Source organism: Brassica napus, chromosome C2 (genome assembly GCF_020379485.1).
Source record: "Brassica napus cultivar Da-Ae chromosome C2, Da-Ae, whole genome shotgun sequence".
Taxonomy (NCBI): Eukaryota; Viridiplantae; Streptophyta; class Magnoliopsida; order Brassicales; family Brassicaceae; genus Brassica; species Brassica napus.
The window spans coordinates 5,703,456-5,828,241 of record NC_063445.1 but is presented as its reverse complement, the minus strand read 5'-3'; the positions used below and the strand labels follow the sequence as shown (position 1 = coordinate 5,828,241).

At 34.4% G+C, this 124,786-nt stretch overlaps 8 protein-coding genes, 2 long non-coding RNA genes, 1 other non-coding gene and 1 pseudogene across 30 annotated transcripts; 5 read left to right on the top strand and 7 right to left on the bottom strand.

Moving 5' to 3' along the window:
- The first annotated feature begins 7,014 nt into the window (after positions 1-7,014).
- On the top strand, positions 7,015-12,200 carry LOC106406795 (UPF0481 protein At3g47200). Its single transcript, XM_013847532.3, has 5 exons — positions 7,015-7,341; positions 7,558-7,729; positions 10,227-10,797; positions 11,224-11,521; positions 11,601-12,200. Exons 2-5 carry the CDS (start codon positions 7,578-7,580, stop codon positions 11,942-11,944), a joined length of 1,365 nt encoding a protein of 454 aa, XP_013702986.2. The 5' UTR covers positions 7,015-7,341; positions 7,558-7,577; the 3' UTR covers positions 11,945-12,200.
- A 6,911-nt stretch (positions 12,201-19,111) lies between these two features.
- Positions 19,112-21,172, bottom strand: LOC106384997. Of its 10 annotated transcripts, none has more exons than XR_007319005.1 (5): positions 20,858-21,172; positions 20,642-20,775; positions 20,448-20,567; positions 19,929-20,026; positions 19,112-19,854 (listed from the first exon to the last, which is right to left on the bottom strand). It is a non-coding gene; the product is annotated as an uncharacterized LOC106384997 (long non-coding RNA). The 10 variants fall into 10 exon arrangements; XR_001277062.3 differs by having other exon boundaries at positions 20,452-20,567; XR_002655712.2 differs by having other exon boundaries at positions 20,448-20,533.
- Positions 21,173-23,634: 2,462 nt separating this feature from the next.
- Positions 23,635-28,031, bottom strand: LOC125581340. Its single transcript, XR_007319004.1, has 2 exons — positions 23,943-28,031; positions 23,635-23,861 (listed from the first exon to the last, which is right to left on the bottom strand). It is a non-coding gene; the product is annotated as an uncharacterized LOC125581340 (long non-coding RNA).
- Positions 28,032-28,061: 30 nt separating this feature from the next.
- LOC125582129 lies at positions 28,062-29,222 on the bottom strand (annotated as a pseudogene).
- Positions 29,223-49,434: 20,212 nt separating this feature from the next.
- LOC106417246 (probable pyridoxal 5'-phosphate synthase subunit PDX2) lies at positions 49,435-51,204 on the bottom strand. Its single transcript, XM_048746593.1, has 5 exons — positions 50,888-51,204; positions 50,447-50,534; positions 50,299-50,372; positions 49,942-50,231; positions 49,435-49,857 (listed from the first exon to the last, which is right to left on the bottom strand). Exons 1-5 carry the CDS (start codon positions 51,065-51,067, stop codon positions 49,713-49,715), a joined length of 777 nt encoding a protein of 258 aa, XP_048602550.1. The 5' UTR covers positions 51,068-51,204; the 3' UTR covers positions 49,435-49,712.
- A 279-nt stretch (positions 51,205-51,483) lies between these two features.
- Positions 51,484-54,500, top strand: LOC106385017 (serine/threonine-protein kinase GRIK2-like). Of its 2 annotated transcripts, none has more exons than XM_048746592.1 (13): positions 51,484-51,655; positions 51,892-52,087; positions 52,210-52,507; positions 52,582-52,656; positions 52,734-52,778; positions 52,869-52,943; positions 53,019-53,106; positions 53,207-53,331; positions 53,419-53,514; positions 53,589-53,655; positions 53,755-53,870; positions 53,948-54,026; positions 54,125-54,500. In XM_048746592.1, the coding sequence occupies exons 3-13, from the start codon at positions 52,220-52,222 to the stop codon at positions 54,289-54,291; spliced, it is 1,221 nt and encodes a 406-aa protein (XP_048602549.1). In that variant the 5' UTR covers positions 51,484-51,655; positions 51,892-52,087; positions 52,210-52,219; the 3' UTR covers positions 54,292-54,500. The 2 variants fall into 2 exon arrangements, with proteins under 2 accessions (XP_048602549.1, XP_013680412.2); XM_013824958.3 differs by having other exon boundaries at positions 52,157-52,507.
- Positions 54,501-63,460: 8,960 nt separating this feature from the next.
- Positions 63,461-73,690, top strand: LOC106394160. 2 transcript variants are annotated; one of them, XR_007319003.1, is made up of 2 exons: positions 63,461-73,104; positions 73,243-73,690. XR_007319003.1 is itself a non-coding variant. In XM_048746591.1 (2 exons), exon 2 carries the CDS (start codon positions 65,268-65,270, stop codon positions 70,986-70,988), a length of 5,721 nt encoding a protein of 1,906 aa, XP_048602548.1. In that variant the 5' UTR covers positions 63,461-63,802; positions 63,941-65,267; the 3' UTR covers positions 70,989-73,690. The 2 variants fall into 2 exon arrangements, 1 of the variants encoding a protein (XP_048602548.1); XM_048746591.1 differs by having other exon boundaries at positions 63,461-63,802; positions 63,941-73,690.
- LOC125582683 lies at positions 65,910-66,016 on the bottom strand. Its single transcript, XR_007320139.1, has one exon. It is a non-coding gene; the product is annotated as a small nucleolar RNA R71 (small nucleolar RNA).
- Positions 73,691-89,446: 15,756 nt separating the features above from the next.
- On the top strand, positions 89,447-92,333 carry LOC106385035 (E3 ubiquitin-protein ligase MARCHF11). 9 transcript variants are annotated; one of them, XM_048746590.1, is made up of 10 exons: positions 89,450-89,467; positions 89,684-89,803; positions 89,911-89,975; positions 90,261-90,746; positions 90,816-90,975; positions 91,045-91,327; positions 91,465-91,537; positions 91,627-91,717; positions 91,808-91,887; positions 91,966-92,333. In XM_048746590.1, the coding sequence occupies exons 3-10, from the start codon at positions 89,913-89,915 to the stop codon at positions 92,155-92,157; spliced, it is 1,428 nt and encodes a 475-aa protein (XP_048602547.1). In that variant the 5' UTR covers positions 89,450-89,467; positions 89,684-89,803; positions 89,911-89,912; the 3' UTR covers positions 92,158-92,333. The 9 variants fall into 9 exon arrangements, with proteins under 9 accessions (XP_013680436.2, XP_048602547.1, XP_013680458.2 ...); XM_013825004.3 differs by having other exon boundaries at positions 90,258-90,746; XM_013825012.3 differs by having other exon boundaries at positions 89,464-89,600; positions 90,258-90,746.
- A 50-nt stretch (positions 92,334-92,383) lies between these two features.
- LOC106385027 (protein disulfide isomerase-like 1-4) lies at positions 92,384-95,928 on the bottom strand. The gene is made up of 11 exons (XM_048746589.1): positions 95,321-95,928; positions 94,178-94,473; positions 93,974-94,092; positions 93,816-93,896; positions 93,618-93,707; positions 93,454-93,528; positions 93,321-93,389; positions 93,169-93,249; positions 92,939-93,073; positions 92,794-92,853; positions 92,384-92,701 (listed from the first exon to the last, which is right to left on the bottom strand). Exons 1-11 carry the CDS (start codon positions 95,869-95,871, stop codon positions 92,492-92,494), a joined length of 1,767 nt encoding a protein of 588 aa, XP_048602546.1. The 5' UTR covers positions 95,872-95,928; the 3' UTR covers positions 92,384-92,491.
- A 2,973-nt stretch (positions 95,929-98,901) lies between these two features.
- On the bottom strand, positions 98,902-100,906 carry LOC106416602 (probable aquaporin PIP2-4). The gene is made up of 4 exons (XM_013857525.3): positions 100,231-100,906; positions 99,753-99,903; positions 99,315-99,600; positions 98,902-99,216 (listed from the first exon to the last, which is right to left on the bottom strand). Exons 1-4 carry the CDS (start codon positions 100,529-100,531, stop codon positions 99,103-99,105), a joined length of 852 nt encoding a protein of 283 aa, XP_013712979.1. The 5' UTR covers positions 100,532-100,906; the 3' UTR covers positions 98,902-99,102.
- A 19,251-nt stretch (positions 100,907-120,157) lies between these two features.
- Positions 120,158-120,892, top strand: LOC125582128. Its single transcript, XM_048748647.1, has 2 exons — positions 120,158-120,629; positions 120,765-120,892. Exons 1-2 carry the CDS (start codon positions 120,158-120,160, stop codon positions 120,890-120,892), a joined length of 600 nt encoding a protein of 199 aa, XP_048604604.1.
- Positions 120,893-124,786: the final 3,894 nt, after the last annotated feature.

Sequence of the window (124,786 nt, the reverse complement as noted above, 5' to 3'; positions counted from 1 at the left end):
CAAGACTTTCAAACTTTGGAAAAATTAACGCACTGCTCGTCAGACGGGATGGAGACCACGACCGAGAACAGCCGTGGGTGGCCTATTAACCGTGGGCGGTCGGGGTGTTATAAATGGTATCAGAGCCAGGTTAGCCATCTCGGTTCTGAACTGAGAGGCGTCTTGTGGGGAGCAACGAGGACATTGCGTTCTTTGAGAGGGTGTGAATTGTAACATCCCGAATTGTGATATATGAAAAAGTTAATAGAATTGATTTGGCTACCTATGTCACCAAATTTGACTTATCTTTTTTTTCAGACATCTGTTTAGAATTCTAGAGTTAACCGTACTTGGCTGGTGTAGTTAAAAGATGGATGATCTATCGGAAGGTGATTCGTGATACCGTACGAGTGAGGTTAAAATACAGAGAAAGATCGGGTGGTGATTGCAGGATTAGTAAACAAGACTTTGAAAAAATCAACGCACCATTCGTCAGATGGAATTATCTAAATGTTGGGAGTGGTCACACTCATAAGAATTATCGAAGCCCGTTGACGGTCGGAGTGGTCACACTCATAAGAATTATCGAAATGTTGGCAGTGGGAGTGATTCCCATCTCTTATGGGCCTGCTATTCCACTGGGCAAGATGTTGGCCTAAAGTTCTTTATTGGGCATCTTGCTTAGGCTTTTTCATGGACAGAGCTGAACAGTTAATCACCGCCTATCTTACATTATGTGATCGCTTCATTCGCTTGGACCATTCCACTCGATCTCAATAATGATTCTTTGGTCCACAGTGGACAGTCCACTCAAAACGACTCATGATTATAAATAGGGTTTGAATTTTAGTTACATTTGTTTACATTTTGCGTGTTATAAGAATACCATTACAATTTTATACAAAATTCATTAGCTAAAAGGGGTGGGCATTTCGGTTTTATTACGGGTTCGGTTTGAATTTGGTTCGGTTTGGATTATTTTGGTCTAAGAAAACTTGAACCACAGTCAACACAAATTAGTTTGGTTTGGTTTATATTCGTTTCGGTTCAGTTTCCATTCGGTTCGGTTTTCGTTCGGTTTGTGTTCGGTTCGGTTTTAGTTCGGTTTGGTTTGTGTTTGGTTCGGTTTAATTTAATTTTGTTTGTATTTTTCAGTTCAATCGAGTTGATCTTTTAGTTTTGTTCTAGTTCAATTACAAAAATATGATTTATAAGAACATAAACAATCATCATTTGACAATAAATCATTATTTTCTTCGTATTTGAACGTAAAACCAAACATCACCAATAAATATGTAAAAAATGCAATCTAATAATTATATTATTATCTTCAAACCTAATATAAATATCATAAAATATTTTTTCCATTTTGATGTTAATGTATGAGATTCATATTCTTTTGTTTTATTTTTAGTTGTGTTTATTCTATTCATTTAAAAGTAAAATGTATAAAATTTATGTTTAGTTGTTTAGGCTAAATGGTTAAATATATCAAATATTTATATTATTAGTATATTTAATTAATATAATTAAAAATACTTCGGTTTGATTCGGTTTGGGTTCGGTTGATTATCATCTACCTTGGTTTGTGAAAAAAAAATGATGACCCAGTAGTTATCATTTAAAATGATTTGTATTCCTTGATTATCAATGTACATCACATAGGTTGTTGCAAATTACAGGAGAACTATTGTTACTTCGAAGGCTTTTTCCATGGCGTTACATGCCATTAGAAAAAGAGGGAAGAAGAAGAATAGATTAGAGAAAGAAAAGAAAGAGAATCGTTGAGGAAGAAAGGTCTCAAGAGCTTTAGCTCTTGTACCATAAAATTATTTGTATTCCTTGATTATCAATGTACATCACATAGGCACAATTACAAGAGAACTAATATAACAAATGGTAAAATCGCATAAAAACTTTTAAGGTGGCAACCAATGACACTTTAAACATCTATCCTATTAAAAGTGAAGTATAAATGGATAAAAACTCTTAATTTTTCAAGTTATTTATAACCATATGCCACTGAAATAATAAATTTACCTACTTTTAAATATTGTTGTTGTTTTTTCCTGTTTATTAGTGGATTTTCTTTAATCTAATTTTTCCTTTAAAAAAAAAAGCAACATTAAGAAAATTAAATTGTCATTGCTATGATACGGATATTACTGTGTCATTATTTAATCTACATCATTCTTTTGATATAACCCACAACAATTTATCTTCTTTTTTTCATCTATAGCCGATGGAACCTGCATATAAAGCAATGGAGGTTAGTAGTTTTTTGTATAAAAGCAAGATCAACCTGACAAAATAAAAAATTCTTACGTATATGTCAATTTTTAATGACTTTTGAAATTTTTGAATTTTTTATAAATTTTTATATTTTCTGTATTTTATATTTATTTTATTACTAAAATAATTAAAATAGTTTTTGTGATTTTTTTATTTTTTTGTTAATTTAGTGACTTTTATGATTTGTTTAAATTTTTTTATGAATTTATATTTTATGTATTTTTATATTTATTTATTAATAAAATAATTTAATTTAAAAAAAATGAACCGACATGTTGTCGATCTTGAATAGTACTGATTACTATTTTGACTTGGTGTACAAATAAGCCAGACTATGATTTTTTATGATACAAATATTACTTCGAAGGTTTACTTTTTTTTATGTGATTTTTCCTATAAGAAACATATGAGATCCAAGAATATCGGAAGTGCTTGTTGGCATATCCAAGAATATGGGATGCTCGCTTATTGGAACAATATGTAGATCAATAGGATATACCCATGATTCAGAGTTTGGCCATAAGCCCTACTTACAGACGTGATACTTTTTGCTGGAGCTACACTAAAAATGGCCAATACACTGTCAAGTTTGGATATTGGGTTGCTACAAATTTGATGAGAGATGACGAGGATGCAGAGGTTCTTCAACCCAGCTTAGCCAAACTCCAGGCCTTTGCTTGGTCAGTGAACGCGCCACAAAAAATTTGTCATCTTATATGACAATTAATTTCAGGACATGTAGCGGTAACAAGGTGTCTGGTACGCCTCAATATGCGATGTGATAATTTTTGTCCAAGATGTGGAGAGCCAAAAGAATCCGTCACTCATGCGATCTTTTAATGCCCATCGGCCGTACAAGTTTGGGCATTATCATCAACACCAACGAGTTCTCAAATCTTCCCAGTATCAAGTATCTATGCTAATATGAATTACCTTTTTTGGAGGAAGAATAATATTATGAAGCCAGAAGACGATAGAGACCTTTATCTGTGGATAATTTGGTACATCTAGAAAGCTAGAAATGATAAGTTGTTTAGAGGCATTGAGAGAGACCCATTGGAACTAGTCAGGTATGCAGAAAGTGAGTGCCAAGCTTGGTATAATGCAAAGGAAACTTCACATGTCACTCCACAGGTACAACTTGTTGAAGATACACAAGCCATATGCTTGGTAATATTTGTATGGTGGATGGTTCATGGACCTCCACAGCTCAGTTTAGTGGACTGAGATGAGTTTGGAAGGATAGCATGGGAAAGGTTCAGCTCATAGGAACAATGAATCTTAGGAGACGTGAGACACCTCTACACTCGAAACTGGAAGCGCTACGATGGGCAATGGAGAGTATGATACAACACTCGACCTGTCAGAGATTTGGGACTGATTGCAAGGACCTGATTGCAATGATAGAACAGCCGCAAGATTAGCCCAATTTCTCAACTGAGCTGGAAATCATTCAAACTCTTCGGTTGTGCTTTTCAAACTTCAAGATCAACTGCCTCCCAAGGACACAGAATGCGATTGCAGATTCGTTAGCTAGGAATGCACGTTCTTTTCATAGACCTTTATGTTACATTGGTTGTTCTATTCCAGTTTGGTTACCCAGACCACCTCAAGTTTGAAAAAAAAAATCATTCTTCTGGTTATAACAGAAGATTTACATAGACATTATATATCAATACTAAATTTATGGGGCACTAATTTCAATCATACTAATAAAAACAGTGTTACTTTAAAATACTTTGCATGACAATGATAACTTGTAAGATGCCAGTGGAAAGTAAGAAAGTAAACTAATATTTACACGGCTTTCCTGCGTAGTGAATTTCTTTATCCAAAAAGGAAAAATAAATTTACACACAAAAAAAAAACATAAAACGTTTCAGGAATATGATACAGTCGTGTTATTCTACTTAATAATTTATTTTATTGACCAACTAAAAGATAAAAAGATATAATCATCTCAAAATGAAAGAAACTTCTCTTGACGTGTAAACAATATCCAACAATAGTTTTCTCAAAAAAAAAAAACAATATCCAACAATAGTTACACCTTTCTTTGCAATAACAATAATCACTCTTAAGTCTTAAACTATTAAACTTATATTGTGTTATGTTAATGCGAGCTAGGCCTTGGACTTATTATCCGAGATATTCTTCGGATCCGCTCCAAAAATAGGATATCCGGAATGTCCGGATCCAAATCCGGATAGTAAAATTTTGGATCCGTCCAAACCGAATCCGGATCTGGATATTTGGATCTGTATTTTTAAAACACATTAAATTTTTAAATTTCACTAATATTTATTATATATTAATATTTATACATAAATTAATTTTATAATATTATATTTTAGTTTTTACAATATTATAGACATATATATATATATAGATCTTGTATAAATATTTAATTTATATATTATTTTTAGTTATTTTTGCGGATCCGGATCCAAATATCCGCGAGTAGTAGAATATAAAGACGCATATCCGAAATAATGATATCCGGAAACCACGAATTCGGATCCGGATATTAAATCCACGGATCCGGATATCCTAAATTTCTTGGATATTCGGATCTGTACCACACAAACATCATCTAACTGGTTTTTACCTGCATAAGCATACCTAGTATCATTATATAGTGATAAAGTAAACATAAACAAAACATAAGACTTCATGCTGAGAAAAGGAGAGAAGGGATCGTGAAACAGAGAGGGAGAGAGATGGAGAGCTAGCGGATATCCAACAATAATTACAGCTTTCTTTATCAACTACAATAATTATTAATTAATTATACATTTATTAAAAAAACTACAATAATTACACTTAAACTATTAAATTTATTATGAATATAATAATGGGAGACCTTGTCTATTATATATAAATAACTTTTTCACATGCATCGACACCATAAACGACACATGAGTCATGACATCATCTAACTAGTTTTTACCTGCATAAGCAACCATGCCTATGTCATATATAGTGATTTTTTTTTTGTCAACTGTCATATATAGTGATTAAGACTTAAGACTTTCATGGTGAGAGAGAGAAGGGATCGTGAAAGAGAGAGGGAGAGAGATGGAGAGCGGAGACCGAGAGGGACAGAGATGGAGAGCGGAGGGCGGAGACCGAGAGGAAGAGATATATTTCCTAAGAGAGGAAATTAAAGAACACAGATAAAAATATACTATATGTTACAAAAAAAATAGTACATAATATTTTCCTTTTTAAGAAAAAAATACAGTTAAAAAAAAAACTTATCAGTGTTACATAACTATCAATGTTGCATAACACACTACAAAACAACTTAAAATATAAATAAAAATAAAATACTAATTAATTATTATATATAATATATTTATTTGGTAAATACGTATACCATTTATTGAGCATGAATAATCACTTACGAGTTATATACAACCCCTGTGGGCCTGTGGCTGAAATTTACAAAACCATTAGGAAGTTGACATATCCTTTTTAAGAAACTGGTTAATCTTACGTTGCTTTATCCATTCATTATTTCATTAATCGAGCTCAAACACGCTTGACCATTAAATTTTCTGAACAAATGACCAAAAACGTAAATAAATTTTGATGATATAGATAATTAATCAAGTTTCAAGCATTTTCATATATATCACCACAATTAGACATGAGATTATTATCCGGGATCCAGATCCGCTCCGGATCCGCTACGAAAATAGGATATCCGGAGTATCTGGATCCAAATCTGGATAGTAAAATCTTGGATCCGTCAAAACCGATTCCGGATATCTTAATTTTTACGTCCATATTTTTATAATATATTAAAAAAATTAATTTCATTAATATTTATTTTTGATATATTAATATTTATACATAAATTAGTCTTATAATATTATATTTTAATTTTTCCAATATTATACATATATATAAAAAATCTTAAATAAATATTTTATTTAATTATTATTTTATAAAATTTAGTATTGTTTTTAAAAATATATTTTTTAATTTTTTTTACGGATCCGGATCCAAATCCGGATATTCGTGGGTAATATAATATCTAAACGGATATCCGAAATACAGATATCCGGAAGCCACGGATCCGGATCCGAATATTAAATTAACGAATTCGACGGATATGGATATCCTAAATTATCCAGATATCCAGATTCGTCTCAGCCTAACCATAATGTTGCATGAGCTTCTCTATAACATAGTTACATCACCACATACATCATATTAGGAAATTGATTCTCCATGCACATGGGTTGACGTAGTCAATATAAATTAACAATGTGTATCATACAGTAAACCTCTATAAATTAAAATTTTGAGATTATGCTAGTTCATTAACTAATTTAAAATAATTCCCCCTTTTGATTTATATTTTTAAATTTTGTTTAAAACATAAGAAAATATTTTATTTCATGATATTATATATTAGTTAAACTTTATATATTTAAATTTCATCTATTTTTATTAGATATGTATGATAGATTACAAAAGCAACATTAAAATATTGAAATGAAAATGAAATTAGATATCAAATTTATTTTAACGATTTTTTTTTATTATGTTTATATAAAATGTATATATTGTAAATATTGATTTATGATTTTAATGAGACCATATTAAGAGTTTTCTAAAAATTGTTTATCTTATTATTTATCGAATTATGTCATACTTTTTAGATGTCCAACTTAGAGCATATAAATTTATAAATTTATTGTGATTATTAATTTATGAAGTATTAATGTATAGATATTCTACTGTATTTAGACATATATATCACTCTCTTATTCTAAACACAAGCTGCACTAGTTTATTATTTTGAAGTTCTTTCTTTTTGTATTACTGAAAGTTAATTTTGCATAAATATGGTAATTGGAGGGTAGTTTTGAATTTTTTTTCATTTATCTCCACAAGTTGCACAATTTTATTTATAGAATATGATCCTCTTCCTCTCTGTCAGAAATTGCCGATGTTATATAAGATCCCTCTTTCTGCTGCAAATCTAAGCAAGTCCAACCGTGAAAAAGTTTTACAAGAGACTTCACTCCTCCTTCAGTGGCTCTTCCATTTTTAATAGTAAGCTCTTTTGGCTAGTTGGATGTCTTTGATATTTGTTTATGTATACATATATATATATACATGCCCCAGATGATAAATTATTACCAATTTTAATATCAATTATGCATTATGATATATATATATATATGATATTTCACTCTTCAGCTTCTCTATGGTTATATATGTTACTGTTGGATGTACTTTATATATTTTATAAAACAAAATTTGATGCAGAAAAAGGTTTAGTGTCGAGGATGGATCCAGGACATTGCATTTACAAAGTATCAAAGTCAATTCGGAATGTGAAACCCCAAGCCTATAGACCTCAGGTGGTCCTCATCGGTCTGCATAATCGTTCTATAAAACAGACTGCTAACGACGGTGCTGGAACGAGTAGTGATCAAGGGTACGCATATTCACATACGATTTTGTCATTATCATGGTTCATGGAGCAGGTTTCATTAATTGAGATTTGAGACTTGAGATAGAAATGTAATGATTAGGAAAAAAAATAGTTGAAAATTAACCGCTGGAGAATAAATAGTTTGTGTTAAGTAAACAAAAAGCCATCAAACAAATTGATAGATTAAATACTGCTACTCTATTAGTTGGGCTTTGTTTCAAAAAAAACAAAAAATTAGTTGGGCTGCGGAATTTTTTACAGCCTTTACTACATTTGCTTACTAATCAGGCTTTAAATATTTTAGTGGATCATATATAAAATATAAAAAAAAGACAAAGAAGATGAGAGAAAAATACATAAAATTTTGAGTGAAAGGTGATGAAACCGTTAATATTGAGAGTTGCTGAATTTTTCAAGTGTTATGATAATAATTAGAAAAAAAACAGGAACTTTTTTTTACAGTTACTAAACATCTACAATCAAACGAACGTGGTGATACATATTTGTTTTTTTTTGTACAATGTTAAATTTAATTTTTTATGATTTTTTTTTAATTTTTAAGGTTTTTAAAAAAAATTACACATGTCAAATTTTGATGGCTCAAGTGACTTGTGCTTTATTATATAAAGCATAACCACATTCAAATATTTTTTAAATTTTGGTCTAGGTTCAGTATAGATCTTTGCGGGTTTGGTTTGAGTTTGAATACTCATTTAGTTATTTAAAATAAAAATTCATATATGCTTTAAAATTCTCAAAAATACAAAATAAAATAATAAATAACATACAAGTTTGAACATCACATGTCTAAATATCTAAATTCAGATAAAATTGGTTCACGTTGAATATTTGGAAGAAAAATCATTAGGAGTTTTGGTGTTGTAAATGTCTTTTAAACTATTTTGGATATTTAGTTTGGGAAAATTTCATAAAAATACCCTAAATAAATTAAGTTAATTTTTTTTAATATACAAACTTTTTCGCTATCCAGTTTAATACATTAACTATTTTTTCATTTTAACACCCAAAATTTTAAAATTTTGCCCATTTTAACAACCAAGCTATGTTTATTTTAATCAAAAAATTAATAAGTTTCAAATAAAACTAAAAAATATCTAAATTTCACGAAAAAATCTTAAATTATTTTATGCTTTAGAAATAAAAGTAACTAAATGATGGAAATCTTAAATTCTGTAATAAATATTTTAAATTTTAAATATTAAATTTAGTTTATTTTCTGAAATAAAAAACGAATTTCTTTATTTTCATTTAAAATTATTTTTCCAAAATTACAATTTCCTCCATAATTTAGTTACTTTCTTTCCTATAACTTAAAATAAAAGTTGAAGCTTTTAAGCTTTTTTAATTAGATTTTGGAATTTTTTAAAATTTTGTTTGAAACTTATTAATATTTTTGATTAAAAGAAGCACATATTGGGTACTAATGGGCATAATCTAAAAGTTTGTGTATTAAAATGAGAGAAATAGTTAGGTTTCAAACTGTGTAACGAAAAATTTGGATATTAAAAAACGTAACGAAGTTTAGTTTGAGTATTTTTATGGAATTTGTTACATTTATTTTTGGCTATTATTATATATATTGAGGTTTTCTGAAAATTTAAAAGAAATTATATATTTTATTTTTCGATATTAAATCTAAAAGTACTTAATATATTTAAGTATATAACTTTTATTCAGATAGTTTTGGATATCCGAAATATTTAGGTTCAGATCGGGTTCAGTGTCGGTTATCCAGATATTAAAATATGAACCTATTCGGATATTCAAGCATATTCTGTTCAGATTCAGTACTACTTTTTGGACCAAATTCAGTTCGGTTCCTCGGATTCAGATATTTTGCCCAATCCTAGTTAATACAGCTCTTTATTGTTCTTTTTTCTTTTTCAAAGCAATTATTACAAGAATTTAAGAGCTGTAGGATTTTGTCACACAAAAAACAAACAACTACAACAGAAATCTAAAACTCAATTCTACGAAAATTAATCTATAACTACAGCCATACCAATCACAATTAACCTAATTTCTAAATAATTTACTATTGGTAAATCCAAAAGAAATGAAGTACCAACTAAATTTTGTTTGTAACTTTCACGTTAAAAGTCTATTTGAGAATTTTCTTAATATAAAGCTTATTAAAGTTACATATATAAGACTTCAAATTTTTAACAGTTTTAGAAATGAGATAAATATCTATGTAGTAGTGTATATGACTTATATGATAAAGTTCTTTTACATTTTTAGTTTGTATGTGTAAAGCTTACTTAAATAGATATCTAAAATTTAACTTCAAATATTATCAAAAGAAAATAACTCTCAAAAACTTATATTGGAATTCTGTTGTTAATATGAAATGATATTTGGTTGAATATTGATAGAAAATGAATTAAAAATTTGGTACAAAAACAGTTTATGGAAAGTATCTATCAAGAAAAAAAAAAGTTTTGGTTAATTGATTAATATGGTGATGGATGCTTATTAGGCAAACCAACAAAACAAAACAAAAGTATGTGAACATGGAGAAACAAAAGAAGACATACTTAAAATCTTTCACAGAAAAAGTGGGGCCAAAGTCTATTCAGGATATGAAGGAAATCATAATAGCAGAAGAAAAAAATATTCGGGGAAGCTATGAGATATCGACCGAGTGGGTACCACCTGAATCCTTCGTGGACCATATCCTAGAGGATTCAGTTTTCATCATGGAATTCATTATCACGCATGGTGAAAACTCACATGACACTAAGCACACTGCAGATGTGAAACAAGATCTCATGTTGCTTGAGAATCAACTTCCGTTTTTCATTTTCCAGAAACTGTTCGGTTCACATATGGAGAAATTGGGTATAATGGGGACGGTTGAACAATTCATCCTGAACTTCTTTTCCCTGAAGATAAAAAAGAAAACAAACTTCAGGCATTTCACAGACATGTTCCGGTGTGTTTATGAGGAATCTCTTGAGGAAACTCCAAATCTGAACGACTTGACTGGTGAAGCTATTGGGGAGATGGCGAACGCGGATAACCTGTCCCGTGCAGGAGTGAAATTCAAGGTATTGCATCTTTTATTTCCTCTTCTTTTTAAGTTTCGTTTTCTATATTGATTTTTTTCTTCTTTCTGTAAAGCTTTACCATCCTGAACGAAGAGTCCATCAGCAGTTTTTAGAAACTGTCTTTCCACATGTTACCACACTAATGCTTTAAATTTTAAATATAAATCAAAAACAGTAACAGCATTGAAATATTGGTATTTCTCATTTAATAAAAAGACTTACATAGTTTCTCCAGATAATGATGTTCTTAGAAATTTTTAGTCTTTTTATTTTGGATTTGGATATATATATATATATATATAGTTACATTTTGGGTAAAAATTTCCTATTGGTTTTGTTACGTTTTAAAGTTTGAATTCGACATTTTAAATTAATGTTTTGAAAACGCTCTGAGAACAGAATATTCTGAACCCTTTTTTGTTTCAGACACCCAGTCAATGGAAATCGTCAGAACGAGACAGATCTCACAGCGGTAATTTACAGCCGATGACATCGATCTCCAGCGGAAAGGAGACGGATGATTATTCGCTGCATGTGTCATTTAAAGAAGGTTGCTTAGTAATGTCGAGTTTCCGTGCGGACGAAGCTTCTGAAACCATTCTAAGAAATGTCATTGCATTTGAACAGTCCCATGGTGCTGTAAACCCCTTTACATCTAACTACATAAATTTCATAAACTTATTAATTACTAACGAAAGAGACGTTGAGGTACTCACGGCAGAAGGTAAAACATATCACGAAATCAGTTTATACATTTATCTCTTAAAAAGATAATAACAAACATGTATTGCTTGAACACACAGGGGTACTAAGAAACCGTATGGGTAGTCCAAACTTGGTGGTGCAGATGATAAACGATTTAAACCGTGGCCTGAAGGAACCGACAAGTTCGCAATACCGCAGCATAGCCATGAATCTCAAAGCTCACTATAAATCTCGGAGAAATAGGTATTGGGCCACTCTCAGCAAAGTGTACTTCCCCGACTTGTTGACCGGAACAGCTACATGTGCAGCCGTGTTTCTCTTGTTTTTGACTCTGATTGGGACGGTGGCTTCTGTAATCCAAGCTTACAAAAGCTTCGAGTCAGTGCCACCGACCATAATATATATGACATCTAAAGCTGACCAAAGAAAGGATGCCCCTTAAACTGGAGGAGATGAGGTTCGGAATCTTCATCCACAAGACACATGAACTCTTTCAAGCCACTATATATTAATTTAAATTGATGTCCTTAAATTTTCTTTAAAGAAAATAAATAAATATGGCGCCTTGCTTCGAGTAACTTCTCTATCTTCTGCTTGTTTCCGAGTCTTCCTTTTTTAAGTATTCATGTATTTTGGTGGTTGGTTGTTTATTTTTGTAGAAGACAATTGTGTTTTAAATCTATGCAGTTTCTACGTTATTGTTCCTCTTTTTGCAAGAAGCCTCACACATATAATATACGAATATATGATAGCTAAGTGTGTTTACTGATGATTTCTGGTGCATCAGGTTTTAATCGTCACAAACAAGAATACCGAACATTTTAAAAGATAAGCCACCGTTTTGGATTTTGGTTGTGTAGAAAACTAGTAGGGGCAAAGTAAAACCACGATGGGAAATGTAGTCTCCCTCGACTAATGTCAATCGGCAAGTTATTTTACCAAAACTAACATGTCTTATTTAAGAAACAATACCAAGAAACAATACCAAAAAACAAGAAAAGACAAGAGCAAAAAAAAAACTCAGGGCGACCACCGAGCCAACATAAGGAAGAAGAGATCGAGATACGTATCTATGTTTTGGATTCGGATTTGTGAAGGTATAGTTTGCTAAAGACGTGAGAGCCGTAACAAAGTCGATGAAACAAATTAAGATTCATAATGATGTCTGTGAGATCTTCTGATAGCTCTAAGCTAATCTGGTCACTCTTCAAAGCAAGAGATTGTAATACTTAAAACACAAGACATTTGATTTTGGGTAGTTATGACTACCTTCTTTCTGTTGTTTTCCATTTATATAGAAAAGGAGATGGAACTGAGTTACTACAATACTGGAAACAAATAACAAACGTGCTCAATACCGTCTTAACCAATATAATAGCCCTGGACAAAACACGGAATATAGACCCTTTTATAAATATTATCTATATTTTTTCTTCACTGCATTTTTTATAACTTGAGCTCTAAGAGCATCTTCAATGCAATACTCCATTTTTTGCACTATAATGATACAACACCAAAATGGAGTTAGATTTTACTCCAATGTATTACTCCATTTTTTACACCAAAAAGAATATTTTAGAATGATCCTACTTTTTTTTGTCATCAATGATCCTACTTTTATTTAATTAATAATTGTTACTAATACTTTCTACTTATGAAAATGATCAATTAACTCTAACTATCTATATTTACAAAACTTCCATAAAAAAATAATTCATTTAAATTAAACATTTATTATTAAAAACTACAATCTAAACTATTAAAACATGAGTACAAATTAATCTTGACCCTAAGTTTTCTTTAAAAATTACAATAAAATGCAACTGGTCTCTGCACAGTCGTTTTATACATTAACTTCTCTATTATACATTAACTTTTTTTTTTTTTAAACATTAACTTCTCTACACCGTAAATTCGATTAACAATCCGTTTTGGAAACTAAATTCACGGGTTTGGTTTCGTATAAGATAATATTGTTTTGAGCCTATTATATCTATCTGGCCCAGATCATAACTATTTATATTTTTTGAATCCAAACCGACGAACTCTATAACCAGTTGTTTATAAATTAGCTAACTCATTACAAAACAAACAATTGATGATAAGTTTACAAAATGTTATTGATAGCAAAACATTTATAGACAACAATATTCTCATTGACGATGTCTTATGCATGATCTAATCAATATTAAGTACATAAAGGTCGAATAAAAAAAAAGGGCTTTGCTTCATGTTCAACGTTCAACGATCTATATTGTTAAATTATTACCTAATTTTTCATGATAACAAAATGGCCCAAACGTTTAATTTCAATTAGGGTGGCTTAATAAAATTAGCAAAAATGTGTACTTATTTTCGTAAGTTGCTTTTAATAACTTGCAATCACTATTTTTAATGTTTCTCTCTAAATAGTATATTTGTTTAAAAAAATATCAATCTAAAATTTTATTAAGCATATTCAACTTTAAATCCAAATATTAATATTATAATTTCATAAAACCAGCAAATGTACTTTAAATTTTAATGTTTATATTTTACACTTTAATTTTTACTTTACCAAGTAGAATGGATAAAAATACAATAAAACAAAAACACAATCTCATATAAATAGACGCAAAATACATGGAACATGATGCAACGTTGTCAAAAATTATGAATATATAACAAGAACATAAACAATTATATTTATGAGATTTTTAAAAACTAAAAAATGAAGATACATCCGCGCGGGTGCGCAGGTCAAAAGCTAGTAATATATATAAGATATCAGATTTTGGTTCAATATTGAGCATTGGAATATTTTTCACAAATGGTAAATTGGTGCATTTCATAATGAATAATGAGCTTCTTTATCTTTGATTTACCTAAATTGAAGAAGAAAATTTTAAAATCGATCATTTTCATTTGTTGGACGATACTTCACTGATCTTAGCGGTTCCAAAAATGATTTACTCGATTATTAAATTACTTATTTTATAATTTTTTATATATTTTTTATGTTTAGTTTTGATATTTTATTAGTTTATGCATCTTTATGTAAAATTATTAATTAATCTCTTATGGAAATGATATTTTTATGTTATTGTACTATTTTTAAATATTTAAGTATGAAATAAAAACATTTAAGATTTAAAAGATCATTCTCTAAATAAAAAGGTTTCAATGGAGTAACCTTAGCCATTACTCATTTTGGAGTTGAAAATAGAATGGGATAGGAATATATTTTACTCAAATATGATGTTTGGAGTAAAAAATAGAATATGATTGGAAATAATTTAAGACCTTAAATAAATAAATAAAATATATCAAAACTAATGGTGAAAGTACAAATTTCTTTTTATTTTATTTTTTAATAAATAAATTAAATTTACTTAATTATAGACCTTTTTAATAATTTAACAAATTGAAATAGACTTTTTAAACAACACAAATTTTTTTTATAGATCCATGGATCCATGGCAAATGCGTATGTTGCCATGGGTAAGAGCCGGCCCCGACTCTGCTACAGAACAGGAAGTGGAGATATGCTCTGTTTTATTTAGCTGAAACAAAATAAAAGAGAAAGACTAGTCAATTGACTTAGTTGAGATTAAGTTCCTTCACACGTACAAGTCCTCTCTTCTTCACACGTACAAGTTTGTCCTTGACATGGCTCGATGTGGTCAGAAACGTGAATATATTGCTCAAGCTGATAGCATTTTCATAGTTAAAAACAATTTTCTGAACACCAAGCAAATACTTCATTGGGAAGTTATTAAATAATGGGTTATCTTTCTTCTTCTTAAGAGTAGTATTTATGAAGCTGAGTTTTCTGTGCCTTGTGTGTTAAGTCCTTTATTTTTTTAATTAGGGTCATAATCAATGTTTTTAAAATCGGGCCGGAAGCTGAACCGGATAATTTTTGGGTCCGGTTTAATATGGTTCAACCGAGTTAAACCTGGTTTAGTAAATTTTTAATGTATAAATTTAAAAGTAATATTAATAAATATAATACATAATTAAAATATAAATGAATTTAAAATATAAATGAATTTAAAATATAAAACATTATAAATACAAACTAGTTTTATGTTTATATGAATGATTTATAGATTTTTTATAGTTTTAATGGTTTCTATCAGCCTAATAACTCTGAAATATAATCCAGCTATGGTCGAACCAATTATTAGATCCAATCCGGTTATGTAACCGGTTCATGGTCGAACCTGGTTCAACCATCGGGTCGGTTCGGTTTTAAAAACACTGGTCATAATATACAAAAAATAATAAAGTTATATTGTATCAATCTTCTAAATTATATTGCATTACTTTTTTCCTTTACTTGTATATGAATTTTCTCTTCAGTAAACATCTCTCCACTCGTATATTGTCTTTCAAAAAATTGAATTCTATTATTGAAAATCATTTAACCCTTCTTCATCTTAGATCTTTCATTAGTTTCTGTGGTAAATACATTTTAGTTTTTTGCTACAAGACTAAAATTTTAAAAGATGTAGCAAGTGTAAGAGTTGAAAGAAAATAATGTGGAAAGACAATTTCAATTTTTTATAAAGAAGACGATGTTTATAAGTGAAGAGAAATGTCCTAGCGAAGACGATATGCTTATTGCCAGTCCTTCTTATATACCATTTATAAATATCAAAATCTCATCATCTTATTATTTTACAAAAAGATTCGCCTCTTGTAATTTGATTCCTTATGTAATATTGGAAAAATATTTATGTACAAAGGTTATTCAGCATGTAGATGTTATGTTGGTTTGTATTGCTTCTTATTATGTGGTGTTAAGAATTATCGGAATGTTGGAGTGGGAGTGATTTCTATCTCTCACGGGCCTGCTGTTTCTATTAAGGCTAGATGTTAGACTAAAGTTCTTTCTTGCACACCTTGCTTGGACCATTCCACTCGATCGCGAAAAAGCTATGTTTGGTAGGCTTATATTTTAATTACATTTATTTCTATTTTACATGTTATAAGAGACCCAGATCCGGATTTGTGATTGTAAAGTTTTCCGGAGACTTGATGAAGTCATGTCCTGTACTTTTTAGAGAGAATTGGTTAAATGGGAGATACTTTGAACTTGAGTTTGTCCCACTAGAACTTTTAAAATTTTAGACCATTCTGGACATGTTTTACTCTTCTGTAATGGAAAATAATATTTTTAAGTTTTAAAATCTGAAACATATGAAAACTATTACAAACATAAGTAAAACTATTTACATGTATTTTTTGTTAAAAATAAATAGTAGAATTATATTTTATTTTTATGTCCTACCTAAACATAGATCATTCGTTCTGGATGTCTACTTAGTTTAGAAATCAGACTCAAAGTATTATATAAAGATCTGTCTAGTGCATAAAACGTAAACAACATATCACATAATTATTTGTTTTTAACTTTATTTACTAACATATCTCATGAAAATCCAAACAAATGGTATGTCAAACGTATGTATTCCAATCATTTACACAATTTAGTAGATTAATAGATTATTTGCATGATTAGAAAAAAGTCTTCAGCTTTATTTTTTATTATAACAAATGTGTTAAGAATAATAAAATTTTATGAAAAATGAAATATATATATATATGTATATATCTAATCTATTAATTTAGAGTTTTACTTTTTATCTACTTAACCTCTAGATGATGAGTAGTGAAGGATGTCATGGGAACTAGAGAGAACACACAATTCTTCTAAGTCAGAGATTGAAACCGACGATGTCATTAAGTCATGTAGTTAACACAGTAAAAAAAGATCGTTTTAAAAGAATGAAATATACACGAAAACACAATTTTCTTTTTGCGGAGTAAACTGTTATATTTTAGACCTGGTCCAAATTTAAAATATGGCAAAATAAATAACTGATTAGTTGGCTCAAATTTTGTTTAACATATGGTCAATAACTGATTTCAAATAATAAGTATTTAACAATTTATTTTCATCTAAATTTTGAAAATACAAAATTTTGTACCAAATATTATATAGCGTATTTATAAAACTAATTAATGAAATATATTATATATGTTAGTTACCTTTGAAATACAAATTTGCATTTTATCAAGTAATATATGGCTATACAAGCATTTATCTGTAGACAACAAATCGTTTCATTATATGTCAATTATCAACATATTGGATTGTTGTCACGGATAAAATCGGATAAGATCGATCATCACATTAGTAACAAAAACCCTAAACATGCAAATCATCTAAGCTAATATTTTAAATTATACAATAATTTCATTTATTAGTTATTAAATTACTACAAAATAAATATAATCTGTGTTTTAACGCGGATCAAAATTTAGTATGTTATAAATTATTGTATGTGCTCTATTGAGATATATTTACATATACTATTTTCCTGACAATATTACACTTCCAACAAATTTCTACAATCTTAGATTTTTGGTTTCTTTAGTTATAGCGGTCAACTTTAATTTATTTAATCTGATCTTATGGATTTACCTTACTTTTCGACACCGAATGCTCCCCCAGCCATAAGTTTAGTTGGTCAATTTTGTGTCTATATTTAGCTATCACCTTAAGATATTATTTATTACAAATAGAAACTATAAATACTATACCTTTGAGTCTTTGGCGTCTTTAGATCTGAAAATGAACCATCTCATTATATTTGTATTAGTTATTGCTATGTGTTTAGGTTTGAATGAAAGTAAATCCGGATGCTTTCCAAACACTGTAGAATTTAAAAATCAACTTGGACCTGGCAGTATACTCAAAGTCAACTGCACGTCCAACACAAATGAAAATAAAGGTATCCATGATGTCAAATTCAATGAAAAATACCAAATTTCATTTAACGAGGCAGGGAAAGAGAGAATAGTGTGGCGTTGTCATTTGAGGCAGGGTAAGAAAATGGAGCATTTTCAAGAGGTATGGAGTCTTTATGTAACAGCGCGTTCAAAATGTGGTCAGATGCGCTCATACACTGCTAAACTTGATGGGATTTACTTAGTGACAAATAATCAACCCACCAATCCAAAACTTCCTTGGAAGTAATGTGTTTTTTTCTTTTCTTTTCTTAAGAACTAATCATTTATGAAGCTAAGTTTTTATTGTCTCTAGCGTAAATCCGCCATGCGGACGGCCGTGTGAATGAATATAAAAATATTTTAAATTGTAAGAAAAATTATGAAAATCTCATTCTCATTTTATTATCAATTAAAATAATATTAACTTTAATTATTTGTGTTGTTATTATTATTAGACAAATATTATCTCATCTTTTAAAGAAAAATCTATTAAAACATTAGTGGCTTCATTTATTGTTTTTAATATTCATTTTACTTGGCTATAAAAGAAAGTAAGTGGATATGATAATAACAACCTTTTGTAGTTATTTCTTTTCTCTTATACATAATAGTTAAATTATTAAGAACAATAAATATATTTATATTTAGTTCACCCATGATCTGCCGAGGTTTAGCCATGATTATTAATCAAATTCTTATATGTAACTCATTGCATCACACACATGTAGATATATTAGTCATGAGTATTGTGTAGAAGATAATATAACGTTATTTCGGTTTCATTAATTGTAACTCATTGCATACAAATATGTAATAGACAATGTAGACATGTAGAAAAAAAAATATAATGTTGCAATATTGTTTGTATGTCAGAGTAGAAACATATCTCGGTTGTTTTAGAAACAATTTTAAAAATGGAGAAGGGAGTAGAGAAACAAATTAGGAATTTTCTAGAATTCGTAAAAGGTTCTCAATATGCATCTATTGGTAATGCTCTAGAACATGCCAACAACTATGCTTAAGCATTATTCTAGGAGCCGACGATGTGGCTGAAGACTGTATCCTCTGTGCTTCTTAGTTGCTTTAAAACTCGTCGGGATCAGCAAGTTCGTGACCGATGCATCACCTGCAGTGTTTCACCAGCTGGTTCATTCTCATTATCAGTAGGACCGACACAAACATTGGTGGTAAGTGAGTCGCTCCAGACATATATCATTGCGAGGGCCACAGTTGCCACCCTGGGTTCAGAGACAAAATACTGTTAGTTCATAGGTGGTTGCAAAAAAAAAAAAGGGTAACACATTAAACACTTTAAAATTATCTTGCTTTAGGGAAGAAGTCTGAAGTAGATGATGGGCTAGACTCAATAGAACTTTTTGTGTACATCTCTTGGCTACAATGTTGGTGAGCCTCTTCTATATCTCACGACCTCCTCCTTCGTATCCACTTGACGTCATCCTTTGGTATCACTTTGGATTCAGCAGCTTGGTTCTCTAACGTGACTGTTGCAGTGCTAAGAGCCATCTTTAAGATTTGCTCTTCTTCTCAGCCTTTTTTGCTTCAGGAGCATCACTTTCAAACACAAACGATTTACGGCTCAAAAACATGTACTGGAGATTAAACACAAAGCAATTATGACATCAAACCTCGGCCGTCCAAGTTCTTCTAAGCTCACAGGTGCACTATTCCAGGACCATAAGCTACTGGTGTCGCCCTAATCATCCAAAGATTCCACTTTTTGCTCCTGCAGAAAAAACAAACTCGATCAATGAATCAGATCTTGGAAACACTCAATTGCTCATTTCATTTGGCAACATAATGTATTTCAAATCCAGTTACATATAATCAGATATCAACAGAGATTCAGACATCTAAGATGTAAACTGAAATTAAAATAGGAAGAGACGCAGGGACATCTGCTAAAACTGCAACACAAAGAACACAATACAAATCAGCATCAATCAAACGATGAAGAAATCATACTAAGAATATACACAAACAAAAAAAATTAAAGTAAGAAACAAAATCGTAAAATGCAACAACTTTTCTATAAACAGCCACAGAAATTGTAAATAAAATGCAACGGAATCGTAAAATGCCATAAAATAACTAAATCAACAAAAATTATAAAAAAAAAAACTATATAACATAAGCGTTAAGCTAACCTACTTTTCAACTCAGATTGTAATCATAACACGTTGTATTCTCTGAGTTTCATTGTTAAAGGTGACCTTGATGCCACAAACAACACCTAAAACATCCGCATAAGACATGTGTAACAGCCGCTGAAAACATTATTAAGCTCTAAATTTCAGATTAAAAGTTAGAGCTTGAGAAAAGGATGAGTAGCCAAACATACCCTGCAAATCCACGTCAGTATTAGTAGTAGATTCTCTCTTCCCTCAACAACTCAGCAGGCGCTTGAAAGTGTTGAGTCTATGATCCCCAATAAACCTTGGACCAACGTTGTCTGAAAATATTAGTGCCTACAGCCTACAGTCAGATGACATGCATCGAATAGATGAATCAAAAATTTAAAACTGAATAAAAAAGAGGAAATTATCAGGAGTGTTACCTTCTCATCGAAAAAACCATGTCCAAACCCATAAACTCTTCATATTCCTTGCCTACAAAAAACGAAGAAGACGTGTCACAACTATCTCCTTTCAACGATCTGCCTTCAAATCAAAAGAATTGGAGCTTAGTACTCGCCATAGGTGGAAGCGGTGTTTCTAGGTTTTATCAGTTTTTGATTATAAGAAGGTTTGAGAATTTGCTAGACATCGATACAACACATATATAGTCCTTGAATTGGTAGGGCATTCAATGAATCTTGATAGTAGAGGAGAAATGAATTCATTGCCGTAGGAGTTAATCCGTAGACTTAAATGGGGGGGAGACGATCTGACGTAGGTTATGTGCCTCATAGCTCAAAAAGAATAAGGACTCGTATCGTTAACAGTTAAGAACGGCAGCGTTTAACTAATGGTACTGTGTATATAGATTGATATGGGCCTAATCAAGTGTAGATGCAGCCCACGACATAAGCATTCCAAATTATGAGGTGAAACAAAAAGCCCATGACGTATACCTTTTAATGAAACGATGAGTTTTGTGTTTATGGTACAGATGTCGCGCGCAGGAGAGCTTAATTTATGACATGACATCATAGCTGGACACTGTGGAAGATATTCACGCCCTACTTTATATATAAAGATGTGCGCCAAGTCTTTTTGGGGTTAAAATGTACAATGTATAATAAAATATGAGTTTACCTGTACTCATAATCATAAATCTTATAAATTACATCGCTTTAATTTTGTTTTCCAGAAGTATAATAATTATAACGCTTATAGACAGTGGCGGACCTACATGCAACCAAGGGGGTTCAATTGGCACCCATAAAAAATATTTTCTCCCTATAGCTTAAAGATTTATTAAGCTTGAACCCGTTGGTTTTTGGTTTTGACAAAGAATTTTATGTTTTGACACTTCTAATAAATTTTCCTCGGTCCACCACTGCTTATAGAGTATCCAAAAAACAAAGAAAACACGCATAATGTATTTTTTCAAAAGTATAATAAAGATGTACTCTGAAAACTAATTTGATACAATAAAAATATAATAACTTCTCTTTCTAATAACCTACTCTTTTTTCTCTTAACATATTTCTTCCCCTCCAGCTTTTGGTGTTTCTTTTTCCGTTTCGTCTGACACTTCATATGCGGTTAAGAGATATCTTTACTGAAGATTAGGTTGCGAATCATGAGTTCACTTTTGATAACCTTTCACATTTGTAGTCTTTCATCCACGTTAGCGGTCCGAATCTTGTAGGTGGTGGTTCAGTTTGATTTGCTCTGGTATCTAATACTAAAGGGCATGGGCGGATGCAGGAATGTATTTAGGTGGGGGCACATATACATAAAACTATTTTTCAGCTCGGAGCATTTCATAGACACCATGAGAATTACTGAAGGAAAATTTAAAATGTGATGGGAGCACGTGACCCCATATCCTTGGCTGTACGTCCGACCCCTGCTAAAGGGTTTTGGTTCTTTCTCCATGTTCAAGATGGCTTGGGGTGTTTGCTTTTTCATCCGCTGTTCTCGTAGTTGTTCGATTGAGCATTTTTAAACTACTCTTTTATTTAGGTATTTTTCTAATGAACCCACCAAGGGATTATGTAATGGATCTCTTTATTTGTCTTTCTTTATTTTCTCTTTTTCTTTTATGTCGGTATTATATTGTCTCAAGAAAAAAACAAAAGAATTATAATAAAAAAAAATCTTTAGAAAAGTAAGTCGATAACTTGATATAATACTTTATAGATTAATATATGTGTGTTGCATGGATATATATATATATATACTATTGTTAGGATAGTACACTTCCAAGATTTTCTAGTCTTAAACTTTTGATTTCTTTAGTTATAGACTTAGTAGTGGTAAAAAAATTCAAGTTTAATTTATTTGATCTGATCTTATTAATTTACTTTTACTTTCTGACACTGAATGCTCCTCCGGCCATAGGTTTTAATCGGTTAATATATGTGTCCAGATTTAGCTATAAATTATAAATACTACAATTTGTGTCTTTGACGTCTCCAGATCCAAAAATGAATAATCTCATTATTTTTGTGTTAGTTATGTGGTTTGCTTTGTTACAAAAAAAATTATGTGTTTTGGTGTGAACAAAAGTATATCCGTTGCCCTCTTTACACTTTATTAATATAAAATCCAAATGAATCGGGGTGATTGGTTGAGATGTAGCAATAAATTTGAACTTTAATTTTTGTCTACAACCATAAAAGATAGAAAAAACTGAAAAAATAGACATTTTGAACTTTGGTTTGTCTCATTAGGATTTTCAGATTTTTTTATCGTTTTGGACATGATTTACCTTTCTATAATGGAAAAGAAAAAGTAAATTAAATTTTGAAAATATTAAAAATATGAAAACTATTAGAAACATTAGTATAACTATTTATATGTTTAATTTTTTAATTAAAATATTGGAATCATATTTTATTTTATATCTTAACTGATGATACCCATTCAGGTCATTTAATTAGTCTAGAAATCAGATATTAAGTATTATACATTGATCTATTTTTGCTATATAAAGCAAAAAAAAATTACTTATATATTCTACTTTGGATATAATTCGTTCGGTTGTATTTTTTCAAAATATCGTTAGTCTATGTAAAGCTAGATTATAGATTGTAAAACTAACTCTATTTGTTACCTTATCTTGTTTATGTGTCATAATCCGATCCAGCTATTACCTAATGCTACACATGATGAATAATTGATTTTCCACCCACTATGCAGTGACAACTCTATGTATGATATATATTATAGCCAAACCACAAAAGTATGTAAACTTTCTTATTTCGGTTAATATATTTCCTAAATATACATGAAATCTAACATAAATCTCGCACAATATCTTCTATTCCATGTTTTGCGAATTACAAAATTTGTGGCCGATTTGAAAACAACCAAGAGAGGGACCATTCTGAAATTGCGAGGAGGTCTGAAATGCACAATTGAAAGTTTTGGTTTATCCAAAGGTCTTGTCTGCAAATGAAGAAACTTTGGGGTCAAAATAAAATATATCAGAAGCTTAAGGACCTAATGGATAAAAAGGAGAAACTCCACCATTGTTGCTCAAGCTTCCTCCGTGACAATGGGGATTGAAGATCCGGTGACGACTGAGATGCTCCGATCTTAGTGTAAGGAGACTTCGTGGTGACTGAGCAACTTTCGGGGAGGTTTGTGGCGAATTGAAGACGACAAGACGGCTTATCGAATAAGACGGTCGCGGTGGCTGAGATTGGTGAGCACGGGCCGCGAGCTCGACCGAGCAAGACGACGATATTGGTTCGGTGCTGCTTGTCGGAGGTGAACGGACGACGACGGAGGTGAGCTTGATGGCGGATTGGAGACACAGTTCAGACCAGAGAGTCAAGCTTCAAGTTGGTGACCACGAACCGTCGATATATGCGTCTCCAAGCTTCGACTCCAACCTTTTCTAATTCATCTTTTTTTAACTTAACAAAATTGTATTAAAAACAATTAATAAATGTTAAATATTCTAGTTAAATTTAATTTAGATTAATTTAAGGATATAATGGTATTAACGTTAATTAAAATTCTAATGGTACAAAAATCTTAGATTAAGTTTCAGGGAGACAAACCCAAATTCTAATTGTACCATGTTTTCCAATTTTCTCTAAAAATTATCGATCATGTTTAATTTAGTTTTTAAAAATAAAGTCAAAAAGAAAAAAATGGATGTAATAGACTTGTTTGGTAAAACACAATTTTGTAAGCTATAGACAACAATATAATTTTTTGTCAGCAAAGTTTTTTTTTTCATTTAATTCTTACAGCTACATTAGATACATATAAATCAAAAAACAATTATAGACAAAATTCTTATATAATATAAAATAAGAATTTGTTTTCAAACATATAAATTTGCGGATATCTCTTCCACTTTGTTTAATACAAGTAAATCTATAAAACCATATAAACTTGTTTTCAAACATATTCTTATATAATATAAAATAATAAGTAAAAAGTAGTGAAAGAATATGTTCTGTAAATATTTAGATTTTATTACTTGTCACAAAATTTAAGAAAAATTGTAGGTTTTATAATGATTTTATATTGTTTTCTTAATTTCATAAATTTATAAGTAATTTTGTGAATAAAATTTATGTTAAAATAATAATTATACAAAACTATACATTTAAAACTATGTATTTGATTATATATATATATATATATATCTATTTGTTTATAAGCCGGAGAGGAGCGGGTATCCGCATCCTAAACTTTTAATATTTGTGATTTTTTTCGTTTTAATAGATATTTATTTTTAATATTTGCTTTGCTCCGAAGAAATTTGGATATCCAAATTTTTCGAATCAGAACGAATAACAGATCAAAACAAATTTTATGGATAAAATGTAGAACCTACTTTCAGACTCGTGTTTCTTTAGTTATAGTGGTCAACGTTAATTTGCAATTTAAATTTATTTGATCTTACCTTACGGTTTTACCTTACTTTTCGGCTGCGAATGCTCCTCCAACCATAACTTTAATCGAGTAATATTTGTGTCTATATTTAGCTTCTTACCTTATTTATCACAAAAAGAAACTATAAAAAATACGCTTTGGGTCTCTAGCATCTTCAAAACAAAAAAAGATGAATAATCTCATTACTTTTATGTTAATAACTGTTATGTGTTTTAGTTCGAAAAGAACTTCCGGATGCAATCTGGTGGAATTTCAAAACCAACTTGAACCTCCTCGTAGTGTCAAAGTCAACTGCACATCGAACAAAAAGGAAACTATAAGTGTTCAAGAAATAAAATCCAAAGGTAAATTCAACTTCCCGGTTAGGGAGAGAGGCAGTGGCGATAGGATAGTATGGCACTGTTATCTAAGGGATGGCAATCATTTTATTGACATATGGAGAGCATACAGAGGAGCCTCCAGGAAACGATGTAATCAGATACGCGCATATATTGTTAAATCTGATGTCGTCAGCTTAGTGAGAAATAATGAACCGACCAAGCAAAGTTTTGTTTGGATGTTGGCACGTTCTTAAATAATTTGGTTTTGTTTCCTTACCATTTTGAAGCTGTGTTTTTTGGTGCCTTGTGCGCTAAGTCCTTTTTCAAATTTGAGAATATAATATAAAAAAGAGAATAATAAAGTATTGTCTCAATATTCTAAAAATAAATAATAAAGTATGAGTTTATTTGATATATTTATTGCATTATATTTCCCCTACTTGTGTATGAATTTTCTCTTCAAAAGACATTTCTTCACTCGTACATTCTTTTTTTCAATATTCTGTTTGAAGAAAAATAAATAACTCCACGAAAATGAAAAAAAAAAACAGTCCCAAATTCCATGGAAATAACTCCACAAAATAACCAGTTGGAAGAAAACTCATGAGTAGTGACAAACCAACTGATCATCACAAATAAAACCAGGCTAAGACCATCTCCAATTTATTCCTCTATTTTTTCCTCTATAATAGAGGTGAGTTTCTCTCCAATGTATTTCTCTATTTTTTTCTCTATAAAAGAATATTCTTAAAAGATTATTTTTTTTTATTTTATAAATAACACATTTAACTTATAAATGTTGCAAATTAACCCATTTATTATAACTTTTAATTTTTTTTCATAAAATTGCAATATTATTTAAATTAAACATTTTATTACAAATGACATTAGAAAATAATAATAAAACAAAATAGACATTATCTAAACATCTCATTACTATATTTTTTCCCATAAATGGTCAATTAATGCATTCCGAAGTGAGAAATGAGCTTCTTTATCTTTGATTTTTCTGAATCAACTTAGAAACTCCTGGAACCGATTATTTTCATCATTTGGTATTTGGACTTCTGGTGGTGGAGCTCCTCTTCCAATACACTAGAAGAAGGAAATAAAAAATTCTTAGAGAACCTAAAGAAGTCAAGTGAACAAAGACAAACATCAGTTGGAGATTCAAAGATAAAATTTTGCTTTAAAACAGATGAAGGAAAAAAAAAATTATTTTGTGATGTAAATTCCATAGAAGATCCAAATGTCCGTGAACATTTCCAAGTAAAGAAAGCACATATTTTACAAAAGCGCAGTCACTAGCAACAAAATCAGCAAACTCCTTCTCCACCCACGTCGTTTGGACAATATTTTAACATTTTTTGTGGATCCGGAAGTAATTTACCGGAGTATTAAGTTGTTTCAACATGTTGTATTGATTAATATTTAAGTATTAAGTTGTTTCAATATTTAAGTTTAATTTTAATATGTTATCAATATGTAAAATTATGTTAAACTTTTAATAATTAAATTTTAATTAATAGTTTTAATTATCAATATAAAATTTTAGATATCATTCATTAAATAAAAAGTCTGACTTTAAAATAAAATAATTAGTGTGTAAACATAAAATAATTAGATATATTTTTATTTATTTTATTTATAATTATAAAAATTAAAAATTAGTATGTAAACAAAAATATGTGCATTTATATGTTAAAATTGTATTTCTTCATAAACATGTATTTTAGTTATAATCACAAAAGTTAAAGGACTATTTTGTAAATAAAAAAGTACATCTCTATTATAGAGGAATGCTATTTTTTCCCCTAAATATAGAGGAAAAAATAGCAATCACTATTATAGGAGAAGAAATAGAGGTGGGTTGGAGTAGATTTTCCTCTATTATAGCATATAGAAGTAAATATAAGGGTGGGTTGGAGATGCTGTAACTACATGCAAATGACGCAAAATGACACGGAATTACGAACAGAACTAACTTTACGTAAAGCAATTGTAATAATATATTATATATTCTATATGACCTATGTGTCTATTGGTTTAATATAAAGTTTAAGTTCGTATTAATGTTTTAAATTCTAATATAAAAGATGATGCCGTGATGGATTGGTTTCGATAAAAGAATTAGAATATGGGTTTATTGATAACCTTCCTCCCTTGCCTTGTTTAATTATAAATGATTATTCTATAGTGGTTATATACAATCATTTGTGTATATGTGTTATAGTTGTGTTTGAATCACATATAACATATAACACATATATTAATCACATATAAATTATAGTTTGATTATAGTTTGTACCTGAAAGAGTACAAATGAAAAGGTGTGGTAATTGAAAAGGCACAATAACATATGTGTATATATATTCACATGTGGTGGTGGTTACAATTGATGAGGACACGTGACTTTTTTTTTTTTATAACTTCTCTTTCGTTAACTTGATGATCTATGATCATAGTGTAACAAATGGGTAATACAGTTAGGTACATAGTGATGAAATACAAAAGAAACATTATTTGGTTCCACGTTCTTTGCTAGGCTATCTGCAACTTGATTCCCATCTCTTCCGATCCACATGAAAGATATATCTTCAAACTTCTGTTTCCACCAGTTCACTTCTCGAATCCAGTTATATCCAGCAAAGTGAAGCACTTCCTTGTTTAAAATTTTAATCATCTTACTACAGTCACTCTCAAACTGTACCTTCCTGTATCCTTTACTCCAGCAGTTTTGCATTGCAATGATGAGAGCCTGTATTTAACTCTCGAATGCATTGTTAACATGATTCCCATTGGCTTGTCCCGCTCCCTTATAGGTTCCATTTGAATCTCTGATTACCCATCCCGCTTTACTTGTTTGTTGTTGAGCTGAATAAGAACCATCTACATTGCATTTGATCCATCCTTGAGGTGGTTTTCGCCAGCCCCTTTGTGTGCTCCTCCCATTAGCGTTCCCATATATTGATCTGGTTTTATCATTATTATGTAAGCTCCATTCCTTACTATCAGCCTGAGCCTGTTGTAGAATTCTCTCCCAGTAAATACTTTTCTGTTGAAAGATAAGCACATTGCGGCTTTTCCAAATCCTCCATAGGATCCAAATTGGTAAGTTTTGGTAGTGGGCAAGTCTTGTTGATGTTGAATATTGCAGACAAGCATCAATCTTCTCTTCAAAAGTAGCAGTAGAGCTGTTGATGATGATGTTTGAGATCCCAGATCTTCTACATATTTTCTGAGCATACGGGCATTCGAAGAATAAATGTTTCTCTGTTTCTAAAGCAGAACAACAACGTCTACATTGCCCATCTCTAATAATATGTCTTCTCTGCAGACTAGATCCTGTTGCCAACGCCCTCGAAGGCATTTTCAAGAGAAAATGTTTAATCTTTGATGGAGTATTTGTTTTCCAAATCCTTTGTTTGATGTTCACATTTCCATAAATCTCCCGTCCTCCATTATACCCTGGTAGATGTGTCGCAAGCCAATATCCAGATTTGACACTGTAAATGCCATTATCATTATAACTCCACCCCATTAGATCCAGTTCTGCCTTTGCACTAATCTTCATATGCAGTATTTTAGTGACGTCTTCTGGATGGACTTCATTTATAACTTCGTGCACATTCCAACTCCCTCCTCTTTCATTAATAAATGTTTGCACCTTTACATCTGATATTTCACCATTTATTGAACGAGGTGGTCGTGGTGGATGTTAAGGAATCCACGGATCATGCCACATCCGAGTGTTGTTGCCTTTCCCAATTATGATTTTCATCCCCTTGTTGAGTAGTTCTTTTCCAAACAATATAGATTTCCTCTTCAGCTGTGCTGTTAAGATAGTCCTATCTGGAAAATATCTTGCCTTTAAGATCCTAGCCACCAAACAACTTGGGTTCTGTAATATTCTCCAAGCTTGCTTAGTTAAAAGTGCTTGATTGAAGCATTCCAAGTTTAAAGACTTTACAGACTTGTTTCCATGCATACCAATGCAGTCCTCTGTTGTCTCCAGCTCCCCACCAAAACTTTGCTAAAATGCCATTAATATGTTCACAGATTTCTTTTGGTAATCTGAAAATATTCATAGAGAATATAGGCATAGACAAAGCAATAGATTTAAGTAGGACCTCTTTCCCCCCATGTGATAGATATCTCTGTTTCCACCCTTGAGTAACAGCTCTCACTTTATCAGTGATGTATGCAAACATATCAGCCTTCTTGCTTCCTATTTGCTCCGGTAGACCCAAGTACTTGCCAATGCCTCCAACATTATGTATTTGTAGTATGTTTCTCATCCTGGTTTGAGTTTCAGCTGAGACCTTCTTCCCAAAAGTAATTGACGATTTGTTGAAGTTGATAGCTTGTCTCGCGACCTTTTCATACAGACCAAAGATTTGTTTTAGTTTTTCTGCTGCCTTCTTGTTTGCCAATGTAAAGATTAGAGAATCATCTGCAAAAAGCAAATGATTCACAGCCGGGGCTTGAACTGCAATTTTAACACCCAAAAGACTCCTATCTTCCATTGCACGGTTCATGAGATGAGATAAAGCCTCTGCACATAGTATGAATAGATAGGGAGATAGAGGATCTCTCTATCTTATCCCTCTTGCCGGGTTGATATGACCTTCAGGAGATCCATTGATTAATACCGAGTAGTTAACAATGCTGACACAAGACATTATCCATCGAATCCATTTTTCATCAAATCCCATTCTCCCCATTATCTCCTTCAAGAAACTCCATTCTAACCGGTCATATGCCTTTGTAATGTCTGTCTTTATAGCCATGTATGACTTTGCTTGTCTCTTCCTTGCTTTAAATGAATGGAATATCTCATAAGCCACTAAGATGTTATCTGTTATCATTCTACCCGGAATAAAAGCAGTTTGATTTTCAGGGATGATACTCCCCAAATGCCTCTTTAACCGGTTAACCAGTATTTTGGAGATAATTTTGTAAGAAACATTGCATAGGGCTATGGGTCTGAACTGAGACATACCAGTGGGCGGGTAGACCTTGGGGATTAAACACAGATTTGTATGATTTAGTTGTCTGTCAAGCTCTCCTCTTTCGAATAATTCTGCTACTTCTTGCATAATTTCTGATTTGAGATCCTCCCAAAACTGATGGTAAAAAACTGCTGAGAACCCATCATGTCCTGGAGCCCTATGAGGTCCTATATCAAAGACAGCTTGTTGAATCTCCTCCATTGTAACTACTTGAGTTAAATCCGCATTCATATCTGAAGAAACCCTGGAGTGAAACCCTGTGAAGACCTCATCATACAACGCTTGATTAACAGGAGAAGAAGAGTATAAATCCTCAAAGTACTCCACTGCCACATCAGAGACTTCTTTGTGACCCTTTCTTATCACTCCATTTTCATCTTGAATCGTTGTGACTGTATTACGAATTCTTTTCCCGTGAGCAACTGCATGAAAGTATTTGGTGTTTCTATCTTCAGCACGTAGCCACTGAATCCGACTTTTCTGTTTCCAAAAAAATTCCTCTTCTAAATAGGCTTCATTGAGCTCTTGTTTTAGCTCAGTCCGTGCTTGTAGTGACAACGAGCCAGTAGTGATCGCCATATCTAACCGACTCCTTAATAAGTTGATTTTGTCAGAAGAATTCACTTTGTTACTCCTTTTCCATGTTGAAATGTGTTGTCAGCATCTTCCCAATCTCTGAGACAGCGGGATCCTACGGGAGATAGCATTGAAGAGTAGACGAGAATGCATGGATTCGTGTCGTATCGACGTTTTGGGAGAGTTCGGTCGCTACATAGCCACCGAGCCGTGTACGTGCTCGGTCGCTACGTAGCGACCGAGCTTGGCTTGTGCGTGGTCCGATGACCATACTTGAGCTTGTCCGTGGCTGATTTGGATACGTGTCTGTTGCCTTCGGACGATCGGTATTTAGTGGTTCGATTGAGATTACAACAAGATTTTACCACAAGGCTCTTTGCAAAGATTCTTTTTACGAAGAACAACTTTCGTAAAAAATGTTCACGCTGATTTTTACGGAGATTTGGACGTTAACTTCGTCGTGACCGTTTTTGACCTCAACAGTTAGCCCCCCAGCCCGTTAGAATCGTGGATCGTTGATGAGATTCTAGCGTGCGGTTAGGCGAGTTAGGCAAGATAGGCTTGTTGGACGAAGTTCGTATCCGAAGATTCGTAGACAAACATTGACGAAGAAAAACTTATGCATATAAAGAAAAGTTTTTTTTGTTTTTGTTTTTGATTTTTTTTTTATTAGGGCTGCGCCTTATGAAGGCTGCCTACGTACCCTTGTCGAAGGGATCAAGCCTTTCGTAGTTTGTCTTGGAGTTAAGATGCTTACGATCTTTTTTCCAATGGCTCTGAGCCATTTATGGTTTAGTTATGTGTCATGTAGAGATTATCAGGCATGTTGTTGTTGATGGCATCCTATATCGGACCTTTGTCGGCCTTGAAACTACCCTTGTGGGCTGTTTGCTTTGGCCAAGTGTGGCCGTATTTATGCTTTCGGGACTGAAAGCGTGTGGCTTCGAATCCCAGTCGCTTTGCGACTTTTTTAATAAATTGTGTTTCGCGTTTTAAGAACATGTTTGTATTCGTTCGATTGTAGAGGGAAGAGTATGAGTTGTCATCTCATATCTAACTCTTTGTAGATCGTTATATTCACTATTCATTTTAGATGAGAATGTACGAAAATATTGCTTTTCGGAACTTCATGAACATTGGAATACAAGCGAAGAGACATATTTTGGGATCTCGTATCTTTTGATATCATGCCGAGATGTTAGAGACCAGTGTGCTGGGTTTAGGGCAATACCTAGGCTTACTTCTGGTTTTAGGGGGTGCGATGACTAATTCGGCTTACGTATCCCGTTACTGTTTCAACCTGATTCCATACCGATTTAAAGTCCGCGATAGGTTCTCGGCTTATACGACTTGTATGGTTGGAACCGAGCATCTCTCCAAAGACAATTTCTAAGTCTCCTGGAGGTACTGGCCAAAATTTTGGATTTCTTTTATGGCGCTATTACCCTTGTATCGGGTGTATGAGAGCTATCTCTACGAGATGGCTAAGTCTATTTAGGACTGTTAAGAGTTTGTTGTGATCAGCAACAAACTTATTGGTAGATATTACCGTTTTTGAATCTTCGCGAAGGATACATGTTTTAAGAGGGTGTTAGTGCGTATGATTGTTTGGTCCTCCAAGATTGTGTTTTTATCGAGGAAGGTATTTTTGTCGAAAAATATTTTTTCAAGCGTCTGCGACGTCTCGCAGTGCTGAAGATTGGTTTCTCTTTCGTATGCCGCGTTTCGTGCTCGAAATGTTCGCGGGCTTGAAGATATTATGCGGTATTGCAAGGGTTTAGTCTTAACCCTGCGTTTGAGAAACATTTTGGTTTGTCTACGGATGTTCGCAGCCAAAATTGTTGTTCCTGTTTGGATTTGATTTGCGATCGAGGAGTTAGGACCAAGGGGTCACGTAAATTTGTCTCCGGAAAGAGGCATCCTCCTATACTGTGCTTTGTGAGGTGTTGGCCTTCCGAGATTTCTTTAGTGTATATTTGAGGATGTTTCGTATATAGCTATAGGAGCTATGTTACAAGTTTTCCTTACATGCCGCATTTTACGAGTAAAACACAGCGGGCTTTAAGTGAATCGTGGTATATGGAACTTGGTCGATTTTTGACAAGTTCAACCTTTCCGTTAACTGTTTGGTTGTTAGGACTGAGTTTTGTTATGACGAATTTACCGTATGATTCCTGTTTCTGGGTCATACGATAATTGTTTGTGTAATCGTTACTTGGCGTTTCAAGACAAACTGCGGATTACCGTTTAGCCATCAAGTTATTGGAGCGGTGGTCGCTCAATTATTTTGGCTTTGCATGAAGGCTGTGCTCAGCTTTATAGCCAAGGACATTGTTGATAAAGGATTAAACCATGGCATTTTTGTATTAACACCAAAGCCGTGTTAGTTTACGATTTTTCCTTAAAAGGATGTTGAATTCTGGTTCGGGCTTTACGGGAAGGCGTAGTTAGCCGAGGGCCAAAGGGCGTTTGTCGAGATTGATAGGCCAAGTAAGCTGGAGCTTTTATGTTTTAAGATGGCCCATGGGTGTAGAAAACGATCTTTGCTTTAGGTTTCAGTTATACGACGAATATTTCGTAAAATGTTTCCTTTAGTCGTATGAAAATTGTTTCCTTTTTATCCGAGGGAGATGAAGCGTAAGAGTCTCGACCCAGAACCCATACAAAGTCAGTTTCGAGGTTATTTCCTGCTCGGATATATCCGAGGGAAGTGAAACGTAGAAGTCAGCGCTCTACGATGATAGTAAATGGGATATTTCAAAGTAGCGATGTTTCCGCAGATTTTACGGGACGCGTTTTTGCTTTGATTTGGATCTTTGGTGAGATTTCCTTGGAATCACTCATGGAGTTTTACCAATGGTTATTTTATTATGATCAAGTTGTGAGAAATTTTTTCGATGCTTTTCTGTGACTTACCAGGTTCAACGGAAACTGAAAGCAATGCTGGTGGTTGAAGATTTTCTCGTATAATTTTTGACTTTTATACGAAACTCGTTTTATTTAAGTCGAAAGGGTCTTCCAGACTTTGGCTAATCATCGAGTTTTAGTTTGATATTGGTACAGGTTTTCTAAACGCATGATCGCGATAAGAGGTGCTGTATAGTCCTCGAGATTATGTTCGTGATGTTTTAGATATGTTGTTGGCATTTAGACAAATCTTAGATCGTTGTTTGCCTATTGGGGCGATTTTATTGAGGCATCCGATTGCCTAAGTGCTTTCTGCCTATCGCTGCGAGAATTTACTTTGTCAAAAGCATTTTTTTATGCCGAGGCAAAAAGTTTTTTGAAGTAAGGGAATATGCGAGTATAGTATACGTACCTACTCCCTCCCTTTTTCGACGAATAGAATGACCGACAATCCGGGTCGATTTGAAGACGACACTAGGATTGCGAGTTGGTGGTTTTCAGGTTGACAACTTGGAATATGTCGGTTTTTAAGAAAGTTGCTAGGAACGAATCGATTTTAAGACGATGTGCGTGTCTCTAGTACTTTCTTTCTTTTTTTTTGGGAAGCGAGCTAAGTATGCGTAGCAATCGTTTCTCGTTTTTGCGAGAGTTTAGATCGGTTAGCAAGATCTGCCAGAGCAATTAAAGAGCAATAGGAAAAATTGCCTATGACTTAGTTCACTAGACTATCCACCTAAGTTTTAAGTTCCCTAAAATTCTATGGCAGTTTCAAAAGCGTTTTATTGCTTAGTACCTTCCTACGAAAATTCCAAGGTTGATCTTGAAACAACTCGGACATACCTTAGTGTTCTCGGAGATGCAGTTTTGTCTCTTCTCAGTTTTGCTTGCTTATTTCCCCTTCCTCATCTCGTGTATGTTCGCCATTTTCGATATTGGTGTTTATCCTTTGAAACTTGACATTTATCTTCCGAACTTGACTGTTATCTTCTCCTTAGATACGACGTCAATTTTTATAAAAAGGTTCAACGTAATCATATAGTTGAGGTGGCTAAGGTGTTAAGTTAACCATTGCCGTTTTATACGATTAATTTGAATTCATGCGAGAAAACAAGTCTTTGCGTTTTTTTATCGGAAAGTTTCAATGGTAACTCCAATCGAGACGACACAAGAGACGTTTCAATCGAGATTCGAAGGAGAACGCAAAGATGGAGGTAAGGGCGAGTAGGAGCAAGCCAAGGAGTTTAGACGAGTCTTACTTGTTTTCGTAGTAAAATCTCAACGAAAACTCTGATTGAGACGAAACCAAAAGCGTTACGATCGGGATTCAAAAGAGAACGCAAATGAGGATCTTTTTGAGGCCTGAAAGGTCACTATGTAGCAAGTTGGAGGTCTGACAGGTCGCTATGTAGCGAGTAGGAGCAAGCCAAGAAGTTTAGACGAGTCTAACTTGTTCTCGTCGTAAAATCTCAACGGAAATTCCAATTGAGACGAAACGCAAAGCGCTTCGATCGGGATTCAAAAGAGAACTCAAAGGAGGATCTTTTTGAGGCTTGACAGGTGGCTATGTAGCGATTTGGAGGTCTGACAGGTCGCTATGTAGCGAGTAGGAGCAAGCCAAGAAGATTAGACGAGTCTAACTTGTTTTCGTCGTAAAATCTCAGCGGAAATTCCAATTGAGACGAAACGAAATGTGTTTCAATGAGGATTCAAAAGAGAACACAAAGGAAGACCTTTTTGAGGCCTGACAGGTCGCTATGTAGCGACCTGGTTTGGGCACTGGCTGGTCTAACTCGAGTTTTGATGATACGTTGATGTGGTCATTTAGTAAATGCTGCCAATTTTTCTACGAAAGTCTTATCATAAAATATTGACTCTTTTCACTTTCCAAATGATGTTCCGTAAAAACATTTCGAGTTTAATTTTACGAAAGCTGTTTCGGAAAATATTGTCAAGCTTTTATGAAAATTATTCCGCAAAATGTCATTATTTTAGTTTTACGAAAGCTGTGTAAAAAATGTTCCTGAGTTTAATTTTACGAATGATATTTCGTAAAATGTTATCGATTTCAGATTGACAAAAACAGTCTCGTAAAATGTTGTCAAGCTTAATTTTACGAAAGTTATTCCGCAAAACTATTATGAGTTTAATTTTACGAAAGTTGTTTCGTAAACATGTTTTCGAGTTCGGATTGATGAAAGCTGTCTGGTAAAATGTTGTCAAGCTTAATTTTAAGAAAGTTATTCCGCAAAACTAATATGAGTCTAATTTTACGAAAGCTGTTTCGTAAACATGTCTTCGAGCTCGGCTGTGGAAGAGCCCTTTTTCGGAAAAGTGATGTTTTGCGGCTCTTCTGCAACTTTAGTTTATGGGTTCAAGTACCATAAACTTTGGCTGTGACGAGCTTAATTTATTGCGACTCAACTTAATCAGAATTTTTTTCGCTTTCTGCAGGATTGATCCGAGGAAGTTATGAGTAATTTTTCCATTATAAGCTCGAACTCGAAGATTTATATTACCATGGAAGTGATTCTTAAGTATTTTATGAAACCTTAGGTTTAAGAAAACGTTTTAGCAGTGAGGGAAACAATCTCCCGTTTTGCTTTGTTTCGTCTCCGTCAACCGTTTTTAGGTTTCGAATGATTTTTAAGAAATCAACTTTGTTTCTCCGAAAGTTATCAAGAAGAAGTACATCCGTGGGGGTTGCGTACCCGATTTCATGTTTTTCTTCTTTCTGCGAGTAATCTAAGGTTTTTCCGCGAGTAACCTAGGGTTTTTCCGCAGTTTTTAGGAGAGCAAGTTTTATTTATCCTAAAAGTTTTCGGAAAAAGTCTTTTGGTCAAACCCTAACACGCTGAGATTTCTCACTCTCGGTAATAAGAAGAACTTTGCGGGGTTGGATAGATTTTATTGTTGTCCTTTGTGTTTGGAGGGAGAAATCGTGAGCTCGTTTTAGTGCTCTTCCTGTGGTGGAAGGTCGCGACTAAGTTTTCGATTTTGTTGAACACTACGGCGTTTCCGTAAGTGTTGGCCATAGGAGCAGTCAGTGCTGCGAGTTTGTCTTTCATATATGCAGACATCGTTTCGATCAAGCGTTTTTTGGCCATGAGTAAGAGTAATCCGTAACCCCCCCCCCCCTCCTTCTAGCGCCAAACTGGTGGGAACCAAAATTCGCACTGTCGATTTCCATTTAAATAAGAAAAGTAGGAGAACCTTAATTCCCCAGAGGTCCCGAATATCTACTAATACCACACGCCAAGCAATCAAAACACGAAATAAAGACGATAAAAAATAATAAATAGAAAAGAGAGAAAAGTAGATTTTATTCCGAATTCGCGTTTGAGCATTACAACAAGGTAAGAGCCTGGGCTACGAGAGCTGTCGGCGAGATTCCTAGTTCTAAAACCCTAAATCTGCTAAACCAAATTGAGTCGCAGCTCGAATAACAAAAACGAAAAAATTGCCTAAATTGCTCTAAGTGCTAAGTTTGATGTGTTTCTCGAATCCCCCTTTGCCTCTCACCTAGGACTCCTTATATACTTGCTCCTAGGTTGGTTTGCGCCTTTCCATTTCTGTCCCTAAGCCGCCATAGCTCAAAAATGAAGATATTCTAATTTTCCCGATCTTCGTGATTATCTTCGGAAACTTCACATTTATCCGCGGAAACTTGACATTTATCTTGCCTTACGAACCAAGCATAAACTGTCATAAGGCTTATGAGTTTTGGGTTAAGAAATCGTAAGTGGGCTTCGAATTGTGTTTTAGGTCTCTTTGGGTTGTCCTTTTGACATAAAATTCTCGGCCACCTCAGGTCCGGCGATGTGAAAAGATCGAATTCTTGAGAACGAGCGAAGAAGCAATTGGTCTTTGAATCGAAACATTTATTACGGTTTCTTCGATAAAAACAAACTTCCCTCGGTTTTAATCATAAAGTTTGACTAATGACTTCGAGTGATGAGAAACAAAGAATGGTTTAGCCATGGCCTACGAGAGATAGCATTAAAGAGTAGATGAGAATGCATGGATTCGTGTCGTATCGATGTTTTGGGAGAGTTCGGTCGCTACGTAGCGACCAAGCTTGGCTGGAGTTCAGTCGCTACGTAACGACCGAGCCGTGTGCGTGCTAGGTCGCTACGTAGCGACCGAGCTTGGCTTGTGCATGGCCCGATGGCCATACTTGAGCTTGTCCGTGGCCGATTTGGATACGTGTCTGTTGCCTTTGGACAATCGGTATTTAGTGGTTCGATTGAGATTACAAAGAACAACTTTCGTAAAAAATGTTCACGCTGATTTTTTCGGAGATTTGGATGTTAACTTCGTCGTGACCGTTTTTGACCCTAACAGACACAGTCCAAACCAATCGGGAAGATTGGCAAAATGGGTGATCGAGCTCAGCGAATACGACATCGATTAAAAACCACGAACGAGCTCGAAAGTGCATGTACTAGCTGATTTCGTCATCGAACTCGTCCTGAAGGAGGATAACGCGAGATCGAATACCCAGACATGGAAATTACACATCGATGAGACCTCATCGAGACAAGGGTCCGGGATCGGAATACAACTCGAATCCCTGACATGAGAAATGATCGAGCAATCATTTCGCCTGGGATTCAGCGCATCAAACAACGAAGCCGAATACGAATCCATGATCGCCAGTTTACGACTCGCACGAAGCGTCGGCACCTGAGAAATTAGCGCCTTCAGCGACTCGCAGTTAGTCACGAGCCAATTCCATGGAGAATATGAAGCAAAAAACGAAAGAATGGAAGTGTATCTTGCAATTCTATAAGAGATCGCCCAGCAGTTCCACAAATTCGAGGTCACAGAAATCCCAAGAGGAGATAACACGTCGTCCGACGCTCTAGCTGCACTAGCTTCGACTTCCAATCCGGCAATAAGGAGAGTAACACCAGTAGAAGGAAAAGAGAAGCCCAGCATAGATATTCCATACAAAGCAACCGACCCTCAAGAAGATAATCCTCCCCGCATTGGCGCAATCATGACACGAAGCAAAGCCAAGAGAGCAAACCAGAATCTCGACGACGAAACCAACAGTGATCTCGATGAGCGACCATCTCCTAGCGAGCCACCCATCAGGACTAGGAGGACCGCGACCTCAGCAACAATTCCTGAAGAGGCCGATCATGAAACTAACAGCAAAGCGCATGAAGCCTTCCGAAAAGAACTCGAGGCTAGACCAGACTGGAGACTCCCAATATTTAATTATATAAAAAATGGCGAGCTCCCCGGAGAGAGATGGGAAGCCCAAAAAATAAAAGCACGAAGCTCGCGTTATTATATTATGGAAGAAAAACTATATAAACGTAGCCTGAACGAGCCCTGCTTGCTAGGCGTATCGCCCAAAGACGCGTTCACAATCTTGAAACAGACCCATGGAGGTTCGTGTGGGAGCCACTCCGGCGGACGCTCTATAGCAATCACGATAAAAAAACTAGGCTATTTCTGGCCAATGATCGCCGATGACAGCGAGTAGTTCGCACTAAAATGCGACAAATGCCAAAGACACGCACCAATGATACATCAACCGACACAAAAGTTATCTACGATATCGTCGCCATACCCTTTCATGAAATGGTCCATGGATATAGTAGGTCCGCTGATATCATCAGGACCGGCCCAGTTGCGATTCCTTTTGGTATTAACAGACTATTTTACCAAATGGATCGAAGCCGATGCATACCACAAAATTACCTCAGCGACGGTAACGAGCTTCATTTGGAAAAACATTATATGTCGACATGATTTACTGTACGAGATAGTAACCGACAATGGACTGCAATTCATCTCGAAAATATTCAATGATTTCTGCGAAAACTGGAAAATCAAGATTAAGGCCGCAAGCCCCCGATATCCAAAATGCAACGGGCATGCGGAAGCCGCAAATAAAACCATAATGACCAACCTCAAGAAAAGACTCGACCTCAAGATAGAGAGGTGGGGCGAAGAACTGTACAGAGTCCTCTGGGCCTACCGGACAACTTCTCACACAACAACCCAAGAAACCCCATTCTCACTATCTTACGGAATCAAAGCCGTAATACCAGCCGAAATCGAGGTCCCAATCCAACGACGCATAATATGTCCAGAGGACATCGAGCTCAACGAAGAACTACTGATCGATCAACTAGACATGATCGAAGAACGACGAGAAAAAGCGGCAGTACGTGTACAAAACTACCAACAAGCCGCGTCACGTTACTACGACTCCAACGTAAGAAACCACGCTTTTTCCGTTGGCGACCTAGTCGTTCGAAAAGTATTCGACGGAACAAAGGAACCAGGAGCAGGAAAATTGGGTACAAGATGGGAAGGCCCATACAAAGTAGCTAAAGAAATCCGAACCGGAGTCTACGAGCTAGAAACATGCAAAACCGGCCTCCCCGAGATGAGACCTTGGAACGCTTACAACTTAAAGAAATACTACAAATAGTACAAACCCAAACCTCAACCAATTCTATCGAGCTTCGAGCTAGGAGGCTACCGCTCAGTAAAACGAAACATAACTACGAATAGGCTTGATCCCTCGAAGAGAGTACGTAGGCAGCTCGATACTGAGCGCAGCCCAAACAACCAAACAAACTTTTGTCACTTTTAGAAGACTTGAACTATTAGCATAACCCACCCAATTGATTATGCCATCAGGTCTTATAAAGGCCCACAAAACAGATTCCTGATCAGTCTCTGTTCCACACCTTCTAAATGTTAAAACAATCAAACTCAATGAAGCTAAAGTTGAACAAAGCATTCGACTAGAAAGGTATTAACCCGATAATCCATTTTGAAGACATATATATGTTTCTTCAACAAACAAAAAAAACACAACAAAAACTACGAACTCCAAAGCAAGCAGGTCAACTTTCACATCATTCTTGATCGAAGGAGTCACAAGAAACCTCAGGAAGCTCGTGGCGACTAAAGGAAGGATCCAACACCGAAGCAAGACCATAATCAAGATCAAGTGAGATCTCCCGGTCCCTAAGACGCCCCAACTCCTCTTCGAGCTCGAAATCACCTTCGATGTACTCAGTCAAAGCCTTAATACGAGCTCGCACCTCCTGCGAACGAATCTCGGCAGCCGTCTCCTCCTTCTTTTTCCGAAGCTTGGTGAGGTTGCAGGAAGCAATGCAGGAGGTGAACCATTCTGCAGTTCCTCAAGAGTAAACGAAGACGAAGATTCATTATCGTCATCAGTCTGATGTGGAAAATCAGTAACTGGGGAAGGCCCAAGTTCTACTGGAACTGGAGTTTCAGAGTTGTGATCAGCCATGTGTTGGGACGATTCAACCAGTATCACACGTGTTGTTTGTTCAGTCATAGGTTCATCGTCAAACAACTCTAAATACAGAGTCAAGGTTGGAAGACTCTGATCAGAAGCATTTTCGAAGATGTCCTCAGTCATAGGAAACTCTGTTTCACAAAATATAACATCTCTAGAGACAGAAACACTTCTTGTTTCCAAATTGTAGACTCTCCATCCCTTTTTCCCGAATGGATACCCGATAAAAATAGATTTATTTGTTCTGCTTGCAAATTTATCTCCTCCATGTTTCTGATTATTAACATAACAGAGGCATCCAAAAACTTTGAGATGATTCATAGGAGGAGGTTTGCCATAGAGAAGTTCATACGGTGTTTTGCCATCGAGAACTGCAGTGGGTGTACGATTGATCAAGTAACCAGCAGTTAATGCGCAATAGCTCCAAAATTCAACAGGGAGAGACGCCTGAAACCGAAGAGCCCGAGCGACATTCAATAGATGGCGATGTTTGCGCTCTACCCTTCCATTTTTCTGAGGTGTCCAGACGCAAGAGGTCTCATGAACAATTCCATTTTCCCGAAAATAGTCTGTTAAGCAAAGAAACTCAGAGCCGTTGTCACTACGCAATGTTTTTGCTTCAGTTTCGAACTGTCTTTCTACTAAAGCAACAATGTCCTTGAGATGTTTGGGTGCATCAGTTTTAGATGGTAACAAGTAAATCCAGACTCCCGAGAGAAATCATCAAGAAACGTAAGGAAATACTTAGAGCCACAGATGGATGTAGTTCGGTAAGTACCCCATAGATCATAATGCACTAACTCAAAAATCTTTGTTGTTTTATTACTGCTCAATAGAAAAGATTCTCTTGTTTGTTTTGCATGAATACAAACTTCACAAGTCTTAGAATCAAAAACACCAGTACTGAAATCATAAAAATGCAATAACTCTAAAGATTTTGAAGAAGGATGTCCCAACCGGCTGTGCCACAGCTTCGAAGAGGAAATATCTGCCTGTGAAACCGCAGATGCCACTTCCATTCCTCTGAAAAAGTATAGCCCATTCAACTGCTCACCCGCTCCAATCAGCATCCATGTGGTGCGATCCTGAACAACACAAAAGCGATCAGATATCTGAAATATACACTTCTTTTCTCGTGTCAAGTGAGAGACTGAAATCAGATGAAAATGTAGTCCATCCACTAAAAAAAAAAACACATTTTGAAGACCCATCGACATTGTCCCATGTTTATGTAAGGTAGTAAACCTTCCATCCAGAAGTTTAATCAACATAGGTGCCATATCACATACATCAGTCAAGTAGTCTAAGCATCATGTCATGTGGTTGGATGCTCTAGTATCAATTATCCAAGACTCAAAGAAAGACATACCTGAAGGGTGAGGACTGACTTTGGTTCACATCAGCTGAGGTTACGATCGAGTTGACAGATGCAGTTGCAGGTTCTGTAGACACATGATTAACACGCGCCCAACTTCTTGTTTGACATTAAGCGAAGCATGCATCATTGAATTGGATTTGTTCCTGGTTCTTTCCCCCCACCAAGCAGGGTAACCAATCTTCTTGAAACAATTCTCAGCAAGATGGCCAGTCTTACCACAAAGAGTGCAAGTCATAGAGCCACCTCGTATATCATTTTGCGTACGAGGAGGTCGATTTTGGGTCTGTACGGCGAAACTTACACCACCTGCTCTATCATCATGCAGACAAGCCAGTGATTTTGATTCCTCATCATGAGTTAGAACATTGTAAGCCTCTTCGAGTGATGGCAATAGAGTTCGTGAAAGTAGTGAAGATTTCACAGCTCCATAAAGCGAGTCATCAATCCCCATGAGAAATTGATGGATCTTATCTTCTTCGCGTTCCCTTGCAATTTCTTCCATCGTTTTTGCTTGTTGATAGTCAGCCAAGCTCGTCCATAGCTTCCTAAGCTTACCAAAGTATGTCTCAATAGGCATTCCTTGTTGACGACAAGTAGCGAGTTCAGTTTTGAGTCTCTGCACCCGCTGTCTGTTTTCATCGCAAATCGTTTCTGAATTTGAAACCACAAAGTCGATGCATCGTCACTGTGAGACAGAGTTGAACAGAGTGATTCATCATAGTGAGCTTAATCCAAGATACGACAAGTGCATTGTTGGTATAGTTCAATCGGCAAAACCAAATTTATTTCTTGCTTTCAAAGCCAAACAGATGCTTGCAGACCACTCATCATAGTTAGGTCCAGGCAACGCAGGCCGCGAGATCACCGTTCTGGGATTATCACCAGCTGTGAGATCATACAGAGAGATCGTTCTCCGAGTTACTTCAGTACGAGCAGTTGTTTGTTCTGAAGTTGCAGAATCATCGTGAGTCGACGACATGTTTTTAAGAAGAAGCCTTCTATAGAGTAGTCAGCCAGCTTAGGTCAAGAAAAGATAGAATGAAGATTTAGTGCTCTGATACCATGTCAAGAAGATTCTTATTCATACACTTTGTAGGCCAATGCCTTATATACAAGAGACATTAGGCGTACACATATTATAACCTGATGTACTTAGTAATTACAATAAGTGAGGCACATTAGGGCCTAATAGTGTTCGTTACACCTGAGGTGATATTTACTGTGTTTCCACTAGTTGTAATGTTGAGAGGAAAATGTCCTTCGGCGGAGTCACCGGCCTGAGTCCGGAGTGGATTACTGATCGTTTGGAAGTTTGAGGAAGAGACATAACTTGGTATGACATGAAACTGAACTAGCTCTACTTGTTGCTCGTCGGTTAAGGTGTTTAGGGTTCCGGCTTTGAGACTGGAGAAGGAGGAATCGCTCGGTGCGAAGATAGTGATTATGTTGTATGAGTTGTTGAGCTGGCCGTAGAGGTGGTTAGCAACGCCGGTTAATTTGAGTAGTCTGATGAAAACAGCGAACTAGCCTGCCTTTTGGAGGATTTTGGCAGGCCCGGCCCAGTACTTTGTTCTGCCTAAAGCAAAATAAATATTTGGCACCCCCTTGCATTCGAACCATGCACCTGTTACCAATTATTGCACAGCAGAACCACTAGACTATATACAACTTTTGGCAATTGTGATGCCCTTAAATTGTTAACCTAATTTGACGCCTGCTTCCCCAGCTTTAGGTCAGGGCCGGTCCTGGATTTTGGTGACGTTTGTGGGTCCTGGTGGAGCCCGAGCGGCGGCTAGCTGAGATAGGGTTCCGGGGATTGCGGTGAGGAGGAGGAGGAGGAGGAAGAAGACAGAATGTTCCATGGTGAATCTGTGTGTTTCGCGAGTGTTGTGAGTGTTAGATGTTTTTTTTGTTGTTGTGTGAGATGCTAGTTTGTAGTAAGTAGTAAAGGGTTATGATGAAATGAGGAAAATTAATTGGTTAAGAGGTCAACATTTTTACAACTAAGCTGATAGTTAATAATCATTAATCAATGATGATTTGCGTTTTTTCTTTATTTGTTTGGTGTGCATAGTTTCCATCACATCTTGTCAGATGAATTGTTGTTTTACCTCTTTGGCAATATTATTTAACAAATATTGTATGCCTTGTGCCCTAAATAAAAAGAAGAAGGGTAATTGTGTTTTTGGCTTAGTGTAATGCTCTTTTGGGACCAAATTATGATAGCATTTACTTAATTATCAGATGTTTATCGGGAGCCATGTATGCAGTTAATTTGTTTTTAAGTAGCAAATAATGCTGGCAGTTCACATATTGATAATGAATGTGTTTACTATTTAGTAATTACACGCAAGTGTGTGTATCTACATAGATTAAAAGAAAATCATTATTTCGTTTGAATGATTAAATCTTCTGTATGAAAAGGTAGCAGGAATAATGGAGGGTGTGATAATGGAAGGAGCAATTTGCAACTTTGCTTGGAAATTAAGAAAAAGCAAACAGATCAACTGATTTGTGTTGGACTCTCTTCTATTTTAAAGCTATCTGAATGTTGAACATTTAAGAGCTTATGTTTTTTTTTTTTCGGTTTGTAGTAATGTTGCCGGTGTATCAGATTCACTTTGTATGATTTTCAAGACATTTTGAGCTCAAATAAATAAATGGTTCAAACATGGAGAACATGAATAGTGACCAAAGAATAAAGAGAAACAATGCATTCATTAACATTCTTACAAATATTTTATCATTCATAAGGAAAAGTTTTTCCTTTCCATTCTTTCTCATTATTTTATTGTAAAGAAATATAGAACAAATTTGTTCCTCACTAAATATGATAAAGAATCATTATTCCTCAACATTTCTATAATTTTATTCATTTATGTTTTTTTCCGTTCCTTTTCTATCCGTTACCAATGTTCATGTGATGGTTACCAGCAGTGTATTTTGGAATTGATAGATGAGAATGCAAGTATTCCCATTATAGGAAAATATCTTCTTAAACAGAGAACAATTTGCATTTACCTTTTTGGCTAAACAATATTTATTTACTGTCAATATTTCTCTACAAAATTGTGCTCCGTCATTTGAAATTTCATTTCTATCATAATTTTATCAAATAAAAAATTGTATAAACAGTCTTTGATGACTAGAAAATTAATTAAAAGGCAAAATTTAATTATATGTCAACATATATAAACTCAAATAATGTAAACATATACAAATTTATAATTTGAAGGTGGGTGTGTATTGGTTTGGCAAGTATAATTGGGGACTAATGAAAACAACACTGTCAACCTACTATGATGTTTATTCTTTTGTCAGATTAAATTATGATTTGCATCTTCGCAACTGCTTAATTAGTATATTACTAAATAATCTCATGTAAAGAATCTCAAAAGATAGTTCAAATACTTCTTACAAGACTCAGTGCAAGAAGAACCACAAAAAAGAGTTCTGGACTGCTTGAGTTTCTATGTAATTAAATTATTTTCATTTTAAGTAACAAGCTCTTTTTGGTTGAATTTTCTGTTCTAAAATAATGGATCATTGTCTAGAATAGTAATTCGAGATTTGAAAGAGAATATAATTGTGGAACCTAAGAGATCACAAAAAAAAATTGAGGAAGCCAAAGGTTCCCGATGGCGCAAGAAACGTCTTACATTTCTTTAAATCCTCAAAAACATCACAAACTGGGCAAATACTATCTTGATTGGCTTTTATTACATTAATTTTCATGAATATAAAATATTTTCAAAAACAAAATAGTTACAAATACAAATGTCCATGAATATATAAAAATGATAGAAGTTTCCATTTTTTTTTCTTTCTCACTAGATATCAGCAGAAAGTGATTCTTCATGAGGCTTAAACCTGCAGAGTCGGCGAGAACAGAGAAGGAGTCTGATATTTGTCTTCTCCTCCCATCACAGGCCTTGGGACTCCAGTCTTAGGCGGAACTGACGTAACCAGGACGGTAGGTTTTCCCCAAAACCCCCTAGTTCAAAGAATGTAATTACATTTGCATGTAGCGTCGCATTTGCTAGTGCAGTCAATGAAGCAACCTTTGGTGCTTTTGTTTTTTTGTGGGCTTTCTTTTGGGACATTCACCAGGACAAACAAAATTTTTGTAATAATATGCACCCTGACCCTGGCACATGGCCTGCTCTTGTCCTGTGGGCAAAGGTGAAAGCATCCTGTATCTACTAGCAGCTGCTCCACTCTGCTCCTTGTCTTTCTCCTTATCCTTCCTTTCTTGTCCTTGTCCTTCTTGCCCTTGTCATTCTTGTTCTTGTCTTTGTCCTTTGGACCGTTACCATTACCTTTGCCCTTGACATCATCTCCTCCTTTACGCTTTTCTACTTTTCCCTCATTCCCCTTGCCGTTATTCGGTTGCCTTTGCCCCCATCGCTCTCAGCAATGACAATTTCGGTCAAGAGAAGCAATCCGAAGAGAGCAACAATCACATATGACTTTCTGCGCTCCATCACTCAGGTACAAGTCTTCTTCTTTGGCTTCTTCTTTAGTCTCTCAAGATGTTTTCTTAAAACTTCATATGATGATTATATCCCTTGCTTCATAGTAAGAAAGAAGGTGACTCTTTGGGTTTATCTCAAGTCAATAAGTCTACTTGGTGAAGCTTCAGCATCAAATCTATTAGCTAGAAGAGTTAGTTAATCTTTATTTAAAAACATGCATATTTATTAATTCACATTCTCTTTTTTTTTTTTGAATTGAATGTTAAATTTAATTCAAAGAAAAAATACATTTTTACAACAAAGCATCCCTTATATACTAAAGCACAAGTCACTCCACCAATCAAAATTTAACATATGACAAATGTTTACAAAATTTAAAAAAAAAAACAAAAAACAAATTACAACAAGTTTATTTGATCATAAATATTTTAACTGCCAATGAAAGAATCCTTATTTTGCAAACTAGCATCATCAACGTTCACATACGTTATGTAACTTCCAGTTATGTCAACAGTTTCATACGCTATATAAATCTGAAGCAAAATTTTAAAAATCTGAGTCAATCAAATTTTCTGCATTTTTTTTCTTATCCACAGTTCATCTTCTTTGGCTTGATTTTGCAAAGAAATTCTTTCTTAACTTTTCATTAAAAAATATAATATGTATTCGTAAACAAAAAACAATATGATTCAATCTACATGATTTAAACTGAAGATGTTATTAAAATGAGAATTCCATTACCACAAACCTAAGTTATTTTCAACGTGGAAAACTATGCTTGTGGATAAAAAGTATAATCATTTATATCTAAATATCTGTTTCAAAATACGGAACTAAGTTTTGTAGACATTTCTTATATAGCAGAGAGACAAAATTTAAGTTACGTGAAGCAGAAATTGAAAAAGAAATTTAAATTTGTAACTTCACTAATCTGTCAATGGTATTTTTGCAGATATATATATTTCAAACATGAAAACATGTCAACAAATAAATATTCATTTGATGTATAATCAATATTTGTATCGACATTTATAGATTAAACACGTCTATGAAACCAATATTTTATGCAGTATATTTTATACACACATATAACAATTATATATATATTTTATTGTGTCTTCATTTCTTGGAAAAAAATAAAAAAATTGTTTTGGCAACCCACGTCGCTTTGTTTGAAGGCAACTACTTCTAAATTTATATAACAATGTGTTAGGTAGGTTTAGAAGATATATAACTATGATAATAATTTGTTATTGATAAGTCATGGCAATTTTATGATCGTATAATTTTGGAAGACAATGAAATTGATCCGTGCTAAGCACGAGAGGTTATACTAGTCCTTATGTAAATCTTTAAAAAGAAACTTCAACTAGTTATTCAATCTTGACTCAAACCAAGCAATCATTCCTCCTTCCATATCTTTATCTTCCCTTCTTCTGATGACAGTGAATTTATTTCTCATAGTTTTGTCGAGTCTTTTTATCAGCACCTCACTTGGTGATGACCTTTCCCCATGTCTTCGTTGGTTTCTTTCTCTCCACACCGAGTAAACTGTGGGCTGCATAATATATCTTAGAGTGAAGATCTTGATTCTGCTCAGGCACAGACCATTTGAGGCAATCCAAACAATTTGCTCTAGATCGACCGAAAACTGGTCACTCAGCACACCCTTAGCCAAACTCTCCCAAATTCGAGTAGAGTAAGCACACTCAAAAAAACAAATGCTTAATTCACATTCTCTTTACCCATTTATTTAAGCTTCATCATCAAAACATATTTCAAATTAACATATTTCAAATTACTTCTATATTTTTGTTTAAATTCAATATTAAGAAATCATTATATAAAGGAATCTGCATATATTTCTCTATAAACTTTTATGAAAAAGAATCTAATGTTTGTTCTCCAATGCCTTTATGAGCAAGAAACGAGTTAGCTAGAACATGAAGATGTCTTGAACGAAGAAGAAAGCCCTTCATGTCTGTATATGTGTGCATTTTAAGAAACTCACTTTCATTGGTCCACAAGCCGCCCATTATTACAAGCTTGCACCTTTTCTATACACCAAAGAAATCTCAAACGCGCTAAAACATTTGACTAATTTACTATAAACCAGTTTACTTCTTTAACTCTTGAACCAATAACCAAACTGGATTTATATTATCAAAGTCCTGTTCTGTTCTGTCAGAAGAATATACAAGGCAGTGAGTCACAAACAAAATTGAACCAAGGAAACCGGCTTTGATTCAACGGTATACAATGTAGTATCTAGAAAACAAGTACATGGACTCCCTGTGAAACTTTCTTGTGTGCTAGATGCAAACCAGCTTGCATTTTCTTTCCAAAAACATCAAAAGAATCTGACACTTTTCTATAGTTTTTTTTTTATTTCAAAAGAATTAAGTGTCTTCTCTCTATTTTAGTTACTGAGATATATAGGAATATCAGGCTTAGCTTGCTCGGTACCAACACTAGTTTCTCCAACAGAAACAATAGTGCTACTACTACTGCTTGAAGAACCTCCTTGTTCCATCTCTTTCGTCATCTTCATGAAATAACTGTGCCTGTAGATAAAAAAAAATGGAGCAGAAAGAGTAAAAACCGTTGAAGAAACCAAAAGAGAGGAACAAAAGAATCAACTAAATTACCATCGCGTGTCTGCGGTTAACTCTGGATGAAACGCAGTTGCTAACAAGTTTCTTTGCTTCACAGCAACAATGACCTTCGTTTCCGGAAGAGGATCTTCGTCTTGGATTTGGACAGTAGAGCTTGAATACAAGACCTTGTTTGAAGGGACGGGGCAATGAGCTAAGACTTCGACACCAGGGCCGACATCTAGAACGGCTGGAGCACGTATGAACACTCCACGGAACGTCTCTGCTCCACCTTCTTTGGATGTTAGTAGAGGCACTGAGATATCAGCTTCAAAACTTTGAATCTACACATCCGAAAAAAAAAAACTTTGATTTTAATATTTGCAAATCTTTTGAGATAATATTTGTTACCTGGCTGCCAAAGAAGTTTCTATGGACGGTGCAGTCAAGGCCACCGACTAGTTCCTGACCTCCCTCTTTCTGACCTGAAGGTTTTCAACACTTTATAAGTAGTGTTTATTAATAATTTGAATCCTTAATTGATAGGAAGGTTACTCACCAACTGCTCTGTCTGCGAGGAATATAAGACCAGCGCATGTCCCCCAAACAGGTTTCCCTGTCTTAACAAACTCACGTAGAGCCGGGAACTTGAAAGAAAAACAAAATGAAAGACAATTAGACCTCAGAAGAGGAGACTCACACACACACACACACACTGTTTGTCCTCAAGACCCACTAAAGTTAAATCAAGGTTGTTCCTCTTTAGGACTCTGCATATGCTTTTGTTAAATGAAACATAATCCCAAAAAGTTAGTTTCAAAAAAAAAAAAAAAAAAAAAAACTTAATCCCAAAAAGTTATCCTTTATCAATCTCAAAGCCAATCTTTTTGGAGAACACATCAAAAAAAAATCTAGATTCTCCTCAACACATAAAAAAGGAAACTTTCCTTCCATCCCTACACAATTGAATTACAAAAACACAGAGAGATTGAGAGGGGACCAGGTTATGGTACTCTGCAAGTTTGGCCATGGTGGTGCTCTCGCCGCCAGGGATGATGAGAGACGAAACGGTGAGAAGCTGCTCGGCCTTCCGAATCTCGACTCCTTGGACGCCGAGCCGCCGTAGAGCCGCGATGTGCTCATTGAAAGAGCCTTGCAAAGCTAAAACCCCCACGGTCATCGAGGCGGCGTGATGGAAGAGAGTGTGTCAGATAAACAAGACGAAACTTAAACAGCGTGAATGTATGGACTCAGGACAAAGGCGGCTTTTGTTGTTGCAAGTGGTGACAATTCAACTTCTTTCCCCCCATTGATTTGGTATTTTAATTATCCAGTACTCTCTCTCTCTTTCCTAATATAAGTAATTTTTGGCTAAAAGAAAGAAAATTGAGAAAACTATTATGTTTTTAAAAAATATTTTATAATAAATAGATTAGATATAATTTAATCAATAAAAAATAAATATATTTAATTTGATTGGTCACAATGTATTAAAAATTACCTAAAAATACGAAAACTATTTACATTTTCAAACAAAAACATTTTGTAAAACTATCTAAAGGGGGTAATATTTATAAGAAAACTGATAAAAAAAACTTTTTTAGTATTTAGAAAAAAATAATTAAAAAAAAAAAGGAAACAAAAGGGCAGAGAGAGAGAGAGAATCAAAGCCCTCTTCTTCTTTTGTAATCAAATCTCTCACGCACGACTCTGAGAGAGAGAGAGAGACAGAAAGAGTCCATCGTCTTCCGTCTTCTCCGATCGAAATGTAAGCTTCTCTCCTTCTTTATTCCCATTTGGTTTCTCTTTCTGCTGCCATCGATTTCGAAATTAGGGTTCTTTGATTAGTTTTAGGGAGATTAACCCTTTTCGTCCCAATGTAGTAATGTATTGGATTTCGATTCGTGTTTACTCGCTGATCATAACCCAGAAAGTTATCAACTTTAATGAGAATCTCAGCGAATTTAATGAAAAAAAATTGACTCCTTTTTTTTTTATCTGCAGAGCATTTATATTCATCGTCACCTTATTGGCTATGCAGTCAACGAGTTTGCTACTCCTGAAGAAGGAGAATTGAGATCAGATTATATAAATGAGAGACATGTTGTGTTTAGAATGCAGTTGTTATGATATTCATCTCGCTGAGTGGCATCCTTTGGAATCTTTAAACTCCTCCTAAACCCTCTTTTTTGACTCCAGGGTAAGGCTTGGATTTTGTTTATGTGGATGCTTATCTCAACCTGATGTTACTTTCTTGTTTTCTGTACAGGTTCTTCAGTTTTATCTTTCAATTGTTTTTTTTTTTTTGGGGGGTGGAGAAGGAAGGGAGATAATGTTTCGTGATAGTCTTTGGTTTTCCCGTACCATTGGTTGCTTTGGATGCTTTGGCACTTCTACTAGAACCCGACAGTTGCCGCCTGAGAGGCCACTCCAACATGATGATACACATTCATCATGTAGTGAGGGTACTAGCAGTTCCAGAAGCGAAGAGGACGAAGAAGAAGTTGAGCAGAAGAGCCGCTCCAAACGGTCTGACGAAATTTTGAAATTTAGATTAGATCATGGTTTGATCTGCAGGCAGGTTCCTGTGAAAGTCACTAAGCAACTTATCCGTGGAGAGGTATAGTCATCTTCTTCAGCCTCTCTCTCATATATTCTACTATTGCTTTGAAGAATATTCCATGATGTTGTCAGGATGAAGATGGTAACAAGATGATCAATGAGTATGTTCGTGTGTGTAAAATTGGATCCGGTAGCTATGGCAAAGTGGTAAGTGTGAAGGAGCTCATTTACAGTAACACTATCAAAAGCATCCCATGACATTGTTCATTGGCATTTATAATTAGGTTTTATATCGAAGCTCTGTTGATGGCCAATCTTATGCTATTAAGGTATGCTATTTATATTATTTCATTTGTTTGATTGATTACTCTTAGGGCTTAAAGATCTTTTGACATATTTTGATACACTTGGGTTTTTAGGCGTTTCACAAGTCGCAATTATTAAGGTTAAGGGTTGCACCTTCTGAGACTGCTATGAGTGATGTTCTTCGTGAGGTATATCATCCCTTCTCTTCACTGGTTTCATTGTAGAGAAGTTGTGTTTACGCTTCTTTATCTCATTACTTTCAGGTCATGATCATGAAAATTTTGGAGCATCCTAACATTGTTAATCTCATTGAGGTGATAGACGACCCAGAAACTGATCATTTTTACATGGGTAACTCTTTCTCCTCTTCTCTTTTCTGATGTTTCTGTACTTACTCTCTGTGGAAAGAGCCTCTTATCTTGTTATTTTTTGTCTTTATGGTTTCACTCAGTTCTCGAATACATTGATGGAAAATGGGTTTATGACGGTTCTGGACCGCCTGGTGCTCTCGGGGAGAAAACCGCTAGAAAGTATCTGCGGGATATAGTTACTGGCCTCATGTACCTGCACGTTCATGTAATGATCTTCTTTCTTATGTGTGCTTCTCTAACTTCATGGTTCATTACCTAATAAACTGTCCTGATTCAAAAAAAAAAAAAACAGAATGTGATTCATGGGGACATCAAACCTGACAATCTGATGGTTACTAGTAGCGGCACGGTGAAAATAGGAGACTTCAGTGTCAGCCAAGTGTTCAAGGTAATCATCGATTCTTGAATATGTATCTTGTGACCACCTGAGTGTTGGCAATTTAATTGGTTGTGTTATTACAGGATGATGATGATCAACTGCGTCGATCTCCCGGGACACCAGTTTTCACTGCTCCAGAGTGTTGTTTAGGTCATCTTCCTTCTCTAATAATCTTTAAGCTTGGTCCTAACTCATTAGTGTGTATAGAGAATAAGCAAATATCTTTTTGTTTTTGGATTCTGGAAACAGTATCAACGTATAGTGGCAGAGCTGCTGATACATGGGCAGTGGGGGTTACTTTGTATTATATGATATTGGGACAATACCCGTTCCTTGCTGATACTCTTCAGGACACTTACGACAAGGTATGGTTTTACCTTTGATCAATGCTTTTTCTTGGGTCACAAGACAGCTCTTTGAATAACCCTAAATCTCTTAACAGATTGTTAACAACCCTTTGATACTCCCGGATGGATTGGATCCTCTTTTAAGAGATTTGATGGAAGGTCTCCTTTGCAAAAGTGAGCTGCATGTTTTTCATCATTTTGGTGTAGTTAAACTACTCGCATGAGTTATATGGTAGTGGACTAATGGTGGAACTCACCTGTTGTTGTTGCAGATCCGAGCGAGAGAATGACACTGAAGACGGTGTCGGAGCATCCTTGGTTCCTTGGAGAAGACGGGCATGTTCTTGAGTATTTTTGTTGCTGCAAACGCAAGTCTGCCTTGAAGATTGAACAAGAAGAAGAAGCTAATGGGATGGATGCTCAAGTCTCAGATATCTAGCTAAAAAACTTTGGAAGCTTTTTGATCGTTTAGAAATGTATAAGCTTGAAGAATACAGGAAACGTTAACATCATGCTATCGCATCTCCTTAACCATACAAGTTTGCGGTCATTGTTTTTTTTTTCTTTAATATACTAGATAGTTGTCATATTATTATCATGTGTTGTTTTATGAGTTTCAAAATTAATATGACAATGAATTTTTATTTTGATTTTATGGCTCAAGTTTGATAATTGTCCTTCAACTAAACTATGCTTCTGCTACAGCTTATTTAGGAATGAATTCAAGTGTAGGAGAGAAAATGATCATCGCGTCAGGCTAACGTCCGCTCTAGATTGTATTGCATGTGTTCCGAGCTCAGACTACTAGTTTTCAAGTTTCAAAGTATCCCAGAGTTTCTCAGCCTTATTTCACTTAGTTTTCAAGCTTCAAATCTTCTGTTAACGACAAGATCATGATCTAGAGTTCAAGAGGACCTTAGAGTTTAAATAACATGATCAAAGCTTTCCTTGGATATAAAGAAATCTATTTGAAAGAAAGAAAAAAACCTTAACCTGGACTATTTATCTCTTAACAAATTGTTAACAATACTTTGATAGTTTCGGATGGACTGATCAATCCACTTCTAAGAGATTTGATCGAAGGTTTTCATTGCAAAAGTGAGTTGGATTCATCCAACCTAGACAATGACACTGAAGAATGTTTCGGAGCATCCATGCCTGGGTCAAACGTGATCCAATGGGATCTCCAAAATTTCAGATACATCATAAATGTACAAGCTTGAAGAATAGAGGCATCTCCCTTAAAACCGTATAAGTTTGATCTCGCTTGCAGTCTTGTAGATGGGTGATGTTTATGTAACCGTCCACGGTTTCTTAGGGGTCAAACGTGAGAACTTTTACGTACGAGTTTGTACATAACGCATGAGTTTACATATATATTGGTGATTGACAAATCTTATGTATTGTTTGTCATGAAAGATAAGAGAAAATTCACTATATTTATGGAAATTTGAGGTTAGATTGTTGAATTTCCGTGGGAGTTTTGCTAAATAAAAGGGAACCAAATCCTTTTCTTTAAAAGTATTAGTTGACAAAAGCTAGCATTTTAACAAATAAATTATATGCTAAGTTCAGCAATAAATTATTGATAATGTTAAAACTCTAGTTAAGAACCAAAAGCTAGAGGATAGTTTAAAAAAACTACTTTTAATTTTAATAAAAATTGTCAAGATGTGATCTTTAAGAATGAATATTTAAAATTTTCCTAAAGGAAAGACAAAAAATCATGACTGTGCCAGAAAAAATTCCCACTAAGACTACTTATTCTAAATAATATTCTAGTTGATTCTTTCTCCCCAACAATGTGGGTCTTTGAATATTCTTATGTATAGTCAGTTAGTCACATAAACAAACGCATGTAAACACACATTTTGTTTATATTATTATTTATAACTACATATTATATATGGTTCTATTATATATGGATAACTAGGTGGTAAAATAGATTAAAACTTTTAATTTATAGATATTAGAAAGTTAAAAATCATAGTAACAAATATTATATATTATATAATGAAATACTTAACGAAATTGTGCATGTAAGTTTATATAAAGTAAGCTTCAACTTTTAAGAAAAAAAAACTTGTGTAATTGAAGTATATTTGGTAGAAGTAAATATATAAGAATAAGCAAAGACTAATATAAAAAATTGTTTTTATTTTGGAAAAATACTTAATTTTAATGATATATGAGATTATTTTGATGTATGTGTTGGCCACCTAAACATATATAAACATAGTATTAGTAATAATAAACCTGAATATAATATTTCTCACAATTAAACATAGTATTAGTTAACCAAATCATTAATTGTTGAAAATAATATGGTCAGCTTTCTTAATGTACATGAAACATATACAAATAAATGAGACCAAATATTTATTTGCTCACAATTAAACATATACTCCCTCCGTTCCTAAATAGATGATGTTTTAGAGAGTTTTTGATGTTTCAAAATAGATGATGTTTTCATATATCAATGCATTTTTTCACTTTATCAAAAAATGTGTAATCAATGATATTTTGTATGTTTTGTGATTGGTTGAATAACTTTTAATTTATATTTTAATGATTTTTTTTAAAAAAAAAAAACAAATTCCTTAATATTTGTGCACAATCTTAAAACTTTATGTATTTTGAAACAGAGGAAGTACAAAAGAATAGAGAAAATCACACATGCCTAAATAATCACATAATTGTCTCAAGTGTTACTGACCCACAAGTTAAGTTCTTTTAATTTTATTGACATCACCCAAAACAAAACAAAAATTAAGGAAAGGAAACTTAGGTTTGAATAAACTTTATCATAGTCCAAAAATTAAGGAAAATAAACTTAGGGTTGAAAAAGATTATAGTAGTTTTGATGTCTAGTCCAACTTTTATGTGGAAAATAAATTTTATAAATTAAATGAATAAGATAAGGAAACTTAGATTTGAATACCGAATATACATGGAATTATAAATGATTTGTTACATTAATAGTCTAATTTGACTTTTCAATCAAACCAAAAAGATTGCACATCATGTTTTATGATTTCAATAATTTCCTTTTTTGTTAGAACGGTTATCCAAAAATATCAAGAGACCCCGAATATTAATTCATTAAAAAAATTTAATAACTACCATACCAATTTCGATCTTTTCAAAAAAAAAACCCAAAACAACACGCTGTTTAAGAACAAACTGTATGATTCTTTCAAGAATAGACGATCAGTAACCTTAACGAAAATAAAAACTACACTTAACAGTTAATAAATCTATTATGTACAACATGTGAAATTGTATGATCCATTCAAGAAGTCAATGTTAATATATATAAGGGAAAATTAGAAAAATGAGACACTTTCATCTTAGATTTGTTCCAATAAGACTTGTAGAGGATTATTTAGGTAAATAAGATTTATATTCTCTTTAATACCATTATACCTTTATAATTAACCAAATTAACCTTAATTAAAATTTAAATTAATTCGTAATTGATTTAAATTTTAATTAAAAAAAAAACCACAAAAGGATTAAAAACTTGTTTACCCTAATATTTTTTCACTTCTCTTCTTCTCCGCCGTGTACCTTCAAGCCTTCAACCCTTTCAATGTCAATTTAGGGTAAGCGGAGAATCCTTATTTTTTTCATCGTAAATCATCAATTTTTTTGTCTCTAATCTCGTTTTTATCTTTCTTCTCTTTGTTCTCAGATACAATTCAGCGAATTGGGGATTTGTTCTTTGGTTTGTCAGACGGTCCTCTTCTCTCTCTACGGTTTCGTCGGACGGTATTCTTCTCTCACTACAGGTTTCGTCGGACGGTCCCTTCACAGTTTGATGTAAGATCTGGTCTAAACCACATTGCAGATCAGGCCTGACATCGAAAGGATCGAGAAATGGGTGTTACGCATTGCTTTTGATGATGAGAAGAATCCTTATCTACCGAAGGTTTTCTAACAGAGCCATCTTTGGAAAATTCTTCCCTAAGGTTCTACTTCATTCTTTGCCTGAACTGTCTTTGATCTTTGCTCTGATATGTACATATAATGAGCAGAGCGCTGCTAGAGCTACTGTGCCAGGAGGTCCAAGTGTACCATGTAGTACAGCGAAGGCTGTGGAATGGGACGCTGCTTGGTCACAGAACCTTGACCTGTCGGGTCGTGCGGCTCTTGGAGTTCATGTTGCAGCTTATGAGGAAGATAAAGCCGAAGATACCCGTCCTAAGAAGCTACAGGCAGAGAAAACTGCAGAAGGCATTGTTTGAGGATTAAACAAGGTTTATAACGAATGTTTGCATCGCACATTTCTCTTATTTTCTCAAAAGACAATACTTTATCATCTTCCGTAGGGTCAATAAGTGCCAATAAGTTGTCTCTTTAACTGAATTGTGTTAGGAGTTTCTGAGAATGTACCTAAGTTTCTGGTGATTTTCTATTTGTTTTCCTGAATATGAATCTTTCTTCTGTTACAAAGTTTCAACTTTTTTTTTTTCTGTATGATGTATCGTTCAACTGTGTTCAGTCTAGATTTGTTTCATTTCAGTTTTGACTTTTGAGAAATTAAGTTTTGGGAATTCATACACCTTTGAATTGTTCAAACTAGATTTTGGTTCATTTCTTCTCTATGTTCTTTAATTGGGTTTAAAAGGTCTATAAGCTAAATATATCATACAACAAACAATTAGACTTTGTGGCCCAATGGATAAGGCACTGGTCTACGATATATCACACAACCAGAGATTATGGGATCGATCCCCAGCAGAGTCTCTTTTGTTTTTGTTTTTTAACGCTATCAGCCTCAACAACACGGCTCCTTGTTCAAATTGTTCCTTTTGATTTACACCAGTACGAAGAGGAAAAGATCGGAGAAAGATCGTGGGAGTAGGAGAAAAACGTGGGAGAAAATATTCTATGAGAGATTTAGGGTAGATTTAATTTAGATTTAGGAAACATCTTTAACCGAATATGGAAGTTTCCATATTTTTCGGATTTGTCTAGAATATGTATCCTACCTTACGCAGAACATAATAGAGTAGATGAGAAACACATTCTTCATTAAGCGTCACATAAGGTAAAAGGCAGAACATATTATGACAAATAATATAGATAAGGTATATCATTGCGTTGTAGCTATATGTCGTTATCAAGCTGTAGGTAGATTGAAGACAATTTTCTTGATTATAACGTAACAGATTATAGTTTCGTTAGAATATATAAAAAATGTTAGTTTACGCTATATACCCTGGATATATCTATGTATAAAACTTAGTATCCGATTTCTAAATTAAGTAGATTACTAGAATGTGTTTTCTAACTGTAGCTAGAAAATAAAATAAAATATGATTCAACTTTTTTCAAAAAAAAAAAATTAAGCATATATATTGTCATACTTATGTTTCCAATAGTCTTAATATTTTTTTACATTTTTAAAATTCAGTTTACTATTTTTCCCATAAAAGAAGGGTAAAACATGTCTAGAATTGCCAAAAATATCAGAAGTCCTAAAAGGACAAATAAAAATTGAGAGTGTACCATTTTTCCAATTTTCCCTATATATAACCAAAACGATATTATAGTCATACACCATGAGGGAGAAGAGTGGCTCTTGAATATTCGGTTTATTGATCCTATAGAATAGTAAATAATTGTAAGACATACATCGTTTGGTGATATCATATAGTAAATGCCATTTCCTATAAATAAATAAAAAAACATCAGATAACAAAGAATTAATATGTTGAAGATGTACTATGCATCAAAATTTATAACTTACTTTTTCATCAACAAAAGCCATCTCTATAGTCTCTCCACCAGCAGCTGAATATTTCTTCCAAAGTCTAATGACTTTCACCTTAATCATCCATAGAGACTTCTTTGGTTTTAAACCAGAGATGAAATACAAGGCTTGCAATTTGAATGCTAGTTTTGAATCGTTTGGGTTGTGATGGAGGTGTAGACGTAGTATAGGTAAGGTATATATATATATTGCATGGAAGATAAATTGTAGGTGGTGAAAATTCTCTAGGCAACTAAATTTTTACGCGAAAAATCTTGTATACAATCCCTAATTGTGGCTGTATTCTTTGGAAAGAAATTATTTATGTCTACAATTCAAAAGGGATCGTCTAATTTTCATTAATTTATAATCCCCTCATTGATAATATTTACGTCTAGAATCCCTAATTGTGCATGATCTCCGAATTTATATGGCAAAAAGTAATCAAGTCATGAATCAAAATCGTATTATTGTCATATCTAAATAGTTAGCTCAAATTAGTCAACCATAATAAATTTGTAAATCTAAACATTCGACTTCCCATAAAAAATTATTCATAGTCGACCATCGATGTTTAAAAATAAAATCATATCATATCTCGATTCATATGGAAAAAAGAGATCAAACATTAAGATGGTCGTCTATTTTGCAATCGCCTGATTGATAATACTCAGTTGTCTAGAATTCATAATTGATCATATCTCTGCATTTAATTGTCAATCACGCATTACTCTTTTCTATTTTTAGTTTCCATATGTTACATGATTCGATGTCTACTTGTCAATCCTTTTAAATTAATGTATTGGATCGTTTTATGTCAATTTTAAACATACTGAACGTTGCAAAGAAGCACTATGTTATATTACGTGTATTACGATGTCTTTAAAAATAAATGGATCGTTTAATTATATGAAGACATATACCATTTTATAATGATATAAAACACGTTTACAATAACCGAATTTGATATCAACGTAACCTTTAGATCATATATAAAGCAACATTACAAAGAAATAAAAAACGTTAACAAATAGTCTGTTTTGATTTGTTAATCGATTTTTATATCACATAAGATATCATTATATTTCATACGATATTGATCTAAATTATAAACCATCAACCATGTAGTGACGGAAACATACAAGCCATTACAAACATTAAAAGCATGTTCGAAATATATATAGATCACCATAATGTTTTGCATTCACACACAGCCACTGATATTATCATCCATAACAGCCCATGTAACCAGTTAATATCATTAACACATTATATTAAGCTATATTTAATGAGTAATGGCAAATAGTGTAATTAATCTAGTAAGTAGAGGATTTTTACATATAAAGACTGAAAAGACCTATGGTAATGCCACATAGAAAATGACATTCCTGTTAATAACACATAAACGTGAGGTTAGACTCCTAAAATGCTCTTCAGATAGTAAAAAAGAGATTCAAACTTACCAGAGAAATAAAACAAAAAAAATATTTATACCAAAGTTAAGATCAAATAAGCTTTTTGTGAACATTAGACCAACTAAACTTTACCATTGTATTATATAAAATGTATATAGCTTATACTAACTTCTAATACATGCTAAAACAAGCTTATTATGCTACATGTAAAATAGTCGATCGTATAATCATTGCCTAAAAAAAAATAATAATCTTATATATGTAGTGTGAGAGAGAGAGTGCTTCCCTACGAATATGCTTTGGCCTTTCGTGTGTCGGCCAATTCTGGTATGGTTTGGATAATTGGATCATCTTTACTTTCACGTCATCGGTAGGTTTGGCCATTCAGATTTATAAACATTTTTTTTGCCAAAATGTGAATTTCATATAAATATGAGAAAGGTTTGTAAAGATACAAAAGTTTAAACCAAAGTTAAGTTAGTCTTGGCAAAAAATAAACAAGACTAAGCTAACATCCAATGAGTTCCAAAAGATTACTCATAACGTATCCAAAGCTGCATCAAAGGTTGAAATTTCTTGAGCTTCCTTTTGCCAAGGATAACATCTTTGATGAAACGATCAATCAACCGGAAAATAGTAGCCGGACTCCGAGCTTCTCCAACATGGAGCCTGGTGTTTCTCTCCGTCCAGATATTGGTAATTGTTGCTTACGCCACTATCATTTTTAGAGTCCTGCTGGTGACTGTATCACGAAGTGACACCCATTCAGTGAAGGAGGTCCAAGTATGGAATGCCCTGAAAGAGTATCCAAGTCTGCGCATAACCAAGTTCCAGATCCCTTCACTTACTTCACAATTTAGGAACATATGGGTTCTGTCCTCCACTGCTGCATCGCATAAACAACAAGAGGGAGAGATGTTCATACCCCATTTCAGCAGCCTTGATCTGGTGGGAAGGCGATCTTGGTAGATAACCCAGGCAGTAAATGCGTGTCGGGGGACATGACCCTTGAACCAGATGCTTTGTGTCCATTGCTGCCCTGGTTCTCTGTTTCGAACAGCTTCCCAGGTTTTGCTGGTGGAGAATTCTTGCAATTCATCACCGTTGATGTCCCACACATAGGTATCGTCCATTAGATTTAGAGTGGGGGTATCGTCCATTAGATTTAGAGTGGGAAGGGGAACAGTGGTGAGATAAGTCTGCAGTTCCTCAGCTAGAGGAGAGCGAACTCCCCTTAGTAACCATCCCCTGTCATTACAGGCCTCTGAAACAGTCGCAGGGATGCTTATGGAGAGCTGTCTCGGTCCTGATTCTCCAAATCTGTCAAGAAGAGGCCCCAGTGGTGTCCAATTGTCGTACCAGAAGCTTATACAGCGACCATTGCCCAGTTTAGGTCGCAGGAATCTAGAGGCCAGGCCACGCAAAGAGAGTAAAGATCTCCATGTAGATGAGGTAGTCTTGTTTTCATCTAAACTCCAAAAGCTTTCATCCTTTAGTCTATAATGGTGAAGCCAGCTTGCCCATAGAGAATCAGTCTTCTTTAAGAGGTTCCATATTAGCTTTAGGCAGAGGTTCTTGTTCCAGAGGCCAATGTCTCTTAGTCCTAATCCACCTTCCTTGCGAGGCAAACGGACGGTTTTCCAAGATACTTTAGCAACGCATCTCTTCGTCTCAGTACCTCCCCATAGAAAATGAGTACAAAGACTTTCAATCTTCTTTATGCAACCCTTTGGAAGCACAAACGCTGACGTCCAAAAATTAATGGAACCATATATGACAGATGATATAAGCTGTCTCCTTCCTGCAAAGGATAAAGCTTTTGCAGACCAGCAGTTGAAGTTCGCAGAGATTTTATCCAGGAGAGGCCTATAGTCGGAGATTCTCAGCTTTCTATACATTAGAGGAAGTCCCAAATAGCGGATTGGCAGTGAACCCAAGTTGAACCCAAGGCGAGAGATGTCTATGGTTTCATCAGTGTTCAAGCCAGCTGCAAATAGTTCTGTTTTGGACTTGTTCATACGTAATCCCGACCAGAGAGCAAAGTCCTCTAATGTATCAGCAATGCATTTTATTGAGTTTACAGAGAAATCAGAGAAAATCATAAGATCATCCGCAAAGGATAAGTGTGTAACCTGAAGATCCTTCGTTTGCGGATGAAATCCAACAGACCCATCAACATATTTCTTTATCAGCAGTTGTGAAAATACCTCTAGGGGTAGAACAAACAGATAAGGCGACAAGGGATCACCTTGCCTCAATCCTCTTGTTCCTTTGAAGTATCCACAAGACTCTCCATTTATAGCAACTGAGAAATGGGTTGACGTTAAGCACTTTTCGATGAGCTTCCTGAAGCTAGGCGGGAAGTCGAGTGCCTCCAAAGTAAATAGAATGAAGTCCCAGTCGAGTGTATCAAAAGCTTTCTGCAGGTCAATGATGTGTTGTGATTTTGCATAGTTTTAGCTTTGTTATTTCATATATATTCATGCATTAACCTTACATTTATTTGCATTTAGAGTCTATTGCATGTACATTTGCATCTTGTAGGTGTTGGATGAATTGTTTGGAGTTTTGGAGGTGATTAGAGCACAAAAGGAGCTTTCGAGGAGTCTTGAACCGAACGTGTGAAAGACAAGCATGGATGAAGGTCTTAAAGATATCTTTTGAAACTTGTCTTTTGGGAAGACATGGTAAATTGAGTTAGCTTTACAATGGAGGTGGTTTCAAGTCGTTTGGAGCTGTATTGAGGGATTTATGATCAAAATACTACACACATATCAGTATGACATTCCTAGCGGCCACCCTAGCAACATCAACAATAGCCTTCGAATTTTAAGCCTTTAGACTCATTTTTATTCACTTAAAACCTATAAAACTCATTACTATTCATTATTCTTCTTATTTTTGGTATTCTAAAGGTGTGTGCAACATGGAGAAAGTGGAGAAAACTTTAATGAGTGAGTTTTATCTCTTTAAAGCTTGCAACATGGGGGATGGGTTGTCTATCATGAGTTTGGTGGCTCTTTTGGCCTAACTTTCTCTACCTTTTCTGAAGAGGCAAGACTACTTTGGCCATATGAAGGGGCAAAAGGTGTTCTATAATGGAAGAAAGTGGAGAATAACTTTTATGAGTGTGTTTTATGCTTTATGCTTTCACATGATGGATGTGTTGTCATCCTCCTTTACTTAGGCTATAAAAGAGACTGCAAGGGGAAGGAGGAAGACACAATACACAAAGTACAATACAACAAAGAGTAGAGAGTGAAAGTTTTATAGTTTCATATTTTGTATTTTGAGAGTTTGAGAAAAAACATTTGTTCTTGGAGTGTTCTTGAAGTTTATGTTATAAAGTCTTGTTTTCCTTTAGCCATTCTCTTCATCTAATTTCTGTTTTTCTTGTTTTCATATATCATATCATCTTGGGTATGCTTCTATCCATCATGGGATTAAGTGTAAACAAGATGATTAGTGAGTAATCACCCTTAGGATCAATGGGTTAGGTAGATTAATGGGTGATTAGGGAAGAGTTAAGGTGTTCTAATGGTTAAATGCTTAGATTTCTATGCTTACTAAGTATTCTTAATGCTAGATTAATTTTGGCCATTTTAATCTAGATTCTAAGTGTTTGTAGGGCATCGAAAGTGTTTGCATAATGCTTGAATGGACCTAGTAAAGCTCTAGCTTGAATAACCAAGGAATTGTTGTTAGGATTGCTAGATGGTTAGTAGACTAGAACTTAATGTATGTTTGAGTGAACAAAACGAACGGAAGTTGATGTTTAGTTCATAATTGCATAAGGGTTTCTACCACGGGAGTGGATTAATCTAAATTGAATGAAATCTAGACCTATAGAAAGTTAAGATTATTTGAAGTTAGACGCCTTGATTTAGAACTATCACCTTGAAATCAATTGTCTATATACCCATTGGTTCTTCTTTGTTATATTTGAATTAAAACTCAAGTTATTTCGCACTATTACTTGTTACAAACAAACATCATTTGATTGCACTTAGATTGAGATAAATGGCTTGCATTCTTAGTGCTTAGAATCACTAGAGATTGGATTGACATCTTAAGTACTACAACACTTAAGGATTAAACTTATCCTTTATCAAGTTTTGGCGCCGTTGCCATTCTCTAGATTGATTTTGACATTAGGATTTGGTCATTACTTGAGACTAAGTCTTATTTTTCATTTTTAAGTTACTAATTATCTATCTTCATCTCTATTTGGATGACAGGTGCATGAACTTGAGAAGCAAAGGATCAACAAATCTTGCACCAAGAGTGGACAACATCAAAGCCTTAGAAAGAGAGTTGGGAAGACAGAGAAGAGAAAGAGAAAAGCAAGCCCACTTACATAGATTGGGGCTTGAGATGGAGAGAAACCCGAATCAACCGGAAGGTGTCTATGAAGTTGATGATCATAGACAAAATGTCCAAGGAGTTCCTCCTGGAGCTGCTCAAGAGGAACATGGCCAAGGAGCTGCAAACCTTAGGCCTCAAAATCAACAACGCCTGGGAAGATCCATTGGCACTTATGATCAACCTAACATAAATGGGAATAGGTTGGGCATTAGGGCACCGCCAGTTGCCAACAACAATTTCGAGATCAAGTCAAGCCTCATCAACATGATTGAAAACAACAAGTACCATGGACTTGCCTTGGAAGACCCACTAGATCACCTTGACAGATTTGATAAGTACTGTGGCTTGTCAAAAACAAATGGAGTTTCAGAGGATGCTTTCAAGCTCAGATTGTTTCCCTTCTCTTTGGGAGACAAGGCTCACACTTGGGAGAAAAACATCTCAAGTGATACTATCACCACTTGGGATGAATGCAAGAAGGCCTTCCTCAACAAGTTCTTCTCAGCTACAAGGACTGCCAACCTTAGAAATCAGATCTCTGGTTTTCAACAAAGAGGACTTGAAGGATTTTTAGACGCATGGGAGAGATTCAGAAGCTACCTGTCTCAATGTCCTCACCATGGCTTCAACAATGAGAGCTTGCTAAGCACTTTCTACAGAGGAGTCTTGCCTAAATTCAAAAGCCAGCTTGACACTGCAAGCAATGGAAACTTCTTGGGGAGGACTGTGGAAGATGCTTTAGAACTCTTGGAGAACATGACACAGAGTGACTCTGTCTACAATGATGAATATGATAGAAGAGACAGAGGTGGTGGAGGAGAAGATATGACCACAAAGAGAGAGCTGAAAGCACTTCAAGACAAGATTGACATGCTACTATCAGAAAAGACCAAGAAAGAGGAGTTACATATGGTTGCTGAAGTTGATAGAGTAGAATGCCAAGAAGATATGTACTATGTCAATGCTCAGGGTACATGGTACAAGAAGGAGCCTGACTATCAATACCAGAACAACTACCAACAGAAACCCTTCTACAACAACCAACAGAAGCCATTCAACAACTACCAGCCAAGACCATTCTACAACAATCAGCCTAAGCCATTCTACAACAACAACCAAGGTGGTTACCAACCCAAACAGAACTTCCCTCCTGGATTCTCACCAAAACCAAGTCAACCTGCACAAGACCAAGCTGGATCATCAACACAACCTCCACAAGAGAGTAGTACTGAAGCTATGCTGAAACAATTATTGGAGGGACAAGCAAGAAGTGAGAAACAATTAGGGTATGAGCTGAAAAATCTCCACAACAAGATTGATGGGAATTACCATGATCTAAACAACAAGTTCAAAGCCTTGGAGAACCAGTTTGTCTCTATGACAGCCAGCTCAAGTCGCCAACAAGGTTCCCTACCTGGAAAGCCTGAACAAAACCCAAAGGAGACAATAAAGGCAATCACCCTAAGGAGTGGAAGAGAGTTGCCTCCTAAAGTTCTCATTAAGGATAATGAGAAACAAGGTGGGGAGGTGGTCATCAATGTAGATGATGATGTGGTGATTGTGGATGAGAAGACTAATGAGGAAATCTTGGAGAAGATAGTTGAAGCTAAGGGCAAGAGAAAGATTGGAGAGGAGAAAGTTGAGAACAAAAATGAGGCTGCTACATCAACAAAGGAGAAATTGTTCACTCCTCCTCCCTATGAGCCAAAGCTTCCCTTTCCTGGAAGATTCAAGAAGCAACTCCTAGAGAAGTACAAAGCCTTGTTTGACAAGCAAATGAGTGAAGTTCATCTCACCATGCCCATAATTGATGCATTTATGCTGGTTCCACAATACAGCAAGTTCTTGAAAGATGCTGTAGAACAAAAGAAGAAAGAGATGGAAGGGATGGTGATTCTTACTCATGAGTGCAGCGCCATTATTCAGAGACTGACTGTCCCAAGGAAGCTAGAAGACCCTGGTAGTTTCACCCTGCCATGCGCCATTGGACCTTTGACATTTGAGAGATGTCTATGTGATTTGGGAGCAAGTGTCAGCCTCATGCCACTATCCATTGCCAAGAAGCTTGGGTTTACACAATATAAAAAGTGCAAGATCTCTTTGGTGCTAGCTGATCGATCTGTCAAGCTCCCCATTGGCATCCTAGAAGATCTTCCTGTCAAGATAGGAAATTGTGAAGTGCCTACTGACTTTGTAGTGCTTGAGATGGATGAAGAGCCTAGAGATCCTTTGATCTTTGGAAGACCTTTCTTGGCAACTGCTGGAGCAATGGTGAATGTGAGAGATGGCACAATTGATCTCCACCTTGAAAAAGATCACACTCTCCATTTTGATATCAAGGAGATGATGAAGAAGCCCACAACTCAAAGAGAAATATTCTACATTGATGAGATGGATGTCTTGGCTGATGATTTCCTTGAGGAGTTAGCGATTGAGGACTCTCTTCAACATGCCCTGACCATTGAAAGAGAGACCCAAATGATTGAAAACAAGGAGAGTGATGAGCTAGTAAGAAGGCTAGATGTTCACCTTGAGGAGGATGGAGAAGATGAGTTCATGGAGTTGCCACAAGTGACTCAACATGCTGCCTCAGCAGACATTCAAGAGAACCTCCATGAAGCTGATTGGAGTGAGCTCAAGGCACCAAAAGTGGAGCTTAAACCTCTTCCCGATGGTGTAAGGTATGCTTTCCTTGGACCTAATGAGACATATCCTGTCATTGTGAGTAGTGAGCTGACTGAGAATGAATTGTCTATGCTTTTAAATGAACTTAAAAAGTATAGAAAAGCACTAGGATACTCACTTGATGACATTAAAGGAATCTCACCATCTTTGTGCATGCATAGGATACATCTAGAGGATGAATCTAAAACTTCAATTGAACACCAAAGAAGATTAAATCCTAATTTGAAAGATGTTGTTAAAAAAGAGATAATCAAATTGTTAGATGCTGGTGTGATCTATCCTATCTCTGATAGCAATTGGGTTTCACCTGTGCATGTAGTTCCTAAAAAGGGTGGCATAACAGTTGTTAAGAACGAAAATGATGAGTTAATACCAACAAGAACAATAACTGGACATAGGATGTGCATTGACTATCGAAAACTGAATGCAGCCTCTAGAAAGGATCATTTCCCTTTACCATTCATTGATCAGATGTTAGAGAGGCTAGCTAACCATCCCTATTATTGTTTCCTTGATGGATACTCTGGATTTTTCCAAATCCCTATACACCCAAATGACCAAGAGAAAACGACATTCACTTGTCCTTATGGTACCTTTGCATATCGAAGGATGCCATTTGGACTGTGCAATGCACCAGCAACATTCCAAAGAGCAATGATGTCGATTTTCTCTGATCTTATTGAGGATGTAATGGAGGTGTTTATGGATGATTTTTCTGTATACGGTTCTTCGTTTGCTACTTGTTTGTCAAATCTTTGCAGGGTATTACAGAGATGTGAGGACACTAACCTGGTGCTCAATTGGGAGAAGTGTCACTTCATGGTCAAGGAAGGGATTGTTCTTGGACACAAAGTTTCTGAGAAAGGAATTGAAGTGGACAAAGCCAAGATAGATGTCATGGTTGGTCTAGCTCCACCAAGAACAGTGAAGGATATAAGAAGCTTCCTTGGCCATGCTGGTTTCTACAGAAGGTTCATCAAAGACTTCTCCAAAATAGCTAGACCATTGACCAAGCTGCTGTGCAAGGAGATCATCTTCAACTTTGATGAAGAATGCCTAGAAGCCTTTAAGAAGCTGAAGGAGGAGCTCACCAGTGCCCCAATAGTTCAACCACCAGATTGGAGTCTACCCTTCGAAATCATGTGCGACGCCAGTGACTATGCTGTGGGGGCAGTCTTGGGGCAAAAGAAGGACAAGAAGACACATGTGATCTACTATGCTAGTAGAACACTTGATGATGCCCAAATGAAGTATGCCACAACTGAGAAGGAGCTGTTGGCAATTGTCTATGCCTTCGAGAAGTTCAGGAGCTACCTGGTAGGGTCTAAGGTCATTGTATACACTGATCATGCTGCACTACGACATCTACTAGCCAAGAAGGATGCCAAGCCAAGGCTGCTCAGATGGATATTAATACTACAAGAGTTTGATCTCGAAATCAAGGACAAGCCAGGAGTGGAGAATGGTGTAGCTGATCACCTTTCAAGATTAAGAGTGGAGTGTGGGATTCCTATTGATGAGGGACTCCCTGAAGAGCAGATTATGGCTATAGAAGCAATGGTCACAGCTTGTGAGACTGGAAGGAAGATTGAAGAAATGAAGGCAATTGATGAAACAGGCCCATGGTATGCTGATCTAGTGAACTACTTGGCATGTGGAAGGGAACCATTGAATCTGACAGGCTATGCAAGGAAGAAGTTCTTCAAGGATGTGAAGAGATACTACTGGGACGAGCCTTACCTCTACACTCTTTGCAAAGATCAAATCTATAGAAGAGTAGTAGCTCAAGAGGAGGTGGAAGGAATCCTCACACACTGCCATGGATCAGCCTATGGAGGTCACTTTGCCACCTTCAAGACTGTCTCCAAGGTGCTACAAGCAGGATTTTGGTGGCCCCATATGTTCAAAGACACACAAGAGTTTGTGTCAAGGTGTGACCCATGCCAAAGGAGAGGGAACATCACCAAGAGAAATGAGATGCCTCAAAATCCTATCTTGGAAGTGGAAGTGTTTGATGTGTGGGGCATTGACTTCATGGGACCATTCCCATCTTCCTATGGTAATGAATACATTCTTGTTGCTGTGGATTATGTCTCCAAATGGGTGGAAGCTATAGCCAGCCCAACCAATGATGCTAAGGTTGTCCTCAAGATGTTCAAGAGCATTATCTTCCCAAGGTTTGGAGTCCCAAGAGTTGTGATCAGTGATGGAGGCACCCACTTCATCAACAAACTTTTTGAGAACCTTCTTAAGAAGAATGGTGTCAAGCACAAGGTGGCAACTGCTTATCATCCCCAAACAAGTGGCCAAGTTGAGATTTCCAACAGGGAGATAAAGTCCATTTTGGAGAAGACTGTGGGGACAACAAGGAAGGATTGGTCTACAAAGCTTGATGATGCACTTTGGGCCTATAGGACTGCTTTCAAGACACCCTTGGGAACCACTCCCTTCAATCTTGTCTATGGGAAAGCTTGCCATCTGCCAGTGGAGCTTGAGTACAAGGCATTATGGGCTGTTAAGATGCTGAACTTTGACATCAAGAGTGCCAAAGAGAAAAGACTTTTCCAACTCCATGAGCTTGATGAGATTCGACTTGATGCTTTTGAGAACTCAAGGATTTACAAAGAAAAGACCAAGGCATTCCATGACAAGAAGATCCTGAAGAGGGAGTTCAACATTGGAGATCAAGTGTTGCTCTTCAACTCTCGATTGAAGTTGTTCCCTGGAAAACTTAAGTCAAGATGGTCCGGCCCTTTCAAGATCAAAGAAGTGAGGCCATATGGAGCAATTGTGCTTTGGAACAAGACCGGTGGGGACTTTACAGTGAATGGCCAAAGAGTCAAGCTGTACATGGCGGCCACACCTGAGAAGGAAGGAACCTCGGTTCCACTTACCGATCCCAAACCAGCCTAAACCAAAAAGGGGTAGTCAAGCTAGAGACTTAAAACAAGCTCACTTGGGAGGAAGTCCCACATCTATCCCTATATATATTACTGTTTAACTTGTGTGGTTTTTCTTTTGTGTGTTTGATAAGTGTGTTTAAAATTTTCAGGTGATTCTCCACTTAATCAAAGAAGAAAGATGGCCATCCAGCAAACCTACAAGTGTTAAAATTATTCAACTCCATCTAGCAACTCCAAGCTAAGTGTCTCTACAACCATTGGAAATATATAGTTTTCATGTTTGTTTCTTCTAGACCTCTTCTTTCACCTTGCTCTCACACAAGAGACTGTGTGAAGTAAGTGTGGGGGGGAGAGTCTACTTATCTCACATGTTTTCTGTTTTGTTTACTTGTCATAAGCATTGCATATCCATTTGCATAGAAAATCCATAAAAATTTGCAAAATTCCAAAAATTACAAAAAAAAAAAACATTTAGTTATATCATTTGCATCTTTAGGTTTGAGTCTAGATCATATAGAATGCATAGGTAAAATCCTTACAAAGGACTCATGCAATGAACTCATTGTTGATACCCTTTTGAATCATAATAAGTAGCTTGAGCTTCTTCTGAATTTCTTGTAGACTTCGAGCCTTGAAAACTCCTCTTAAGACTCATTGAATCTTACTCTTTGAAACCAACTCCGATCTTAGTTGACTTAAATGAACTTAATGCTTCTTGCTTATGGTCTCTTGAGTACTAAATCATGGCTTTACACACACTTGAGCTTGTATAAACCGTTTTACCAATCTTTTTGACAACTCAAGTGGTAGTCCATACCCTAAACCCTTCCCTTCTTTCAAACCATCATTAATTGTTGAGTGAGGTCTTTTTGTGAAAGCTTGTCATGTGCAAAATCTTGAAAGTATTAGGAGCGACATTGATTTGTTCTCATCTCTTGCTAGCATTAGGACCTCTTTTGGGCTAGCATCTAGGATGGTGGTTGGAATGATGTGCTTTAATTATTTTGATCTTGGGGATTGAATTGGGAAAGATTATGTAAAGGAAATGAATCAAAAAGTGTGTCTAAAACAACTAAAAAAAAAAAAAAAATTAAGAAGATAGCTCAGATTGTGTCAATAAAAACCCCAAAAAGAAAAAAAAAAAAAAAAAAGGGGAAAAGAAAAATTTGAGCTAAGATACATAGTTGTTAAGACAAAGAAAAGAAAAGAAAAGAAAAGAGTGTTCATTGGGTAAGAGATGAAAATGGGTGTATATTTGGGATTTGAGATGAAGAAAAGAAAGGGTAGAACTTAAAAATTGTCTAGGAAAAGGGTAGAATGATGAGAACCGATTTATGTATGCATTAATTGCTTCTTTTCTTAGATAAATTTTGCATAATGATCAAGCTCCTATTCTTGAGTGTAAGTCACCATAGCAAAAAGTATTTGGACCCTTCTCATTCTTCACATTAAGCCATTTTTTCTCACCAAACCAAATGATTTGGACCAATTGGCAATTTGCGAGAATTCACTTATGATATTTCTTATTGAATGTGAGAGTTGGTTGATTTGAGGATTCATGATAATGAGTTAAAAGATCAAAGGAATTGATAGGCCTAGAGAAGTTAGAGCTAATAAAAACATTTTGCTCTTGCTATTTGGTATGATTTTGTAAGGATATCACAACGATGGCATTGAAGAGTTTCTTAAGGTCATGAATTTCCATGTGTGTATTGAAACATCACTTCCCATGTTCTTGAAAGTTTACTTGAGGACAAGTAAAGGACTAGTGTGGGGGAGTTGATGTGTTGTGATTTTGCATAGTTTTAGCTTTGTTATTTCATATATATTCATGCATTAACCTTACATTTATTTGCATTTAGAGTCTATTGCATGTACATTTGCATCTTGTAGGTGTTGGATGAATTGTTTGGAGTTTTGGAGGTGATTAGAGCACAAAAGGAGCTTTCGAGGAGTCTTGAACCGAACGTGTGAAAGACAAGCATGGATGAAGGTCTTAAAGATATCTTTTGAAACTTGTCTTTTGGGAAGACATGGTAAATTGAGTTAGCTTTACAATGGAGGTGGTTTCAAGTCGTTTGGAGCTGTATTGAGGGATTTATGATCAAAATACTACACACATATCAGTATGACATTCCTAGCGGCCACCCTAGCAACATCAACAATAGCCTTCGAATTTTAAGCCTTTAGACTCATTTTTATTCACTTAAAACCTATAAAACTCATTACTATTCATTATTCTTCTTATTTTTGGTATTCTAAAGGTGTGTGCAACATGGAGAAAGTGGAGAAAACTTTAATGAGTGAGTTTTATCTCTTTAAAGCTTGCAACATGGGGGATGGGTTGTCTATCATGAGTTTGGTGGCTCTTTTGGCCTAACTTTCTCTACCTTTTCTGAAGAGGCAAGACTACTTTGGCCATATGAAGGGGCAAAAGGTGTTCTATAATGGAAGAAAGTGGAGAATAACTTTTATGAGTGTGTTTTATGCTTTATGCTTTCACATGATGGATGTGTTGTCATCCTCCTTTACTTAGGCTATAAAAGAGACTGCAAGGGGAAGGAGGAAGACACAATACACAGAGTACAATACAACAAAGAGTAGAGAGTGAAAGTTTTATAGTTTCATATTTTGTATTTTGAGAGTTTGAGAAAAAACATTTGTTCTTGGAGTGTTCTTGAAGTTTATGTTATAAAGTCTTGTTTTCCTTTAGCCATTCTCTTCATCTAATTTCTGTTTTTCTTGTTTTCATATATCATATCATCTTGGGTATGCTTCTATCCATCATGGGATTAAGTGTAAACAAGATGATTAGTGAGTAATCACCCTTAGGATCAATGGGTTAGGTAGATTAATGGGTGATTAGGGAAGAGTTAAGGTGTTCTAATGGTTAAATGCTTAGATTTCTATGCTTACTAAGTATTCTTAATGCTAGATTAATTTTGGCCATTTTAATCTAGATTCTAAGTGTTTGTAGGGCATCGAAAGTGTTTGCATAATGCTTGAATGGACCTAGTAAAGCTCTAGCTTGAATAACCAAGGAATTGTTGTTAGGATTGCTAGATGGTTAGTAGACTAGAACTTAATGTATGTTTGAGTGAACAAAACGAACGGAAGTTGATGTTTAGTTCATAATTGCATAAGGGTTTCTACCACGGGAGTGGATTAATCTAAATTGAATGAAATCTAGACCTATAGAAAGTTAAGATTATTTGAAGTTAGACGCCTTGATTTAGAACTATCACCTTGAAATCAATTGTCTATATACCCATTGGTTCTTCTTTGTTATATTTGAATTAAAACTCAAGTTATTTCGCACTATTACTTGTTACAAACAAACATCATTTGATTGCACTTAGATTGAGATAAATGGCTTGCATTCTTAGTGCTTAGAATCACTAGAGATTGGATTGACATCTTAAGTACTACAACACTTAAGGATTAAACTTATCCTTTATCAGTCAATCTTTAACATACACCGCTTTGATATTTTCTTCCAGTTATAGCCTGAGACAAGTTTTGTTGCTAGAAGTACATTTTCCACCAATAATCTTCCTGGAACAAAAGCAGACTGCGAGGAGGATATGAGGGTTGGAAGAAGGTCCTTGAGCCTGTTCGCAAGAAGCTTTGACGCCACCTTGTAGACCGTGTTACAGCAAGAGATCGGTCTGAACTCAGTGATCTTAGTTGCATTCACTTTCTTTGGTACAAGAGTGAGAATTGTTGCATTCCATTGTTGTAGCAGTTCTCCTGTACTTAGAAACTCTTGAAAAGCATCTATCATATCACGACCAACAGACTTCCAGTTACCAATGAAGAACTCAGCAGGGTATCTGTCAGGTCCCGGAGACTGGTTCTTTGGAAGAGATAAGAAAGCTTGCTGGATATCGAGGTCTGTGAACGGGGCCGAGAGTGCATCAACAGCACTAGGTGGGCATTTAGTTTGCAGAACCGCGGCAATTTCAGATGGGGTGGAGGTAGTAAGGGCGTTGACACCACCAAGGAGGCTCTGATAGTAGTCAATAGCGTGCTGCTTTATTCCCTCTAGAGAGTCAATAATATTTCCATGCTCATCAGTCAAGAGGTGAATATGATTCTGATTTTGCCTTGCCTTGATCACCCTATGGTAGAAAGGAGTGTTTGCATCACCCTCAACATTCCACTGAATTCTCGAGCGTTGTTTGAGGAATTTATCTTCTGCTCTGGCCAGGGTAAGCCCCTTGAGACGAGCTATTCTTTCAGATTCAGCAGTTACAGGGCATGGTGAGGATAAGGAGGCGCTCTGGCAGCTGGTGAGATCAGAAAACGCCTCCTCCAACCGCTTTTCAAGGTTAGAGAAGTTCTCCTTGTTGAAAGAACGGATGATCGGCTTCAACTCCTTAAGTTTCTTTGAGACACAAAGCTGTTTCGAGCCATAAAAAGGAAGAGCATTCCAGGTAGACTTGATGAGAGCACTAAACTCAGGATGATCATTTAAGTGAGCAAAAAACCTGAAAGAACGTTTCTGAGGAGGCTTGAGTTGGTCTAAGAAAATGCAGCATGGACTATGGTCTGAAATTCCCGGTTTTCCAAATACTCCAATTGAATCCGAGAATTGCTCAACCCAGTCCTCATTACACAAGATTCGATCCAGCTTCTTAGAGACAGAATGATTCGTCCATGTGAAGTTGTGGCCACTAAACTGAAGGTCCCCTAAAGAGCTTCGTTCAAGGCATTCACGGAAATCTCTCATACCTCGAGAAGATGAGAATTGATCAGCAGAGGAGTGTTCCGTAGGGGAGATAATCTCGTTAAAGTCTCCCAAAACAATCCAAGGAAGACCGCAAAGCTGAGATGAAGAGGAAGCAGATTCAAGTTTATCCCATAATAGTCTTCTTTCTTTTCTGCAGTTGGATCCATAAACAAAAGAGACTCCTATTTCTGTAGAATCAAACGGGAGCTTGACAGTGCAGGTAACCATCTGAAGTGATTTGGCGATGACGTTGACCTGAACTGATGGCTTCCAAATTAGCCAAAGCTTACCGAGATCTGAGAATTCATAGTTGCTCTCTAAAGACCAACCTGGTAATATACTTTTCATAATAGAATCCGCTTTCTCCCGCTGTACATGCGTCTCAATGAGACATCCAAAAAAAGGGTTATATTTCCGAATCCATTTTTTGAAACCACGCCGCTTTACAGAGTCATTAATCCCTCTTATATTCCAGCAAAAAAGATCCATTAAGAGGGTAAAATTTAGAGGATTAAAGGGCCTCTAGCCCGAGCCTTTGTGTTAAAACGCTTCTGATATCTCTTAGGGAAAACCTCAATGAACTGGTCTTCATCAGCCGGGTCGTCTGCTTCACTAGACAAAGTTGTATCCGAAAATGATCCAGAACTAGACTGCTCCTTTAGATGGCTCTCCGTTGATAAATCTACAGAAAGGCTTCCCTTACTGAGGTCGTATTCCACTGTAACCCTACCATTCCTGGGGGAGACAGGAACTATAGGCGAAGGGGGAGGAATAACTGCAGGTGGCAGGGAAGCTGCAGGTGGAGGATCCTTTGGAACTGAAGATGAGACAAATTCCGGCTGGTCCATTGTTTTTACTCCAACCTGCTTGTAGACCATTTGTTGCTTACCAACAATTGGGAGAAGGTTCTTGATAGGAGCCTTTCCCTTCTGCTTGGCCGTGTCTTTCGGGAGGTGGTTTGATCTTGGACAAGCTGCAGTGACATGTCTGACAGAGTTGCAGATTGTACAAGTATGAGGAGCAGCCTTACATCTCGAGATTGTGTGCCCAAACTTTTTGCAGTAGGAGCACAGAGACGGGAGCCAAGGGCTGGTGACACCAATCCTCCTTGTATCACCATTCTTAAAACGTGCATTCACAAATTCGGGGAGAGGCTTACGGGGATCAATGACTGTATACACCTTAGCAACCTCAATGTTGGTAAGGTTTTCTGTAGCAGGGTGTAAGCAGACAGGATGGCCCACAAGTCCCGCAATCTCCTTCAGAGCGTCTTTATTGAAAAATTGCAATGGGACACCAGTGAATTTCAACCAGACCGGGACCATGTCGAGCTCAGATTTGCATTGGTGAATCCCAGGAGACCATTTTGCTACAAACATTGTCTGGCCGTCAATCTGCCAGAAGCTCTGAGCCAGAATTCTGCGTCGAGCATTTGGACAAGGCACTCGAAATAGGAACGAGCTCCCTTCCATTTTGTTAACTGTTATGTCGCGCTTTTGTCGGCTCCAGATACCATTGACAATGGCATGAATGGCACCACGAGCAGGAGGTTCTTCATAGAACTGACCCAGAATGAAGTACTCCCAAGCTTTCTTATTCTTCTCGACAACAGAGTTCGGAATAGTGACGCAGGCTTCCCCTGAGTCAAGCGTGTAAGGCGTCTGCTCTGGTAGGAGTTTCACAGATGACTCCTTGACGTAACCTTTCCAAAAATCAGCCGGGTTTTGCAAGCCAGCTGCAGGTTGAGAAGAGGGTTCACTAGAGTTTGAAGCAGCACCGAGCTGGTCCTTATTTCCAGGTACAGATTGGGTCTCTGTAGCTAGGGTTTCAGGATTGGGGTTTTCAGTTTGCTTGGCCAAGTCTCGATTAGAGAAGTTCTGGGCAGGCGGCGGAGACATTGTCTGAGCGGCGGAGCCGGCCAGAGGCGAATCTGTGACTTTCGATTTGACGGCTGAAGAAGCATTAGGCGTCGCAACTTTGACTGAACTGTTGGAAGATTTGGTTGTTCCAGTAGGGAGACGAACCGGAGACTTATTTTTGGGGGGTTTCTTTCTTGCCATGGTGGCGGGTGTGGGCCGCCGCCGAGATCGGCGACGGTGGAGAAGGAATGAAAGAGTTCGCGTCGTGAGAGAAAAGGGGTTAGGTGCGTGGTGCGCGTGACATCGCTTTTGTTCCCAGATTTATAAACATCAATTTAGATTTTTTTATACTTATTTATATGACTTTTAATTTCCTCATATCTTTATTCTTATTTTGTATATTGTAGCAAACTATGTTGTTATGCTCGTATATCGTTTTTGTTTGGAATTTCCATAACAAATTAATATGTTACGAAGTATTGGTGATTTTCGGTCAGTGTTTAAGATCTTGTGGACCAAAACACATTCAAGTTTTCAGGTGTGTATCCTACAATCGTTAGGTCTATGTTTTTGTTGTCGTTAAATTGTGTTATGAATATTATGTAGTGTTATTTTAACAAGTTTATTAAAAAATGAAGATCCTTGCCATCTACCAACCAACTCCATTTTTATCAACACCTCGCACATCTATTGACACAATAACAATACTAATATAAACCATTAAACTATGGCCTAATCCTTATTTTCGATTTTCATGGTTTTGATATGTACTATTGTAGAGTATTATTTTGTTGATCATAATTATTATGAAATAAAAAGATGATTTACCCAAATAGAGAGACACAAATCTTCGGTAAAGAACGTACAAACCTATTTCTCAACAAAAAAAAAAACGTACAAAATCTTAAGCTTAACACCTCAGGTGAAGATTGGCTGCTTTTCTGAAATCAAATCAAAAGTAGCTTTAATCATACAATTAAGTGATTACTCATACACTGTTTAAAAAAGCAAAGATTTCTTCTTCGTAAGAAGCAAAACATGGAAAATAAAGTCACTTTAATCTTGAGCATCATTCCAACTCGAATTCAAATAATATACATCAAATAAATTATAATTTACTTATTAGCAAAAAAAAATCCCCCTCTATCATATATATATCACCCTTTTATTTATTTCATTAATTTTTTACTTTTGTTTGTTTTTCCCCTAGAATCTTTTTTTTTTAATTAAAATTTTTATTCAACCTGAAAGGGGGATTCAGATCAGAATACAAGCCTGAATTGTACAAAAGTTCCCGAATCATTCTATTACAATCACAGCTTCGCCCACCTACTAAACCCGGCACGTTCCGCTGATCAGCTTTTCGAAATTTTCAGGAGTCGGTTACCGTTCTCTGCCTCTGATGATAGCCTCGGAAAAGTGAGGTTCTCCTCGTTGCCTCGTATGCCGGGATTTTCCAAGTCATCTCAAGAGTAGCTAGTTTCCAACGAACTCATCGAAACTTGTATGCGTCACTGGCGCTGAAATACTAGACGGATAATAGAAGTGAAGATTACGAGACCCTTACCATAAGAGGCCTGAACCAAACTGTACACAGCACTACTCTGTCATGAACCGTGCAAAAAGCGGGTTGATTCCACCGCCACTACCGAACCAGAATGTCTCTAAAAACCTGCAAGGAAAGTCATAGCACACAACCGCAAGGACCAAGCGAGCCGAGCGGGGCCGGGAAGTGCAACATGACCAGACGTTTGGCAAGAAGACAGTCAATGACCCCGAGAGAACCACCTTCACATCTGTGACCGCCGAGAACCGGAAGCCGATTACTTTGCTGTCTAATTCCTAAGTCCGTGCCAACCAGACCATAGACCAAAATTAAACAAGAGACACAACCCGTCGGGAAAGCCGTCGCCTTAACCCACGAGTGAAACTGGAGGTAGCCGTGAAGAGGAAGTCCGAGATGAAGCAGCCAGAAAAGAGGTCCCCGAAAGCCATAGACGACCGCCGAGACCCACCGTAAAGCGGATATAACATCTAGTCAGACCCACGCGATCCTCTGAAAGCTCAGCACCATCCAATCTGCGTGCTAAAGCTCAAGACTCACCTCCAATGTCAAGTGACACAAACGGAGTTCACCTAACCACTGAGAAAGAGGGGCAGGACCACTTCAACGCCGAAGAGGACCGAACAGCCAAGTCCCCGTAGAAGAATGGAACACAACCCACAAACCGGAAGAGACCGAAGATCCACCACCAGAATGAGAGTAGAACCAAGCCAGAGCTCCTCAAACAACAACGAGGAAAGGACGAACGAGATCTAGATCTGAAAAGTTGATCCCCTTCCAACCCAAAAGCCGACTACTCCACGGACCAGACCTTGCTACCACCTCACTGAAAACCAGAAGAAGCCCATACCTCGCCGGGAAGAAGCTCCTCGCGCGCGAAACACTCGCCGGAAAAGTTAGACAGTCTAGGATCTCGAATATATCGGTGGAGAAAAGAGAGGACGTAGAGCAGCAAAGGAGAAAACAAGATATGGAGAGAGAAGGCTCATCCGGCGCCGGCACGCGCCGCCGGACGCCGGTGAGAAAATCACACGTGCTTACTTGAGGGAGGAGAGAGGTTGGAGGAAAGTGGGAGGAGAGAGGTTCACTCTTACATCGTTTTTCCCCTAAAATCTTGTTTCTTATATATTCTTCAAACTATATAATAAATCAAAATTTAAATTCAACTCAAAAGGTATAATCTTTTTCAAATACAACATGATTTAAATTTTTGAACTTACAAACTTTTCAAAAATATAGATAGATAATTATAAAAAGTTTCCGTCAAACTATATAGAACATATGTTGTTTTATTCTATATGTTTACATTTCCTCAGTAGTCATACATTTTTCTCTTATTAATTCTACCATTATATTATTTTTATTTGTTTTATACTGTTTTCAACAAATCAAAGTCTCACTATTCTTTTTTTTTTGTAACAGAAATTCTCAGTATTCAACCGTTTAAAACAACATTGATCAACAATAAATGCTTTCCATATTTAAATTTCATTTATTACTTAACTTAATTTAGTTTCATTTAACATCTATCAATATATAGTATCATATATCTTATAGTATAATATTATGTGTTTATGCTATATACAGGAAGCATAACAATAGACAAATAGTATAACACTACTATGTTTATAGTTAGAAAGGTAAAAACATAAAAACAGTGTTTTAGTTATTGACTTTATTCCCCACTTACTAGTGTTATACAGTGGCGGATCTAGGAATAGTTTTCACATGGGGTAAAACTTTAAAACATTAGTAATATAGTTAGAAATTTAAATTTTCATCAGGGACATTAGTAAAAATTAAATACAAAATTAGGAAAAAAATAATAATCATGGGGGGCAGCTGCCCCACCCACTCCTCACCTAGCTCCGCCAGTGGTGTTATATTCTTAATGCTTATTGAGAATTTGGTTAGTGGGAAAAATTCACACTTCAAATAAGGTATTATATCGACTTTGTCTTCTAATCTATTAATTTAAGGTTATGTTTTTATCTATTATTAATAAGTTATAGTAGGACCATTTAAAAATTAATTAATAAAACATTTGATTATTTACATTAATAATAAACCAACTATAAAGTTTTTAAAAAAAATTGTAACAATTTCTGTTGAAAAAGAATCTAACAAAATCTTAAATAGATTTAAATATTTTTTATTATTATAAATTAGTTTTCATTAAAATTTTATTTTAAAACAAGAAAATAAAAAATCATATACTATTTTTTTATAAATTTTATCATTATATTATGTATTATATAAAAATAGAAAGTGAATTATGAATTAAATAGGGAAAAAATATATTAAATAAGTAAATTAACAAATTTTTGTTTTTAAAATTGTTTCATTTAAATAAATTATCACTCATCATTAAAATGGGTTAAAATTCGTAAAATAATTAATATTTTGTACAAAAATAAATTTATTAACATAGGTTAAACTTTTATATCTACAATTATATGTTATCTTTTTATTTATTTTGAAACTCTGAACTATATATTGTTTAAAAATGTTTATATAAAAAAATATAATAGTATATAATAACCTTTTAGTTCATACACTATTTAAAAAATATGTTATTAGAGTTCTATAAAATTTTAATAAGTCATTTAAAATATTAATGACAAATCAAATCTTAATTATAAATTTATTTTTATTTTAATTATAATTATAACAAAATCTGATTAGAAAATATTACCAAAAGTTCAAATATTTTTTATAAAATAATGTACTAATATAGTAGCAAAAGAAAATTCAAAATTCATGTAATCTTCCAAACTTAAAAATAGTTGTGTAATATTTTAAAGTTTTCTTGACAAAATATACATTTAGAAAATAAATATTCAAAATCAAAATAATAATATTTCAAATTTTACAAAAAATAAAATCATAGATAATAAAAAATAACTTTTTGAAATATACCACGAAAAAAATAAACTATATATGTTGTAAAATTTAAAGTAATCTAATATATTAAAATTTTAATTAAGAAAATAAAAATTAATACCATATCATCCATAATATTCTATATGAATAAAATTTACTAAAATAATATGATAGATGCTACTATGTATAAAATTTATTAAATTAATAGGATATTATTATTTAAGCAAAACAGTGTTTTTATTTATAAATCCCGTAAAATACTAAAATGATATATGTTAAATTATATTGTTTAAACACAACATGTAAATAAATATCTTAAACATATATATGTTCTATAATATAAATAAAGTTTAAAATGTATTATATGCAAATGTATAAATTAAAGAAAAACATATTTTGGAGGAGGTTCTCTATTTGATTTTTCATATTGTTATTTTATTGTACCTAACTCGAAAATATATTCGTAAATAATAAAAATAATAACAAAGTAAATTTTATTAAACAATACTATCTATTAATAATAAATATAAATAATAATAATATTATAGAGTTACATAATATATAACACTAAATATAAATTATATATTTAAAACATTTTTAATAATATCAAATATGTTTATAAGGAAAAATATACGCACGGATATGCGGATCAAAATCTAATTCATATTAAAATTAGCATTTACAAAGATGTGTAGAAACATACAAATTACATGAATAACTTTATAAGGTTCCGTATGTTTGTGGTTCGTTTTGATGACACACTGATAATGTTATCATAAACTACCAATGTTATGATTACGTTATTTTCAAAGTATGAGAGTTATGATATTTTTACATACAATCTTTTTTATATTCAAAATCAGCATTTAACTTATTTTGATTTAAATATTAATTAGTCCTGAGAAGGATTAAACTCAGAATATTTATATTTATAGTTATTCGTTATCAAAATATTTATGCGGTCATGATAAAATAAGCAGAATATATACTATAATTTTTTTAATCAATTTTTTTTTTGTTTTTTTTCAACTAAAGCATACTAACGTGGACTTATAAACAAATAAAAACATAGAAAGTGGCAAATCACATCATTATTATCATATTCGTAGTTGTCGTATAGAATAATTATTTAAATGAGAAAATTACGCCACCTAAATAAGCACAAACTTCTTTAGTCAGGAGTCATGATCGTGATTGTGATATAAGAACTTGGGTCATATCATAAACTCCTCCAAGCAATGGCCAGCACTCGAACCAGAACTTGATGCTATTTAATCACTTCGAGAAACTTTTATTTCTTTGACTTTGAATTTTATTTCACGTTCTCTGAACATCCGTGCGGATTCTCTTGCGAAAGATACCCGATCACGCGACTCACACTTTTCGACTGTAGATATTGTGGTTCCTGAACCGCTAGCTCTCGAGGCTAGCATGTTAAGACCAGTTTGATCATGAAATAAAGCTTTGGATGGCAAAAAAAAAAAAAGCAACATCAAAAAGGAGATTTAATTGAAATAAGAAAGAAAAAGAGACTATAACACTACATATGTTTACTGAATTGTGTGGCACAGAAGCACAGTAGCACACAATAGTTTGTTTGTGCGGTAGGTACACAATAATTTTTTTTCCAGAATACTGTATATCTGTACATTTCTACCGGCTTCTTTTGTTAGGATTGTGTGGGTATAAATAATACATTGCCTATTGACCAAAAAAAAGAATATACATTGCCAGATTAAATTGGAAGTCCACGAAATAAGTTTGGTTTTAGAAGAAATAATAATAAGTTAATGAAAATAAACAAGTTTACTGTTGGTAAAATATCCGGTCAATATAAAATTAAAGTTTTTTTTTTGTATAAAACTAAAGTTAGAGGGACATAATTTATAAGTCAGAAGTAGGATATAAAGACTGGTAGTTTATATTTTCACGCATTATCTACACTATTAAACATATTGTTCTTTCTATATAATGGCAAATATTTGTAGCCAGTAATTTGCAAAATAAAATGTTATTTTCTTCACATAATATATTGTAAGGGTCACATTTAATAAGATTTATAAGCCCAACTAGACATGACACATTTATCCGTAAGGGAAGAACCAAACCAAACTGAAAATGAGGTTCGGTTCGGGTTTGGATCCTATCAATTATACTAGCGGATCCTATATCTCTAGAACCAAAAAAAAGAACCAAACCGAAATCAAACCGAGAACCGAATGGATACACAAATTTTTATAATATAGTTTATATATTTATAAATATTAACTATATTTAGTTTTAAAATAATTAAATAATTTAAAAATGTTATTTATAAGTCGAAATATCCAAAAAAATCGATTACTATAATATTTTTTATCTAAAATATTTAAAATTATCTAAATTATCCAAAATTTATCTGAAAATCCAAAATTCTTATATTTAATTCAAAGAATCTTGGTTTTTTACTTTTTAACCTAAATTTAACAAAAAACCCGGGACCGGACCGGAACTAATAAGAAAGAACATAGTAATCACCTAACAAAAAAGGATTTTAATCATTTGTGAAAATTCATATTATGTGGACTATGAGATTTATCACTACAAAAAATATCCATTTACAAAAATTATTATGCAAAGCTTTTCTATCTTTATGGAGTGACCTGATGTAAAATATCTCAATTTCTAATTTAGTGACATATGTTGAATTATGTAAAATACATAATTCTGTAGCAAAAGTAAATAACACAACATCATTTCCTTGCCAATAAAAAAATTGGATTCATGTGTGTGTTTAACGGTTATTTTCATTAAAAAATAATACGTACAGTTATTTACATTTAGAATGTAGCATCTAATTGATAATCTTAACGATTCTTGATATGATAATATATAATATGCTTCTTCGGTTCCCAACTTTATTACCTGAACCAAACTTAAAACCGAAATAACTAAACTGAAACCAAACCGAAGTTTCTAAATCCTAACGAATCTTAAACCTCTGGAATCGAAAGAGCCGAATTGGAACCGAACCGAGAGTCGAATGCCCAGGGCTAAGCCCAGCACTCGTGACTATCCCAGACACAAATTTGAGAATTTACATCAAAATGGGAAAAAAAAGAAGTAAATACACGTACTGCTTTAAGCAAGAAAAAAATTTATACTAATAAAAAGGACCTTTTGAGGTTCCATGGGGCGTCCACATCAGCGAAAAAAACTTCTCTCGAAAGATGACACGTGGCATAAAATATAGTTTTACATTTTAATATTACTAATATTCGAAAATTACAAATAATATGTAAACATACAGCATAAAAATGGAAAAACTACATTAAACATATGTAAAATTACCATTTTCACTTAAAAAGAAAAGAGGGCTTATCTCCATAATGTAACATTACCGTTTTATAAAAAAAATCAAAAAACATTATATATAATTTTGAAAATAATAAATATATGTAAACATACAACATAAAAAATGAAAATACTACATTAAACATATGTAAGATTACCATTTTACATTTTTATTTTTTAAAAATAATATGTAAACATACAACATAAAAAATAGAAAAACTACATTAAACATATGTAAGATTACCATTTTTCACTAAAAAAAAGACGGCTTATCTCCATAATGTAACATTACTATTTTGTAAAAAAAACATTATATATAATGTCAAAAATAATAAATAATATGTAAACATACAACATAAAAAATGGAAATACTACATTAAACATATGTAAGATTACCATTTTACATTTAAAAATAACAATAATATGTAAACATACAACATAAAAAAATGGAAAAACTACATATGTAAGATTACCATTTTTCACTAAAAAACGGCTTATCTCCATAATGTAACATTACCATTTTATAAAAAAAGAAAAATATATACTAATAAAAGGGACCTTTTGAGGTTCCATGGGGCGTCCACGTCAGCGAAAAAAACTTCTCTCGAAAGATGACACGTGGCATAAAATATAGTTTTACATTTTAATATTACTAATATTCGAAAATTATAAATAATATGTAAACATACAACATAAAAAAGGAAAAACTACATTAAACATATGTAAAATTACCATTTTTCACTTAAAAAGAAAAGACGGCTTATCTCCATAATATAACATTACCGTTTTATAAAAAAAAAAAAAAACATTATATATAATTTCGAAAATAATAAATATATGTAAACATACAACATAAAAAATGAAAATACTACATTAAACATATGTAATATTACCATTTTACATTTTAATTTTTAAAAATAATATGTAAACATACAACATAAAAAATAGAAAAACTACATTAAACATATGTAAGATTACCATTTTTCACTAAAAAAAAGACGGCTTATCTCCATAATGTAACATTACTATTTTGGAAAAAAACATTATATATAATTTCAAAAATAATAAATAATATGTAAACATACAACATAAAAAATGGAAATACTACATTAAACATATGTAAGATTACCATTTTACATTTAAAAATAACAATAATATGTAAACATACAACATAAAAAATGGAAAAACTACATATGTAAGATTACCATTTTTCACTAAAAAAACGGTTTATCTCCATAATGTAACATTACCATTTTATAAAAAAAGAAAAAAAAACATAAATATAACTATTTGACTATCTGTAAAACTATACATTTTTTTTTTTTTGTTTAATGTGGTATTTCTATTTTTATATAATTTACTACCATTTTAAGATAGATGTACATTTTAAGTTGGATGTTTAAATCTTAATGTACTTTTTCCATTTTTTAAAATGTTTATTTCAATTTCTTTTATTTTTTATTTACGTAATATCTATATTTTATATTTTAATATAGATATGTAAATCTTAATGTACTTTTTTCATTTTTTTTAAATTGTGTATTTACTTATATTCTATATTTTACATTTTAATATAGATGTTTAATGCTTAATGAACTTTTTCCATTTAAAAAAACAATTGTGTATTTACTTATTATTATATATATAATTCATATATTATATATTTAAATTATGTACTTATTATTTATTTTCCTGTATATGTATTTCCATTTCTTGAACTTTTTATTTACTTAATATCTCTATTTTACATTTTAAGATAGATGTTTAAATTTTAATGTAAATTTTTCATTTTCTTTAAATTGTATATTTCCATTTGTTATACTTTGTATTTACGTAATATCTATATTTTTAAATTTTAAGATATATTTTTAAATCTTAATGTAATTTTCCATTTTTAAATTGCGTATTTACTTATATTATATATTTACTTATTATTTAATTTTCTTTATATTGTGTATTTCTATTTCTTATACTTTCTATTTACTAATAATTTTATATTTTAAGATAGATTTACATTTTAAGATAGATGTTTAAATACTAATTTACTTTTTCGATTTTTTTTAAATTGTGTATTTCCTTTTCTTATACTTTCTATATGCGTAATATCTATATTTTACATTTTAAGATAGCTGTTTAAATATTAATATACTTTTTCCATTGTTTTTAAGTTGTGTATTTCTTTTTCTTATACTTTCTATTTACTTAATATCTATATTTTACATTTTAAGATAGATGTTTGATATTTAATGTACTCTTTACATATTTTAAAATTATACATTTACTTATTATTGTATATATAATTCATATATTTATATATTTATAATATTTACTTATTATTTACTTTTCTATATATTGAGTGTTTCTCTTTCTTATACTTTATTTAGTTAATATCTATATTTTATATTTTAAGATAGATGTTTAAATCTTAATTTTTTTTTTCATTTTTAATGTAAAACGGCAATGTTTAATAGAAGAACTTGGACAAATAGTCAAATAGTTATATTTATGTTTTTTTTTCTTTTTTTATAAAATGGTAATGTTACATCATGGAGATAAGCTGTTTTTTTTAGTGAAAAATGGTAATCTTACATATGTAGTTTTTTCATTTTTTTATGTTGTATGTTTACATATTATTGTTATTTTTAAATGTAAAATGGTAATCTTACATATGTTTTAGTGTTTTAGTGTTTGAAATATGTATAATTATTAAAATATACATATTTTCCTATTTAATTATATTGAATTGTTCATTAATATTATAATAGAAAATTAAAACACTAAGATGTATAGTTTATTTTGTATGCACAACTTATATAATCGAAGTAAAAATATTTTGTATATTTTAATAATATTACAAAATATAAGGATGATAATACAACATTTCATAATAGTATGATAGAAAGTAAACAATAATATTACATTTAAATAGTGAAAAATATGTAAACATACAGCATATATATTAAATTCCGCTGATATATTTTAGATATTTGTAATATTACAATATTACATTCATACTATTATAATAATATTTTCTTATAATAGATATTATAACACAATATAATTCTCCATAATAGTATGAATTATATTTTAATAATATTATCTCCATAATAGATAATACAACTTCATTACCAATTATAATTATAATGTTTTTAAAGATAAAATATTATAATAAAATGTTGATAACGTAAATTATTATTTATTTTTTGCAATATACATATATCTTGTTCAATGTTTCTATTCTTATTAATAATTGCCACAGAAATAAAATGTATATCCACAATAATAGTAAGAAGATTATGACATAAATACGTTTTATATTTATTATATAGATTAATCTTCCAAACTTAAACTATTATATTATATATGAATAATGTTTTAAAATAAATATAATTTCTGATTTAAAAAAATAAAAACAACAAATGGTTATTTTCAAATAATGGATGTAATTTACATTATACTATCATTTAACAAGTATTAGATACGTTTTGATATATCATTATTTTCTATTTCCAAAAACAAATAAATTGTTAAACATCAATATCATCTAGGTTAAGTATACTAACAGCACAAATTCAAACATCACAAAAAATATTTACATAAACATTATAATACAATAATTTAATCAAAAAAATACAATTCAAAAAAACTATATTCAAAAGAATAGTTATATACTTAATATTTGAAAATCAAAGATATTTTTGTTAAAATTGTACTTACCTGGCCAAGGAGATCGACCATCTTTTTACAGATCGATCGATTGTTGAGCATATGGTCGATCCGAAAATACTCTGCAGTTTAATTAAATATCTAAAACATTTATTGCAACACTCAACAAATAGTTTTGCTAAATATGATAACTAGATAGCCAACAAAATTACAAAAAAATATTTAAATAGTAAAAAATATGTTAATTTAACGTGTTAAAATTTAAAAATAAATTTTAAATATGACATGCATCTTAACATTTATATAAATATATATCATAACCTAAATATAAATAATTTAACAACTTAAATTAAAAAAAATAAAAAATCTCGGGCGTAGCCCGGGTTAATCCGTAGTAGTACTATGAAAATGAAAATATAGAAGTGGGCAAATCTTTAGAGAACAGCAGAGAGGTAGGCCCATCTTTCTCTCTCTACAGACATGAGAATCATGCTTTTGTCTCTCTCTACTCCATTCCCCACGATTATAAGCACTAATCTCGAGATGATAAAGAAACAACCTCCCTCCCTCCCTCTTGTTTCAAAGGTCTCTTCCTTTTTGGGCGGGTCTTCAGGAAAGTTTGGATTGTTCTGTTTTAAGGGACGTTTCTTTTGTTTCTTGTACTTCAGGTAGTGTGTCACGCTTTTTCTTCTAACTAACTGTGGAACCTTGTGACGACTCTATCATTATTCTTCTGAGCTCTTGTCTGGCCCTTGTAATAAAAGTCTCTGTTTTGTTCTATTGTTAAGGTTTCTCTTCCCCTCTCACACTGCTTTTGTTTGGTGAATAATAATTTGAGTTTTTGTTAGGATATTAAAAGGTTTGTCTGAAATCAATCTCTCCTTGTTTGTTATAGTGATGGCTACTGAGGAGAAGCCTCTTGATTCAAGCCATGGTGACTCTACCACTTCTTCAAATCAGGTACATACAACATATGTATATGTATGCAAGTATGAATTTTGGAATGAATTAGACATGTCTATAATAAAAATTGTGGTTTTGATGATGAGAGCTTTTTTTGTTTTAATTGCTTGATATGTATAAAAATTAGTAATTTTGGAGCAGATCAAATTGTTATGGTAACCTTAGTGTCTGATTAGTGTTGCTAACTGATATGTTGTTTTTGACCCAGAAAAAAAAAACTGATATGTTGTTTAAGTCTAATAGAACTCTTTTGTTACTTTCATCTTTGTTCTTAACAAGAAGGCAGAAGGATCATATGCTATAACAGAAGGGACTTCTACAAATGTTCAACAATGGAGGAGAAAGAACCTATCTTTGCAGATACCCTCAAGAGCAACTGGTCTCTCTCCTGAAGACTCGGTTGTAATCAAAATGCCTCCAACTCCTAGTCCAACTCCAAGAAGAGTGAACTTCTCTTTGACTTCAACTTCTCCTGGTCCTGCTTCTTCTAATGTTCCTCCCCGGGGAAAATCTTCCCTGAAGAATATAATCCCAAAAGCTGGCTTCAAACCAAAAACCTCTCATACCGATATCGAAAAGGGACAAGGGGATGTTGTATCTTCTCCTTCTTCATTGCAGGAGAAGGCTTCAATATCGAGATCACTATCACTCTCAAAGCTGTTTACCCCTAGGATCAAGAGAACCTCATCTCTACCTGTGACTCCCATTGTTCTTTCAAAGTCAGAGTCAGCTCATGGAGGAAGCAACGCTGCTCCTCAAACTCCAAGTGTAAGCTTTCTTTTTTATCTTGTGAAGTATCTTACAACCGTTTAGGTACACTTATACTTGGTATTGCAGAGCAAAGGAAGGGTGCAGATAGCTAGATCTCTCTCTGTGCCTGTTAATGACAAGGAAGCAAGCTTAAAGAGAAATGACTCATTCTTCAGAGTCATTCCTTCTACTCCTCGTGTAAAGGAAGGAGACGTTTTCTCAAATGCATCAGAGGCTGGTAATACCGGTAAGTAAGTCCATGGTTCTATCGGTTTTATAATTATATGTTTAATTCACTGTAAATCTATTGAAACAGAAACATGTGAAGCTGATGGAGAAGACATACCTGAGGAAGAAGCAGTGTGTAGGATTTGTTTGGTGGATCTCTGTGAAGGAGGAGAGACTTTGAAAATGGAGTGTAGTTGCAAAGGAGAACTTGCTCTTGCCCACAAAGACTGTGCTCTTAAATGGTTCACCATAAAGGGTAACAAAACCTGTGAGGTGTGTAAACAAGAAGTCAAGAACTTACCTGTAACACTCCTAAGGATCCAAAGCATTCGAAATTCTGGTGTTCATCAGCTTGATATCACTGGTTACAGGTAATTAAAAAAGAATACTAACATTCTTGTCCAAAGTTTCTGCAAGAAGTTAGAACTTTATAGAGTGTTCAAACATTCTAAAGTTTTGTTCAAACATTCTAAAACTTTCTTTTGGTTAAATGGTTATTTATTTACAGAGTTTGGCAGGAGATCCCGGTTCTAGTAATCATCAGTATGCTTGCTTACTTCTGCTTCCTTGAGCAGCTCCTGGTATTCCATCTCTACTGTTTTATATAAACAACAAGAATCATCAGGATTTAGACATTCATACACAGATTAACAGTTAGTTTCATTTGCAGGTTGAGAAAATGGGTACGAGTGCAATAGCGATATCACTGCCATTTTCTTGTATTCTTGGTCTTCTTGCATCCATGACCGCATCAACCATGGGTATGTACCTATCTTTTTGAAAAAACATTTTCAATGTGCTCCCTCCTTTTATCCGAAATGTTTTTGGTTATGGTTTAAATCTTTGTGCAGTGATGAGAAGATCTGTGTGGATATACGCATCAGTCCAGTTTGCTTTGGTGGTTCTCTTCGCCCATGTATTCTACTCCGTGGTTGGTACTCTTCAACGCATCTCTTCATTAACCTTCCGTTATGATACTGTTAAAATCCCATGTCTTGGTTCGAAACAGGTGGAGTTGCAACCAGTTCTGTCAGTTCTCCTGTCAACATTTGCTGGATTTGGTGTCTGCATATGCGGAAGTTCAGTGATGGTTGAGTTTGTGAGATGGAAACGTAGATGGCGAGCCAGAAGCCTAGATCAGCAGCAGCTGAACCATGCTCAGACGCCAACAACCTCTCAGCATCATTCAAATGCCGCGTAGTTAGGCAAAGATGAATCTTCATGTATACAGTAGTTGGTTAAATGTTTGTGTATGGTTTGTATAAGAAAAAAGAAAAGTGGAAAGACTCTTCTTTTGTTTGTCTGTCTTCTTTACATTTATTGTAAGTTTGCAACTTTCCCAATCTCTAGAAATGAAAGGTTTGCAGTAGTATTAGATTTATAGATTGCACGGCAAGATTTTTATTAATTTGGCCTTTGAAACAAGATTCAAGTGTTGAAATTTGTCTTACTCAAACTAAATATAACTTTATCATACAATATAACTTTAAGGAGATGTATTTGTATAACTCATACCCTTTTGCTTAGCTTTGGGATTACAATTCGTCCTTGGAATCACTTTCTGTACTCTTTGTGGTGCTCTCAGGCTTTCCTTTGGTCTCAGTAGTTTCTACTTTTGGTGTGGACTCGGTAGCTTTAGGAGATTCAGTTGATGCAGCAGGCTTCTCAAGTTTGAACGGAATCGTTGCGTGTTTCCTCATAAACTTGTAAAATGCAACCACAGTGCGGTCTGCATCTACCGTTATCTGCTCCACACACAAACAAAGGAAAAACAATTCTTTGTTTTAGAGGGAGTTTAAGAACACAAAACCGTTTGCAGCCAAGAAGCAGAACCTACCGGTTCTGAGGAGGTCTTGTTTCCTGCAGGGAAGAAGAGAATTGTAGGGAATCCTTCAGCCTGCAAAGAGTTTTTATGTCCAAACCAGAAAAAAACAAAATTAACTCTTGAAGGCTTTAATACATTCCTTAAAGATGTTTTTTACCTTTGCCTTGGGATGTTCATTGGTTGTTCCATCCATCTTGGCTATAACAATAGAATCAATGCTTCTTAAATGTTTGGCAAGCTTGTTGTACATTGGCTCAAGGGCTTGGCAATGCCCACACCATGGTGCATACACCTGTGTTTTTCATGTTAAACAAAAGAATATGAGAAAACATGAATCCCACCATTCCATATAAGTTTGTTAACGGACTAAGGTACACACAATAGTACCTCGAGAAGAACATCCTTAGACTCATCCAGGACAATTTCATCAAAGTTATCTCCAACTACGATTTTCACATCTCCATCATTCTGTATGGACCAAAAAAGTTAAGTCCAGTGTTACATGAATGATAAAGAAAGAGACAGCCTTCTTTCTTTACCTTTTCAGGAATGGGGTCTGACTTATAGAAAGGCTTTAGCTTGTCGCTCAAGAACTCTTCCCCAAATATCTGCAAGAAAATTACATTTTAAACAAACAATCTATAGCCAGTAAAAGAAACTTTAAAGAAGTACCTTAATATTATCTGACTTGATTTCACCATCGAAGTAGTGTTTTTGAGGATCTTCATTTCCTGTGAAGGCAACAAGCTAGACACAGACACACCAAAAAGGATGTATAAATATCAAATGTGCAACTCTTTCAAACCTATAAGAAACAAACAAAAGAAATTACTTACTTTAGGAGCATTGCTACTAGACACACCAAAGTATTCAGCAACTGGCTTCCCATAATCCTCGTTATCCACATCCACAGATACAAAGATGAGCTGTTGCAACAAGCAAAGGGCTTCTTAGACGTAACCTTACCAAGATAACATTTAGTCATCGTTGCTCCAAAGATTATATCTTTATAATACATATGTGTTCCATCCTACCTTTCCTTTAAACGATTTTGCTGCTTCTTCAAACTCTTGAAGAACCTTTTCAGAGCCCTTTTCAGTTGCAAACAACAACAACTGCAAAGAGAACATATATGTTATCATGTTAGTAAATTCACTAAGCCATCTTCAAATTTAAGAAACATTTGACACACCTGCTTCTTGATTGCACTCTCAAAAATTTCCTGGGAGCTCTCTGGGGTGAAAACAGTGACCAAAGGAAGCTTGTTGGCGGACACAAAACTAACTAGACCAGACTTAACAAACTCCCCATCTGCAGATTCATAATCACCCCAAAACATAATAAGCAAAACAACACCGCTAAATCAAAAGGTGTAATAAAGATTAAAAGAACCAACCAAAATGGCTAATCTTCTCCTCTTCTCTCTTAACTAAGACAAGAGCAGGCCGTTTAGACTCCGGATCAATGTGAAACATCTTGGCGACATCAGGGTTCACTGTTTGATAAAAGTTCACATCATCTTCAGCTTTGGAAGCAGCAGCAAGCTGATCGTGCTCCACACCAACCAAAGAGTTCAAGTAACCCAAGACGACTTTGTTCCCAGAATTCAACACTTTCTCAGCATCATCTAACGTCGTCAAGTTGTACACACTTGGACCTATCTTCTTCTTCACCCACGTCACTATTGTCTCTCTAAATTCACAAAGCAGTAAGCTTTATCAGAAACCCTTAGCTTTAAACAAATCCAACAAACGCCAAAGTAATACAATTTACACTAAAGAGTTGAACTTTCAATACAATTCACACTGAAGATTTGAACTTTCTCTTTTTTTTTTGAAAAAAATGTTAAATTAATTCAACCAAAAAAAGATTTGTTAACAGTGACTGTTGCTTGAGCCAAACGATCTAGTTTTACATCAAAAACAGAGGAGACTTATCTAAGCAAGAACCATGTTTCCATGGCCTTCCCATATACTAAAGATTTAAACTTTCAATTACAAATCAAATCACACTAAAGATTCAAACTTTCAAATCAAATCACACTAAAAAAAGATTTGAACTTTCAACACAACTCACACTAAAGATTTGAACTTTCAATACAAATTACACTAAAGATACAAACTTTCAATACAAAAACACTAAACATTTGAACTTATAATACAAGATCAAACTAAAGATTTGAACTTTTAATAGAAATAACACTAAAGATTCAAACTTTCACTACAACTCACACCAAAGATTTGAACTTCCAATACAAAAACACTAAAGATTTGAACTTTCAAATCAAATCACACTAAAGAGCTGAACTTTCAATACAATTCACACTAAAGATTTGAACTTTAGTTTCACTTACTTGGTCCTGCCTCCAGTGTAAGATTTGAACTTCCAATACAAATCACTTTTTTTTGGTCAAACAAATCACATTAAAAATTTGAAGTTTCAATTCAATTCACACTAAAGATTTGAACTTTGAATACAAATCACAAAAAAAAAAAAAAGATTCAAACTTTTTAGTTTCAAAATCGAGATTATGACTTACTTGGTCCTTCCTCCGGTGTAAGGCTTGTGCTCGCCATCTACGAAGAAGAGAATAGTGGGGAAGCCCTGAACGCTATACTGATGAGCGAGCTCATTCTCCACCGTAGCATCGATTTTAGCCAAAACGACGCCGTCCCCTTTAAGCTCCGTCGCGGCTGCTGCGTACTCGGGAGCGAGAGACTGGCAATGACCACACCACGGAGCGTAGAACTCAACCATGACGTATTCGTTGTTCTCGATCACGTCTGTGAAGTTGCGCTCTTTGATGACCACAACGTCTTTCTCGTCGACACCCGGCGCCGGGAAGGGACCGGAGTCTGGGCTGGCTAGATCGGAGAAATGTTCTCCGTCTTCTTCGTCATCGTCGTCGTCGTCCTCTCCTCCTTCGAAGTCGTCGGTAAGTGGCTTAGAGGGAGCTTTGACTTCTTCTTTGGGGTCTTCGAGGAAGCTGAGATCCTCCTCCTCGTCTACGTCGGCGGAGAAAGAAGTAGAAACGGCGGAGAAGATGAGAAGAGCGGTGAGAGAGAGGAGGAGGAGAACGCGGGACGCCATTTTTTTTTAGTGCGAAACTCTCTGATCACACTGATGAGAAAACAAGACAAAGGTGGTTTCTTAAGTTGACTGTAACGTCGTCGTTTTCATTGGAGTTTTGAGTTTATTACGGCAAGTACTTATTTCGTTGACCACGTTTAATGCGGCTCTCTACCAGAATTTAGTAACTGAATCCAAACTGACTTTTTTTTTTCTGACAGCAACTAAATTTTATTTAAGGGGTTTACATAGTATAATTTATAAACTAGATCCTGAATTTTCAGTTTTTAATTATTTATTTTATTAAATGATGTATTTGTAAAATTCATTCATATTATATTCATTAAGTAAATATTTTTTTTTTGCATCTTAAACTATCTATTTTTTTACGAATGTGTGATATCATATAAAAAAAATATAAAAAATATAAAAAAATGAGTATACATAGTTAATTAGATAATTATAAAAACATAAATTTTTCTTTCATTTGCGATATCATATAAATAATGATCCGCCCAGATAACAAAAATCATGATTTTTTTATGTGTAATTTTTTTTTGACCATTTCCTTAAAACTATATTAAATTTTACATATTTTAATTAGAATATATTTTAATATCTTTACCTTTTTATTTGAAATGCAACTCAATATTTTTTAAAAAATTATAACAAAATATTTAAAAAATATTTTTAGAATTTGTTTGAAAAATATGAAAATTACATTTTAAATTAAAATTATCCTAAAATATGATAAATTTTGATGTAAACGAAAACTCAAATTATGTCAAAAATAATTATATTCAATGATAATAACAATTTAAATTGATTATTTTTTAAAAAATACATTTACAAAAATATTGTTTGAAAGAAAATTCATTTCTCTTTCAAATATAAAATCAAAATATTATAATTAAATAATAAAAAATATAAATAAAAACCATAAATTTAGCAAATGACAACTGAGTTATATTATGCTAACATTTTATTTCTAACAATTTAGCAAATGACAAGTGAGTTATGAGCAAATAATACCATATAATTTTTAAATACATAGTCATTCTTAAATATTTTTTGAATAAATAAATATTTTTTAATTTAATCAACCGAAAATAATATCAGTACAATTGTGTGAGTCAAATTCTAGTTTTATTGATACATGTTATATATTAGTGATGTATATTTTAGGTAACATTTTAATGATGCACGTTTTTTAAAATCTCAATTATTAAAATTATGCACGTAAGGATAACTCATAAGTTTTTTTTGTTGATTAAATGACATTATGTCCAAATTTATTTTAGGATATTTCATTAAGGTAACTGAAAAAGACAAACAATAAAATAGGAAGTTTAAATTCATTTAAGCACATTTCATTAATGTAACTGAAAAGACAACTAATAAATTCGGCAGTTTTATTCGTTTTAGGATATTTCATAAATGCAACTGAAAAAAGACAAGCAAAAAAATAGGAAATTTAATTAATGAAGTAAGAACATTTTCAAATGGGTACTTCTCTTTTAATAATATAGATGCATGAAGAAATATTAACGGAATATTACTAAAACGATTGATTTTAAAGTTTATTTTATACTCCCTCTGTTTTCATAGCTATTAACGCAAGGATAAACAAGTCAAAAATCACTGTATTCTACATAGAAGTTTGGAAACGTCAAATAATTTGACACAAAACAAAAACTCTAAAACGACAATTATAACAGAACGGAGGGAGTAGTTTTTAATAATCAGCATGATTTAATTGGCCCTCATTTTTGTGTTCAACTGATGAAAATTTGCTTCCTTATGTTTCTGCTTCTACGTTAGATGTCTTTGAAGGTGAAGGTGAAAACGATGGCAAGTTTTTTGGTGGTCTATTGTCAGCGAGAGATGATCTTGGGTGGAAAAAAATCGTAAGCTGATATGGAGAGAAAGCAGGTAGGTTTGAATAAGCTGGACCATGAACAAGTCTGCTTCCTGCAATGGACACACATATAAGCAAAGAGTAAGGTATGTCATGTTTTCTTCTCTGTTATATCTGTTAATGTTTGGTTTTGTTTTGTTTTGTTTGTTGTGTGTGTGTGTGTTTGTGGGTTTTATCTGATTGGTTTAATAGATGAGATAGTTCATAGTTGTTGCTTGACTTTTTTTTTGCACCAAACTCTTATATTAAATTAAACGTCTGACAGGTTTGAAAGGTTACAATCAGAGATAAACTCGACAGCTAAACAACAAATTAAAATTACTACAGCGATACGAGTGGCAAAAGTGTTAAAGGAGCAAAAATACCGGTAAACATGCTTCACTTGAAAAGCTGAAACTGATGTTCTCAAGAATATACTAATATCGGGATAGGATCGGTGAAAAAAGACCCTAATCAAAGGGTTTGAAGATGGTTGGTCACCACCAACACTGGTGATAAGGGGCTCGCCTTTGTTTCAGTGATTAGAGACCATAGAAACAATGGAGGAGGAGAGTGTCTAAGGTTCCCAATGGAACTGTGTCGAAGATGGAAAATTTGTATGATTGTACAATGAATAACAAAAGAAGAAAAGGTCTTTCGAATGAGTGAAGAAAAGTCATGAAAACCAATTTGGTTAATGCAGTTATTTTTGTTTGTTTGTTGATTTTCACTCTTTTGTGGAATTTCCCTCTAATCATTTTGATTGACATTGTTTATATATGGTCTATATATAGATCAAATAAGTTATAAATTTGTGACACTCTTCTTGTGTTTGTATACTTTATTCATATCTATTGATTCTTAAGAAATTAGGATAACCTCATTGGTAATCTCTTAGTGAAGTTCTTATAATTAAATTAAGAGAAATTACTTATAATAACTCTAATCATACATGTAATGACTAAACTAACTCTTATACTTTTATAATTACTAGAATAATACATCTATCCAGCAAAGTTACACAAACACCTTTGTTCATTCATTTATTCATTCAACTTTTTGTTACTTGAAATTTAAATAACAAATGATACAGGTAGCTTACAAATGAAATTAACGTTAACTCTACTCAATGAAAAAACGGAAATTGAGATTTATTTTAAAGCAACATTAATTAAAACCAGGTTTGCGACCAATGGGAAAATTCCAAGAAATTATAAAAACAGAACATAGAAATAAATAGAAGATACACGTAGCTTACGCTTCTTATTTTGAACTTTAGGTAGCTTACGCTTAATACAGGTAATCATCCTCATTTGAAGAAAGATTAACTTGTGGCTTAATTAAAACAATTCAAGTTAAGCAGAGCTCCTAAAGGAGCCAAGAGATTTAATTCCAGCCGCTCTTAGAACAAACTGATGGTATAACGCAGCCGCTGCTGCTCCGATCATCGGTCCCACCCAAAATATCCACTGCTCAAATAAATAAAGTAAAATAATTAAACATCATTAATTTATTTGTATTTTAATTGATAGAAAAACGTATCCATATAAAAAGGTTAATGACGTACTTGGTCGTCCCAGGCCTTTTCTTGGTTGAAGATAACTGCGGCTCCGAAGCTACGGGCAGGGTTGATTCCAGTTCCGGTGATGGGGATGGTGGCTAAATGAACCATGAAGACGGCAAAACCAATGGGAAGTGGCGCCAAAACAGGAATGTGAGAGTCACGTGCACTTCGCTTGGGGTCGGTGGCCGAGAAGACGGTGTAGACAAGGACAAATGTTCCGATGATCTCGGCCCCTAGTCCGGTACCTTTGTTGTAGCCTTCCGCAAGCTGGTTGGCTCCACCTCCATATCTAGTGTTATTAACAATTTTGTTAGTTAATAAAAATCGTAATCATATATTAAAGCGATATCTAGACGGTTTGACTGGCTGATGCTTAGACAAAATAATAATTGATCGGCTCTTTTAAAATCTGGACGCATGAGTGTTGAGACATGATGGAACCTGTTGTAGTAAGAACTTTGGAATGCTTTGACCAGACCGCAACCGCAGATGGCACCAAGGCACTGAGCCACAATGTATAACACTGTCCTCACCAATGACACTTTTCGAGCTAAGAACAGTCCGAACGTCACAGCCGGATTTATATGACCACCTATAAAACACCAACAACACAAATAAATTAACTAATCAATTTAAAATGTAAGGTTGAATCTTGATTTAGATAAGCCGACCCGAAGTTACTCATACCGAACATATCTAAAACTAATTCAAACTGAACAGAAAAATATATATGATAACCTAAAAGTGATATTTATTCGACAAAACATTGAAATTAAAACCGTACCAAGGAGATCTATATAAATTTCTGTTAATACAATTAATATATTTTGATGTATTTGTTGCATAAACTATATAATATTTCTCTTTATATGTTATGTGACAATCTATGTACCGTGACTGGAACCGTTAGTATACGTACCGGAGATACCGGCGGTACAGTAAACGAGAACAAAGATCATTCCACCGAAAGCCCACGCAATCCCCAATATCCCAACACCGCCGCAATCAGCTCCTCCGGCGCTTGTGTCGGTCTGAGCTTTGTACCCGATTACGGTGAGGATTGAGACGTAAAGGAAGAGAAGTGTAGCCACAAACTCAGCTATGACCGCTCTATAGAGCGACCACTTTCCAAGCTCCTCCATGTCAAACAATGGGGCCGGGGGTGGATCCTGGTAATCCCTCGCCGCTCTTCCCTCTTGCACCTCCAAGTCCTTCGCCATGGCCAAAGATGATGATGAGAGGGAGAGAGAAAGATAGATGAGTTTTAGTGCTTGTTGTAGCTCTTGGGTTTAGTTGTGTGTGTATATATACGCAGACTGTGCAAAGGTTCGGCATAAGTACATTATAAGACAGATCATTTTGTGATTATATAATCATGTGTACAGTTAAGTATATATTATAAATAATGATGAATCGAATCATATCAAATCCGTATATGCCTCAAATGAGCTGGTGGTATATTTATGCGAAACATCTCAAATTTGCTATTACTTTGTAAATGTTATGAAAGAATGATTTGCATAATTGCATGCAGCATTATGTTTTAACTTTCTGAGTTTTGATATTAATTGGTTTATATATCAACATTCGTTTATGTTTTCTTATAAAGTAGGTATGTTGGATTTAATTTCAGTCTGGTCGTATTTGGGGGATTAGTTAGGGTAGCACTTTATGGCTAAACTCCTATTGGAATATCATATAACAAAAACCAATGTTTTTAAGAGCAATTCTAAAACTTGGATAATCTTAGACTTCTGTATCTTATTTTATAGCAATTGTTGACTTTGAGTTTTTTCCATTTGTAATAAACTTGTCACATGTTTTGATAGTGAGATCTTCTCTAGAGCATTATTGGTTTTATAGTGGTTTCCATGGTCCATGGACGTCTTGGTATTGACGATAAATTCATTAAGATTTGTATAAAGCTATAATGATTCACTATACAATCACAATGACCACTGCAAACTATACCAAAACTAACCATAGAAGTTATAATGGACAATAACTGGCTTAAAATATCAGACAACCGCCAACATATTTGCTGGACGTTACATTTTGATGAGACCAACAATAAATCCGAAAGTGACTTAAGTAGCTACTCAACAGATGCAAACAAAGTTTAAACAAAGAATAGGTAATGACGTTGAATTACATAAACCCTGGATTACCACGAGGGAACTATTGTTGAAGAATGACTACCTTTGATAATGACAAGTTGCTTACATGCCATTATTATTTTTCATGTTAAATAACCAAGGTGTTCGAAATCAATTAAAATCCAGTGAAAACCATAAACCAAATTCTTTATGAGATTTTTGTTGATAGCTTTGTAGTTTATTCTCCACACGAACACTCACCAACGAGAAATCATCGCATTCTTTCTATTCTTTATTTTTCCTTTTTCTGAGCTTCTAATTTCATTGATACATTACATACTAAAGAATAAGGAAGCAATTCCTCGAATCCTCGTTAAGCACAAAATTGTTTCGTCAAGTCAACAAATTTAGTTGAGACCGTACAAAAATACATTCGTATATTACTCTATCTCCAGAGTCTCCACTAATCTTTTTTTTTTTTGAGAAAAACACTAATCTATGTTGAGATAGTCATTTCATAGATGTTTCTTTAGTTCAACATTTTGTATTTTTTGTAAGACATATAGAAAGTATATATTAGACAGCATATAATTATGCTCTAACGTCTCTATCATTACTGTTGTATATTAGCTTCCTTATTTATCTTTGTACTCTAACTATATATGTACATCAAGAATGATCGATTTCAAACCAAGCTTAAAACATTATATACCGATAATGGAGGTGAATATATTGGGCTGAGAAATTTTTTGGCTCAACATGGCATTTCTCATATGACGAGTCCACCGCATACGCCAGAACATAATGGCATTGCAGAGCGTAAACATCGACATATTGTCGAAACAGGAATTTCACTCCTGTCTCATGCATCAATGCCACAGTCCTATTGGACCTATGCGTTTGCTACGGCTGTTTATTTAATTAACAGAATGCCATCCTCTGTTTTAGATTTCATATCGCCCTTTCAAACTTTGCATGGACATAGTCCAAATTTTCAAAAGCTCAAAGTATTTGGATGCTTATGCTTCCCTTGGATTCGACCATATGCATCACATAAATTGGATGAGAAATCCACACCATGTGTGTTCTTAGGTTACTCCATTACACAAAGTGCATATTTCTGTTTAGATAGATCAACTTCGAGAATTTATACTTCGAGACATGTAGTATTTCATGAACATGTTTTCCCCTTTTCATTACCAGCTCCTATAGAAACCACTAACGATGATGAGTCGAACACTTTGACTTATCCTACTGTCAAGCTTGTGTCTCCTATTAATAATATTTCAGGTCTTGTCACTCCACCTTCAGACCAGAGTTCACGCAACATCCCTGCCACAGAGGAGCCAACGCCGTCTGTAACTCCTACGGTCACCACAGCACCATCGACGACGATGGAGACAGAGCTGCCACCGGTACCAGAGGTGCAACAGCCACAGCCACAGCCAGCACCGCCTCCGACCAGACAAAGCACTCGTCAACGCAAACCTGTGCAAAAATTAAATCTTCATACCAAAGTGGTGCAGACAATGGAAACACCACCAACAACAGTTGCTCAAGCTCTCAAAAGCCCTCATTAGCGAAAAGCAATGAGCGATGAATATGAAGCTCAAATAGGTAATCACTCTTGGGATCTTGAGAACTTGCCTGATGATACATGTTTTAATGTTGTAGGTTGCAAGTGGATATTCACGATCAAACGGAATCCAGACGGGACGATAGCTCGATATAAAGCACGGCCGGTGGCGAAAGGATTCACACAAAAGCCAGGCATCGACTACCATGATACTTTCAGTCCCGTAGTCAAACCGGCAACCATCCGCATAGTCCTCAGCACTGCAGTCTCATCCAACTGGCCTATTCGTCAACTTGATGTCAACAATGCCTTTCTTCAAGGAACATTAAAAGATGAGGTTTACAAGGCGCAACCACCAGGGTTCATCAGCAAAGATAATCCCAATGCAGTCTGCCGGTTTCGCAAAGCCATATATGGCCTAAAACAAGCTCCCCGAGCTTGGTATAATGAGCTTAAGCAGTTCCTACTTCAAGCTGGCTTCATCAACTCCTTAGCCGATGCATCATTGTTCATCTACCGAAAACAGGGAGTTCTTCTTTACATGCTTGTCTATGTTGATGATTTAATTCTTACAGGGAATAGTTCATCTCATTTGACTAAGTTTATAGATTCCCTATCACAGAGATTTTCTCTCAAAGACTTAGATGATCTATCTTTCTTTCTTGGCATTGAAGTTCAACGCACAGCTAAAGGCATGCACCTAACTCAAACTCGGTATATTGCAGATTTGCTCCATAGAACGAAGATGGAGAACTGCAATCCCATAGCCACGCCTATGTGCTCTTCGACGCAGCTGACACTCTTCTATGGAACTCCACTAGCCGATCCCACAGAGTATAGAGCCGTTGTCGGGAGCCTTCAATATCTCTCTCTAACCAGGCCAGACTTTCCAGTCAACAAAATGTTGCAGTACATGCATAAACCCACCACTGAACACTGGAATGCAGTGAAGAGAATTCTTCGATATCTTGCTGGCACAATGACGAGAGGAATAACACTTCATACGCATAACACTCCATCGCTTCATGCTTTCACAGATGCGGACTGGGCAGGCAACAAAGACGACTACACATCCACAGGGGCATACATTGTTTATCTTGGTCGTAACCCGGTCGCATGGTCTTCTAAGAAACAGAGTGGTGTCTCCCGCTCCTCCACAGAAGCAGAATATCGGTCATTAGCCTCTACCACAGCTGAAGTCTGCTGGACGAATGCACTCTTGACTGAACTTGGAATCAAATCAACAACCACACCGGTGATATATTGTGATAATATAGGTGCAACGTACTTGGCGGCAAATCCAGTCTTTCATTCAAGGATGAAGCATCTGGCACTTGATTATCATTTTGTTAGACAATACATTCAAGCCGGGCAACTCCGAGTCTCACATGTCTCCTCCCATGATCAACTAGCCGATGTTCTAACCAAACCCCTCCCTCGCTCTACATTCGACTCTTTACTTCTCAAGATCGGACTCTCTACCGGCCGTCCGTCTTGTGGGGGTGTGTAAGACATATAGAAAGTATATATTAGACAGCATATAATTATGCTCTAACGTCTCTATCATTACTGCTGTATATTAGCTTCCTTATTTATCTTTGTACTCTAACTATATATGTACATCAAGAATGATCAATACAAGTAAGTAATTCCATAACCGAATATTTTTAATTGAAATAATTTGAAACAAATCACATCATAAAAATAAATAAATACAAAGAGAAATTAATTTTTTCCACATCAAAAATTAAGGGCAGACAAACATTTTTAATAACACATTATACAATCTAGTTTTTTTTTGCTTAAAGGCTTCCAAATATAAAAAGAAAAAAAACTAGTTTTTTTTCAAAACGAAAGGAAACTAGGGACAAAGTTTTTTTTCTAAACATATACGGACATTAAGATAGTTAAGCTTTTTGTATCCATAATCACAAATGGACATTTACTACCTTGTAAAATTATACTAAAATAGTTTTCACAATTTAAATATAGCTTCACTAGGGTAAGCCCGCGCTTCGCGCGGGGTTTTGACGTAATTAAGTATTTAGATGGACATTTTTTTTAGTTTCAAGATAATAATTATCTGTTTTTGTGTAACATTATTTACATGTGATCTTTGTTTATATAATATCTAATGATATCGAGAGCTGAATTAGCTGTTGTTGACCAAATTGCATAATTATATTATTGTGATTCTTGGAATGATATAATATTTTATTTTTATTGAGACGATGTATTTACTTTTTTTGTTTGATTTATTTGAGGTAATCCATTATCATATTTTTTTTTAGATTTCTTGTATATTACGGTTCGTCAAAACTTTGCAATTAATTTCTTAAATTAAAAAGTGCAAGAGACGATGTTACGATGCCGTTTTGCTTTCTTTAAAAGTGTGTCGATGTTTGTATTTTATTTTATTTTACTCTTTTTAAGCAATATGCTTGATTATGTATAATTTATCATTTTGCTTTTCTATCAATTTTAATATTAATTTTTTGGTTTTTGAGTTTAGTAACACAAAAGAAAAAATATTTGTGAGATTAGAGATCTTTTCGTTGGTTTGAGCTTATGAAACATTATCTCCGTTTGAAAATGAGTTTAAAATCATTGTTTATTAGGACATTTTTTTAGTTCCTGTTGATTTTATTATTTTATTTTATGGGATATTTTTAAAACATAGTATAATTTGACAATATTTTATTTCATTTTTTAAAATATATCGAATATGAAATAACAAAATCCTATTGGTTGGAGAACCTAGAGGTTTACCCTAGGGGATGAACTCAAGAATAAGTTTTTCCTAAAACCCTCACAACTTAATTTCAAATGGGTTTATGCTATGTTAATCTCATGAAAATTATTACCATTTTTCAATGATTCAAACGTAATATTAATCTTCAGAAAAACATGTAAAACCACACTTCAGAAAAAACATGTAAAATCAGTTATGCAACTACCGTGGCTCTTGTGGCTCGTGATCACCAATAGCCCGTTGCTTGATCATGTACCACCGTTCCCTTCGCAAACAATATCGAGAATCACAGTAGTTATCGCAACCCAAGAGTAAATATCCACTATATTGGCCACAAATTTTAAAGCAGATTTGAATACTTTTATGCCTGCATGAAACTTTTCAGCTGCACCATTGCAAAAGGAAGAGATCAAATTGACATTTCAAACAACATCAAACACTAATCGCAGATGAAACTAACATAAAAGTAACAGTTCCTTGTACATACCAAACAAAATCCTTTGTTTTAATCTGTCACATAAAGGCAAAATCAAGAAGAAATTTGAAATTTTTATTTATAGTGAATGAAAAATACAAAAGAAAAAGGCTTCGTCAATATCAACCGTAGTTTTTGGACTATTGGGATCAAATAATAATTGCAAAATAAAAATATAAAAACTGATTGTCTTGTCTACATTTATGGGTGGAGATTTGGTTCCAGAACTTGTTGATCCAAGCATAAAGCTTCCTCCTATTCTAGCTCCATTAATGGAGTTAAACCTTCCATCACTTTACTTGCCACCTTCTTCTCCTCTTGTTTCTTAGACATAAAATTTGCTTGCACCAAGCGATCCAATGCATTCCAAGCGCTTAAAGATATTACAACAACACCATAACCCGGTTAAGTAGAACCAGATTGATTAAGAAAAACAGTTTGGATGGTTAAAAAATTGATTCGGTTTACCGTCTGTGTCCAACCAGAAGATAACGCTCCGGTTTTCCTTAGCCTTCTTCTTCTGCTTGTTTATTCATGAAGAAACAAAGCTACCTTAGAGAGACACGTGGCAAGCTTTTGTTTTCCTATTATCTGACTTGTCATGCCTAGGAGTGTAGAAGGTGACCTGGTCTAGATCATCCAAAAACAGACCATGTTACTGAGAAATATATTACTTATGATGCAAGAAACTCAATGAGAATGCAATTTATAGTATTACTTTAACAATGAAGCTTCTTCCACATGCCATTCTTTTCTGCCCTACGCGACTAATTCTCATATTATTGATTGCTCTTCCACTGCTCGATCATAAGCATATCAAAAAACAGAGCAGCCATTAACTCTTCATAATCAAGAAGAACTTAAACGTAAGCGTAAAGAACACAAAATAAATTATACGAAGCGTTTTGAAATAGATGACACGTGTCGCGTTCTCCTCTCTCTATTTGTTGCGCTGGCAGGCTAAGAAGAGAGTTGCCTTCTTCTTTATGTTATAAGATTTTTAGTACCTTTGTCTATATTATCCCTAGTTAATTTTATTGAAACTACTATTGAATAATCTTGAACTGAAAAATTTTAAAAATATATAGCCAAAATTAAATAAAGATAAAAATTCTAAAACATATTTCATATCTTTATATAAGACAAAGAATTCAAACCTATCATCCTTATATATTAATTGAGCTGCATTACAACATCTTTTGTAGTGACGTGTCATTACTAAAACGATTTTTAAAAAATTTAGAAAAATTAGTTGGTCCATCTGAACATATATTATACTTTTGTTCAACTAAATGTAAAATTGATTAGCAGTGTACAGAAATATTCTCCTTTACTTTCTTAAATAAAAGCTACAGAATTATATAATATCATTAACATATATATGACAATTAATGATTTTAAATAATAAATATTTTATAACAATTTTTGTATTCTTTATCATTTTTGTTTAATTTTATATGCTTAAAAGAACCTAAACAATCACATTAATCATATAATTTAAAAAATTAGATTTTTTCTTATATATTATATTTTGAATTTTTTAAAATGACTATAAATTATTAATATTGTTAAAAGTCTCACATTAAAAAATTTATGATCAGTGGTTTAGTTTTTTGTTATAACAAGATACAAATGATCATAAAATCATATGAAAATTAAACTATATACTATATAAAAATACATAAATATGTTAATTTCAAATTTTTCGTTGCAAAAGTATTGAGACCTTAATAATTTAACTTCGAAGTTTTCATTCAATTATTAAAACGATTATAAATTACTAAAATTATTAAAAATCTCACACTGAAAATTTTGTAACTAGTGATTTAATTTTTTTGGTACAAAATATACAAATGTTAATAAAATTGTATGAGTATGAAACCTCAATTAATAAGTATCCATATTAGTATATAATATCCATATTAGTATATACTATATATATATATATATATGTCAATATCATTTAAATTTAATTATATAATATATAAAATAAATAAAATAATTTTTTTTATTTATTTACCAATAAAAATTATTGTAAATAAACAAGAGAGATTGTTTGATTTTTGTTCTACTCTAATTTAATTATATACATAATAATTATATGTTTCTCTATTATATAATATATTTATTATTTCATAATATGTAACGAACACAAATAAATAATAATATGTAAAAGTGATTTATATATATAATATTCATTTTGTGTCTTATTCCGTGCAAGGCGCGGGGTTCACCTAGTTTTGTATATTATGCGTACATTTTCCGGATTACATAATTACGGGTGGGAGACACAGAGCTGTCTTAAAATTGTATGATTATTAAAATTGTATGATTATTGGAAGATAAATTTGTTTTAAGCCGTCCAACTAACCTTCCATTTAGACATTATATTGTGTTTGCATAAACTAAGTTGGACCCTTAATTTAATATTTTCAATTGCAATGTCAAATTTCATCTCCTTATTTATTTTTCTTTATCCAATATTCTGTTAAACTAGTCCAACATGTTCCATTAAATAAAAGTTATCTAGAAATAATTGAATTCACGTCTAACAAGATGATCAAACTATATACAATAGCTGAACCATCCCTAATGTCATTAATTAATTATGTGGCCCAACAGCCCAACTAAGATGACTTGGATATTAAACTCAAATATATTTAACATATATTTATATATGCACGTTTTTATTACAAATATTGATCTTTTTAACTGTAAGTTATTTTAATCTTGTATTCATTGATGTGACATTAATGTGGAAGAGATATCTTAGAATATTATTTTCTATTTACTTTACATATCTAAATAGAGTTCCACGATAAAAAATATTAGGGAATGACAATATTGTAAAGGTTATTGAAGCATAGGTTATAAATTATGGAGTGGATTGCCATTAACCAAGCATGGTCCAAGACCGACCCAATACCTAGAAGATGGAGGGACGGCCGAAGCCTAGAGAGAGGAGAGAGAGAGCCGACTTCAGGAGAGAGAAAGACGGTCACAAAGCTTAGAGAAAAGAAAACTATTTCCTTTTCTTAGTAGATGTAATCTTTCCATTATTATGTTTTAGTATTTTTCATATTTCATGTTGGATTAGGATATGTACACTTTCCTTTTATCTTCATCTTGTAATCCTTATATAAAGGAACCCCCTTGATCATTAATAACAACAGAGAAATATTTAGTCTCTAAACTCTCTAATTACAACACGTTATCAGCACGATATACTCCAAAACCCTGAGACAAAACCTAACCTAAAATCCGTCACACATAAACCCTTATCCAGGCGCAACATAAGATCGATTTATCTCTCAAACCCTGAGGAAACAGACAACGAGCCACATATCAAATTGAAGCTCTTGACGAGACGAATCCATCAGCGAAAACCGTTCGTCGATCCGATCTCAGACGCGCCCACACTCGCAGAAACAATACACAGCGCCGTCTTGGTCTTTTGGAAACCCTAATTCCGGAAAAATCCCAAATTGTTCTTGCTTGCGTTCCGGCTTACAAACACCCGATCAGCTCCAGCCCTAAGGTGTTCCTGATCCTAGACGACCTCAGTTTCCAGTTCACATCACAGCCAGCTTGAGTTCCCAATCAATCCGCTCGCGAACTCAAGAAGAAGATGCGTCTGACGTCATCGGCGCACATCCGTGACTAGACGCCAAACCATCTGATCCCGATCAGACACATCTCGCCTCAGCACGCGACCATTCCAGCTCGTCCCATCTCGTGTCCGTTCGAGGTTCTCTTGGTGGTCCGGGTTCTACAATCTGCAAAACAAAGGTAATCCTAATTCTGAGAACATGAATTGAACATGGTTGTTTTGTAAAGATTGAAACCCTAAAATAAGAACTCTAAAGATGAAAGCCATAGGAAAAATAGATCAAACCCTAAAGAGTAAATCGGAGCTCGAATAAGTCCGATCTCCTAAACCATAAATCGAGATTGATCCATTGATCAATTAAAATCAAAGTCTTAATGATTTTGAATCTCAAATCAAATCCACTTGATCAAAGATCAAAGTTTTTCGAAATCCCCTAAAAACCCTAATTTTGGAAAATCGGTTTTAAATTGTTTGATTTGAACTTTGATTGTTTGATCACCTAGAGCTATTGATAGGATTGTTTAAATTCGAATCTAAATCACTCAACCTGAAACCCTAAAAAGTTTAAATTCGGTTTTTAAAATGTCTTTGTTTGATGATTGATGATCTGAGATGTTAGGATTGATAGATTGATTAATAGATCTAATCTCAAGATTTGAAATCCTTAATGCCTTGAAACCCTTAATCTTGATTGATATTCCTAAAGGCCTTGAAACCTTAAATCTCTCATTACTTAAAAGATTGAAAGATTGATTTAAAGAATTTACATATTGAATGAGAGTTAGGTTGCTAGATCGTTTAATTCTAAAAACTTAATAGATATACAACTAAGAAATAGAATTGAATCTAGATCCTGTTTAGTATATGGCCGTGTGACCTAATGCATTGCTCACACTTGCGGCCTTGTGCCCTTGATTGATTAAAAGCCGTGAGGCTTAGTGAATATCAAAGTGACCGTGTGGTCTAGTAGCCGAATGGTTATATAAACCAGATTGCATTATGATCCGATCCTTAAGATCGTTGTATCACATAATAGTCGTGAGGTATAAACATCACAATGCAAAGCCATATGGCGTAAGCATCATATTGCAAAGCCGTGTAGCCTAAAGTATTATAGATAAGACTTATGAAATCATATGCACTGATTGGTTGCAAGAATTCTAAATCATGAATTTATTGATGATTTCAGATGTCGAGATTTGAGCCTTCGGATTATGCTGCCCTAGATATCTCTGGAGATAATTATCCAGAATGGGAAATGAACACTTCAATTGCCCTGAAGTCTAGAGGACTCGGGAAATGTATCATTGAAAGAAATGATGAAATTGAAAGTGAAAAGCATAGAGCCATAACAATTATGCGCTTTCATCTCACTGAGGAACTAAGAAATAAGTATGAAGATATTGAGGATCCTTATGATCTTTGGATAAAACTAAAATCCATATACTCAATGGAATTATGGCGAAAAGCCATGAATGATTGGTCTGCTCTAATGAAAATCGCCCATAGTCTAGAACTATGTGATGAAGTGGTTACAGATAATGATCTACGGTATAAAACATATTCCACATTCCATCCAAATGATTGGTTGCTATCATATACAGCTAAGGTTTTCACAACCTATAATGACCTATTGTCATACCTATTGGCAACTGAGCAAAGAAAGCAGAAAGTTAAAGATACCATTGACAAATTTGAGAAACTTCAGAAAAGATGCATTTAGCAACAAAACAGTGAGATGAGATATCTTGAGGCATTGGATCAAGATGAATCCAAGAAAACCGTGTCGAGTAATATAGATTGTGAGGCCGGCTTATACATTGACTAAAGAAAGATCTCGACATGATAATTTTATTTTAAGTCTATGATTTTGTGATTTGCTTTTGACCTACTTGATGATTCACAATTTATATATATATATATAAAAGAGTTTGCTTTGATTTCATTATATCTTGCCTGATCTTACTTGAACATATGAATGTTTTTACTGATAAAGAATTGCCTAAAGGGCATAATATCCAAGTAAGAAATCGTGAAAGTAGTATAGTGAGCCTAGTAAAGAAACTATGGCTAAGGCATTGTCTAAAGGACATTAGATACACCCAATAATATGTGACCCATTGAGTTATGATAATATGGTATCTAAATAGAAACAATGGGCAAACAAAAGGAAACAAATTCCTTCAGATTTTGAAAGAAAAATCGCCTAAGACCTTATAAGAAAGTGGTCGAAACTATACCTAATGATCTCTACTGATTTAAACTATGCTATAAGACCAGTATGATGAGAGGCAAGAACCGTGGTGACCATATTGAGATACACCACGAAATTTTACACTATATGGCATGATAGGATTAGCCATCCTAAAGTCTAAACTTGATGCAAAGATTGAAAAGGCACAGAGTTATCCCGTAAAAGATCTCACGTTGTGAACACATGTACACAAAGGGAAACTCATTAGGCTTAATTGTCCCAAGCACCACGACCTTATAGTATGGTCATGAAGGGGAGAGAGGATAAACCCATGATCAGTACTACAAGTTCGTGTACCACTATGGTTATAAATGGCTCGGCCATAAAAGGCCAGTCCTCGGTAGAGGCCATGTTTTAAAAACGGCCAAACCATAAGGCCATTACTCGGCCAAAGAGACCATGTTATGAACAGGTCGGACGCAAGGGCCATAACCGGCCAGAGAGGCCATTACCCATAAAAGGTTCGGCCAAGTAAGCCATTATCTATAAGACTAAGATTCTAAAGTCTATAAGCTTGGAACATTATGATTTTACATGTATAGAATGATAATATGATCATATGCATCAGGCCATATAAGTGAGCATAGATATTCCCATCTCAGATTGAATACGAGTCATAAAACCAGACATACACCATCTTAAGAGATTTTGAATAAACCACCACATACATATATGTGCCGTCTAAAGATGGAACCTCAGAAGAGGATTGGGAATATATGTTGGATAGGAGTATTACTTTCTCCCACGATTTATAAAGAAAACTTGAGCCAAACATGGGTGATCATATTGTGGCCAAGTACACGGATTGCATCCGTCTATCCAAACATTAAAGGATAAAGAATGATAAGAATGCTTTTAAACCATCATTGTCTTGGCAAGATCCTCGGACTAGAGATTATGATTAAAGACGTCCAAAGAAAGATTATATAAAGCTAGCTAATTGAGAAGCTAATCGAAATGCCAGACACTGACCCGAGAAATGACTAACCAGCTTAGCACCAAATGAATGTCCTAGAAGAGACATAATCAAGTTGCTATAGAGTCTATACAAGATAGACTAAGTGTTCCATAAGATAAAGGGATCTCGGATAGAAAGGAATGGTGCATGGGATGATAGATCCGAGATCATACTAGAAACCAAATAGACATTGAGAAAAGGCTGCGCAGCTACACATCTAAGGTACCAAACCATGTGACTTGGGACGCCAAGCTACTAGGTAACAAAGGTCCTGGATAATAAGATCTCAAATCTATAGATCATGTATGGAACATAATGGAACCACATATGAAGGTGTCGACACACACATGAATGTTATATAAAAGATGCATAAAAGAATAGCACTTGAACAGAAATATATAAACGAGGATCAGAACCCACGTAAGTATGAGAATGCATTCGTAAGACTAAACTGAGTCAAGAAGAAAACGTGAGGGTTTTAAAGTATCTAATAGAGAGATGAGCATATTGGCCATATACATATACAGAAACGCCATCTGATAAACCAGTGAAATAGATGGATCTTGTGAGGTAAAGAAACCGTGAGAAAAGGCACATGATCACGAGGTCTAGAGTGTTCATGTTTCCTAATAACAGCATTAGATCATAGCTTGTTACACAAGGTACTCACAGAGATCAAAGGAACATATTATAAGGAGATAAACTCCTATGTGGTGGATGCTGCTACAGATTTTCGAAATTGAAAATGGTCTGGTCATAAGAAAGAAATTAGATACAAATGATGTAGTAAGCAGCATATGGATCACTGGATAAGATGAAAGAACAGCTTCATTCCTAAGCTGATTCATGGACTGAAACCTAAAGCAGCTGCATATAGTATGTAAAAGAAATTGATCACGCATGATCATTGATCTTGGAGTTGTATAAAAGACAATCCAATACAGTCCATATACTTGAAATTCTTTGTGATTATGATTATACTAAACCTAAAAGAGGCATAGAATAAATCTATATGGGTGCCCGGCTAAAGGTGTCCGACCCTCTGGCTAAAGGCGTCCAACACTCCGACTAAAAACGTTTGGCCCATCGGCTAAAAGGCATCCGGTCCTTATCCCTTGACCACGGACTAGTAGAAACAAAAGATCAACCATCAGGTTGCAATCCGACATCAGATCCCCTAAGTAAGGATCCGGCATAGATGAACGGTCTGCTGCCGTATAAACTCCACAAGGCAAGTAGTGGACACTTATAGACGAGGTCTATGACCCGGTCATGATTCGGCCAGATTGATACATGGTCGATGGTAACCATAAATCGCCAAAGTAAAGAGCAGTTGATAGTAGACGATCACGTCTAGACTATGGACATATGCAAACACGATTTGCAAAGACCCAATAGTGATCTCCGAGGACAATGTGATTCACATTGCTTAGCACATATGCTTTACCGGGACACTCGATGTCAAAGGACATGAGAAACGACCTAAGAAGTCGAAATGGTCTAATTACGGTTCAGTAATGAAACTGGCCGATTACTCCCATCCTATACATACAGGAAATATCACGCACCAAGATGCGTAGAATGTAGAACCTACAGTGAGGTTCACATCATGGGGAGTAGTGCGTGTTGTACTCTTTTTCCTTCATCATGGTTTTGTCCCACTGGGTTTTCCTGATAAGGTTTTAATGAGGTAACATGAAGCGTACTATGAATCATGTATGGTTATGGCATCCAAGGGGAAGTGTTATAAATCATGGAGTGGATTGCCATTAACCAGGCCCGGTCCAAGACCGACCCAATATCTAGAAGATGGAGGGACGGCCGAAGCCTTGAGAGAGAAGAGAGAGAGCCGACTTCAGAAGAGAGAAAGATAGCCACAAAGCTTAGAGAAAAGGAAACCCTTTCATTTTCTTAGTAGATGTAATCTTTCCATTATTATGTTTTAGTATTTTTCTTATTTCCTGTTGGATTAGGATAAGTACACTTTTCTTTTATCTTCATTTTGTAATTCTTATATAAAGGAACCCCCTTGATCATTAATAACAACAGAGAAATATTCAGTCTTTAAACTCTCTAATTATAACAATACGAAGAATGTCCTATTTCGGGAATTGCATTTTAGCGCAGAAGCATTTTCTGCAGTTAACGTTTTGTCGGTGAACACAGTCTCATCCCACCTACTTTCGAATTTAATGATTTTAGTAGCTTATCGACTATAAGATGATTTATCAAAAGAATTCTGGTTTCTAATTTTTTGGATTTTATTCTGGTTTCTAATTTGATAGTAGAAGATTTCGACAACTATAAACAGAATATAATAAGAAACTAACGACAATATTAAAATTAATAAAGTAACTAATAAAACCTCAATTTAACACTCAGTTATCAAAAGTTAGATTTGAAAACTGAGGAAACTGTTTTATTTCTAAAACACCAAATGCTTATATGATAAGAATGAGATCTCCTGACATGCAATATCCGGACAAACGTTGAACCTATTATTATATGTTACAATTGCCAGACAATTTCTTCTGTACATAGGAGCATTATCTCACGTTGATTTGATCCTGATTTTTCCAAATATTCAATTAATGTTGGACTTACATGCTTGATGCATGCATATATTTTATATCTAACTAGATCCTGACCGGCATAAATATGAATTTTCAGATTTTAATTATTTATTTTATTAAATGATGTATTTGTAATATTTGTTTATATTATATTTATTAAGTAAATATTTTTTTTTCATCTTAAACTATCTATTTTTTTACGAGTGTGTGATATTATATAAAAAATATAAAAAAATGAGTATAGAGTTAATTAGATAATTTTAAAAACAGAAATTTTCTTTCGTGTGCGATATCATATAAATAATGATCCTCCCAGTTAACAAAAATCATGATTATTTTATGTGTAATTTTTTTTATTTTGACCATTTCCTTAAAACTATATTAAATTTTACATATTTTAATTAGAATATTTTTAATATCTTTACCTTTTTATTTGAAATGCAACTCAATATTTTTTTAACAATTATAACAAAATATTTAAAAAATATTTTTAGAATTAGTTTGAAAAATATGAAAATTACATTTTAAATTAAAATTATCCTAAAATATGATAACTTTTGATATAAACGAAAACTCAAATTATGTCAAAAATAATGATATTCAATGATAATAACAATTTTAATTGATTATTTTTTAAAAAATACATTTACAAAAATATTGTTTGAAAGAAAATTCATTTATCTTTCAAATATAAAATGAAAATATTATAATTAACTAATAAAAATATAAATAAAAACCATAAATTTAGCAAATGAAAACTGAGTTATATTATGCTAAAATTTTCTTTCTAACAATTTATCAAATGACAAATGAGTTATGAGCAAATAATACCATATAATTTTAAAAAACATAGCCATTCTTAAATGTTTTTTGAATAAATAATTATTTTTAAATTTAATCAACTGAAAATAATATACGTACAATTGTGTGAGTCAAATCTAGTTTTATTGATGCATGTTATATATTAGTGCTGCATGTTTTAGGTAACATTTTAATGATGCACGTTTTTAAAAATCTCCATTATTAAAATTATGTACGTAAGGATAACTCATGAGTTTTTTTTGTTGATTAAATGACATTATGTCCAAATTTATTTAAGGATATTTCATTAAGGTAACTGAAAAAAACAAACAATAAAAATAAAATAAGAAGCTTAAATTCATTTAAGCATTTTCATTAATGTAACTGAAAAGACAAGTAATAAATTAGGCAGTTTTATTCGTTTTATGATATTTCATAAATGCAACTGAATACGATAAGCAAAAAAAAAAATTTAATTAATGAAGTAAGAACATTTTTAAATAGGTACTTCTATTTTAATAATATAGATTATATATATTGTATTGTCGTAATCTAACTGTACATAAATAAAATACTAAGGGTAGAGTACGTCAACGTTTCAAGTAAGCTTGCTATCAACGTCCAATAAACTATATTATAATAAATAACCATGCTTGAAATTGATAGTGGGCTATATAATATTTGAAGCATTACAATTCTGGTTTTAGTAAATCAACGATTATATAATTCTCAATGACATTGGAACTAACGAGAGAAATGACATTACTAATAGACGGTTTTAGTTGTTTTTTCAAATATTTTTGACTCGAGTACGGTTAAGTACAGCTAACCTTATCAGATGGTAACCGAACCCAAAGACACTGCTAAAGCAATCAACCGAACTACCATTTTAGGAACTAGTACACTGTCACATTTCTGTCCAACAAGTTTTTAAATAGCAACTGCAAATTAACATTGCGCATTAGACCAGTCAAACTAACCACTCTGTACTGTTGTAAAATCTTATGATGCATTCAACAATGTCGTTATTTGAATGATCTATCATTACCAACAACCCAAATCCTTTTTACCAAAAAAAAAACAACCCAAATCTTGACTATATTATGCAACACTTCCGACAAAGACATCAAACCTCAGTTATGATTTGTCTTCAATTCACTTTCAGATTCATACCAAATTCAAAAACAAAAAATCAATTGGCTCGGATACAATCATGCTAACGAATCTTGTGATGCATTCAAAAACTAACATCCATCTTTATCATCCCAAAAATTTCAGACATTCAAAATCAAAGATAGATTAAAGATTCCAACTTAAATGATTCAACTCCAAAAATTTATCCTCGTATCTACATAAAGAACGACGAGACAACTATAAGGAACGTTTTTTCACTAGTTAGGAACATCAATGTCACCATTGACAATCTCCTCCCGAAGCTCCTTAGGATTTTTACCATCAACCTTAATTCACATTTTCACAATGCTAATTTGGGAAAATAGTTTTATTAAACACAAAATTTTCTTATTTTTCTTTGAGAAAGAAACGCACAATTTTCATGGGCCTGGTTTTCAAAAAGAAAGTTAATGTTATAAATGATTAAGTGGATGGCCCATAACTAATGACCAAGACAAGGCCCAAACCGTGGTCAAGGAAGGAGAGAGAGAGGCGGTCGTCCGAGGAGAGAGAGGCGGTCGGTTTAGATCGTCTTAGTCTTAGGACGTTTTCCTTTTCTGTTTTAGATCTTTTCCTATTTCATGTTGTATTAGGTTTTGGATAATTTTTTTTTCCTATACTTTGTAATCCTTATATAAGGAACCTCTATTGTTCATTAATAACACACAGAAATATTCAGTTTCTAAACTCTCTAATTACAACACGTTATCAGCACGATAGACTCCAAAACCCTGAGACAAAACCTAACCTAAAATCCGTCACACATAAACTCTAATCCAGGCGCAACTTAAAATCGTTCTATCTCTCAAACCCCGAGGAACCAGATGACGAGCCACATATCAAATTGAATCTCTTGACGAGACGAATCCATCAACGAAAACCGTTTGTCGATCCGATCTCAGACGCGCCCACACTCGCAGAAACAATAATCGGTGCCGTTTTGGTCTTTTGGAACTCTAATTCCGGAAAAAACCCCAAATTGTTCTTGCTTGCGTTCCGGCTTACAAACATCCGATCAGCTCCAGCCCTAAGGTGTTCCTGATCCTAGACGACCTCAGTTTCCAGTTCACATCACAGCCAGCTTGAGTTCCCAATCAACCCACTCGCAAACTCAAGAAGAAGACGCGTCCGACGTCCTCGGCGCACATCCGCGATCAGACGCCAAACCATCCGATCCCGATCAGACGCGTCTCGCCTCAGCACGCGACCGTTCCAGCTCGTCCCATCTCATGTCCGTTCGAGGTTCTCTTGGTGGTCCGGGTTCTACAATCTGCAAAACAAAGGTAATCCTAATTATGAGAATATGAATTGAACATGGTTGTTTTGTAAAGATTGAAACCCTAAAATCTAATCTCTAAGATGAAAGCCTTAAGACAAATAGATCATACCCTAAAAGAGTAAATCGGAGCTCGAATAAGTCCGGTCCCCTAAACCATAATTCAAGATTGATCCATTGATCAATTAAAATCAAAGTCTTAATGATTTTGAATCTCAAATCAAACTCTCTTGATCAAAGATCAAAGTTTTCGAAATCCCCTGAAACCCTAATTTGGAAAAACGATTTTAAAATTGTTTGATTTGAAATTTGATTGTTTGTTTGATCACCTAGAGATATTGATAGGCATGTTTAAACTCGAATCTGTATTGCTTGACATGTTTAAACTAAAAATCCTAATTAAACTTGATAAAGATCTTGATTATATCATCTCATGGCCGTGTGGCCTTATTGCTTTCATAATCGAATTTGATCATACTTGATTGATTGCAATTGAACCTAGATATTACTCTAAGGATGACATTGAATTGAACTAAATAGCCGTGTGGCTCCTACTTGGCCGTAAGGCATATACCTTGGCCGTGAGGCATTGTTTGAAAGTTTAAATGTTTAAAACTCTAAATCTCGTTTTAAATCTTAAAAGGCCTTGAAACCTTAATCTTAAAACCGAATCCTACTAGTGTTTAAATCAGAAACCCTAGGATTGATTAAGGATTTCTTGCATACATATGAATCTGAATATGGATTGCATTCATACTGTTCAAATAAGAATCGACCAGCATGTAGTTTATACAATCTTGAAACCGGTTGCATTAGATATAACTGCATGGCCGAGTGGCTTTATGAATTGATCGCACCATGGTCGTTTCTAGATTGATTGTTTTTCATAAATGCGTAAGACATGTTTGTGGCCGAGCTTGTTAATATACCATGCGGCCACATGATCACATTGTGAACCTAAATTGAAATGATGATGTGATTCAGATGTCGAAAATCTCAAATAGAGACTATGCAGCCCTTAATCTCTCCGGAGATAACTACTTGTTGTGGGCGCTAGATACAAAGATCAGCTTAAGGTCAAAAGGACTTGGTGATACAATCATCAAGGGCAACAATGAGACCGATAAGAATCGGTACATGGCTATAAGTATTATACGCCATCACCTCATTGAAGGTCTAAAAGATCAGTACATTACGATGGAAAATCCACTAGAGCTTTGGGATGCTTTACAACATAGATATGATCACCAGAAAACGGTGCTACTCCCAAAAGCTAGAAATGACTGGAAGAATCTAAGATTCATGGATTATAAGTCAGTGGATGAGTACAATTCGGTCTTGTTTAAGACGGTCTCGATGCTGAGACTTTGGGATGATGTAGTAACCGAAGAAGAGTTACTTGAGAAGACTTACTCTACATTCCATTCATCGAATGTGATATTGCAACAGCAGTACAGAATGAAAGGCTTCGCCACATATACTGATTTGATTTCGTGCCTGCTTCAGGCTGAGGCAAACAATGAGCTCCTGATGAAGAACAGTGAAGCTAGACCTGTTGGAACAGCACCATTACCGGAGGATAATGAGGTTGAAAGGAAAGATCCCAACGAGTGCAATTATGTCCAAAATGACAAGAGATCACACGGCAAAGGCCGAGGTGGATGCAAGGGGCATGGCCGTGACAATTACTCGAACAGCCGAGACAACTACTCGACCGACCGGAAAGGAAACCACAATAACCGTGGTCGTGGTTCCAATTATATTTGTGGCCGAGGTAGTTATGGCCGTGGTCGAGGCGGCATATCCAAACCGTCTTACTCGACCAAATCCGTTTGTCACAGATGTGGAATGGGAAACCATTGGGCCAAGAATTGTAGAACCCCTAAGCACTTATGTGTGCTCTACCAAGAAAGTCTTAAGAACAAAAACCCTGAGGCTCACATGGTTCACGATTCCGAATATGAGGCCGATAATGATTCCGACATTGCTAAAAATGACCAGATGGACTTTGAGACTTTTGATTGTCTCAAGGACTAAATTTTCGATACGACTTGTCTTATTGCTTTATGATTTGCTTTGATGTTTCATGATTATATATATATATAATAGAATTGATTTTGAGTTCATTATCTTGCCTGATCTTACTTGAACATATAAATGATTTTAAAGAGTTGCCTAAAGGGCATAAAACCAAGTAAGAAATCATGAATGGGTATAGTAAGCCTAGTAAAGAAACTATGGCTAAGGCATTGTCTAAAGGACATTAGATACACCCAATAATATGTGACCCATTGAGTTAGGATAGTATGGTTTCTAAATAGAAACAATGGGCAAACAAAAGGAAACAAGTTCCTTCAGATTTTGAAAGAAAAATCGCCTAAGACCTTATAAGAAAGTGGTCGAGACTATACCTAATGATCTCTACTGATTTAAACTATGCTATAAGATCAGTATGATGAGAGGCAAGAACCGTGGTGACCATATTGAGATACATCACGAAATTTTACACTATATGGCATGATAGGATTAGCCATCGTAAAAGTCTAAACTTGATGCAAAGATTGAAAAGGCACAGAGTTATCCCGTAAAAGATCTCACGTTGTGAAACATGTACACAAAGGGAAACTCATTAGGCTTAATTGTCCCAAGCACCACGACCTTATAGTATGGTCATGAGGGGAGAGAGAGGATAAACCCATGATCAATACTACAAGATCGTGTACCACTATGGTCTAAAGACCATGTTATAAATGGCTCGGCCATAAAAGGCCATTCCTCGGCCGTAGAGGCCTTACCATGTTACAAATGGCTCGGCCATAAAAGGCCATTCCTCGGCTGTAGAGGCCATGTTTTAAAACGGCCAAACCATAAGGACATTACTCGGCCAAAGAAACCATGTTATGAACAGGTCGGCCGCAAGGGCCATAACCGACCAGAGAGGCCATTACCATAAAAGGTTCGGCCAAGTAAGCCATTATTTATAAGACTAAGATTCTAAAGTCTATAAGCTTGGAACATTATGAATTTACATGTATAGAATTGTCATATGCATCAGGCCATATAAAGTGAGCATAGATATTCCCATCTCAAATTGAATACGGGTCATAAAACCAGACATACACCATCTTAAGAGATTTTGAATAAACCACCACATACATACATGTGCCGTCTAAGATAGAACCTCAGAAGAGGATTGGGAATATATGTTGGATAGGAGTATTACTTTCTCCCACGATTTATAAAGAAAACTTGAGCCAAACATGGGTGATCAGATTGTGGCCAAGTACACGGATTGCATCCGTCTATCCAAACAATAAAGGAGAAAGATTATAAGCTGGATAAAGAATGATAATAATGGTTTTAAACCATCATTGTCTTGGCAAAGATCCTCGGACTAGAGATTATAATTTAAGACGTCCAAAGAAAGATTATATAAAGCTAGCTAATTGAGAATCTAATCGAAATGCCAGACACTGACCCGAGAAATGACTAACCAGCTTAGCACCAAATGAATGTCCTAAAAGAGACATAATCAAGTTGCTATAGAGTCTATACAAGATAGACCAAGTGTTCCATAAGATAAAAGAATCTCGGATAGAAAAGAATAGTGCATAGAATACAGATCCGAGATTATAAGAGAAACCATACCAGACATTGAGATAAGGCTGCGCAGCTACACATCTAAGGTATCAAACCATGTAGTCTTGGGACGCCAAGCTACTAGGTAATAAAGGTCCTGGATAATAAGATCTCAAATCTATAGATCATGTCTGGAACATAATGGAACCACATAAACGTGTCAACACACACACACACACATTTGTATAAAGATACATAAAGTTATAGCACTTGAACATAAAGAGATGAACGAGGATCATGAACCCACGAAAGAGTACTCATACAATCATAGAGATTAGAAAAGATAAAAAGTGGAGGTTCAAAGTATCTAAAAGAGAGATGGGCGTATTGGCCATATACATATACAGAAACGCCATCTGATCAACCAGTGAAATAGATGGATCTTGTGAGTTAATGAAACCGTGAGAGAAGACACATAATCACGAGGTCTAGAGTGTTCATGTCTTCCTAATAACAGCATTAGATTATAGCTTGTTACACAAGGTACTCACAGAGATCAAAGGAACAGATTATAAGGAGATAAACTCCTATGTGGTGGTTGCTGCTACAAAATTTTCGAAATTGAAAATGGTCTGGTCATAAGAAAGAAATTAGATACAAATGATGTAGTAAGCAGCATATGGATCACTGGATAAATTGAAAGAACAGCTTTGTTCCTAAGCTGATTCATGGACTGAAAAGCAGCTGCCTATAGTATGTAAAATAAAGTGATCACGCATGATCTTGGAGTTGTATGAAAAAACAATCCAATACAGTCCATATATTTGAAATTCCTTGTGATTATACTAAACCTAAAAGAAGCATAGAATAAATCTATATGGGTGCCCCGCTGAAGGCGTCCGACCCTCTAGCTAAAGGCGTCCAACACTCCGACTAAAAACGTCCGGCCCATCGGCTAAAAGGCATCCGGTCCTTATCCCTTGATCACGGACTAGTAAAACAAAAGATCAACCATCAGGTTGCAATCCGACATCAGATCCCCTAAGTAAGGATCTAGCATAGAAGAACGGTCTGCTGCCGTATAAACTCCACAAGGCAAGTACTGGACACTTATAGACGAGGTCTATGACCCGGTCATGATTCGGCCAGATTGATACATGGTCGATGGTAACCATAAATTGCCAAAGTAAAGAGCAGTTGATAGTAGACGATCACGTCTAGACTATGGACATATGCAAACACGATTTGCAAAGACCAAATTGTGATCTCCGAGGACAATATGGTTCATATTGTTTAGCACACATGCTTTACCGGGACACTCAATGTCAAAGGACATGAGAAACGACCTAAGAAGTCGAAATGGTCTAATTACGGTTCAGTAATGACACTGGCCGATTACTCCCATCCTATACATACAGGAAATATCACGCACCAAGATGCGTAGAATGTAGAACCTACAGTGAGGTTCACATCAGGGGGAGTAGTGCGTGTTGTACTCTTTTTCCTTCATCATGGTTTTGTCCCACTGGGTTTTCCTGATAAGGTTTTAATGAGGCAACATGAAGCGTACTACGAATCCTGTATGGTTATGGCATCCAAGGGGGAGTGTTATAAATCATTAAGTGAATGGCCCATAACCAATGACCAAGACAAGGCCCAAACCGTGGCCAAGGAAGAAGAGAGAGAGGCGGTCGTCCGAGGAGAGAGAGGCGGTCGGTTTAGACCGTCTTAGTCTTAGGACGTTTTCCTTTTCTGTTTTAGATCTTTTCCTATTTCATGTTGTATTAGGTTTTGGATAATTTCTTTTTTCCTATACTTTGTAATCCTTATATAAGGAACCTCTATTGTTCATTAATAACACACAAAAATATTCAGTCTCTAAACTTTCTAATTACAACAGTTAATGGATTGTTGTTTGATTGAATACGGCTTCAGTAGGTTTGATAACACCTTTGTGGCTGGTTAGAGTTGGGGATACGCCACTCATTAGTGCAGGAACGTACGCTAACCTTTGTGACGTTTCCACCACAGGTAAAGGAGAAGAGATAAAGGCTTGTCTTGGGCCGAAGCAAATGGCTTATGCAGTTGACCAATCCGAACCCATAGTTACCTATTCAAGGTCTGTGCCACTCGAGATGATTACTCTGGGCTTGGAAATTTGGCATAACAACTAAAATCACTAGACGGGCGAGTGGCTTTCTGTTTTTTCTTTTTTCCTTCTTATTTTCGATTGTGTTTATAGCTTTGAATGTCACATTCCCGTATTTTGCAAATGAGTATTTCATTTAGTATGGTCCATCTAGTTTGATTTTCGGTTTAAAAGAAATATAAATGAAGTGAATGTAAATCTAG

Bases quoted from the DNA above. Each gene is read 5' to 3' on its own strand.
- LOC106406795 (XM_013847532.3), top strand. From the start codon at position 7,578: ATGGATCCAGGACATTGCATTTACAAAGTATCAAAGTCAATTCGGAAT. The intron at 7,730-10,226 runs GTACGCATATTC...GATGCTTATTAG, and splicing joins GGAACGAGTAGTGATCAAGG to GCAAACCAACAAAACAAAAC. The intron at 11,522-11,600 runs GTAAAACATATC...TTGAACACACAG, and splicing joins TGAGGTACTCACGGCAGAAG to GGGTACTAAGAAACCGTATG.
- LOC106417246 (XM_048746593.1), bottom strand. From the start codon at position 51,067: ATGACCGTGGGGGTTTTAGCTTTGCAAGGCTCTTTCAATGAGCACATC. The intron at 50,373-50,446 runs GTGAGTAACCTT...GAAAACCTTCAG, and splicing joins CCTCGCAGACAGAGCAGTTG to GTCAGAAAGAGGGAGGTCAG. The intron at 50,232-50,298 runs GTAACAAATATT...TCGGATGTGTAG, and splicing joins GAAACTTCTTTGGCAGCCAG to ATTCAAAGTTTTGAAGCTGA.
- LOC106385017 (XM_048746592.1), top strand. From the start codon at position 52,220: ATGTTTCGTGATAGTCTTTGGTTTTCCCGTACCATTGGTTGCTTTGGA. The intron at 52,657-52,733 runs GTAAGTGTGAAG...ATTTATAATTAG, and splicing joins CCGGTAGCTATGGCAAAGTG to GTTTTATATCGAAGCTCTGT. The intron at 53,871-53,947 runs GTATGGTTTTAC...ATCTCTTAACAG, and splicing joins TTCAGGACACTTACGACAAG to ATTGTTAACAACCCTTTGAT.
- LOC106394160 (XM_048746591.1), top strand. From the start codon at position 65,268: ATGAACTTGAGAAGCAAAGGATCAACAAATCTTGCACCAAGAGTGGAC.
- LOC106385035 (XM_013824982.3), top strand. From the start codon at position 89,913: ATGGCTACTGAGGAGAAGCCTCTTGATTCAAGCCATGGTGACTCTACC. The intron at 90,747-90,815 runs GTAAGCTTTCTT...TTGGTATTGCAG, and splicing joins CTGCTCCTCAAACTCCAAGT to AGCAAAGGAAGGGTGCAGAT. The intron at 90,976-91,044 runs GTAAGTAAGTCC...CTATTGAAACAG, and splicing joins ATCAGAGGCTGGTAATACCG to AAACATGTGAAGCTGATGGA.
- LOC106385027 (XM_048746589.1), bottom strand. From the start codon at position 95,871: ATGGCGTCCCGCGTTCTCCTCCTCCTCTCTCTCACCGCTCTTCTCATC. The intron at 94,474-95,320 runs GTAAGTCATAAT...TTGTGAATTTAG, and splicing joins TACACCGGAGGAAGGACCAA to AGAGACAATAGTGACGTGGG. The intron at 94,093-94,177 runs GTTGGTTCTTTT...ATGAATCTGCAG, and splicing joins GGAGAAGATTAGCCATTTTG to ATGGGGAGTTTGTTAAGTCT.
- LOC106416602 (XM_013857525.3), bottom strand. From the start codon at position 100,531: ATGGCGAAGGACTTGGAGGTGCAAGAGGGAAGAGCGGCGAGGGATTAC. The intron at 99,904-100,230 runs GTACGTATACTA...GGTGTTTTATAG, and splicing joins CTGTACCGCCGGTATCTCCG to GTGGTCATATAAATCCGGCT. The intron at 99,217-99,314 runs GTACGTCATTAA...TTATTTGAGCAG, and splicing joins AAAAGGCCTGGGACGACCAA to TGGATATTTTGGGTGGGACC.
- LOC125582128 (XM_048748647.1), top strand. From the start codon at position 120,158: ATGGATTATAAGTCAGTGGATGAGTACAATTCGGTCTTGTTTAAGACG. The intron at 120,630-120,764 runs GTAGTTATGGCC...TGCTCTACCAAG, and splicing joins CAATTATATTTGTGGCCGAG to AAAGTCTTAAGAACAAAAAC.